Below are 120,281 nucleotides of genomic sequence, written 5' to 3' on the forward strand. Positions count from 1 at the left end.
AAAACTGCTCCTCTTACTGGCAGGAAACGCTGACTCCTGTGAAGCTACTTCTGTCCATCCCTCTAGAACAAAACAGAGCCCCAGTTTCCCAGCCCTCAAAGACAGCAAAGTAAATATGGAAAACGATCAAAGGAGGCTGATGGGAAGAGGGAAAAAAATGAATGAAAAAAAGGAAGAGTTAAAAATATGAGAAGCTGCTGGGTGTGGTGGGGAAAAAGCAGAAGATAGGAGGCAGGAAGGAAAGTGAGAAAAGGGAAGAAGAAATGAAACAGGAAGGGCCAGAAGTGTGGCACTCACAAACTACCCATCAGAAGACACGGCAGGCTTTAATGAAAGATCAAGGGAAGGAGAGCAGAGGGTAACAGCTTCGTCTCTGAAACCCACTCACAGAAGCCATGTGGGACCCCTTCTCCCTGCCAAGCCATCACATTCTTGAATTTTAGCTTCAAAAGCCTCACCCGGGAGTGAGACAGACAAGATTAGCACTCATTCCAGGCACTCCCTCCCCCACCACCCACCTCATACAGAATTTGAGAAGCTCCCTCAGCTGCAGGTAGGCAGAGGGTCAGAGGACAGAGAACAGTGTAGGCACAAGGTTAGAACCTCTCTATAAGTTCACAAATCCAACAGCAGCAGTGGAAAGGGCCCATCTGGTATTCTGGGGGACACAATCTCATAGAAGTGTCCAAGTCACAACAGTGGGGCCGTGGATATCAGGGTAGGGAGCTCAACACAGCCAGGAACCAGTGTGTACCTTCTGTTTGGTCCCTTTCTACTCCCAAGACAAAGGGGCCATTCCCCAGTGCCCTGCCCCAGGCCTCCCTCTTTCCTTGATTTATCAGTAGTCACTGTTCTATATATAAACTAAGAGTGAAGAATTCATTGGGGGGGGGTGCTGATGAGAGAGAGCAGCCCCACCTGTTTGTGCCCATGGTCAGGATGCAGCCATCACCAAATTGGGCTGTAGTTACTTCAAAATATCAGGGGCCTAGGCTCCTGAAATTTTAGTTATAGGAAAGTAAAGCAATGTTTTTGCACAGCAGAGCTCGTGGCCTGTGAAGTTCATGCCTGTTACACAAGTACTGACTTCTCAACCTCTCCTAGAAAAAGATACCATCAGCCTTTCTGGCGTGGCACCTTGGTCATCCATCACTCATTGCCTGGCCTCTCCCCATCTCATCAGTTTCTCAGCAACCTCCCCCAATGGCCAGATGAGTCACAGCCACACATTAGGAAGGCATCTGACATCACTGTGGTCAGGGTGCAAGCCCAGTGCCAGTCCTAAGTTCCTGGGTCTCAGGCAGCTGAATCCTGCCGTCAGCACTTAGGTTAACGGCTCCACTGATTATCATAAGCTCTGTGCTCAGCTCAGGCAAAGGCAGGGGAGCCCTGGTGTTGGAGCAGCATAGCCACTAATCATTGCATGTTCCCAGGTGCTGCTCAGGTGCTTCCCGGCAAGGCCTTTGAAGAGTGTGTTCATTCAGCATTCCTGGGCTCTGAGTCATCACAAGGTACAAGTACGGAAACCACTGCTGTGTTGGTGCCTTTCTCCTCCAACTTTGGGTGCAAGATAGAGGGGCACAAAGGGCCTCCCTCCAGGAACTATTTGCGGGGCTGGGCAGCGGTCTGGAGAAGGGGGCTGACCTGCTGGCCCAGTTTACAGTCCATTCCCTAGCGCCCTCCCTCAGTCCTGCATTTACCAGCAGCCAGTGTGCTGTGGACTAGGAGCCAGAGCCCTGGGTGGGGGTGCTGCTGCGACACTTGAGATTTAATGAGGGTAATGAGGAACCGCAGGCCACTCCACTTCCTGCCCTATGTTCAGGGAGAAACATAATCTCACGAGTAAGATTTCAGGGCTAACTCAGAGGGGGAGTCTGGGAACTCAGAGAAGATCAAGGTGAAGGGAGAGAGGCTCTCCCCTCCCATCAGACTGCCCAAGTGCCACCTAAACAACTGTCCTCTGGCAACGGGGTAAGTCTCTGATGGAACTCTGAGGAGTAGCCCCAGCAAAGGCTGTGACCGTGACCCAATTCATTGGGAAGGCCAGATACATCCACTGCAGGGGTCCACTGTCCCTCCAAGTTAATCAGTCAGAGGCCTCAGTGAGAGTTTGTAATCTGAATAAAAGAAAATAAACTGCTTTTCCTGTGCAAAGCGCTCAGGTTTATCACCATCCCTTCTTCTTCTCAGGCAAGTTACATGTCTGTGCTAACCACGCTCAACTAGCCATTTGGGAGCATGCGTGACTTTCTCTAACACAAGTGGGAGGGGGAGAAGACCAAGGAAGCTCTTCTGTCCCAGTTGTGATATCACGGTCTCTGCAAGAGTCACCCACACTGAGACAGAGGGATTCCAGCCATGGTGGCATCTAGACTTCTCTCTTGGTTTGGTCTGGAAGTTTTTCGGACATGAGAAATTCTCTGGATACCACCGAATTTTTCAAATATGGAGTTGGTGCGCCTTCCTCACAGACATCATCTGGCCCTAAGCTTTGAGCAGAATAGACAAGCTCTTCAGCTTCTGAGAAGGTCTCCTCTAGCATTCCAGAATACGGGTGTTGGAATTTTCTGTATGGAATCTCGGTTGAAATGGGGGGCTCCACGAAACTCTCCCCGGGGGGACAATAAGGCCTGTAGGGGGAGGTCACGTATTCATTCTTTTCCCCTGCCAAAATGTTTTCCTGAGACTTTCCAGATTCCTCTGTGGAAACGTCTTCTAGAAAATTCTCAAAGTTCACCACCAACTTGTCAATAAAGTCTTTAGGGGCAGAACGTAGTTTTAGAATCCTGTCTTCTTCCATGTTCAGAGAGTCATCAAACTCATTCAGATTTAGCTTATCCTGGAAAGAGAAAGGGATATCCCCAATGGTCACTTGGGGGCTACACATGATGTAACCAAAAGCTCATGGGGTTTGGGACACCCAATGCCCCACCTGTTGACCATCTCCCCATATTCCTCCCAGAAGTGGTGGCCAATCTCCTCTACATGCCCTTCAACAGGAGCTTGGCAAGATTGGCCCATTTCTTGCCCTTCAACAGGAGCTTGGCAAGAGTGGCCCATTTCCTGAGAAAGAACACATTGTACTCAAATAATTTCTTCTTTTAGAGAGCTCAAGGCTATTTTCCACATGATTGTACGCTCACAAAAACCCAGCTGAGATGGGAGCATCAAAATTAGAACTCTTCCAAATGGCAAAAACATAATCATAAAGACAAATGACTTGCCCATATCACCAAAAATCGAAGGTGGCCCTGTGGCAGGGGCAGTTTCGTCTTTGTAATCTTTGTATCACCAGAGCCTACCTAGCCCAGTGCCTGACATACAGTAAGCAACTAGTAAGTGTTTGCTGTAGAGGCCAGACCTACAGATTACTCCAAAAGCATTTTAAACATCAGTCAATAGTGCCTATGAATTCATTTACTCTCTTAATAACTTTTAATAAGTAGGAAAGTAGATCATGTAATATAGGACTGATAAAGGAGAGAAGAAAATAGAAATCAAAATAACAAAAACAAAAATAAATAATAAAAATGTCCATGTTAAAAAGAGACTTCTGAGTTGAAAGAGGGCCAATATTAAAAATTCCTGCATCAAGAAACACTGGAAACAATATTTCAATAGTAAGGATTTAAAGGTAATATTTGATTGGGCTTATTTCTACGTAAGCAAGAAGCTAAACTTTAAAAATTTTCAGAACAGTTTTAATTTAAAAACTTATGAAAAAGGAGGTTGCTACATATGATTAATTCACTAAAAAAACCCATTTCCAGTTAAAGTGTGACTATAACTTCCCCAATCTGAGAAAAACAAAGTGAGGCAGCCTTCTCCGGCCTTTGGACATCTATGCACGTCCCCTCAGAGGCTCCAGGTGGTCTCTAGATTAACTTGCTCTTGGCTGTATTTTAAATGGCCTCAAATCTTATAGTCAGGCTCTGTTGCTCTCTAACTACACAGTCAGGTCCTGAAGGGTAGGGCCAGCGTCTTTCTTCCAGGGTATCCTTTGTAGGACCGGTTCCATGCCCAGCACACACTGGGTCCTTGTAAACCTGTTGAAGCCTTTTCTCTTGTCCAAAGGATGAGGTCAGTGTCATTCCAAAAAGGCTGATTCCATCTGCCAGCCATTCCTGGGGGGTTTTACTGCCGAGTTTTGTCTGTGGGAACCCTGTACAAAGCTCAGCCCGGCACGGCTCCACACCTCCAGCGCCCACGACCACCTCCCACAACCAGCCTGTTCAACGATTTTCTCAACAAAAACAGGAGTGTTTACCTTGAAATCATCTTCCTGCCATGTGGCTATACTGCTTTTAGCAGGGTTGGGGACATCAGGCCAACAGAGGTGCTTCAAATTGCTGATAAAAGATAAGATTTTAAAATAGAAATGAGTCCCAGAAGCATTTGACTTGGACAATATGGCTGAGCCAAAAGCATGGGGCTTTGCTAAAGAAAATTGTGTGGTTCCCTATGAAATAAGGGCAAGCACCTGGTCTCCTGCCTGAAACTGGGAACGCAAACTAGTGTGTTGGGAGGGTGCTGAAATTATTATACAAGTCATCAATGGGATGTGATAGGAAGAGATCTCTCCACACGCAAAGCTGCTAGGCCTTCCCTCCCCATTCTCCACACCTGGTCCTGATGCTAGAAACCCAGACCATCACAGAGCCATTTCTTTGAAATTTATTCTTTGTGAACTCTAGTACTCTAAACCTTGTATGCTACACACACGTTACTACAGTGATTCTCAAAGCGTTGTCCTACCCAGCGACATCGGCATCACCTGGGAACTTGTTAGACATGCAAAGTATACAAGGATTTGTGCTGGTGACTTGCTCACAACCTGCATTTGGGAACCGAGGTTGACGTGAGCTTGACCATAACTAAACACAGCTGCTTGGCAGAGACGGCCCACAACTGTGCAACTCTGGGGAGAAAAGTCTACTGGGAAAGGGGCCCTTGACGTAGCATGAGGCTCTCTGGAGAGAGAAAGCACAAGACCCTGAAGACAAGCTTCCTTCCCCAGAGTGGCCACGGCAGACAGGACAAATGTCCCTGCCACCAGCCCTCCAAAACCATTCCACAAGCAAGGCACAAGTCTGTGCTGGGCGTACGACTGGCCAGCACTCTAAATTCATGGGTACTCAGCTCCCTGCTCTGCCTAGGAGAGAAGCTCGTGTCCTCGAGACCTTCTGCTACTGCCAGGGAGCCTCTCTAGACATTGAGAGAAAAGACTTTCTCTCCAACTCTAGTCTCAGATACCAAACACAGCAGACAAAGTCTATGGGGCAGCTGGCACTCCCCTGGCCTCAATAGGGCCGAGGCCAGTGCAGGGGGCAATGGGGAGTGAAAGTCCTCTTGTTTGGTCAGAATTCTGATGAGCCATAGTATATGGCACATAATAAACTCAATAAATATGTACCAAATAATAAATGAACGAACACCTCCTTAATGGTAGAGCACCCTCTTCCACCCATGAGGCCTTCCACCCTTCTCCATCCCTGCTTTTGAGGGCACGTACTGTGGGCTGTAAACTCACTTGGGTTTTTTCAGACCATATGCCACCGTCAGGATGATGAGAATAAGTAGGCCTCCTCCAACCAGAGAAGTTATAAGGCAAATCTCAAAGACACCTTTGAGAAAAGGAGAACAAAACTTAGTATCAGGCTTAGCCACTCACTTTCCTGATAAAAATCAAAGATTAACTTTTCTTCCAGTAGCTTCAGCAACACATTTCTTGTTAGTTTTCTTCCAATTCATTCAATTAAAAAAAACAACAACAACAAAAGCAAACAAACAAAAATCTTGGTGTTTGTGGCTCCCCATCTAGTTCTCATCTCCCTGAACAATACTGACATACACTGTGTTCACCAGGTCCATCCTCCAAGTTCATTCATTTCGTGAATATTTATTGAGCACTTATGATTTGATAAAACAAACAGCAATAAACAAGAACTACAAGATCCCTGCTCTCATTGAGCTTGCATTCTAGTAGAAGGATTCAGACAATAAATAACATAAGATTGTTTCTGATAAAACAGCAATAGAGTAACCAGGGTAAGATGGGAAGAAGATTAGCAACATTAGTTACTAGGGTGGTGAAGGAAGATTTCTTTGAGAAGTGAAATTTGAGCTAATATTAATAATGAGAAGGAACCATCATGCGAAAATATGGGGAAAGCATTCCTGGTAGAAGAAGCAGCACATGCAAAAGCCTTGAAGCCGGAACAAGTGAAGGAACATAAATAAAAGCACAAAGTGGTAAGAGAAGAGGTGAGTAAGGGAGAGATGATGAAAGCTATAGGAAGGAGGTTAGATTTTATGTAAAATACAGCAGAAGCCACTGGTGGGTTGTAAGCAGAGGGTCTAGAGTTTTAAACTCTGGCTGTTATGTGGAGAACAGATTGTAGAGGATCAAAGATAAAAGCAGTGAGATCTATAATCTGTAGACCAAGGGTAAGAAATTTCCAGGCTCTAAGGTAGGCGCTTGCCTTATTTGACCCCTTGAGAAAATTCCATCACAGAATGCAATTTGTGCCTAGTGTTGTGAAAATACAACATGAGTTTGACAGATTTTAAAGAGCAATATCAACAAGAACTCCAAAAAGGCAATGTTAGTCCATAAAAACAGAACATGCATTCTACGTAAAAACATATGCTATACTCACATGTTCCAGAATCATAAAGCTATATCTATTCTTTCGAAAATGTGAAGAGCAAGAGGCTTTCAAGAGTACTGGAAGCAGACTATTTTTAGCTGTTTGCACTGCAAAATTTGGAGATGTTCCTTCACTTTTGATATAAAAGATTGTTCATTCCTTAAACAGTTTTAATACATCCTTAAAATCAAATCTCTTTTACGCAAGGACTAGGAAAAAATTAACATATTTCTCTGTTTCTCCCATTCTCCTTCCTTCTTCTTCCTCTTCCTCCTCTTTCCCTCTTGAGTATTCCCCATAACTGTCATATTAAACTACATTGTATTTTACATTTTTGTTATATTAAATCTTTTTTGCTCCCTATTATTTATTTTATTTTATTTTATTTTATTTTTTAAGGAGGACGCAGCTCACTGGCCCATGTGGGTATCAAACCGGCAACCTTGGTGTTATTAGCACCAGACTCTAACCAACTGAGCTAACCGGCCACCCGCTGCTCCCTACTTTTTAATGTAAAAGCTGATAGGTAGAAGATATTATGTACTTTTTTTGTTCAAAAACTCCACAAATGAGTCAACCAATATTTTGTTCAACCAATGTTTTCCCTCCAAGGCCCTGCTGTGCAGTAACCTCTGGCATCAGACGCTAGTGACTGTGAACTTGGGGACAGCCTTGTGGCAGGAGCTGGTTTGGGGCTGAGAGTGAAGTCGGTATTAACTCGATCCCTCCTCCTCAGGATAACATAGGGCCACCCAGGAGGAAGGAGCAAAATGACCAGGCTTTCAAAGTCAGTGTTGCCTTCCCTACCTACTCTCTCCTCACCTACATGCCTTTCAGGAAGGTCAATGTACCAGAAAGCAGACGGCTCTTCTCACTTAGGTCGGCCCTTCCGTTGGGCTTCCCCCTGCCTTCAGCAAACAGTATGTCTGACTGGTCTAAGGGAAACGGCGAGGAGACGCACCCAGGGCTTGGAGGGAATACTCACTAATTGACAGTGTCTTGAAGTTTATCCTGGTGCCATTGGTCCCCCCGGCTTGGGTACTGGCCATGACCTGCACAGTGTAGGAGGTCTGTCGTGTCAGGGACTCCAGGCCGTACTGCAGGACGCTGGAGTTCACTGTCTCGGCTAAAGGAACAACAGAAGTCAAACACTACAGTCAAGCCCAGCTGAAGTTGTGCTTTAGTTGCATTGAAATAAGAGCACTAGAACCTGTACATCTAAGCTTGGCCATCTCATACCCCAATCTCTCGATGCTTACAATTAGCCTAACAAGATGAATCAAACACTTAAATATAAGAGCTAAGACTATAAAACTCTTAAAAGACAATGCAGGGTAAATCTGCATGGCCTCTTGGCAATGGTTTCTTAGACATGACACAAAACATGCAAAAAACAACGACAAAATAGATTAAACTGGACTTAATGAAAAGTAAAAGCTTTTGTGCAACAAAAGACACTATCAAGAAAGTGAAAAGGCAACTCACAGAATAAGAAAAAAATATATGCAAATTATGTATTTGATAAGGAACTTATATGCAGAATATATTTTTAAAACTCTTAGAACTCAACAACCAAAAGACAACCCAATTTAAAAATGGACAAAGAGATTGAAAAGATTTTCTCCAAAAATATATACAAAGGGCCAACAAACATATGCAAAGATGTCTAACATCATTAGTTATTAAGGAAATGCAAATCAAAATCACATTGACATAGCACTTTGTACCCACTAGGATAGCCACAGTAATTTTTAAAAAATAGAAAATAACAAGTGTTGGTAAGGATGTGGAGAAATTGGAATTTTCATACACTGCTGGTGGGAATGTAAAACGGTGTAGCCACTGTAGAAACAGTTCCTCAATAAGTTAAACTAGAATTACCATATGACCCAGCAATTCCACTCCTAGGTATATACCCCAAAGAATTAAAAGCAGAGACTCAGACAGGTATTTGTGCACCAATATTAGCAGCATCATTAATCATAGTAGCCAAAGGGTAGAAAGAACCCAAATATCCATCCACTGATGAATGGATAAAGAACATTTGGTATATCTATACAATAGAATATTATTCAGCCATAAAAAGGAATGAAGTACTGATTCATGCTACAACATGAATAAACTTTGAAAACATTATGCTAAGTGAAAGAAGTCAGACCCAAAGGCCGTATTTTGTATGATTCCATTTATGAAATATCCAGAATTGGTAAATCCATAGAGACCGAAAGCAGTTTTGTGGTTGCCAGGGACTGTGGGAAATGGGCAACGGGAAGTGACTGATTGATGGGTACAGGGTTTCTATTTGGGGTGGAAATAGGTAGTGGTGATGGTTACACAACATCATGATGTAGTTAATGCCACTAAATCATATACTTTCAAAAGCTTAAAGGGGTAAATTTTATGTTATATGTATTCTACAATAACAACAACAACAAAAATAGCTTAAACAGGAATCCAAGCCTAACACAGAAATTAGGGTGTCAGAAGATACTGTAGATTCAAGAAAAAAGTATGACTTAGCGGTGGGCAGTAGGAATCATGGTCAAGGTTCCTGTCCTGCACGAGGTGAGTGCCACCAAATGCGGTCTGTCCCCACTCCACTCTTTAATCCAAGCATGCCCCACGCTGGCTTAATAGTCAAGAAGCTCCCCAGAGGCGAACCTGTTCACAGCCTGACAAATTATATCAACTCCTCCAGTTCCTACAGGACTCTCAGGTACTGCCACTTCATTCTCATTTGACTCCAAAAATCTCAAGAGGCAGGTGCTCTTGGTCCCATTTTCAGAAAGGCTCAAAGACGCTAAGAGACTCATGCAAGGTTGCAGCACACCAACCATGGGAGACACCCCTATAACAGGTCTATGCATAGCATCTATTTGGGGTTCTGGGTTTTTTTAAATTTGGCTATAAGCACACTTACAGAATTCCTTTCCATCCTCGGCTTGGTAAAATATGGTATAGTTGCTGATGAAACCGTTTCTCTGTCTTTTGGGAATCTCTTTCCACATGATTGTGACTGTTTTCACGCCAATGTTCTCTGCCTTGGTCACAGGACCTATTGATGGAACTTTACCAGGAAGGGAAATATATAACATAATAAACACTGAGTCACACCCCAGCAGATCCTGCCCCCAACAAAGGCTCTGGTCAGTACTCAAACTGAAATCAGTGTTAGAGGTGGGTGATGGGGGCAGAGTAGGGAATTGATGAATCAACTCATTTAGGGAAATTGTTTTCTGGAGTCATCCGTCTTGAACAGGAAGAGAAGCAGTGTCCACGATCAGAGAAAAAGGACTTTCGTATAGACCTCTCACTCTAATTTAGCATCCAATTCTTTCATTCACATCTGCAATAGCTATTGTCATATAGTTGAAGAGTATGCTTCCATGGGCTTCCTTTGAGTGACAAGATATATTTTTTTCTGTTGAATTTGGAAGATATTAACTTCTAAAAGGACAAAAATGAAATCTGAGAAGCTCACCAGTAAAACCCTTACTTATAGCTATGCAATTAAAAATAATTTTTTAGCATGTCAAACTTATGATTTACTCTGTAGGGTCCCTATGGGGTCCTAACTAAATGTTATTTCTGCTTACAGCGCTGTTTGCACTAAGTTTCTTTGTGACATTGGCAAGTTGTTTCACCTCTCTAAGCCTCAATTTTCCATTTGTGAAATGAGGGGCTTGGACTTGACAATCTCTAATGTCTACCCCCACTTTGAAATTCAGTGAATCTATAACCTAACCACCAGTGTGTCACACATAGCCTACTGCATGATAAAGGTGCAGCATGGGTGAGCACTAAGACTATGGGCATTCACAGACTTGTCTGACTGTTAGAGCCCAGTGTTTCATTCCCCCATAGGACCCTGTCCATACATACTGCCTTCTTTGACATAAGCCTGGATGGAATATGGCTGGCCCACTCGGTCCTGCAGCATTGGATACACAGAGATGTTATAGCACCAGAAAGGTTTTAATTTATCTGTTAAAAAAAAAAAAAAAAAGGAAAGTGAGGGAGAGAGGAGAGAGAGAGATAAAAGCAAGCAGTAAGTACAAAGTATGGTATGCAGAAGGAATACAAGGCTAAGAGTTATGGCCTTAGATTTATGGAATATATTCTATTTCTCTACATTTCCATATCTGGAAAATAAGTTTAGTTGGGAGGGTCTGTAATGTCTATTCCAGTTCTAACATTTTAAAATAATTCTTAGAACTAAATCTGCACCAATCTGATGAAATGACAGAGCCACCCAGGAAGGGAGAAGTAAGAGATCCAGTCCCTTCTCCACCACTGATTTTGTTATATGACTTGGGGGTACTGCACAATAAACTTAATCCTTCTGTCAATAGTATATCACTGTAGAGAACTCAGATACCATGAATTTTAGCTCTTGTGTCTGCCTGCATCCCTGCATGAGTGTAATTCTTCATATGGATGCTGTTAAGTATTAAGAAAAGGTTGGACTGATAGGAATGTGAGGATAAAACCTCACTCATGTGTCTTACAAGGATCAGAGACTTTTTTGAAAAGAAGGTTATTCCCTGTATCCATCACCTGGGAAAGGGGCCTACCTCTGAAACAGGAAACCAGAACTAAAGGGGGGTCTCCTGGGTAGGACAGATGGAATACAAAACCCATATGCTTGCCTCATAATCAAGATATCTGGGAAGTTTTCTCTAATGGTGGGTGTCAAAACAGTGTTTTTCACCTGGAAACACGCCCGATACCTGGTCTGATATCCATGACTTCATGTCCCGGCATTATTGCTGGGAAATGCTAAGAAATGTGTCGCTTCATTAAGCTTGCCATAGCTTGTCAAATGCTATTAACCACATTCACAGCTGTGAAGCCAAAGTTAAAGATTTAAAAACTGATGAAAATGAAATAGAATCCTCCTCAGAAGGAGCTTGGGGGGTCCACATTGGCTACCTTGCTGGATTGTCCAGTTCCTGGCCCAAGACACAGATTCCCAGGAAAAGGTGGAGGGCTCTGCATCCAAATCTGGAAACCACTCAACCATCCATGAGTCCACCTCCGGAACGGAGCTTTGCCACTCCACCACTAGCTGGTCCTGAGTGAGGCAGGCATGCACGGCCTCGATGCACTGAAATGCTGAAAGGCAAGAAAAAGACGGCTTCACAACTACCCAACTCATCCTCCAAATGCACCAACCACATGGGCATCCATTCATTGCCCAAATCACAAAGAAGGTCAAAGTTCAGGATCTCCACAGCAGTTTCCTTTGTGGTACTGTTTTTACCCGTTTTATTGTATCCCTTCTCTTTACTCCCCATCTTTGATAATTAAGTGCCTTCTTAATCATTCCTTACCTCCCCCAAATTTACCTGTTTCCAGAAAAGGGTCTCACTAGAGAGGTGATGACTAAAAGACTAACCGTCTACAGGTGTCTCTGCAAGTCAAAAGGAAAGCAAGCTTGAGACCAAGAATAAATCTCTAAAGGCAGAATCTCAGGCACCAGTAATTCTGCGGCTGGAAACCTGGAAGATAGTGACCCATAAAGCATACCACGGAAAGAGCTTCAAATTTCAACTACCTGGGCTGGCCCTACACAACCTGGTTATGGATTCCTTTCCTCAAGACAGTAAGAATTGTGTCTGTACCACAAAGCACCTAGGTATGGACCAATACGCAAATGACAACATTTTCTGCCCACCCAGCAGAAAACTCACATCTGGAAACAGGTCTCAAAGATTCCTTTAATAGAAAGGTGAACATGTGGCTTCCAATCCAGTCTGGGCATTAATCAGAATTAGAGATCTATCTCATTGAAAATGTTCTGAATATGTCTAAGAGAAGAGAACTATTTGGAGGTGCAGTTAGGCAGAGTAAGAGGGCACAAAGCAGTGGTGCTCAGAAGACCAGAGGTGTGGCTCTCCCCTCTCATCCACTCCTCACACCCACAACACACCTGAGCCTTCAACATTGGAATCCACAAAAAGTATGTTAAAATGAACATCAGAGACAGTCCGGGATGAGGGCAGAAGAGGAGACAGTGTCCCTCAAAAAACCCCAAAAGCCTTTTGAAGCTGGGCGCCTAGGCCAAGTGTAGGGATTTGGTGTGGAGGCTGGGGGTACAAAATCCTGCTGTTTCTAGGCAACAGGAGGGCTGTGTGCATACATGGGAGTCTCTGTTCTTGAAGGACACAGTTTATGGATCCTTTTCCTAAAGTGGGCCTTTATGAGACACTCCAGCTGCTAGTCCTAGAAGCAAGGCTAGGTGACTTGTCAACCTAACAAGGTAGCTCTGAGGAAGAGCAACTGAGGCATAAAGGAAATGTGGCAGGGGCCAGGGCCAGGAAATCAACCCGCCTAATCCCTGGGGCTCCTACTTCCTCCTCCCTGCCCGCCACTACTAACAGCCTCTAAGCACCGTAAGTTTCCATTACAGACAAGCTGAGAGTCATTACTGGAGCCTCGGGAGCCCTGCCTAGCTTCTTGTGGCAGATAAGGTGAGTGCTCACAGATCCTCTCAGATTTCTTCTTACTGTTTTTGTGTATTTTGTTTGATTAGGATAACTTTGAGATGTGACTTATACTCCAGAGCCCTATGCAGTGTCCGGCTGGAACGACCATCCACCACCAAAAGACCTCCTCAATACCACAGAAGGTGACCTTATTTGGAAATCAGGTCATTGCCGATGTAAGTAGTGAAGACGGTGGTCCTTCAACCCATAAGACTGGTATCCTTATAAGAAAAGTGGAATTTGGACACAGGCACACAGGAAGCTGTCCATGTGAAGACCTTGGCAAGGGATTGGAGTCATGCTGCCACAAAGAATATGTGGGGCTTCCAGAAACTGGAAGAAGTAAGGAAGGATCCTCTCCCTAAAGGCTTTTGAGGAATCATGTCCCTGCCAACACCTTAGAATAATGAGACAATACATTTCTGGCTTTTGAAGCCACCCAGTCTGTGGCACTTTTTTGGGCAGCCCTGGGAAAACCAAAAAACACTTCGGCTTGGCTTCTTCCCCTTCCCTGGCCTTGCTTCCTCTGCTTCCTTTTCTGGTCTCCCTAGAGGCACTTTCTTAATAAATTACATGCACACAAATCCTGGCCCAAAGACCAGAGTGAGTGTTGGTTTCTAAGCTCACACTCCATCCCTTTATCAACACTGGTGCTCTGAGGAGCAGGAGTCAGGTGCAAAAAGCCAGATGTGCTGCAGGGACTGAGGGAACAAGCCCAGGCTGAACACCGGGATGGCAGAAATGGTTCAATTAAGCCATGAGTCAACCTTAAAAGACCAAAGGGTCTAAACAGCATTAAAGGGTGCTGAAAGAGAAGTTTCCAAATCAACACTGTGCTTAACATAAACTAATTGCTGGATCCATCCATCATTCAACAAGAACTTTTTGAGCAGTTTCTCAAAATACAACACACACCCAGGGGTGGTAGGAAATATAGATCCTTCCTGAGGAAAGATGCTTTGACAATGAACGTGTTTAATGTCTTGTGACTTGCATGAAGGCAGTCACTCTGGGCCGATCAAACAGAGCTCTCAGGTGGTGCCTCACCTTTGCCAGCTCTCCTAGGCTGATCTCAACTCCATCCCATTTCAGTCCCAACCTCTCACTGCACAAGTGGCCTTGCATTTCCAGGCCCCACCTCAGACCACTTCACAGCTGCCTGTTGCCTAAGGTCTCCTAGAACTCAGAGGATGTTCAGGCCAGAAGGAATCTGAAGGGATATCTATTCCTTTCCCTAATTTTAAAGATGGGAAAATAGAGGCCAACAGAGCTGAATAACAGCTCAGCGTCACACACCATCTGTGACCAGAATTGTAAGTCACTTCATTAATACCAAGTCCAAGCTTTAGGATAAATTATATTGTATAAATTTGGAATCATACAGGCCTGGGCTTGAATTCCACCTGAGAGACCTTGGGCAAATTACTAAGCTTTCCTGAATTTCGGCTTCATCATCTATGAATTGGATCTAATAGCATCTACTTCATGGATTATTTCCAGGCTAACATTAGGTTAACCTGTCATCTTAGCACAATGTGTGACATATACTAATGGATAATATATGATTATTATACTGACTTAATGATTGTTATACTTGCAACAATTATTATAACTATTCTCTAGTTGACTCCACTTTATTAAACAAAATTCTATAAAACATTACTTTCTTATATGTCTAGGATAGGGGTCTATAAACTTTCTCCATAAAGAGCCAAATAGTAAATATTTTAGGTTTTGCAGGCCAAATGGTCTCTGTCACAACTACTCAACTCTGCCATTGCTGCACAGAAGGAGACACAGACCATATGTAAACAAATAGGTGTGGTTGTGTACAAATAACAATTTATTTATAAAAACAGGTGTCGGGCCAGGTTTGGCCCACAAGCTGTACTTGCCTGCACCTGGTCTGGGACCACTATAACTGATGATTGCACTGATGCTTCTGACACAAAGCAAGTACCTTCAGAATTGGGAAAAATGAACAAAAAAGTCTATGTAAATTTGGCATAATTTTAGTTAAAGTATATTTTATAGTATTTTTAAAGTTGATAATCCATGTCTAAAAAATTTAATCAATCAGAAATTTTATTATGAATGACAATAATAATAATTAGCTCTAAACAAAGCATTTTACATACGCAGTCTCATTTCATCTTCACACACAACAGCTCTATGAGGAAGGTACTATATGATAGCCCCATTTTACAAGTAGCTAAGGTTTAGAGAGGTTAGATAACTTGCCCAAGGTTTATGTATCTAGTGAAAGAGCAAAGATTTGAATCCGGACCTGTTGGAGTCCAAAGGCCATGTTTTTATCCCCTACTTTTTACTGCCTCCCACTCCAGGGCTACGCCAGGAAACTGAGATGACTGATCAGCAGCAACTCTATTAACGAACGTGTATTAAATGACACATGCATTTGTCAGAAACTTCAGAACCAGGGGTGCTGAATAGGCCAGAACAAAGGACTGTGGGGAATACTATTACATATCAACTAAAATAATACCAAGTATAGCTCAAAACACAAAATGTGTACATCTAAGAGTCTTTAAATGAGGCAAGGGAAGAAATGGGCTAAGTTTAAGGAAAAGAGAAAAAAGGGAGCATAGGCAGACAAGTCTAGAGCCAGTAGTGTAAATACTTAAACCAGTCTAGGTCTCAGCAAATAGAAAAAGGTGGCAAATTGGAGAGTGCATTCCTATGGTGTATTTCAACAAACGTTTCTGAATGATTTTTCTAGGCAACTGCTCTATGCCTGTTCTAGGTATTGGAAATGGAGGAGGAGGAACAAAAGGAGGAAGAGGAAAAGGAGGAAAAGGAGAAGAGAAAAACAGGTGAAAATCTCCGCCCTCATGGAACTTGCATCCTACTGAGGGAGAGATCGGTAATAAACACAATAAATGAGAAAACCTATAGAATGAGGAATGGTAAGATTTGTAGAGAAAAGCAGGGACGAGGAAATCTATCCCTTGCAGTTCCTTGAATAAAAGTCAAAGAAGGTATTTTATTCCAAAACAAGATATAGGGTATGAGTTTGCCGGGGAGCAGTAAAATGTTAAAAACTACTTACTCAAAAGTATAGTGACCAATTTATTGTCAAGTATAGATATTAGAACTTTTCCTAACTTGGTAATCAAATGGAAGGGGGAAATGGAAGAAAACGGGAGAGTGAGCAAAGAAGAAGGGAGAGTGAGCAAACCCAGGCTGAGGCGTGGTCAATACTATGAGAGGGAGATTTCAAAAGAGAGGTTTCAGTCACAGAGAACAAATGCGGCAGATCTGACGGCTGTATAGGGCTCAACCCAGCTTACATTCACTTAGACCAAAACAAATAGAAGCTGCACATAGAACGTCTGGGCTTATGACTTGGTATAATATGATTTATGAAGTCTGATTTTCCACACAGGCACTTTACTTCAAGGGGCTCATGAATTACCAGAAGCTTTTGCTCTTCCCACCAGAACCTAAGAAGTGTCTATTACATTTTCATTTTGACTCAAGTGAAACAGTAACCCTTGAGAGGATATGGACTACTCCTTGGCCAAGTGGATGGGCGCAGGCATCTAAGTAAGAAGTCTACACTGTACTCACACTTTTCATCAACCGCCGGAATCCTCAGGGTAGCCACTGGAGACTCTCCAAGAGAATTGTAAGAAATCGCAGACACCCAATAGGTCTTGTCTTCCAGATACAGTTCAAGCTGCTGGTTAGTGGTGTTCACTGTCACTGTGAGGTTAGTGTTGTTTTCTGGAAAGTACCATATGTTGTAGCCAAGTGTTTTTTCTAGGACTGGGGCTCCTTGTGCCTTCTAAACACAAAGGAAACAAAATTTATTGCCAAAAACAAAAAAGGAAAGGCACTGAGATGGTGTTAAGTGGTGTGGAGGGGTGTGTGGGTAATGTTAACTATTAGCTGCTAACCTACAAGCAGGCAATTACCCTCCTGGGATGAATTACAGACCCGCTGCTGTGACATTAAACCTTCAAGTGCCAGAAGAGGGGATTTGCTAAATGGTCCCTTGGTATCAACCCTTCTAAGTCTAAGTCCATGAGGCTAAACTAGGAGAATGCCTGAGCCAATGTAAGCAAGCTGCCTCCATTTCCTTTTGGCTGTGTCTTTCTCTTTATCCCACGTGGACAGAAGAATATAAAGTAAAATGTTGAGGCATTCCTTCCGAGCCAATCCCAAGTCTGTTCTAGCCCTGGATCACCCCTAGGCTGGAAGCCTCCAAGGGTTGGAGAGTAACTGTGCTCCCCTTCTGAGAGGGGAGCTGGCTTCTCTGGACCAGGTGCCCTAGGCATCCCAGCTAGGAGAACTAAAACATTCAGGGCTGCTCTATCAGTTCTAAATCTTTGGTGAGAAGCCGAAGATGACTCTAGAGGCTCCAAGCCAAACTCTTCTTTTCAGCCTTGAACTTGAGACCACAAAACAGATGTTTTACATAGGGATCAGAATGCTGAGCATTTTCCAGGAACTATAAGACTTTCCAGTTGTTCACATTCTGTTACTGATAACACACATAGATGGAGCAGAACTACTGAATATAAGGCCAGACAGGACTTTAGAAGTCACTTTGTCCCATTACCCTCCTAGTGTGGGAATTTCCTTTACGGCTCCCATGACATAGAAGGTCAGTCAGAGGAGCCTTTTGTCTCTTAAGACACTCATTCTCTTTTTAAAATAACAGCTTTATCGAGATACAAGTCGCATACTATAAAATTCATTGTTTTAAAGTATATGGTTCAGTGGCTTTTAGAATACTCACAGTGTTGTGCAATCATCACCACTATCTAATATTAGTTCATTCTTTTTTAACCAACTCTAATTCTTAGAGAACTCTCCTATTGAGACCAAAGGAAGATCGGTTCCCAGGCGAGGGGAGAAAGGAGGAGGGCACTGCAGTTCATATCCTCTACTTCACAGGTGGTCTACCTGCCCCACTGCAATGTAGCTGGTCACACGTGGATATGCGCCACTGTTTACTTTCTTTCCCCTCAAATATACTGACACCCAAATTGTGCTTTTCCCTGTCTGTTGCCTCTCCAACTGGAGGGTGTCCCATAGTCCTTGGTGGCGGCGGGGGTGGGGGTTGGGAGGGTCGGGGGTGGGATGGGTGGGGCGCGGGTGAAGGGAGAGGAAAAAGTTTGAAGGATACTCCAACACTGAAGTAATTGGGGTTGGAATGTCATTTGGAAAAGCCAAATGGAGAAGGGTGACTTCTCCATTTTCAAAAGGATTTTAAACTTGCCTGGACTTTAGCAAGTAGGAGATGACATGATAAGTATTTTCTGAGAATTTTGGAAACATAGTAAAGAGTTTTGGCATCTCACTGCTTTCCTCCCTTTCTTCCCCTCAACACTCCCATCTTTTCTCTCCTATTTCCTGACTGTTTTTTCCTTCTTTATTTGTCCTTTTCCTTTCCTATCTATTCTCTCTGCCTCCTCCTTTTCTGCCCCTTTCCCTACCTTCTTCTATCATCTCCTCCTTCCTCCTCTTCTTCTCTGCATTACCTACCTGACTTCTCCTTTGTTCCTCACTTCCAGGACTCCACCCTGGAAAGGACCTGGTCTGTCCTTGCACCCCACTATACCAGTACTTAAAAGCATACATGTGCAATGTATGTTTGCAGTGACCTGAGGACACATGGGTGAGCTGCCCCCAAGTCAGTACTCTTCTCCACTGTAGGATGTGGGCTACAGAATTTTACATTGCCTTCTAGTGGCGTCCAGCCAGTGATGATTTTCACCAGAAGGTCAAGGTGCCTCCTACACTTGCACTTTGTACCTGTTCTAAATGTTAATGTTTCAGACCAAAGAATGGGGGAGCGGGAGCCATGGTCTCTAATGCACATTCAGGCCATCTATAAGATGACGTGTAAGGGCTTTGTGAGCAGGGAAACCATTGTGAGATTGGGGCATCATAAAGTCTCTTGGGAAGGAAATTCAGGAGGTTAAAGTTCAATAATCACAGTTCTTTAAAGTGTAAGAGACCAAGGGTTTTCAACAAAAAACAAACGAACAAATAACCCAGAGTGAGGTCACCTTCCACAACAGCTTTACTGTCCTTCTTCCATCCACTTTGGCTGGTCTCAGGACTCTCCACAGATCTGGGCTAAGGGGAGCTGTAAGGAACAAGAGTGAGGTACTCAACCCAGACAGAAGGGAGCTGCAACGGGTGATGGTGAAAATTAACTGCGCTACCTTTTTAGAAAACACAGTCAGGAAGAATTTGCGTAAGGGAGCCAGCAGGAGTAAGGTAGGGAACAGCGGGTTGGCAGCTGCACAATGACCAATGGTGTCTTCATTTTTTGGCTGAAGGATTTTGAATCAACCAAAGGTAAAAAATAAAACTCCTCTTGGATCTGATGGCTTAATGTCAGGTTAAAAAAAAAAAAAAAAAAGATACACTAGACCCCATCCCCATTGTAATATAATTTATCACTCAATCTGGATTGAAATGTGACATCTCATGTCCTCTAAGATATCCTATCTACATACATTAAAGCTGGAAATGACACAGATAACTGATAAGAAAATATACAATATTTATATATCTACTCCGCAAAAGGATGAAACTGCATACTTACAATGTTATAAAATATAAGAAAAAAATTAAAGAAGAAAGAAGCAAAGAGATAATCTTTACTACATTCCTCTCTGAGTTCTAAATTTAATGCTGATCTTCTGGGCAGGAAAAGTGAAAATGAATCATATTGAGTTGCATATGTCTCATGGCCTGATAAAAAAGAAACACAGAATTCATGTGAAGAGGCAAATATTTTCTGGCTATGGGCATTGAATTCATAAATGGAATTTATAAGGGGATCCTCTCAAAGAAAAGACACAGGGTAACATAAAGACCAATGTGTGCAATCACAATTGAGCAAAAGTACAGAAATATGGTATGTGTATATTTAAAATGCAAGGGAATTATTTTGAACTCAATTCACGCATTTCTCCAGTGAACAACATAATCTAAGACAACATAGTTCAAGTGTTAGCTTCTGATGATCTAACCATACAGGATAAAACTTACAAAAATAAGAGGAATTTGCATTTCACTTGATATGTGGACTATATCTCCTGTATCTCTTGTCTCAAGCAAGTTTTGGCAAGGAGTGGATTACTCACAAGTTATGGTTCAATGATCTGACATACACCTAAAATTTCAAAATGCTAAGCTTTTGATTAAAGAATAACCCACACACTTTAGCCATGAGAGGAAAGCAGAGAAAGTTCTAAAGAACTGTCCAGAAGTCTAGTGACCTGCAATTTGGAGAAGTGAGGAAATGTGTCTAACTGAAGCTGCATTGATGCACTCTGAATCTTTTCTTGAGGAAATCACATGGCTGAAGATAATGTAATTAGATCTGCAAAGAATGGGGTCTGCCACTCAGGCCAAGATCTAAAGTATTTTAGTATTGACAGATTGTTTTCAGAATCTTTTTAACTTGTGGTGATAGAGTGTCTTAAAGTGAAATTACTGAACTCCAACTAAAGACAACTTCATAATCTAGAAAAATGTGCCAAGAGGCAATTAAGTAAAACCTGTTTTATCATCAATGGAGAGTCACATTTCTAGAATGACTCTTGCAGAAAATAAAGTGTGGGTAACACAGTCTAACTGTTAGGCCCTGGGTCTCCCAATTAGAGCTATTGTAATTCCGTATAAGTAAATTGGAATTGTTTAGACTTTACATATGACTTCATCTGTGTTCCATTGAGATGTTGTCTTACAAGCTCTTCCAGGAGTTTTCTGATTTCCCAAAGGTCTTTTTTTTTTAATCGGAAGAAAGGACAGCCAGTACTCAACTTTGTCAGACAGAGAGTACAGGCTGGTTTCAGCTTGTCTACAAACCAATGAGAAGTAAGCAGAGACAGAGTTCTTCCCAGACGACAGCTTTTATACAAGGTTACAAAGTCACTAGACCCTCAAAGGTAACCCACAGAATTGGAAGGGCTCTCACTCCATCTCTTACTTGCAGAGTCTCTCTGTTCCAGTTATGTGGAAGTGAGACTCTGGGATAATAATGTTGAGAGCAAGGGAAAAAAATCCAAAGGCAAAATGTTCATTACAATCCAGTCCCAAAGGTTCATCTGAAGCATATATAGAGGCAAAAATAAACTGATTATTAAATAATCAATCCTTCCAGTCACTTCATCAGAAATATGAGTGAAATTCTCCTTAGATTTATCCCATAGGCAGCCATTTAGCTTTGGTAGATGGAGATGACGAATGAATTTAACCAGTTATTTTCTTTTTTCGCTGAGCCACTATTACCTGCAGATACAGTTCAAAGACAGTCTTCCCAATATAGCCTTCCCGCAATGCAGCTCTTAGTAAAACCACTGCCTCACTAGCATGTAAGTCTTCTACAACTATCACAGCCAATTTTCCAGTACCCATGAGTTAATAATGGATCGACAATTTAATCACAGGGGAAAAAGTAATAATTCTGTATTTGTGAAAGAACAAAATTAACATTTTCCAAATCTGCCAAAAAAACCTACGTATTCAAAGGCATCGATTGTTTGGACCAATATAGGAACAATTTGATGCCATGTTATTTCTATTATAGTCTGGAAATCCCCACCATGCCACCAGTCCGACAGCTCAGACACATACTGGTGCCCTTGCTGAAGACCAACAATAAGAATAGCTAGCTTTTAGCAAGTGTCACTGTACTAATCATTGTACCTGAATGATCTCATTTAATCGCTCCAGCCCTACAATTAGGAATACCAATATTATTATCTCCATTTCTGAAGCACAGAGAAGTGAAGCAACTGCACCATAAGTTTTTAAGTAATAAAGCCAGGATTTGAATATGACTATATCTGTGTCATACTTAAATGTGGGTAAATAACCCTAATAATGAACATGTTGAAATCCAAAATAAAATAGACAGTGCTCCATATTAAACTTAGAATAGAAATTTTCAAACAATTAGGAAAGGTTTGAGGTGGTATGTGTTAAATAACTGGAATTTCATTGTAAAATAGGGAAACAAATAGTTTATGAATTAGAAAAGGATAAATTAAGATTTCTTAAGGGTAGAGGGGTGTATTCTCATCAATTTCCTCTGGGATTATGAAAAAATGAAAAACAAAAGTGAAAGTTCTCTAGTGGTGACTTTGATAAATGAGTGTTGATTTGATTTAATTAGAAAAGGGTACAGAGAACACCAGCATCTAGTGTTTTGCTAATTCATCTTAGCCAAGCTAGCTGAAATAATAAGTGAGCTGAAATGGTAAGTCTTGTTTCTGGCAGCAAAATGAGTGGATGAAATTGACATTAGAGGGTGGCCCGACAGTGATGAGCTAACTTAAGACACTGACCCATCATGGCACCAGTAGGTCACTGAGGAGAAGAGTGACAGCTGCAGGGAGAAGAGCTGTGCAAAACAAGATCACAGATAAAATTTAATCTCCCAGATTGCCTTCTGAAAGGTGTAGCAAAGGAAGAGGACAATTTGCTCAACAATACTCGTGTGTTTCATTCTAATATTTTAAAAGGATGGGCTCAGCAAAGACACAGACAACAATAATTAACTACTCTAATAGTTTATGACCATTGAACCCTTTCTTTTCTGTGCAATTTATGTGTTGTTTGATATTTGTAAGCTATTATATTTGTATTCACTAGACACTTTGAGATAATGTCTGTGGAATGTAAATGTGTTCCCAAATATTGTATATAATTTTAATCAAATGTCTACATTAAATCTACAACTTGACTAATTTTGTTTCAACCAAAATTAATTTAAAAATTAATAATTAATAAAAATTTAAAAATAAATAAAAAGTTATTTTTATTTATTTAAAATTTATATAGTGCTTACCACTTGTAGGACTTTGTTCTAAACACTTAAACACATAATGACTTGTAAATTTCTATGACTTTTTCCTGTACGGCCACAGCCTGCCATAGAAGACTGGATGCCTGAATGACATACAGGAATGTTATCTTGGGGTGAGAAGAGCCTTCACTGGCCATCTAGTGCAACTCCCCATGTGCTGCATGAATTTTTATTGTGTAACCACATCCACCAAGGGGTAGTCCAGACTAAGCATGAACATCTCCAGTGGGGGATTCAAAATTCAGAAGGCACCAGATTATTTCCAGACATCTAACCTTATGGGCAAATGGGCCAAACATCTGTTAATACTAACCTGGTTTCATGGGAAACTCAACCAGGATCCAGAGGAATAAACTGTTATATGGATGAGGGAGCTCAGAAATTGACCTCGGATATTACCTGAGACCAATGTCAAGCTTAGCTATAAGGATGAATAATAAAGCCCTGAAATGGTAGCCAGAGGTGGGGTCAAGAGAAATTCATTGTCTAAAAACCACATGTCTTACAAACAAATAAGGTTAAAACCTTAGAAAGTTAGAAGGGTCAGCGTTTTTACATTTCTTTTCCATAATTCAGAAAAAAATGTGTAGACATCAGCAAGTATTCATCTAATTAGTCACCTATTCATTCATTGTGTTAGGCTGAAAAATGAACCCCAAAGATCTAAGTCCAAATCCCTGGAACCCTAAATGTTACCTTATCTGGCCAAAGGGAATTTACAGATATGATTAAGTGAGGATCTTGAGATAAGGAGATTATTTTGGATTATCCAGGTGGTCCTTAAATGTTATCACAAAGGTCTTTCTAATAAGGAGGCAGAAAGATTTGACAGAAAATGAGAAGAGATAATGTGATGATGGAAGCAGAGATTAGAGTGATATGTTTTGTAGATGGAAGAAGGGGCCACAAACCAAGAAATATAGGCAGTACTAGAATCTGGAAAAGGCAAAATAACACAAAACAAAAAACAAACCATATTCTCCCCTCAGAGTTTCCAAAGGGAAACAACCCTGTTGACGCCTTGACTTTAGTCCAGTGAAACTCATTTTGGATTTCTGACTTCCAGAACTATCAGAGAAAACAATCTGTGTTGCTTTAAGCCACTAAATTTGTGGTAATTTGTTACAGCAGCCATAGAAAACTCATACATTCCAGTATCTACTGATCAGCTAATGGAGATCAGGCACTGGGCAAGGCTCTTGATTTATAGAGAATGGCAACACATGATGAGTGACCCTGAGCAATTTATTAACATCTCTAAAACTCAGCTCCCTCAAATCCAAATGGGGGTGAATCTACATATTTTATAGGGCTCTTAGGAGAATTTTAAATAGTAATAGGAAATCTGCCATTTACTGAATGTTTACTATTGGGTTAAACACATTATTTCATTTAATCTTTAAAATAACACTGAAAAGTACTACTATTAACTCAATTTTACAAATTATATTCCATTACGGGAAAGGGAAATAAATAGTTTGGAAACTGACGCTTAAAGATGAAGTATCTTTCCTTAATCTTTAGTCACCCACAGCCAGGCTGGGATGTAAGCCAAGCACACAGATTCGAAGTACTGTTCCTAATTACCATACTTCAATCAAAGTGTGGTCCGTTTCTCTTTCCTTTCCTTGCTGTCATTAAAGGTGAGACCTTTTGGTTTCTCATTAGTTATACCTTTATTTATGTTTTAGTAATAGCTCCAGGGTTTACAATATATACCTTTAATTTATCATAGGCTATCTTTAAATATTATACAGCTTCATATATAGTATAAGACCTTATTCAGAATATTAAAGATGTGATCTTTTGCCTTTGGGGCAAAAAGCTGCTACCATAATTAACACCATCAGAGGATGGCTGGCTTATCCTGTGGGCTCAGGTAGGCGCAGTGAGGGCCCTGAGGAGGGGGAGTGGACAGACACTCCAAGCTCTAGGATTGTGGGATTACACAGATTCCCAGGTACAGAACTTGACAAAACCCACAAAGGCCATGCCCAGGCCCTAAACTGGAGCAGGTAGAAAAGGAATTACAAAGGACCAGCTTGCCTTCTTCCTCAGTTGTTCCCATTTTTTCTTGGCTCCAGCCACTCCAGAACTGTGACTCCTTAGCTGCACATTGCAGAGCTACGACATACTCTGTAGAAGCCTGCAGCCCTGTGAGGTTGTATGTTTGCTCACTATTGGTATCTTCTTTGGTGAAATTGACTTCCATCTAAAAGACAGAGATAACATTGAGCTGGACGGGAGACCATATGTTATGTTCCTATTGCTCTTCCCCAACCCTCTCTTACCTTTTCAGAACTAGTAGCGTTATATCTCAAATTTTAAAATACATAATAATCATAAATAAACCTCCGTGCATGCCAGGGGACCATTTGCACCTAAATAGATGTGAGTGACCCCACATAACCACACCCTTCCCCACTTCCTGTTTCTAAGCTTGCGAGGCAGAGATTCCTGCCTCTGGGCTGAATGTGAATGAGCAGAGTCTTGATGTTCTGGAAGATGCAAGGTAGAGTCCTGGGACTCAGGACAACCTGGGCCTCAGTGTAAAATTTGGCAGTGATTCCGACACCTAGAACTAAGGCCTCATGGAACAGTCGGTAACTGACACTTTAGCGACATTCAAGTCAACCTCGTGTCATGGACAAGACCCAGAAAAGTTAAGTGATCATGGGCTGCCTCAGCATTTGTTCCCAGCAGAACTAGGATCAGAACTAAGATCAGAACACAGATTTCCTCACTCCTAGACTCCTTCTCTTTACCCAAACCTTCCGTTTCACGTTATTGGTCTTTGGAGGACCAGTCAAGCTGCTAAAGAGCTCAGCAGCCTGGATGCATAAATTTATTTTGACACCATCTTGGGGTGGGAAAGGGGAAGAGGTAAATAAAGCACTTCTCCTTCCTAGACAGCAGTTTCCTCATTAGTAAAATGTGCGTGTTGCTTTATAGAATCTCTAAAGCCCCTCTGGACCCAACCCTCCAAGAGAAATTTAAAAACTCAGCTATTTCTCTCTGAGCGTGGTCATTGTTCTCACAATATGAACTTTTAGCTGTTGGTTTATATTCAGTTGATTAGTAAAAATAAACTGCACTGATAGTTCATTTTGTGACCGTGCACAATAGTCCCATAGAACCCTGGGAGAGAAGGAAGTCCAGACAGTTCTTATGTGTATATAACAGCTGTGAAGTTAAGTACATAATTATAGGTCCTGGGCCTATAACTGAACAAAGTGAGGATACGTATATGTGGCAACAAGCTGAGCACCCCAGCTCTAGATGGATACTTCTGAACTCCCATCCTAGTGAGATGGAGTTGGAGCAAGGAAGTAGGATCCAAACATGAAAGCAGTTTTGCTGCTGAATCCCAGGGTCCCTGAGCCAACAGCCCCTGGAGATGTTGCAATGGTAGAAAAGGGTTTTTGGAAACATAACTTGGGATAATCCATCATCTCTGGGAAGTTGCCTCCCCAATTTACTTTATCTATGGGGCCCAATGTGCACAAAATTAAGACTTTTAGGAGAAGGCCGATCACATGTAAATCAAAATTAAAATCACATTAATCCATAAAATATGTTCAAGAAAGTCTAATAAAGTTCTATTTTACTTGTGACGCTTTAAAAAATATATAATATTCTTTCTAAAAAATCATTTTAAGTTTTCCTCCTGCTTTGCTAGTGCCCTCACTCAGCACAAGTGTGGCTAGATTGCTAGGTCTCCTCACATTCATGCTCAGAAAGCTCTGCCTCAGGCAGCTCTGCAAGCCTGTTCTCCTCAGCCCTAGCCTCTAATGAAACAAAAGCTGCTCAGTCTTTGACTCAGCGTGCCTCTAAGCCTTCTTTTACTTTGGCTCTTTGTACAGACGAGGTGCCTTGGCTCACACAGAGTCCAGGATCAATTGATCTTCCATTTACAGGCTAAAACTTTCCCAACTCAACACAGACAATGGACTCCAACCAAAACATTAATTAACTTCATCAGGTTTGTTTCTAACAATCTATATTTTGTGCCAAACGCTGGCTCACTCAAAGTGTTTGTATCTTAAGAGATGAGTCAGAAGTTTTGGTGCAAAGCCTAAACTAAACTCTTAAAAGAGTCTTGAGATCCTTTTGTAGAGTGTGCCTATGGTTCCATTTTATCAAGGTGAAATCCATTTAGACTAGGGTCATAGGAAAGTTGTTTGGAGGTTGCTGAAGTGTGGTCAAATGAATGCCTGAACTGGAATCAGAAAACCTGGACTCAGGTCTGCAACTTATAGACCCTGTGATCTTGGAGAAGTGATTTAAGCTCTCTACATTGCGATTTCCTAATCTACAAAAATAAAAATAGTGGTGCCTCACTTATAGGATATTTGCAAGGATTAAATAGTTCGGAGTATAAGAAAGCACGTTGTAACCCACAGAGCATCATACAAATATGAGTCTTGCTATATGGACATATTGGGATTTTAGAATTCGTTTTTATATGGTTCAGTTTAGTTAAACATTTATTGAGTACGTGTGCCAAACAATGGGAAAACAAAGATGAAAACCAAGGTCTCTGTATGTGAGGAACCTATAGCCTAATGCAGGGAGAGACAGCTTTAAATGACTACACTGAGTGTCAAATGTAATGACAGAGGAGGAGTACCTAGCTCAGACTCTCAGAGGGGAATCTGTTAGAACTGAGTTCTGAGAGATGAATATGTTAGCACGGTTTGGGGCAGGAGTACAGTACTACGGCAGATGGTGTTCTAGGCAGAGGCACAGAATAGTGAGGCCACGTGATGCAAGGGAAACTAGCAATTCAGAATTAGTAGAGGAGCCAGGGCAAGATGAAAGATGAGGTTGGAAGGATCAACAGGGGCCAGGTCTTGGAGGTTTAAGGATGTGGATTTTCTTCTATAGATAATGGGAATCATCCATAGAAGGTTGGGTTGATTAAGTTGGGTTTAGAACTGTATAGACTTCGTTGTGTTTGAAAGTTGGATGTAGAGAGATACTGGCTGCACATTCCACTTTCCTTCCCACTTCTTCCAGAGAAGCAGGAAGAAGGATCTCTTATCTCAGGGACTAGAAGGAAGGAAATAAAGATGAGTGCAAATGTAGGTGAGTTTGTCAAAGAGGTGGGTACAGGATGCTGGGATTTGGGGTAGTTTATACTTGCTGTCCTCACTTAGTGTTGTACATGGTTTAGTAATTTTCCAGAATGACATAGATTCTCGTTTATTTTTCTTGTTGAATCTTATTGCAACAACCACAGGACTCAGGGCCCAGACAAATAGAAGAAATCATGGGTTACTAGACAGAAGAAATGCCTCTGGTGAGACTACAACATGTATGAAAGAAGATAAGCCAGGAACTCCCTGCTTAGGCGTTCCCTTCTAACGGAGGGAGTTTCCAGAAACTATAAATCAGTGAGTCTTATGTTACATGTAGTCAGGTTTTAGGAGAATGGTTCCAGAGCTGGCATAGAAAGGAAGCTGAGGGGAGAAGTGGGCATCATTATTTCCCTTGTCTTGAACACAAGACAAGAGAAAGTAAACCAATTTTCTGAAAGAGTTCTAGACTAGGAAGGGACTCAGTAAACACAGTGCCTATGGGTTTTAGCAAAGAAAAAAGTCCAGTGGTAGCCACATGGGCAAGATGAAAACAGTAGGCTGTCCAATTGTGGTGGTATTTAGATATATTGCAAGAAGTTCGCGTAAATGACAATACTCAAAGAAGGAGAGACTGATGTGACTGGATGGTCTCTGCTGGTTTACCATAGGGTTCTGATGTCGTCACTATTTTTATTAATGATTAAATTAAGGTACAAAGTAAGTGTATTAAATTTGAAGATATTGAAAGTGAGAAAGTAGAAAGTTAACTGTAAGTTTTGGATGTTAGAATAAAGATTCTAAATAGACTGAAATGATAGATAAGACCAACATGAAGAAATTCAACAGAATTAAATAAAATACCTGCACTTAGGTTAAAAACCAACAAGTTCTAAGATAATGAAGATATGTTTTACTAGCAAATCGTGTGGGGGGGTTGAGTTTTAAAGATTTAACTGATTTAATTGTCTAGGAGCTAAGAGTTAATAAAGTAAGGGTGGTTAAAAATTGGTATAATTTTAGACTGCACTGATAAAAATACAAGATTTTCTTCTGAACTTTGAGGTAAGAAAAGATTTCTTAAGATACAAAAGGCATTAAGTATACAGGAAAAGGTAGATAAAATTTGACAGTATTAAAATTAAGTTCTGTTCGCCCAAAATCACCATAGAGAGTGAAAAGTCAGGCTATATAGTGAGAAATATTTGCAACACACATAACAAATGAAAGACTTATACTATTCTGCCATAAGAAAAGATGAAGTATTGCCATTTTAAATATGGATGGATCTTGAGATTATAATGCTAAGCGAAATAAATTAGACAGAAAAAGTAGAGAACCATATGATTTCACTGACATGTGGTATATAAAACTGAAAACAACAAAAGAACAATACAAACAAATGAAGAAATAAAAACTCATAGACACAGACAAAAGTTTAGTGGTTACCAGAGGGTAAGGGGGGCGGGGTGGTAGATGAGGGTAAACAGGATCAAATATATTGTGATGGAAGGAGAACTGAATCTGGGTGGTGAACACACAATGTGATGTATAGATGATATATTACAGATTTGTACACCTGAAACCTATGTAACTTTACTAACAATTGTCACCCCAATAAATTTTAATTAAAAGTATGACTTATAAGTAGAATACATAAGGAACTCCTACAAGTCAATTTAAAAAAAATCAGATAGACTGTCCAATAGAAAAAAAGAATGTGCAAAAGGCTTAAATCAACTCTTCACAGAAGACTCCAAATAGCCAATAAATACATGAAAAGGTATGCAACCTCATTAAAAGTCAGGTATATGCAAACTAAAGCCATGATTCCACTGTGTTCCTACGATAGAGTACTGCACAGCAATAAAAAGTATAAGCTCCAGCATCATATAACATGAATGAACTCTAAAAGCACAATATTTAAAAAGCCAAACAAAAAAGTCAAAAAGGATGGATTCCATTTATATAATAATATCTCAAACTATATTGTTCAGGGATGCAGGCTTAAATGTTAAAACCATAATAAAAAGCAAAGAAGGAATTACCAAGAAAATCAGGATAACAGTTAGCTCTAAGGGGAGGAAGGGATTGTCATCAGAGTAGGCAGGGCGTTCTAGCATGCTATCTTTGACCTTGGTGGTTTTTACATGAGCACTGACTTAATAATAATTTATTAAATGCAACATTTATATTTTGTTCACTTTTCTAAATGTGTATTATATATAACAATTTCACAAAAGGTTGGAAAACTAAAAAAAGAAACGGTCAAGCCATAGAATCTCTGGCAGCCAACATAGCTAGACACAAATCAGGATGGAATGTAAAAGTAAATTTTTCGCTCTTTAATATGTTCATGTGCTCACAATGCAAGATGACTACAGTAAAACGCTTTTCCAATCTCAAAGACCCAAATGGAAAACTGGGAAAACAAGTACTCACTATTTTTCTATCTTCTATTTTCAATATAAAAAAGAAAAAACCATTCCAGGTCAACAAAAGTTGTCAGTAATTCTCTTCTTTGGGCCCTCTAATAGAAACATTGTAATGGTATAACTTACCCAGCGGGCACTGTTTACTATTCTAAATCGAAGCGTGTAGTTTAAAGTGGATGATACAGGTGCCAACGAAGGCCTTTCCCATTTTATTTGAACCATTCGTTTGATGCCCAAAACTGGTTTCACACTGCGAATATTAGGCGGTTCGATTTTGACTGAAAATAAAAATCATATAGTTCTCATATTTGCAAAAAGATCAGAAAGTACAAATAACATCCACCCCAAATTGAAAAAAAAACACAAAAAAAACTAGAAAGGAAATGATAGTGCATATTTTGTGATCTAATATATGTAGGTGGTATTAGAAAACCAGTGAAAAGGAAATGTTGCTACCACCACCATCCCACTCCCCAAAATGAAACGTCCAATGAGAAGATACATTCCTGTGATAAACAAAAGCTGAGGGAGTTCATAACCACTATAGCTTCTCTACAAGAAATTCTAAGGGAGTCAGTCATTCAGGATGAAATGAAAGCATGCTAGACAATAACTTGAAGCCAGATGGAGATATAAAGATCTCCATTAAAGGTAAATATATAGGCAAATATAAAAATCAATATTATAGAATTTTGGTTTGTAACTCCTCTTTTTATTTCCTACAGAATTTAAAAGACTAATATTAAAAAGAATTATAAATCTCTGCTGGTGGGAATACAATTATGAAGATGTAATCTACGACATCAATAACAAAGTGGAGGCAGGGCTGCCTGTGTCAGGGCTGTATAGGAATAGAGTTTCTGTATGCAATTAAAGTTAAGTTGGTAGAAATTCAAATTAGCTTGTTATAACTTTAGGGTCTTATATGTAAGACTGCAAATTTGCCTTCAGATTTGTTCTTGTTCAAAATTGCTTTAGCTTTTCTGACCGGGTCTTTTGTGGTTCCATATGAATTTGGAATTTCTGTGGAAAATGTCATTGGCATTTTTATAGGTATTGCATTTAATCTGTAGATTGCTTTGCATTGTATGGACATTTTAACAATATTAATCCTTCTGTAAGGATCACAGGGTATATTTCTGTCTATCTATGTCTTCTTCAATTTCCTTCATTGATGTTTTGTAGTTTTCAGTGTACAGGTTTTTCACCACCTTGGTTAAATTTACTCCTAAGTATTTTATTCTTTTGATATTATTGTAATTTGGATTGTTTTCTTAATTTGTTTTTTGAATATATCTTAGTACTTAGCAACACTTTACCAGGCCTTAGATTAGAAAAACAAAATTTCTTCAGAGATTAATTTTATAAATCTGTGTTTTACTAATTTAGACCAAAATTTCTCCTCACTCTCAGTGACAGAATACAGAATATTTATATATCTACTACTTCTGGTTGAAACAAGGATAGGAAGTTTTGGAGCTTTTTGTTTTTTTCTTGCTTTTTTGGTTTTGTTTTGTTATCTTGTGACAATTTATTTTTTAACATTTTAATTGTTAAAGTATACACGTTCATTTTAAGAAAGCAAAGACAATAAAGGTTTACAAAGAAAAAGTGAATAATCTTGTTCCTTTCAGGTCCATCATCATGAAATAAAGTCAGTGTTCATAGTGTGACACAAGCTTTCCACAGGCAGTTCTAAAAAAAGAGTTTTAAGAAACCCAAATAAACACACTTCACAAAAAGAAAATCTCAAGCCCAGTTATTTACACTGATGATGTCTACCAAAGGTTTAAAGAAGTAAGAGTAATCTTTCAAATATTGTTCCAAAAAATAGAAGACCAGGAAACAGTTCCCAACTCATTCTATAAAGCCAATATTACCCTGGTACCAAAAACAGACAAAGATATCACAAGAAAACAGCAGACAAATATCCTTTATGAATACAAAAGTAAAAGCCCTCAACAAAAAACTAGCAATCCAAATTTATCAACATATAAAAAGGATTATACACCACAACCAGGTGAAATTTATCCCAAGAAACAGGATTTGTTTGCCATAAAAATCAGTCAATGTAGTCCACATCATTTTAATAGAATAAAGGACAAAAACTCATTGTTATCTCAATAAAAACAGAATAGATATTTGACAAAATCCAACACCTATTCATGATAAAAACATCCAATAAACTATGATTAGAAGAGAATTTCCTCAACCTTATAAGATGCATCTATAAAAACCCTCACCTAACATCATACTTAATGGTGAAAGTCTACATTCTTTCCCCCTAAGATCAAGAACAAGAAAAAGATGCCTGCTCTCACCACTTCTGTTTAGCATTATATAGCAGGTTCTTAATAGGGCAACCAGACAAGAAAGATAAATAAAAAGTGCCCAGATTGGATGAAAGGAAAGAAGTAAAACTATATTTTCAGATGACATGATCTTGGATAAATTTTTTTTTTTAATTTAAAAAAATCTTAGGAATCCACACACAAAAAAAAAACCTATTAGATCCAACATACAAGTTCAACAAGGTTGCAGGTTCCAAGATCAATACACAAAAATCAATTGTATTTGTATATTCTGATAATGAACAATCTGAATATGAAATTAAGAAAGCAATTCCATTTATAAGAGTATAAAAAGTAATAAAATACTTGAGAATAAATTTAACCAAAGAAGTACAAGATCTGTACACTGAAAACTACAAAGTATTATTGAAAGAAATTTAAAAAGGCCTAAACAAGTGGAGAGATATCCCATGTTCATGGATTGCAAGATTTTATATTATTGATAGCACTATCCCTATCAGCATCCCAGTGGGCTTTTCTGCAGTAATTGACAAGCTGACCCTAAAATTCATATGGAAATGCAAGGGACCCAACAGTCAAAATAATCTTGAAAAAGAACAAAATTGGATGACTTACTTTCTCAATTTCAAAACTTATTATAAAGCTACAGTAATCAAGATAGTGTGATAATGGCGTAAAGATAGAAATATATATCAATAGAACAGAACTGAGAGCCCACAGGAATAAAAATCTTATATTTATGGGGAACTGATTTTGACAAGAGTGCCAAGACAATTCAACTGGGAAAAGAATCATCTTTTCAATAAATGGTACTGCGACAACTGGATAGTCCCATACAAAAAATTGAAGTTTGACTTCTACCTTACACCATACACAAAACTTAACTCAGAAAGGATCAAAGAACCAAATGTAAGAGCTTAATCAATAAAACTCTTAGAAGAAAACATAGCAGTAAATCTTTATGACCTTTCTGAGATCTGACACAAAACACATATAATAAAGGAAAAAAGAGATAAATTGAACTTCACTAAAAATTAAATTTAAAAAAATTGTTTTGTTTCTGTTTCAAAGGAGCCCATCAAGAAATTAAAAAGACAACCCACAGAAAGGGAGAAAATATTTGTAAGTCATATATCTGATAAGGAACTTTTACCCAGAATACATAAAGAACTCTTACTATTCAACAATAAAAAAAACAACACAATTTAAAAATGGGCAAAGGATTTGGATAAACATGTCTTCACAGAAGATACACAAATGGCCAATTAGCACGTGAAAAGATGCTCAACATTATTAGTAACTGGGTAAATGCAAATCAGAATCACAATGAGCTACCTCTTCACACCAACTAGGAATGCTATAGTCATAAAAGTAGACAATAACTAGTGTTGGCAAGGATATGGAGAAGTTGGAAGGTTTCTAAATTGTCTTGGTAAAGTTTGACAGTTCTTCAAAAAGCTAGAATTATCATATGACCAAGCAATTTCACTAGGTATGTATCTAAGAAAATTGAAACATATGTCCACACAGAAACCTGTACACAGATATTCAGAACAGCAGTATTTATAATAACCAAAAAGTAGAAACAACCCAAATTTTCATCAACTGATGTATGGATAAACAAAATGTGTTATATCCCTACAGTGAAATATTATTCAGCTATACAAAGGAATAAAGTACTGACAAGTACTACAATATGGATGAATCTTGAAAATATTATGCTAAGTGAAAGAAACCAAATACAAAGGTCACACATTGTATTGTCACATTTATATAAAGTGTCAAAAACAGGTAAATCCATAAAGACAGAAAATAGATTTGTGGCTGCCAGAGGATGGGGAAAAGAGAAAATAAAGGATTGGGGACTGACTGTAAATGGGTATAAATTTCCTTTTGTTGGTGATGGAAATGTTCTGGAATTAGATACTGGTGATGTTTGCACAACTTTGTAAATATGATAGAAGACTGAATTGTCATTTGTAAAAGGTGAAATTTATGGCATGCGAATTATATCTCACTGAAGCTGGTATTAAAAAATTATATGTGAAAATGAGTTTTTGAAAAATATTAAAAAGATAAGAATTAGTGAGACATTTTTTTAAATAATAGTTTTACTCTTTTCTCCTACATGAGCAATGATGTTCTGAGGAGGAAAAGCTCTGCTTCTTTGAGTACAATTTATGGCACAAACCGCAAGAGGAAATCAGGGACCAGCAAAATGTCTCTTCCCATTCTATTTTTATATTTGGTCAACTCCTTCCTTCCTTCTTCCCTCCCTCCTTTCCCTCCCTCCCTCCCTTCTTCTCTCTCTCCCTCCTTTTCTTCTTCAATAAGAGGACAAATTTTATTTTTATCCATAACATTCACATACTATACACATACTTGAGTTTTGAGTCTACTTTTGAGTTTACAGGTATCACTTTAAAAATACCTATATTTTAAAAGAAGTATTTTTTAAAAGGGTGGGATTATCTTTTAATGAAAGAGTACATAAGAATATAAAATAACACTTACTTATATCATCTAAGCGCCAATGTGTTATATCAGATTCAATTATACCATCTGCATTTTGAGCTTCCACTTGAATGGTATAATTATCTATATTTGTTATATGAAGAAGAAAAGAGCACGAAGCATGATTTTCACTTGTAGAATTACAAGTATCGTTTCTTTTTCCATAAATGCTTTGAAAGAAAAAATGATTCAACATCAGTTTAGCACAGCAGTTTGAAAACATAGCTATACTCAATGTATTAAGCATGTATTTGTTTGTTTCAAGCTGGGTTTCTCTTAGAACCGTATAGTCCAGAATTTGGTACTCTTCTCTCTAAAATCCTCCCTCACCTCCACGAACAGATAAAAGTTGACTGTGTCCTGCCTGCTTGAGATGCTATGAACCATGGAAACCGCCTTGGAACCCTATAAGTCCATCAAAAGCTACACTTGTAATACATTTCCTATTGGTAACAAATAATGAACATGCCCCTGAAAATCCCAGATTCTAGCCTTGACAACTTATCTTTAAAAGAAAAAATATCAAAGAGGATTTATTAAATAAATTACGGTAGATACATAAATAGAATTTAAAATGACAGTTTTTTAATACATCTATATTTATTGATATGGAAAGATGCCTATACTCTACTATGGGTGAAAAAGAGCAGGATGCATATTATATACAGAATAATCACATTTATATAAACATATATTTATGTAACTATTCTTAGAGGTGTCTGGAAAGATCTTTATCAAAATGCTGAAGTTGTTACCATTAGTGGTGGGATTTGGGGTGATTTTTTATAGTCTTTATATTTTTCAGATTGAATTTTTTACCATTGGTGTATATTGTTTTCAGAAAACTCATTAAACATCTTTTTTTCCCCTATCGAGCTGTAACTTAATGAAAACAAGTACACATATTGGTAGGAATCAGAAGGGTGGGTAAACTATAGTCCCCATGGCTCTGGGGATTACGCGGCAGATGGAGTAGGCTGAGAATAGAAAAGGAGGCCCATGTTACAAGTTGTCAAAGTTTGCTGGGGTGGGGACAAGGAAACAGAGCTTGGACATATAGAATCATGGCATTTTGAAAGTAAAAAGGACCTCCAGGGTCTTCTGTGGTTACTAGAAAATACAAAAATGGCTTCCAGCGCAATGTTGTGTCATGGTTACAAGCACAAACTCTGGATGCAAACTAGGATTAAATCCTGAATTTGCCCCTATTAACCCTGTGCCTTGGACAAAAATCCTAACCTACCTGTGCCTCAGCTTTTTCATCTCTAAAATGAGAATAGTAATATAACATTAGCATAGGGTTGTTGTGAGGATGAAATGAGCTAACACACATAAAGTACTTTTAAAATGTCAGGGACATAGTCTAAATGTGAGGTGTTATTTATACTACAACTATAGTTGAATTTTTTCGCATTTATTCATACTGTAATCTTTGAGAATACTCTCTCTTCCCTTTTCTACATCTTTACAGTCTCAGCTCAAAAACCACTACCTCCATGAAGGTATCCCAAGTCCTCTTTTTCTTTCCCAAGGAAACATCAATCTCTATTGTTTCTGGGCATCAGGAGGTATTTTGTTCATACAACTGATTTACTGTCATCTGCTCTCAGAATTGAATGTCCACAAGGAAATTCTTCCATTCTGCTTGAAAGAGATATTCTTGGTGATAATCTCACAAAAAAACAAGCCAGTGGGGGAATCCAGCAGAGCCTAGAGCAGAAGAAAGGGGAAAAGCACACAATATTCTTTGCAGCACTGATGTATCAATGAGTATGAAAGAAAGGTGATTTAAAACAGGGGTGAACACATTTTTTCTGAAAGGCTCAGATAGTGAAAATTTTAGGCTTAGAGGGAGCTGGGTTATCTCAAAGAGAGCCAGGAAGAGTGCAGGGATGATTCTTTAAAACAGAAAAATAGGAGTAAACCTATTGAGGTTTCCAGATTTTCATTTTACTGACACTTCCTGTTTAGTACATTGGGCCTAAAACTAACAAGCATGGGAGAAGATAAGTCATATGGACCATGGATTATTGGGCCTTTGCCATTCTTATTTTCAAAAGCAGAAGTCAGTAAACTATAGCCTGCAGGTCAAATACAGCCCACCCTTTGTTCTTGTATGGCCCATAGGCTAAAAACAGGTTTTACCCTAAGCGGAGGTCGCTGGTTCGATTCCCACATGGGTCAGTGAGCTGTGCCCTTTACAGCTAAGATTTTAAACAATGGCTCTCCCTGGAGCTGGGCTGCCATGAGCAGCCGGGGGTGGGCGTGGGCCGCTGTGGGCTGCTGTGAGCGGGCTGACTGGAGACGGACTGCATCAGTCAGGAGGAGCGCGCGGCTCATAATACCAGCATGAGCCAGGGAGCTGTGTCCTACACAATGGCTTGAACTGGAGTGGGGTGGGGCGGGGAGGAGCGGAAGAAGGGAAAAAAATATATATAAAAGGAATACTTTATGGCATGTGAAAATTATATGAAATTCAAATTTCAGTGTCTATAAATAAGGTATTATTGGAAAACAGTTCCACTGGTTTACATATTGTCTATGGCAGCTTTCCTGCTACAGCAGTAGTCTGACAGAAACCCAGCTCCATCTAAGCCTAAAATTTTCACTATCTGAGCCTTTCAGAAAAATGTGCTCACCCCTGTTTTAAATCACCTCTCTGTCATACTCATTGATATATCAGTGCTGCAAAGAATATTGTGTGCTTTTTCCCTTTCTTCTGCTCTAAAACATGACGTGGACTTCTATTACAACACCAGTTATCAATTTCAAGGAGTAAAAAGAAAAAAAAAAAAGAGCATACAATGAGATCTTGTATTCAAAAACAAAAACAACTTACATCGACAGACTCTCTTTTTGAAATGGAAAAGACTTAAAGATACCTTTCAATAGTTCCCAGCATGGGCCTCCTTATTCCTAGGGGTTTCATGAACTATTTTCAAAATTTCAAAAAAATCCCTGTACATACTCACTAAAACATCTAGACTTTGGCAGAATTATAACAAAAATGCTACAATTTCATTCTAATAGAAATAGAATAAGAAGGGATGCTTCAGGTAGTGAAAAACTTGGCACTCATTGCCCTGGTGGAATACTGTTTGACAGGGGTCACACAAGAAGTTCAGGGCAAACTAAGGTAAATCTGCCTGCTAGCTCTGGGTTTATACCCTACTTACTATATCTGGATCCATGAAGAATGAACAGTTTTATAACACATTCCAGAGAGAGGAAGAATGTCATTAAATATAGTAAATAAACAGATGTTTCCACTGTGCTTATAACCAGTGGCTACTATCAGTCAATCCAGCAACTCGAGGAGGAAGCTATCATGCAGCTAGACCTCCCCTCCCTCGGCAGTGGGAGATCCTGTCAGCATGGCTGCAAGTACCCAAGATGTCACCCTAGCCACTGGATACACATAGTGGTCACCCAGAAGCTGTAACAGAAAATATTTTACTTCATTAGCAACTTGAATCACGAGTGAACCAGGAGCCTCTGCCTCCTCCCCTTACTCTCTCACTGACAGCACACAAGCTCCCGTACTTACAAAGTTCTCTTGACTTTGTACCGTGTATAACTGGCTTCTTTCTCTGGACTCCAGGTACAAGTAAAATTTTTCATATAATACAAGATGCAAGAAATGTTCTCAGGCTTAGCTGGCGGAACTAAAAAAAACAAACAAACATAATAACTTCAGTACCTGATAAATATTGCCAGCATCGAACATTTTGATGAAAACAGGTTATCAAATACTGGGTTTACTGGTTAGTTGCTAAGTATAACAGGTTCTAATCAGGTCTGTGGAAAGAAGCTAACTCCATGTCTTCAATTATTCCCTTTGAAGAGCTAGAGATCTAGTTTTTAAAAAATACTTTTTACATTCTTACTCAAAAGCAATGTTTGAGAAGCAAAAATTATATTAAAACACCAGGTAAAGTAAAGCATCAAATAATTGAACCACTCTGGCTCTGGCTAACTGGGCAATGGATGATGTGGGGAGAAGAGAAAAATACAAACTGTTGAACTATACCACACTTCAACCTTATGCAGAGCTAATTTTTTCCCCAGTAGAGTGTATAATAGAGAACATTTATGAAATATCTTCAGCTGTATTTTTATATCTTATAAATCTTGTTTCTTGTAGTTCTCCACCCAATAACATCTATCCCTTCACAGGGAGAGCAGGTACGAACATCTGAAACAGGGATCTAGACCCCAAAGGGTCCAGAAATAGAATTTAGGAATGCATGAACTTAAATGGGAAAATATTTTCATCTTTATGTTTCACTAGCCTACTATTAAAACCTATAATTTCCTTCTGTAATGAATGTGGTCCACAACCTACAATAGTATCATTGCTTATAACTTTGTCAGCATTGTTTGTCAGTCATTTTCATATTATATTTCAGTTGTTGCAAATACCTTGAAATATCAAATACTATTGTCACTATTACTAAATTAATATAATTATTAGGCCTTCTTATTTATTATATTAATAAGGCACATATATTACTATGTCACAAATTTGTTTCTGTAGTATTTTGATAACATCATTTCAATATATTTGAGTTCCTTTGTAATCCTGTGTATCTTACTTATGTATTTACAAATATTATTTTCAGAAGCAGTCCATAGGCTTCACCAGAAGAGCAAGAGGCTTAGCGTGCATGTGCACACGTGCGTGTACACCCACACACCCACACATACACTCACACACACACTCACACACCCCCACACACTCACACCTACACACACACACACACTCACACCTACACACACACACCCCCCACACACACACACAGTTAAGAACTAAGGGCAATTTGAAACTAAGGGCAATGTTCAACTCTGAGGCTCAAATTAGCTTGCTTTTGAGCTTTTGGTAAGACCAGTCTTAAGAAGCAAGCATTTTTGAGAGAGGAAGGCAACTTAAGCTATCTTTACATATCCAAATAAAGCTCTAGTGTTTCTAGGAAGGATGTCCTTACCAGACAAGAAATAGGAAAAAGCCCATCGCTTCTAGCAAGTGAAATATTGGGAGGGAGGAACGGGTATGAAAGTAAGGTAGAGCAAAGAGCTCAGATGGCAGTGTTCTTGGTGGAGCAGTAGAGACACACAGATGGGTCTGATGAAGCAAGTTCACCTGGACTAGTGGCCTATTTCACCGGGCACAGCCTGGGAAAGATTATAAGCCTATAGTCTGGAATAAGCCTCATGTTTCACTCAGCACTAACTCCAGCATGGCAGGAAAGTCCTAACTCTGTACTGGCAGAGGGTGGGGTGGGGCAGCTTTTCAGGTGGTAAGCTCCATACAGGTGAGTGCAGCATGCAGGGACCAAGAATTCTCCTGTGTCTCAGGTGGGGGGTGGGACAGGGAGGTGGTTGTAGATACACAAGGCTGGTCCAGGCCTGGGATTCAGATGAAGAGGCTTCTGTGCACAGGCAGACTTTAGGCCCACAGGCAAACACTGGGGCATGAACTTCAGGAGTAGGTTCCACTATGATATGTCAAAGCGCAGGCAAAGCCAGCTGTCCCGCAGTAGATAGCAGAGGAGGGATCAGACCACAGCAGACAGTCCAGGGCAGAGCAGAGGGCAACACAGGACTTGCTCACATGGATTTACGAGCCCTTAGCTAAGACTCTGAAGGCACATAAACCCTGCTTTATACCTAGACACCATCTCAAAGAAGAGCAGGGGGAAAGGCAGGAACTCTGGAACAGTGGGCATTCACCCCACAGAGGCTGAATTCGCTGAAAGACACTGTAAACCAGGAGAACTGAGATGCTGCTAACAAATGTAAGCGCTACTTACCCCCTCCCTTTCCTCAACCCTACCTGGCTTTCTAGGGGAGAGGGGACTTTTGAAATTTATTAGCTTGATCCCAGAAAATAAGGATGTTATATTTTCTGTGCACATCTGACTAATACTGCATATATTTGAACTCTGTCAGAGGTATTACCTTCTAACAGGAAGAAAGTAGCAGTAAAGGGTTCCAGAATGAGCGGCATTCATTGTTTTGTTTGGGTTTAAGATTTTTGGATTTGTAAATACATTCATATATTCGGTCTATGAAATGAGCCTTGTCCACATGGGGTAAAGGAACCCCTGGGAACAACAAACGAAAGTCAAGGAGAGCTTGATGCCTCCATGTTGTGCCGACATTTCCAGCTCTGTCCTGAGAAGCTACTTTCTCTGAGTCCTACATGTGAACCTGATTCCCGCAGCACAAATTAGTCAGCAGTTGAGTCAAAGATTTCCTGTCTTTTCTACTTGCATGCTGAAAACCACGACAAAGCTGGTGATCTCCAAGCCCAAAGACTTAAAAAAACAAAATTAAGTGGAACTGAAGTAAATAACAGCAAATTACATGAAAATTAGAAACTGGACCGATAACACATTCCTCAAAGAGCCACACAGCTTGAAACTCTCCCTGGGGATTCCCTGGATCAGCAAACAGAATATTAACAGATTCCACACTTCACAACTGCCAGTGGGAATGTGCACAACCCTGCAAGGCTGTGAAACAAGAGTCAGCCAACAACGTTCCCGGAGGAATGACTTTCACATTGACCAACTCATCCCTGTTTCCATGGCTCAGAGATGATGGCAATGCATGTGCGTGTGTGTGGGCGTGCACATGTGGATCTGTTTTTAGTCCTTCCACCACATTTTTAAATAAATACGCATCAAATGTTAGCTTGCCCCCCAATCTCCTCTTCACTAATACCCATTACACTAACTCTTAGCAGGATTTCAAATTGATACTTGCTGGAGAACCAAAAACACAAGAGGCCTTTCCCGGTCGCCCCAGAATATTCTTTGGTCTTGCACTATTCTCATTATGGTCTCCTACTGTCATATTTTATTTTATTTCCTTTTCATTCTTACTCTGCCTTGCACTGGCTGAATCCAAAGCCAGCTACCAAAAACCAATGTAGGTATAGATCCTCTTGAACTCAAATATACCCCTATCAAACCTCAGTGCCTTTACTTTCCTGTTCTTGAATACCTCTCCTTCGCTCCTTTAGAAGCTTTGATTAATATACAAAAAGCTATCAGTCAGAAAGGGAGTCAAACATCTGGTTCCCCGAACCATAAGGGTCACCAGGCATCAGGAGAAGAAAAAGTGACTCTAAAGATGATTTTCCACTCCACCAGAGCTTTCTTATGGAGCTGCATGTGTCTTTCCCTTACTGCTTGACATATGACAAGACAGCAATATTCTTACAGAGGCCACTTGATATTGGCATAGGAGACGAAAAAAGTCCCATTCCTTCTACCTTCCTAGATTCTCCTGCAGGGGCCTTATATAATTAGATAAAAGACAGATTACCAGGAGAAAAACAGTGTGTTAATACCTGCAGTGTACATCACACAGGGCAAATCTCAGTGAGAAGTAACTCTAACAGATGGTTAGATCATGGGCTTATATAGCATCTTTCAATACATACAATAAATTTGTAGAGAAGTGACAAGACAGGAAAAGTAGCTTAGGCTGTTGAAGGTGGCAAACTATGGGAAGGTAAATATATGTGGACAACTAATGGAGTAAGGTTTGTGTGTGCAGTTCCATCTTGGCACCAATTTTCCATTAAACTTTCTCGGGAGAGATTTACGGCAGTCCTCACCTTTCAGAAGTTTCTGCTTTTAGTAAAATAAAGGAAGCTCCAGGAAGACTTGATTTCTGCATCTATTGATTCTCATTTGCCTCCAGATCAAAATAATCTTTTTGTCAACGTGGCAAACTCTGATCCCCTACCTTGGTATTGCAGAAGAGCTTTGTGACAGATAAAATGAACGCTCAGCAATATTTCTGGTGTTCATCAATATCTCCCCTTCCTGGACATCTGGGAAGATGTTTACTTCCTTGCCCCCTTGACATTAGGCATGACCATGTGTCTTGCTCTGGCCATTGATGTGAGAGGAGAATTTAAGTGCTGGTTCATGATCGTCCTTTCTCTCCTCCCTCTGCCACTGCATACCCTAAAAATCCATGTTGAGACGGTGGTGTCTTAGGATGGCAGAGCCTCTATCAGCCTGGGTTCCTGCTTCCCTGCGATGGACATGCAGAGTTTATTGTTTTAAATACTAAGATGTGGGGCATGTTTATTTTTGCAAGATACACAACTTTCCTAACTAATATAAGAAATAGATAGCCTGCTCTGAAAATCCTGCATAGTAAGACTTGGGGGAAGAATTCATTTCAACAATAGTTTCCCCTCTTCTTCTCATGTGTCCTCATGATATTCTAATTCTGCATATGTATCTCAGATCATTTTATATTTGTTTTTATCGCAAATTAGGGAGTTGGGGGAAGTGAAATAAAAAGGAAGCAAATCAACAAATTAGGCTTCTCTTTTACTTTCTTGCCTTATAATTACCATTTCCAGCCTGTTATCTGGTATTCTCCCACACCTCTGAACTGCCTTTACTTTATGCAACAGAACTGCCATGGCTGGCAGAGCTTATACATCTATTGCCCTGCTTTCTACTTGTGGGCAACCGATGTGCCTATTGTAAGTCTCATTAGATTTCTCTGTAATTAGAATGTGAACTCTATATCAAAAGACTATCACAAACATGTGTAAAACTGTGATAGAGCAAAAAAGGGCACTTTACCTGTGTTATTTTTTTTACAGAAACCCAGGAGTACTAGCAAGTACTCCTCAAGACTGTCAAGATCATGAGAAACAAAGAAAAACTAAGAAACTATCACAGACCATTAGAGACTAGAGAAATGTGACAATTCAATGCAATATAGTACTCTGAACAGAAAGAGAACATTAATGGAAAAACGAGTGAAATCCAAATAAAATATGGAATTTAGTCAATCAATATCAGTTTCCTAGTTTTGGCAAATGTACCATCATATTATAAGAAATTAACAATGCGGGAAAGTGGACGAGGAGTATACAAGAACTCTGTACTATCTTGACAATTTTTCTGTAAATCTAAAATTATTCCAAAACAGAATTTTTATTTTTTTAAAATGAATAACTGAAGGCAAGATTTACCACTTGCACACATGTATCCTTCCCCCCATCTTCAAATAAATAAAGAAAAAGACCCATAACTATATTCCCACGTTTCTAGAAATAATGATTTTCCCTATTTCTAGAAATAAGGGAAAATATTCATTCACTTTTCTCTAATAAAGATTGAGAGACTATTCTTGCTTATTAGAGAATTTCCCACATGGAAGAAGAATATTTTTCAAAATTAAAATGATATTTTCAATTTCCCTTTTTCCATCTATGCTCATATCACTTTGGTGCTGTTACAAAGTTAGTGTCTTGAAAAATGTCTTGAAATAGAAGAAGGACAAAACTGAGAAGAGGCCAAAGTAAGGATATTCTAGAAGGGAAGTTGGGTGAAAATAGAGCCAGTTACATAGAAGATGGTATAAGTAAAATGTGATACGAAAAAAATTCAGAGATAGAAGATAGAATAAGACAAGTTGAGGGAAAGAGTGTGTTGGTAGAAGCCACAATGCACATAATTAGAACTTTAAAATGGGATAACTGGGGATAATTGTTGATTTCTGAGCTGGCGAGGAGAGGCTAAGTGAGACAGGGAGACACAGGCCTACTTGCCTGTATTATCTATAAAGTTCCTGAGTGCCATAAATATAACCCTAGAGGGCTACTAGGCAGATCATGCCAGAACAGAGGTCTAGAAAGCATTCTCATTATCTGTGGGTCACAACCTCTCTCTTGGTGATCCCCCACCCCAATTACTACATGTTATGAACTGAATTGTATCAAATTCATATGTTGAAGCCATAACCCCCAGTACCTCAGAAGGTGACTGTATTGGAGATAGGGGCTTTAGGAGGTATGAGTTAAAATGAAGCTGTTAGGGTGGGCCCTAATCCCATCTGATTGGTGTTCTTATAAGAAAAGGAGATTAGGACACACAGAGGGATGACCACATGAAGAGGCAGCAAGAGGGAAGCCATCCATCAGAGGAAATCAACCCTGCAGGCAGGCACCTTGATCTTGGACTTCCAGCCTCCAGAACTATGAGAAAATAAATTTCTGTTGTTTAAGCCACCCAGACTGTGGCATTTTGTTAAGGCAGCCCTAGCAAACTAGCACACTGTGATGCCTTTCTACCTTCTCAGTGCCAAGCCCCACTTTCCCCCTCTGGTCTTAATTTTTTTTAAAAAACATAAAATGTGATGTACCTAATGGATCTTAGAGCTTCAAGGTACTGTATGGATATTAGGCCCATAGTTTTGAGTTGGACCACAGCAGAAATATGTTGTTTCATCATTTCCCTGCATAGCCTTGGAATTTATTGCAAATAGTGTGAGAATTCTATACTTTTGTTTTTATATGAGTGTTCTATATGAAACAATTGAACTAAACACAAAAGCTACTGAAATAAGCACTTACTGTTACTTGAAAACAGTGGATGCTGACCTATTGAGGGGGGGTGTCATATCGCCCTTTGGTACTATGATCGGCCATCTTGCCAAATTTGCACATGCATAAGAATTCATCAACATGTACACACCTTCCCACACAAATTCAGGGAGCTCACACATTCTCTGTTGTCCATGCACATGTGCCCATGGTCCAGGTGCCCCTTTGCTTTCAAGTTAACAATTCTTGTACAAAAAAGTAAATAAGAATCACATAACCATGAAATGGCACAGGCCAACCTACCTGCCAGGGAGAATTTGCAAAGTAGAGGAAGCATCCACAGTGCGCAGGCCCACATTGTCCCCAAGTTAATGCAGGCAGGCTGGGGAGAGAGCTGAGAGTGTCGTCAGTCAAGAGTTAGTTTTCTGTCTCTTTGCAACAACTCAATTTCCAGTGACAGATTATGGGGATTTTGAATAAGAATCCTTTATTTTTTTTAAATATTTTTTACACCCTCCCTGAACTCCCAGCAGAGCCCTCCCTGTGCCCCACCCCACTCCTTGCCATCTATAGGATAGCATGCGTCACACAAAATGCCTTTACCAGTGTACCTGTTGGATTCTCTTCACAGAGTGAGCGTTTTAAGACTAAAGTTTCTCTTATTCTTCTGTGAAGCCTTAGTATTTAAGGCAGTGCCTGGTATATGGTAGACATTCGATGTTCTTTGTGGAATCAATTAGAACAAAAAGACTGCTGGCTTCTCATCTCATCCCAGATGAGATAGTGGGATAATCTAAAGATAAAGCAAATGTAAAAGCGATACCTCATTTCAGGAAGAAATAAATAATGGTACATTTTCATCTGAAAGATCATGATAGGAATAAAAAGAGTTCTCAACAAAATAAATCACTTGAGAAATATTCACATGTAGTATTTCTGGAGAAAACCACAAGGATAAAATTTTCTCATATACAAACCAATTGAAATAGCTAATTAACTGAAAATGCCTAGGGCAATAAAACAGAATGAGAACTTGTATATATAATAACAAAAATACCATCATGAAACAATAAGAGACTGGTTACAAAACAGAAATAGTGAATACCTATTACTCAATGGCAATAGCTATTCTCTCAAGAAAGAGCCATTTTGATGTAAATGAGTACAAAACTTAAAGGGAAAGTGTTTAATTTTTCAATGAAGAATAAATGTGTTCTTTAAAAATTAATTGTAACACTGAAAGTATTTTTTAAAGTCTAATGATTCAAAATGCTGTCTTAATTTTCTCAGTCTCTTAGCCAGAAGACAGGCCTTTACAAGTCCTGAAAGCATCCTGGAAAGGGTGGGAGACCCAGCCATGAAAACTCTATAAAAGCTGGGATGCTGACAGTCTCAATAATTGAATAAATGAATAATAATAGATGCTAAAGCTAAAATTGTTATTTTGATATAGGGCTTTGCATTTTTAAAATCTTATAATATTAAATGTTGAATAAAATATTAGTATATAAAACATTTTAACTTAATGGTAATTATTGCTTGACTCCTTTACAATGAGAATACTCGCCTATTAATAACATTTGTAAAATTAAAATAAAATTTTTTAAAAAATCAACAATACTAAATTACACCCAGAGACAAAGCTAGAAAAGTTGAAGAGGGTGGCCCTCTAGAAGTTGGCACCGCCTGAGTTCTAGCCCTGGCACTCTCATGAATCAGTGGGTGACCTCAGGCATTCTCTTATTCATTCAGCACTGTCCCAGCCACACATTAGGTGCTTGGACTAAAGGACGAGCCTGCCCTGACTTCGTTCTAGTTCAGTGGTTTTTAACAAGGAGGAGGCGGTCAGAGGAAGGAGAGGATGGCAAATCCCAGAGTGAGCTACTGTTACTGACGGCTCTGTGTCATACCCCTCAAGTGGGTTTGAGAAGAAAAAGGGTTGAGAACCACTGATCTACTTGCAGATACAGAAGCATGGAAAGTACCCGCAAATATCACATGGTAAGTGCTGTTATTACAATGGAGCAAGGAGAGCACAGAGCATCTAAGGAGAAGAATGAGTTACTGACTGAGGAAAGCCAACAAGCATTGCTATGATACTGATGCCCCTCATTCTAACACTCACTTGACCTCTAGTACCTCTTCCCCTTCCCCTTACACACACCAGAAGATCACCACAAAGTTGTTGGGATGGTTTTTCCTGCAGGCCCCCGCTAATAGCTCTATCCCCCCTTATTGGAGCTGCCTCCCTCCATCCCCTTATCGGAGATGTCTCCCGCAGGCACTATGGTTAGAGGCCTCCCTGTCAAAACAATGTTGAGCTATCACAGCTGCTAGGGATGGACCTCCCCAGCACCCCAGCCAGATTCCCCCCAACCCAGAGGCCTAAACATATAAAACAAAGTGCCAAACCCCAGTTATTGCTCAGTTCTTTGGGAACAATCCCACTGAGCCCGCTGGCGTAATAAAGCTGTGTTCTCCCTGATCTCTGCATGCCGCTTGAGTCTCTCAGTCCTCGTCATTCTTCTGCAGCAAAGTGACTGCTTGTTGGTAGTATATGCAAATAAGTGTGAGGTGCCTCCTGGGAACTTAAAATAAGTTCAATTGAGAGTTTATCTAGCAAAATCTGTGCACAACAGCAATCCTAACTATCTGTGAGAGTGAATCAAGAACGTTTGGGTAAATATGCAATTGAAGAGCTTGAGTGCACCCCAAACTCCAGACAAGGAAACATGGGTATAATCTCAGACAGCTGGATCTGGAAAACTGTCATTTCATTTAGTTGCAGAAACTTACTTGGCTAATTGTATCCTAAATGGAAGGAGACTTTGAGAACAGGGGTTCTCTCAGAATGTAAAACATTGATGGTTAAAAAAAAAAAAGCAGAAGTTGGCAGTGTTTATCCAGTGCTATCTATGGGAGGAAATGGTGAAATTTTCTGTTACTGGAGTGATATACTCTAAAATAAGGTAACCAACGTTCAGATCTTACCACATCCTTAATGAAAGATACCTCAAAACCCAAAATCTCCTTTTTCCTCTGATTCTGTGAAGCTTTCTCTGATTATTAATTTAGCAGAAGGGGCCCTGAACAAGCAACATGAGCCCGCTTGTCATGAGAAAGGCTATCCTCCCTTTGTTTAAATACATCAGTCTCTTAAAGTCTTCAATGAGGTGAAGCAGTCTCCCCAAACCTGAGTAGTTCTGGGTGCAGCAAGACTATGAACCACAAGAAATTCACAAAGATTATGCTGTGCTCTTGAGGAAAACCACCAAACCATTGCCTGCATTCCCTGAATAATCAGCCCTACCTTTTAGAATGCAGCAGCTTTGAGAATAACTGGTCTTCAATAAGAGGTCACTTCCTAGAAATACACAGCTTCTCATTAGAAGGACTGCATTTGAATACAGCATTTAATGAAGACCTAGAATTCTCAAACAACACTATCAACAAACAATCCATGTTGGACTAACTCTTAGAATATACAGTGATGCCACTTAAGTAACTTGTGGTGTATTTATTTGTTAAAGTGTAAACCTAATAGTAGCCACTGTTAAGAGTAGAACGTCTGGAAACAAATCCAAGCAGTTATTGCTGGCTATAAGCACTGGCTGGGGACAAGGTAAGAGGGGAAAAAAAAAAAAGGAGATACTGCCTCTGCTAGTTGATGCTAAAAATTTTAGCATGTTAAATTATCCCTGCTTCCCCACATCCTGTCTCATATGAGCAAAGCGAAAGAAATAGGGTGTGGCTGTTCTACTCTCTAGCAATCCCCCATTACACACACACACACACACATACACACACACACACACACACACCCTCTGCAAGCTGTCCTTTGGTAATTCAAAAATTCCCATTCAGGGCTGAGTCCTGGATGCTAAGTTTCAGCTAATTTCACTTGTATAAAAATGTACCACTGTGTGATTTTCCTAGGGCTGGCCCTACTTTCATCCATTCATTCATATATTCACTCAACTGGTGCATATTGCTATCCATTCTGTGCCAGGAACTGTGCATAGTATGGCACTAAAAGGATGGGTGATGAAAGAGTAAATTCCAGGGATACCACGCTGGCCAAACGTACCTATAAACTCTAATGCTGGGAGGGAGGAAGCAAGCAGCAAGCTGCCCAGCCTCATTCGGTCCCTTCAAATTCCTACAGACCAGTAGGATTTGGTTTATAGTTTCATTCCTATTGATCAAGTTGAAGGGTCCCCTATTCTCATTCTCTTTTAAATGTCGATTTGGAGCCTGCAGTAATAATAATAACAGTAATAATGACCTTATATTTACAAAGCACTTTCACATATATTTACTCATTATCACCTTCGAGATAAGCGAGGCAGATATTTTTGGTTGACTCTCATGAAATTGCTATTTTCCTAAGTCAAAAACACTCAAATATTGGCAATTTCAGCCTAATAAGTTAATAGTATCTTTCTGTTTGGAGGAGGAAATTGATTACATACCTTGCCCAAGATGAAAGTAAGAGTATCAGCATGGTGCCTATAGTTAATAATACTGTATTGTATATTTGAAAGTTGCTAAGACAATAGATCTTAAAAACTCTCATCACAAGAAAAAAAATTTTGTAACTATGTATAGTGATGAATGTTAACTAGACTTACTGTGGTGATCATTTTGAAATATATACAAATATTGAATTATTGTTTTACACCTGAAACTAATATAATGTTATATGTCAATTATATCTCAATTAAAGAAAAAGTTGTCAGATATGTACATTCAGTTTCAAAGTTTATAAACTCATTTGAGGTGCAGGCTGCCTTCATACAGAAAACATTTTCAGATGGTCAGCAGCAAGATTAGCAAAAACTCAATCATGATGTGATAGTGAGAATCTACAAAGTGCTAATTGCATTACAAAAATTATATCTTGTCTTTCTAAAAATTCCTGTAGAGTTGGTATTATTATCTCCACTTTACACATGTGAAAGTTGAGGCTCAGCGATATTATGTAACTAGTTCAAAAATCATATAGTTTGTAAGTGGCATAGCTGAGATTCAAACCCGAGAGTGTCTTATTCCAAAGCCTAGACTCTTTCCACCAAAATCAATCAGTAGTTATTAGTGATTTACTCTCCCTCAGCCCTCCTGCCACAAAACACCAATACACACAAGAATTTTCCTCTGAATCTCCTAGGTCTAATTTTCTCTAGTCTAGAGTTTCCAGAAAAATAAATCCATTATGTTCATATATTTTCCCCAGCCCCTGACCTCTGACACCCATGACTCTCCCACCCCCACCCTAGAATTTTAAAATATTAGCTACCAAAAGATTGGATGCCCTGTAACTATCGACAACCAGTCTAACAAAAAAAATACTTCATGCGGAAGGTTCTGACCCATAATCTCCTTAAGTAAAGTGGAAAAAGATCGGTACATAATAGAAAAGGAAGCCTAATTTGCAAGGGTTTGAGTTATCAGATTCTCCTAAATAAGTGTGGCACTCACCTCCCTTTATCTGGTGGTGTCCTGTAGATGTCCTGCTGATTCAAAGAATCCACAGGAAAGATGCTGTCTCCCACAGCACAAGTCAGGACATGGAGGGCGATTTGGAATTTATGTACATAGAGATGTGTGAGTATTTCCTTTCTGATTGCCTGGGGATTTTCCTTTCCTTTTAAGCCCAGCCCAAGGCAGGGTGGTACTTAATGCACTTATGCTGGGAAGTGAAGTACATTATTGTAACTACCAAAAAAATAAATAAATCTGCTTCTGTGAGACTACTCAACTTTGAAAGTGCCATAAACAAAAGGAATGACTAAATTTCAAATTTTCTATTCAGGTAGTCTTTACAAATGTGGTAAGGGGTGAAATGCTGAGAATACATATCTTTAGCTTGAAAAAAGAAATATGTAATCATGTAATTATCTTTAAAGGACATGAAGGAAAGAAAATAATAGTGGCTAACTGGGAAAAGAGGAAGGCAGAGGCCGCATCCGGGAAAAGACGAACCCCCAAGAAAGGAAAGTATAATGAACTGAGAGGCCACTAATTCAACAGCTCATTATAATTAATATGTGGAACTCTTACAATGTGCTAGGCATTGTACTGAGAACTTTAATTATCTAATTTAAGCTTCAAACACAATCTATGACATCAATAGCATTTTTATTCCCATTTCACAGATGAAGGAACTAAGGCCAAAACAATTGAGAAATATGTCCAAAGTAAGTGGTGAAGTTACTGGAGAGCAAAAGGGTCCTTTTATCATCGCAGGAAAGCATTTCAAGATGTACAAATAGGCCACATGAACAAAGCCAAACAAGCAGAGGATTTATTAGAATAAAGGAAAAGAATGCACTCCCAAAATAATGGGAGTAGGCAGGACAGGAAAAAGGGCAACCACACCGAAAAACAAAGAAACTTAGGATTATATTTGAAAGAGGGTGCAAAATATTCAGGGGAGGCATCGCAGGCATTCCCAGGGTGGGTCTTTGTTGACCACTCCTTCCCATAGGGAGGTGGGATTCCCTTGTTTTTCCCTTTGTCCAAACTATCATGACAACACAGGTGGAGACTTTTCCCTGCCCACGATGCTAATAGTATTATTAGCTATAGCTACACCTTTTCTTAAGAATGCTCTTCTCTCCTTCGTTTCTCCGCACTTCCTCCTTCCCTTCCTCCCCACTCTCCCGGCAGCCCTGTTCTTTCTGCCTTCAGTAACAGTGAAGCCAGGAATAGAACCCTTAGTTTCCTATAAATCAAAAGGTTAAATTAGATGATTTCTGGAATTTCTTTGAGCACTGTAATTTTACACCCTTTTGTTACGGACAACGTCATAAAGAAATAAACAGACTAAGGAAGAGAGTATGATGTCTAAGAAAAGAAACCCAACCTAAGCTTTAAAACAAGAAATACTTTCCAGTTTCATATGTTTTATGAACAAAGTGACAGAAGCTGTTAAAGGATCTCCTTTATTAAAGGCAATGAGACTAACAAAAATTTGAGAAGGGCCCATATCAGACAGGGAGAGGCTTCTAAGGACCTGGATTAAAGACCAGACCAGAAATAAATTCCTCTCAGTGTCACGACAATCATGGCCAAAGCAAAAAGTCTGTATGTGATGCTGAAGGAAAAGGGTGGACCTAACAATGGCATTGAATTTACTGCTAGGTCTGGGGGTTTAAATGATTCAAGAATCATTATCCATTGCATAACGTGAAAGTGAGTGGTGAGTCTGCAAGTGCTGAGTGAGGGCAGCTGAAGAACTTTGGGGAACTCTAGATAAGCTGATTGTGGAGGAAAATTACTTACCTGAGCAAATATTCTATATGGATGAAACCTCCCTATTCTGGAAATAAATGCCTGAAAGAACTTTCATCCATAAAGAGGCCAAGTCAATGCCAGGTTTCAAGACTTTTAAGAACAGGATACCAGTCTTGCTCAGGGGCAATGTTGCAAGTTACAAATGGAAACCCTCTGTGATCGGGCACAATGAGAGCCCCAGGCTTTTATGCAGATCAATACACACACAGGGCCAGTGTGCCACAGGAGCAATGACAAGTCATGGGTGACCCAGCTCCTCTTCCAAGACGCCCTCCTGAATTGCCATGCCAGTGAAATGGAGAAGTGCTGTTTGCAGAATAACACGCCTTTCAAGGTTTTGCTTCTTGTTAGTAACATTCCCGGACATCCTCCTTCTGTTGGTGTTCTGCATCCCAACGTCACAGCTGTGCTTCTCCCTCCAAACACCACCTCTTTGATCCACCCGGTGGATAGAGGACTTACAGCAGCTTTCAAGGCGTCCTACCTGAGGAGGACCTTTGGCCAGCCTGTTGCTGCAATTGAGGAAGACTCTGAGAAGACACTGGTGCGATTCTGGAAGGAATGCAACATCTGTGACTGAATCGAGAACCTTCATTAGGTTTAGAGCGATGTCACCAAGGAGTGTATGAATGGCAACTGGAAGGACACACTCAGAAGTTTGTCCACGAGTTCAAAGCATTTGCCAAGGATGAGGAGGCTGCAAAAACCAACGAGGCTGTGGCTGAGATGACAAACAATTCTAACCCAGTGTGGGTGAGGACGAGGAGCCCCTGAGGAAATGAGTGATGGCGAGATGTCGGAACTGGAGCAGGAACACATCGCTGGAGAAGAGGTAAGAGAACAAGAAACTTCAGGAGAAGAAGAACCCCTAAGAAAATTCACAGTGAAGGCTTTGGCAGAAGCTTTTGCAGACCTCAACAAGCTCCTTAAAAAGTCTGAGAACACAGATCCCACCACCGAACAGTTTTCATTAATAGAGAGGAATGTTCATGGTGAATTATCTGCTTACAAGCAAATCTATGACGAAAGAAACAAACCAAGCAAACCTCCATATATCTGAAAAGAGTGACATTTCTTCAAGAAGAGACTCGGGCAGGTCCTTCAGCAGGAATTCCAGAAGAAGGCATTGTTACATAGGACATGACAGCTCCACACGTGTTACTGCCCCTGAAGATCTTCCAGTGGGACAGGATATGGAGGAAGACAGTGATATTGATGGTTCTGACCCTGGGTAGGCCTCGATTAATGTGTGTGTCTTAGATTTTAACAACAAAAAAAGTTGAAAAAGTAAAAACTAATAACATGTTTTTTAAAATAGAAAAAAAGCTTATAGAATAATAATATAAAGAAAAAATATTTTTGTATATTTGTTCAATATGTTTAAGCTGTTATTACAAAAAAGCCAAAAAGCTTAATTTCAGTTTATAAAGTGAAAAGGTTACAGAAAGCTAAGGTTAATTATTATTGAAAAAAGAAAACTATTTTTACAACTTCAGTGTAGCCTAAGAGGACAGTGTATACAAAGCCTACAGCAGGGTCCAGTAATAGCCTCGCCTTCACATTCACTTACTCACTGACCTACTCAGAGCAACTTCCAGTCCTAAAAGCTCTGTTGATGGTAAGTGCCCTATACAGGAGCACCACTTTTAATCTTTAATACTGTGTTTACTGTATCTTTCCTATGTTTAGATATATTTAGATACACAAATACTTATTGCGTTACAGTTGTCTACAGTATTCAGTACAGTACCATGCTGTACAGGCTGTGTCCTAGGAGCAGCAGGCTGTACCATCAGCCTAGGTGTGTAACAGGCTCTACCATCTAGGTGTGTGTAAGTGCCCTCTGTGATGTTCCCACCATGACGAAATTGCCTAACAACACATTTCTCCGAATGTATCCCCATCATTAAGTGACACATGACTGTACACTTGAATAAAGTAACACTGAGGTTGGAGGGGAAAAGACTCAATCTGTACAGTCCAGACTTTCAACTCAATTCCACAAACATAACTCAGTATCAGGTCCTGTAATTGGCACTGTAGCAATAGCTGAAGAAGGCAGAGCTCACAGCCAGGAAAAGTTCACAACTTAAGTGGGAAAATAGACATGTCAACAAGATGCTATAAACCCACTGGCAAAGAGGTGTGTACAGTGCTACAGGAACTGGGATAGGGGAGCCAGTAATGCCACCCTAAGGGAAGCAGTGGCTCTCAGAAAGTAACTAAGAGAAAGGGACATTTTAGCAGAATGTGTTACTTAGAAATAAATGCCCCAAATTACAGTACAAAACGACAAGTATTCCTGGCAGAGATGTGTAAGAGCCAGACATTTACTGGCACTTGGGATGGGGCCAGAAGCCATGCTGGTAGCACCCAACTACACCTCCTGTAATGGGTCGAATAGTGGACCCCAGAAGATATCTCCACCCAGAACCTCAGAATATGATCTTATCTGGAAAAAGCGTCTTCACAGATGTAACTAAGGAAAGGATCTCTAGATGTGATCATCCTGGAGGAGGCTGGGCCCTAAAGCTGATGACCTGTGTCCTTGTAAGAGATAGAACAGGAGCAACAAACACAGAGACACACGGGGAAAACTATGTGACCACAGAAGCAGAAATTAAGAGCGATGCATCTACAAGTCAAGGAACATCAAAGATTGCCAGAGTCACCAAAAACAGGGAGAGGGGCATGGTACAAATTCTTCCTTAGAACCTCCAGAAAAAAAACAACCCTACAGACAGCGTGATTTTGGACTTTTGGCCTCGAGAACCATGAGAGAATAAATGTCTATTGTTAGCCACCAAGTTTGTGGTATCTTGTTACAGTAGCCCAGGGAAACTAATACACCCTCCCCATCCCAGGTTACGTGTGATTCACAGGCCAGGCTGACCCACCGATTCTCTCACCTAGGAACGTAGTCAGCTAGATGGTGGTGGACGATGGGGCCATCAGGTCATGGGCACTGGCAGCCATGCTTTAGATGTGCAAGAAAAGAAGGTTTACAAGACAGTGAAGAAAAGCAAAGCAAGAAGCAAAGGTGAACGTCCATGTGATGACAGACCGTTCAGCACTCGACTTCCCAGTTGCTTGTGCAAAACACACGAGACCCTGATGCACTCCCAGCCTGCAGAGACGCCCATAACAGTCCCTATTACATCACTGCAATAATCCACTGCTGATTCAACTTAGATTGAGCCAGTTTTTGTTACTGGAAACTGAATGATCCCGATTTAACAATGATGCTCGGGAGGAACTTGGTTTGAAGAAAATATAAGGAGGTGGAAATAAATGGTAATTACTAAACATATGAATAATGTCAAAGTGTAAACTGATCAGAAAATAAAGGTAACCGCTAGGAAATTCTAGCAGTAAAAAGGCTCTCTGAATAAAAAGCAAACAAGTTTTCTTTTACGATATGGCATGTTGATTGTTCCAGGCCCCAGTCTAGATATCCAAATCTGGGGAGAGGATTAAAAAGGAGAGAGTGTCAAGTCGTCAAGAAACTGAACAAGCACAGTTTAATTGACCACCATTTATTAGGTTGGTGCAAAAGTAACTGCAGTTTTTGCAATTATTTTTAACCTTTTAAACCGCAGTTACTTTTACGCTAACCTAACACATCGCTCCACTGGGAAGTTCTTGTGGTCCCTCTGCCTTAAACCAGGTCTCGATATCTTATATGCTGGCTCAATTACTTGATTCCTTCAGTCTCTAAACATCTGTTATTATCCACAAAGACTGTGGTTGGCCCTGCGATACAGAGACGAAGATCTCAGCCATTAACAGTCTGTCAGCTCATCATATGGTAGATGGAGAAATGCGCAATCATCACACAAGAAAAATCCAGGAGTTAGGAAAACATAGGCGTGTTCAGGGCAAGCATTTCATTTTGCCTGGGAAGTTCAAAGAAGGCTGCACAAAGGACCCAACATTTGAGCTAAATCCTGAAGAATGAGTAGACAGACAAACACCAGTAGAAGAAGGCAGCAAAGGGCATTCCAAATACAGAGACTGAGCAGCCAGGAAGGTGGAGAGAATGACACTCCCGAGAGCAGCGAGTCCTTGGACATGCCAACCGTCTTCTTCTCTGCTGCCCGGGGGTCCAGAAATCTGCAGCAGCCTTTTGTTTGAGCCTCCCTCCACAGTGAGACAACCCCCCACATCTGTGCTAATCCACCAGACCCTTAATCATCCCAGGGGGCCATTCCACGGGAGGAAGTGGAACAGGGGGAGTCCTTCTCTGGTTCAGACTCTATACAATCACAGTAAGTGATAAAAGGCTAGACTGTCACTTTCACTTTGGCTTGTTTCATTCAGTATTTCAACAGCTGGCAGCTCAGCCTTCTCTCCAGCTCAGCTGAGCTTCTGTCACAGCTCAAGTCAAACAGAATGCAGGAAAGCAATTTGAACACAAAGCATGAGAACAGCCAGAGGTTCTTAAATCTATCAGCCAGCCAGGATTTTTCCTTATTCTTGTTCTCTGTGTACTCAAGCAAATGTTGAGCAACTGCTACTCATTAAACATGGAGTTGGGTGTGCTAGACATGACAAACCTCATTAATCAAATGGGAACAATTCACAACACTGTAGATACATATTTGGATGACAAACTATGTGGTTCTTATGAAAAAGGAATTCAGGGAAGGGAGGAGACCTAACCGGAAAATAAGCCCTAGCATGATTTTTCAGGATGATATCCCCTGAACTGAAGCCCTAATGCATCTTTTGAAGCAAAAATTAATATAAGACATGGTCTTATTTTGGGGGAAACACAGTACGAACTACAGTAATTAAGGAAGGCTTCGTGAAAGAAGTATGACTTAAGTAGAACATTGAACTAGTAAAATTCGGGTAATTAGTGGAATGTAAGATTCGCATTCTCAAAGAATATAAAGAGCCTTTTCTTCACACTGAGAACATTTTGCTGGTTAGACTTTTTTGTAAATTAGATGTGTCTACCCCTGTAACTGCAAAATGGTTTCCTCTGCAGAGTGACATGTAATGGGATGTATGACTTTTTTTTTCAGGATTTCAACTTTAATTATTTTACCTACATTCATTTCCCTTTAGTTTATATTCCCCAAATCCAAACCAATGGATTACAGAAAGGACAGCTTAAATATTTTCCCCCATAGTGGTTTACCAATTCCACTGTGTGACAATTAATATGTAATATTCAGAGTTGCCAGCCATTGGGCTGGAAAGAGGTATAGCCAGTCTGGTCTAAATAGCTTCACAGTGAATTCTTATTAGATACAATTAAGTTTGGGAAGCAAAGATGTGGCTTTGGAAGACTGGCTTCCCTCCAGCTGTTCCATTAAATTAGCTTATTTATTAACGTCACTTTCAACTCTGAATACTTTAAAATAGGTTTGATATTTTCCTTTTAATTTTTTTAATTGGGGAATATTGGGGAACAGTTTTTCTAGGGCCTGTCAGTTCCAAATTGTTGTCCTTCAATCTAGTCATGGAGGGCACAGCTCAGCTCCAAGTCTAGTTGCCATTTTCAATTTTAGTTGCAGGGGGCACAGCCCACCATCCCATGAGGGAATTGAACCAGCAACCTTGTTGTTAAGAGCTTGAGCTCTAACCAACTGAGCCATCCGGCCACCCAGGTTGGATATTTTCAAGTCACAAATATTTCTTGTGTACTTTCTTATTGCCTTCCTAGAGCTTACAATCTAAACTCAGTACAAATTGTATACATCTAAACTCACTGTCAATATAGAAGCCACTAGCACCACGTGGTTACTGAGCACGTGAAACGTGGCTAGTGCAACTCAGAAACTAAATTTTCAATTTTATTTAATTTTATTAATGTAAATTTAGATTTAAAAATAGACTTGATTCAGCAGCTATTGGAAAACTTTTAAGTATGTTTGGAACAACTTGGGTACTTGAATTTATATGGGGTGTGTGAATCATAATTTATTATGTATTTTATTAAACTGAAATACTGATCAAGTCTTTACAATGAAAAACAGTACCCAAATTGATATGTGAAGTAATTGTAAAATGTGCATTGGATTTGGTAAAACAAAATGTAAACTATCTCAATAATTCTTATATTGATTACATGCTGAAATGATATTGGGGGTATACTGATAACATTTGTGGCTCACATTTTATTTCTATCGGACAGCACTGCTCTAGAGCAATAATTTGCCCAAGGAAAGCTTTAACACAAGGCTACTCAAGAAGCTCAGCTACACCTCAACTCATGCTCATTTTCTCCCAGTGCCCTCTCTTCTTTCTTCCCTTGTTTTCTTCTCCTTCTCCCCCCTCTAATAGTGATGTGCACTGGCCTCTTAAGAGCTAGGAAGATTAATGACCTAGCGTTTAAATGATTCAAGGCAATCTGTCTCTTATTGTTGGAGGATTTTAATTACAAAAGAATAGTGGAATGATTTAGCAACTCCAATATATTAGGAGTATATTAGTAGCTCAAGGGAAAGGTGTCAAAGAAACAGCTTTGCATTTCCCTGTGGACATCTTAGAAGTAGCTTTCAAATAAGTCACTAAAAACTACTTAGACACATTTTTAAAGTTTTAAAATTGCAAGGTCCTGAAATATTAATGAAAGATAAAGTAATCTTATTACCTTATTCTAAATTAGATTTAATTTATAAATGATCAGAGATTAGATAAATAAAATTATAATGGAGAAGTGCTTTCACCAAAGCATTTTAAGCCATCACAGGATGGATTTATTGTTATTATCATCTGTACTTCTGTGATCAGTCTCCAACTCCTATAGCGCAGTCAAGCCGTAGAAAGCAGAGAATGGAAAGGTGTCTATAAACCCTCTTAGCAATTTACACAAATTCCTTGCTATTGGAAGCAGATCAAGAAGTTAGTCTTCGTCCTGACTCAGCTTAATATAGAAATCCATTGACTGTTCCTGAGAACACCCATTTCATAAGTATTGGCAGAGAGTGCTCGCTGATTCATGGGCAGAAGGCGACATTTTTCAGTCTCCCACAGTTAGATGTGACTAAGTTCTCAGAAGTGGGATGTCAGGAGAGATGTGTACATCATGTCCTTGCCTGACCCATGAAAATCTTTCATATGTCCACCTCCTCTCTCCCCTGCCCCCACTCTTTTCTTTTCTCAGGTTTGATGAAGAGAAGCACAAAGACCTTGCAAGTCATGTATCAGAGATTGTAGGGCCACTTAAGTTTTGGGGACTGTAAAAGCAGCTAGCGTCACTGTAATTGAGCCTAAGAAGAAACCCTTATCACAACGCTTGGTGTCACCACTAAGCAGCAAGATAGCACCCCATCCCTTGATTCCATCTTTTCTTCTTCCCTTTTACCATTCCCAGGTGTATTGCTTGCAAGACTGTGAGTGGGGAGACATGTAAACAGGCTAAGAAAGAGAAAAATGGCCAACAGGCATGTGAAAAGGTGCTCAACATCACTAATCACCAGGCAAATACAAATTCAAACCACAGTAAAGGCCGGAATAAAAACACCAACAATACCAACTAATGGAGAGGGTAGAACAAATGAAACACTCTTACAATGTTGGTGGCTGTGTTAAAGGGTACAACCATTTTTGGAAAACTGGGTGTTTCTAACCAAGTTAAACATATACCTACACTATGATCCACTCCTAGGTACACAGCTAAGAGAACTGAGTGCTTATGTTCACCAAAAGACTTGTAGAAGAACATTCATAGGAGCTTAATTCATAATAGTAAAAAACTGGAAACTCGAATGCCCCACAACAAGAAAGTGGAAAAACAATTTGTAGTATATTCACATGACAGAATACTGCAGAATAAAATGTAATGAACTACTTATACACGTCATATCAATGAATCTCACAGATATTATGTTGATCAAAAGCCAAACCCAAAAGAGAGCACACTCTATGATCCCATCTATATGAAGTACAAGAACAGGAAAACCTAATTTACACTGATAAAAATCAGAATAGTAGTTACCGTACAAGGGAGTTGACTGGAAAGGGGCAGGAGGGTGATGAAATATGACATATCTTGATTTGGTGATGGTTATAAGGAGTATACATAGGTAAAACTAGAGCACACAGTTACTAAGAGGTTGAGCTAAGGTTCAAACTTAGGTCAATTTGAGTCTTTTCACTACAGTAGTGTTCATTTTCCTACTGAATTATACACACAGATGAGAAAACTCTGTTACTACTTAGCTTACGTACATGATTAGCACCACTCTGTACATATTTTATATATAATATCCACACTGTGATAAACTATAATTATTTTGGCACTGACACAGTCTATATTCTGCTTCAAATGCTGGTATTAACTTTGTGGCATTATCTCGACAGTAATTCTGTTTATAGAATTGAAATAAATTATTGTAACCATATTTTGCACCATGCCAAATGACTGGTAACCCAACGATTCAGCTGAAGAATAAACATGTTAAGATGAAACTGTCAGAACTTGCATTGCATTTAACTGGGAAGAACACATCGCTGATTAGCATGTGTGTCATGAACACATCTCCAGCAGTGAACATCCTAAGAATGATGAAACAATTGATAGATGAGGAATATAGTAAGATGCCAAGATGGTCAGTTAACAAGCATCACTTATGCCTGTGTGATATTTATAATAAGCGTTTCAACCACTACCGTCGCAAATGTGATCTCTTGAGTTCTCAGCTACCTAACATTGATAAAGCAGCTTATACCATACTAGAATAATACGTGAACATTAAAATACACGTGCACCAGCATTCAGCTATGATACCCTGCATTCCTACACAAGGCTTCCTCTCTTTAAAAATATTTTATTGCAACTGCATGCACTGTGTGACTTCATCGAAAGACCCAATTACTGTCTACCTTTTTATATATAAGCAAACCAGGCCTAACACAGATCCCTCATAAGAGTATGCACCACACAAATCAACAAATGAAGCCAATGTTAAGGTTACTCCAATGATTTATTATGAAGAGTTATACCCACCTTGTTATACAGGAGCTTCTCTTCCTGCACATAAAAGTTTTAACTGAGTATTTTAAATGTTTTGATTTCTGTTACATTTTTTAATCCCCCACACAGTAACCACCCTTCCAAAACTAAGACGAAAATCAAATTAAAATAGATCTATCCAACACTGTGGGATAATAAGTTCATATGTTCAGAAGGGGAGGAAAAGTTGGTTTTTGGTCCTGAATGGTGAAAAACAATCCCACAAACACGACTCCAAATCCAGAAAACACTAGCTGATGGAGACAAATCTTTCAAGGAATTCATACACAAAATCCCCCACAGAAAAGTAAATTCCAATACCCTACTTTGACAATCATCCCATGAATTACAGCAACACAGTTAGTGAATCACTTAGGTTAAGGATTAAGGAATCGTAAATCGCCAGCCCCCAAACTTGAGATGTCATTTGCTCGCTTCAATGTCCAGTGTCTGCAGGGTCATGGCACATTAACTGCTGTTCCCGCTGCTGACATGGAATTTCTCATGGCACCACCACGGGTCTCTAGAGCCAGAGTCTCAATCTGCGGTTCCCCAGCCCCTTAGGATGGGCCTATGAACGGATTTGAGAGATACGGGCAAATTCCGGAGGTTGTATGCAAAACTTAAGTCTATAAACTTATGTGATCCCAAATGATTAGGAACTGAAATTCTAAAGGGAGAGCCCAAGGAAAGCCCGCACGGTGCCAGCCCACCACAGGTGCGCCCCCTGCCACTCACCTGGATGCGATCAGCAGGAGCTCCGCTGGGCAGGGACCCCTTCACAGCTGCTCAGCCCGGTCCCAGAGCCCCAGAGGACCACCTTCTCGCTCCAACACGCCCGGAGGAAAGGCTCCCGCAGCTCCACGCCCTCGCTGTCATTACAGCCCAGGAGCAAACGCTGCCAGGTTGGGAGGAGCGCGAGGACCACCAGGTCGGGGACGCCCCTGGAATCTGCCTCCTGGAGCCCAGACGCAGGCGGAAACTGCTTCCCGGTACTGGCAGCTTCACGGTGGCCGCAGTCGCACGCAGCTACCCAACTGCCGAGGCTCGGCTCTCTCCTGGCCGGATCGTAAAAGGCAGCGCCTCTCCTTACCGCCAGGGCCTCAGGACACACGGCGAGTGCTTTCTGGACTCACTTTTACCATGGAGGCGCCGAGCACCCAAATTGCCTGCCAACAGTGAGCACAGTTGCTTTTCCGATCACAGCATCACTCATGCTGGCAAGTGGCTCAACTTTTAATAGGGCCTTAGGACAGTGCTTTAAAAACTAGATAGGTGGGTCAATTTTCAACACGTTTAATAATCTCTAAGAGCACACAAACCAAACAAAATGAAAAGCTGTCTTCTCTCAAATTTGTTGGGGGACCAATAAAGAGATAACTATGCAAACAGTGTAAGTGTAAAGCTATAGGAAAGGTAAACATCTATTCAATGCTGCTGCCCTATGTAAAATGTTATCAATGCTGAACAACAAATCAGAAAAACCTTTACTCCTCTACCCCAAGACCCTGGGGACATGGACTAGGTAGGTCACTTACCCTGTGTGAAATCAGGACCACTCCTCACCTTCATTCACTACTACCTCACCATTATTCCCAAACCCTCACACGTACAGCTGATACTCCATATTCCATATTTTGAGCTTATTTTAGCTTAGGCCAGAGCCTTTGACTCATAAAAATGAAAAGGATTCAGGGAGAGTGAAGCTTTATTATTCACACCTCAATATATGACTTCTTTTGAGTTCAGGCCTTGATGAACCCAGAGAGGAAGGAAAGGGCCCTAGAATCTAGACTCTAAGAGCTGGAGAAAAAGGTACAAAGCTGGGACAGACTGCTGAACGCTAAGCTAGCATTTAACATACATACACCTTATAAATAGAAGGCTTAAGATTTCTGATGCTGAACAGCAGGAAAACAAATGTAAAAATGATTTCTTAGGTTAAGTTCTTCCAGGGGTTAAAATGTATTAATGAAGCAGAAAATGCACTATTGAGCAACATTTGGAAGGACAAAAAGAAAGTAAGGTAGCTCCTAGAAATAAATAATTGCTAAAAAACTAAATAGATAACAGGACTGAATAAAAATTCTACCATAACAAGCAAAAAGACGAAAAAACGTAAAATGTAAGATATAGAAATTAATTCTACTTCTAGCATTTGACTAATAGAAGTTCCATAAAGAACACAGAAAATTTAGAAAAAATTGGCATAGATGTAAAACACTCCCCAGAAAGGGATGATCTGCAAAGCACACCAAGTACTAGCTGAAATTACATGGCCCACTCGTTATAAAACTTAAGAATACCAATTTTTTGGGACCAAGCTTTCAGAGAACACTAACTAAACCTTGAAACATAATAATATGGTGAAAAGGACATGTTTCTTTGCCCAGCAAGGAAGAAAGGCAAACTACAGTCTGAACAAATTGTTCAAAGAGTATGGCCAAGCTTATAGCAAACTAGTATGTGGAATGGTTTTGATCAATTTTATTTGATCCTGACATAATTCTCCATGGAAACATAAACAGAGGTCATAAAATTGGAAGAATAGTAAAGGTAATCAGACTGTGTTAATTGGGCCATTCAGAGAATATTTACATAATGTAAACCCTGCCTATAAATTTCCAATTTTAAAATCAAACTATAGATTGAAAAAGGGAGTTTTATGGTTATAGAATAGAATGCAAATATTAACTTTGGAAATGTAAATGTACAGTTTACAGATATTACAGTGTAAAAAGAAAGAAGGAAAAGGGTAGCTTTACCAAGTTTTTTTTTTCTTTCTTTTTACTGTATCCGTATGAGATGATGGATGCTAACTAAATTTATTGTGGTTATCAATATGTGTGAGTCAAATCATTATGCTGTACACCTTAAACTTATTCAGTGATGTATGTTAATTTTATCACAATAAAACTGGAAAAAATATAAAGTTACCAAGGAAGAGGTGAGGTGAGTTAAATCATTTCTTATACATAAAGTCATTTGAAGTCTAACCTTGGTAAGACAAAAAGAAAATATATGATGGGAACCACCAAAAATGTTTAAAGGCTGGAGGATGTGGAACAGCAATTTGAAAAGGGAGAGGAAAGAGAATATTGCTTACTATTTTAAACCCTTCTAGATTTTATTTTCTAATCATATGTGTATCTGTTACTTTGATTTTTTTTTTTTTTTTTAAGATTTTATTGGGGCAGGGGAACAGGACTTTATTGGGGAACAGTGTGTACTTCCAGGCCTTTTTTCCAAGTCAAGTTGTCCTTTCAGTCTTAGTTGTGGAGGGTGCAGCTCAGCTCCAGGTCCAGTTCCTGTTTCTAGTTGCAGGGGGCACAGCCCACCATCCCTTGCGGGACTCGAGGAATTGAACTGGCAACCTTGTGGTTGAGAGCCCGTGCTCCAACCAACTGAGCCATCTGGGAGGCAGCTCAGCTCAAGGTGCCGTGTTCAATCTTAGTTGCAGGGGGCGGAGCCCACCATCCCTTGAAGGACTCGAGGAGTTGAACTGGCAAACTTGTGGTTGAGATCCCACTGGCCCACGTAGGAATTGAATTGGCAGCCTTCGGAGTTAGGAGCATGGAGCTCTAACCGCCTGAGCCACCGGGCCAGCCCCTACTTTGATATTTTTTAAATAAATCATTCAAATCTATACCTAGAAATGAGGAAAGTAATTGAATATAGGGACATTTACACTTGGTTTGTAATGATGGTAAAATTATGTATAATTTTCTTTCCCTTTTTACTTTGATTTAGTAATGTGACTATAGTAATTGACACACCAAGGATCTTCAAAAAATCTTTTAAAGCAATCAGGCTATGACCAAGAAGCTCTCTAATGAAAAAAAAAAAAGAAGACAAATGACTTATAAACAATCTCTGTGAACAAAATAAACAAAGAGAAAATGAAGACACAGATATTACAATAACAATGCAAACCTCTTCATTCAGCCTTTTCCAAAAGTGAAATTATGGAGTATAAGTTAAATATTTCCCTTATTTTTATTAGTCGAACTTCCCTTTTTGAGTCATCTGTCTTTTGCGCATCTGTCTATTGGCATTCCTACATATCCACATATAAGGACCTAGATGTTAATAATCCACTGTAGTCACAGTAATATTTTTCCTTGCCTGCTTTTACTTTTTATGTAAGTAAATAATCCTTTTGTGATCAAATTTGTTGCTTCCTTTATGATTCCTATCCTTTGAGCTTAGTCAACTCTCATCCCTGATTCAAAGAATTAATATTTAACTCTATTTTTTGTAGTTCAAAGTTTTTATAATTCACATGGAACTGATTTTGAATATGGTATGTGGTAGGCATCTATTTATTCTAACAACATCTGTTGAATACTCCTCTTTTCATAAGCCATGCCTCATTTATTAACCAAATTCCTATTACAAGGTATATATTGAGGACATGTTACTTTGGATTTTTTTTAAGTGAATAATATCATCACTCAAAACTGATCATTTTTGTCTCTGTAATATTTATACTTCACTTGTTTTGTGTCTTAATGTTTTGGTTCCTTCATTTAATGATTTATTAAGAATTTCCTACATTATAGACCTAGTAAGTTTAAAATACATATTGGTAGATTAAAAAAGGGTTCTTTCTCTCATTAATCTTAAGATATCAAAAAATTGATTATGTCAAGAGTGAACACCATTGTTTTTTGTTGATATAGTTTGAGTTCAAAGGATGATTTTCATCATTACATCTGTGTATTAATGTTTCATACATTAATATTTAATTCATGTAAGACTTGTTCACTTCACTGGTTTCATAAGACTCAATAAAACTAAACTTCAAAATATAGGAGCTGAGAAGTATGATAAGTAACAAAGAAAAATTAAAAGTGCTGTTGGAAAATTTAGGGGGGAAAGTGTTTCATCCTTTATTTTCAAGGAAAGTCTGTATATTATAAAAACAAACATTTGTTATGTCACTGAGTACAGAGCTCACATTGCAAACATTTAATCGTATTTATCACATATCTAACAATCTAAAGTCAAAATCACCTTAAGAGGTTTATGTCTTTCACTGTTTGCTTCATGAAAATTATGTTCTAACATTTCAATGACACACTATTTTTTAAAGCCTCCTTTTAAGTAAAAACGAGAACCAATAATTGTTAACCAAAAGTGTATCATATATCTTATTGCTTGTTTAGGATCAATAAATGCTAAACTAAGATTTAGCATTTAGACATGAAACATATCTAAAGACCATGAAGAATACACTAGAAATAAACAAGACATTTACAATGCTTTAATCTTTCTGGTTAACACCATTTCTATCAGTAACTGCAACGCTGTAACTTTAGCATTTCACATAACTAGTCAGTAAGGATTTTTTTTTTTTTTTTTAATGGTGGGAGTAAGAACAAGGACAGGAGATGAACAAGTGTTGTGTTTCACACTTCTGTTAAAAAACCAAAATTCAAAACTGTTTTCTTCTCTGCATCAAAACTGTACCACAAACTTGCAGGTTGTTTTAGCTTTAATCCCATGATTCATCATCTACTGGATTGGGAGTTTGTGAAGAAGAAAACCCTGCTGTGTTCAATGTGCTCTTGCCCGGGTAATTCTTTAAAAAAGAAAAAAAGAAATACTTAATTTTATGACAACTTTAAAGTTACACTGCCCAGATTGAGAGCAGGGACTCAAGCTTTCCACCATGTTTTCCCCAAATATATAAAGAACTTCATTCTTACTAAACCTAATCCATTTGAAAAAAGGCTCATATCAACCTGGGAAGTCTAAATTGCACAAAACATTTTTTTAAAAAACACTTCTTTTTTTAAGCCAATAGTTTTGGCAAGTGGAAAAACTTAAAGCTCTACCCTTCAATGAATAAACATAAATATTTAATGATTAGTATGCTCACTGTTTCTGTATCAAGGCGATGTTGCCTACAAACTGACAAATCAGAAAAGACATAAACTTGTATCTCTAATATTTTATCTTAGTTAATAATGTGGTCAGAATTCTAAAAGTAAGGAATTCGTACAGAAAGTTCAAAAGATCCAAGTTAGAATTTAAAATGCCAGCAAATTTGGGAAAGCAGGTTGTTTGAGCATAAACCTCAAAGTTAATTCCTCACCTTTAAGACCAAAAATACATATGTACATAAAATTTTAGAGAAATATTAATCTCCCAGGTATAAAAATAATGCTTTAGATAAATATTGACTGTTAGTTACTACACGATACTGGCACAACATTTACAAAGAGTAACTAGAAGCCAAGTTCTGAATTTTCCCCTTAACTAACCTTTCTAGTATCAACTGAGGCAAACACACTTCCTCTTGTACTACCACCGAAGCCAGGAACCAATGTGCTAAAGGCAATTTCTTCCAACCATGCAGGAACATCCTGTTGAGCCTTTAAAAAAAAAAATTAACTTCATATATGATATGCATAAATAAAGTCTCAAAGATTGGAACAATTTACTTTTCCTGAATATACATGTATAAAATGTCTTCTTTCGGTGATAAGGTAAGAACACTCTCTACTCAGTTTTAAAAATGTAATACTTACATCCGACAGTACTTTCACTAGAGACTGTGCTAAATGGCTATCTGATTCAGGATCAAAAAAGGAAATAGCTCTGCCAGTATTCCCACAACGACCAGTACGCCCAATTCGATGAACATATTCATCAATGGTGGAAGGAAGGTCAAAATTGATAACATGTTGAACATTTTCAATATCCAGTCCTCTGGCGGCTACTGAAGTAGCCACAAGAACTGGGCACTTTCCACAGCGAAAATCTCCAAGAGCTTGTTCTCTCTCTCTCTGTTCCCGATCACTTGAAAGAAAACAAAACATGTATTTTAGGACAGCTCTTAAGAAAATTATAAGGAGAACCATTAAAGTTCACCATATAAATTTCTTTTTAATAATAGTACAAATACCAACATTTAACATCAATGTCTACTTCTTACATACCATATATTATACTAATTCCCTTTAAGCCATCATTTTATTTAATTCTCACAATACTTTGAGGTTGGAACAATTATCCCCATTCGTAGATGAGATGTAACAGCTAATACAAACAGCCAAATATAAATTCAAGTATGACAAATCTCATCTATTAATAATCTCTATTAATAATCTTTCTAGTTTTGAAAAAAATACACAACTACTTGATTAGAGTGCTTTCTCCAAAAACACAGATTTTTAAAAAAGTGTAATCTCAAATTCTCCATATTCACTGATTGATATTTTAGATCCACTGGTAAAGTACCAACAAAGTTGTATTAATATGACATTTTTAAGCACTCCAATAAAATAATGTCAGGCATCAGAAACACTGGATTCAGCAGAGGAAAAACTCAGATGTAAGGACCAGAGAACTTTAAGTGACATCTTTTGAGAAGTTCCCACTCCTCATGCGGAAGTCGAAAGACAGACCTTTAACTCGCCCGTTCCTGCCACTCAGTTCTTATAAAAATTTAAAATGAAGATGAAGAATAACAGTTTAGATTTTGAGAATTCTGAATCCTACTCCTAAGATTATATCATATTAGTTATATGTACTGATGTTTCTTAACAAATGACAAATAAAAGTCACCTCCCTACCAGGAAATCATATTAATCTACTCACCCATGAATACTTGTTGTTGATATTTTTTCTTGACAAAGAAAAGTGGCAATAAAGTCTGCTTTTTTCTTAGTTTCAACAAAGACCATAGTTCTTTCATCACCTACAAGACAATGAAACAAGGATGAACATTCAAACTCAAAAATCCGGAAAAGAAAAAAAAGGGGTGAGGAGTAGAAAACTCTCACCTACTACTTTATTCTCAGCAAATAGACACAGGCCGGCTGGGCGTTAGGGACTCAAATATTTCCTGAATGGATGAATGTCAAAGATAAAGAGACAAGGGCTATTTTCTTACTTTAGGGACTAAAAAAAACAAAAACAAAAACAAAAAACAGCTTGCCCTTTGCTCTTCCCATGCCAACAGCAGGAAGTAGAGACTTGTGTTATCTACCTGCCAACTCTTAGCAGTTCCAAATTTGTCTCAGGCCCTTCTTTACCCACTCTGTAAAAAAAAAAAAAAAAAAAAAAAAAGCCTTTGCTCTTTACCTCCCAAGATAATCCAGTATTTCATTATGCCTTGATTGCCCAAGGTATTTATAATAATGGCATCCAACCCAGGGCTAATAAACTCTAGAATATTTCATGTTCCAACTTTATCTCTTAATTCAAACCTCTTTATCCCCAAAGTATCTTATATCTGAAGAAAATTAAGTGGTAACTTTCTCCCAGAGTCTTAACACGTCAAAGATCATTTCTTTGCTAGCTTAAAGTATTTAATTGGTAGAAATTCAAGCATAAGCCAGAGGTTTTTCCACGTAAGGAATTTCTCTATGTTAGAAAGACGACAGTTATAGCCTTAATGAAAGGAAGACTGTATTACTGTCCATAATCCTTCTCCCTATCACCTGGTTTCATTCATTCAAAAAATATTTAGTGTGTAGTAAATGCCAGCCACTATTCTAGGTGTTGGAAATGCAGCGATGAAACAAAGCCCCTGCTCTCATTGTAGGGATGCAAACAATCAACAAATATCATTCACAGAGTCCTATAAAGGAAAAAATCAGCAGGATAAAGAGTTCCAAGAGGGGGTTACTTTAGATGTACCCTCTCTGATTAGATGATATCTGAGTAAAAACAGGGATAAAATAAAGCTGAACTATTCAGATTTCTGGGGAAAGAGCATTACAAGGCAGAGGGAAGAAATCACTTAATTTTCTTCATGTATACGATACTTTGGGGATAAAGAGGTTTGAATTAAGAGATAAAGCTGGAACATGAAATATTCTAGAGTTTGTCAGCTCTGGGTTGGATGCCATTATAAATACCTTGGGCAATTAAGGCATAATGAAATACTGGATTATCTTGGGAGGTAAAGAGCAAAGGCATTTTTTTTTATAGAGTGGGAAAGGCTCTGAGGCATGGGTGCTCTTAAGCTCAATAAAACAGAAAATAGGCCTCTACTTTTTGGAAGAGGGAACAAACAGCAAGTACCAAGACTGGGAGGCAGAAGTGTGCCTGGAACGTGTGAGGAATAGTAATGAACAAAGTGTAACTGAAGTTGGGTGAGCAAGGGAGAACAGTAGGAGATGAAGACAGAGAGGGAATAAAGGCCATTCCACGTAGGGTCTTGAAGAACAATGCAGGAGCTTTCTTACTTTGAGGAAGCCACTGAGCTCTCAGCAAAGAAGTGATTAAGATCTGATCTTTATTTTTAATTGAGCAGCTAATGGATTCTGTATATATTTTGATGGTAGAACCAAGAAGATTTTGCTAACAGATCAGCTATGTAGCTAGAGAAAGAAATCAAGAATGACTCCAAGATGCTGTGTCTGAGCAACTGGAAGAATGGAAGTAACATTAAGATAGAAGGTGTGTGAGAAAGGTTTAAAGATGATATTTAATTATGTCTCAGCTTTAGACAACAAAGAAGAAAAAATCAAAAGGGCAAGTGATTCCTGCAATAATAAATGAGCTAAATCTTTGAGACACAATCATTTTATTTATGAGAGTAATGATTTTATGTTTTATCAGAAATTATCGTTCAACAGTTTTGAAGTTCATCCCACAAGATGCCCAATGCCAAAATTGATTCATGTGATAGGCAGGTACAGAACACTACTGAGCAACTTAAACCTGATCTCATTTTTTCTTGGTTCCCTCTGTGAGTCCCTAGTGGCCATAAAAATTTAACTCTGCTGACTATTTTTTTTTCCTCTCTTCTGATTTTGTATTTGTTCTAGTTTAGACAATAAGCTATACCCCATTGGTGGCAGCAGTAATTGCAAATTTAATTTTATGATTGGACCATTTGGTGATCTCTGTAAATGGATTAATGAATTACAGTTACCTATTCTGTTGGGTGAGAAATTATAGAGCATCCATTTTGTTAGTCTTTTGTCTGTTAGTCCATTGTGAGCTAAAATCAATTAAGAATCTAAAAAGAATTCCAGCTTTGGTACCTAGATTGTAAATCTTTTATATTTTTGTATTCATTCTTTGAACTGTGGTTGAAGTGGTAAAACTGAAACTATAAACTCCTTATGTATAAATCAGAAAGGGTTTCACCCATCATTATGTATAATCAGTATGTTTATACCCTGCAGAGAGTATTAACAAATTAAATTTTAAAATAAAGGAGTTCAATTCTGATTGATTTATAGAGATAAACAAAATAGAGAAATAATTTGAGATAAATATTCCTAAAATTCCCATAAAATAAACTGAACTAATACTTTAACTGTATTAAATATTTTTTAAAAATTCTTCTTACGGGAACTAAACTAGAAACATTTAGGATTTCAAGTTCACATAATTAGTCTTTGGTAGACAAGACTAATTTAATAACTTTGGTGTTTTTAAGAAAAACATGTCTTTTCTCTAATTTATCACTGTGTAAGAATAATACAAACATATACCTTATTTTACTTGAGTTTTTCTTAGCATATAGAGGTTTGCCAGTCAAATAAATATTCTCCATAATTTTTAAGAGTATGAAAATATAAATCTATTCAATTAAATTGACTCATTATTCAATAGTATTTATGTTTTGCAGAATGTCATCTTGAGAATAATTTCCAAGATCTTTAGCTTTAGGTAACTTATAGACTGTATTGAGTTAATTAATGGATAACCACTGAATATAGGATAGAATTCTCAAACATTAATTACTAAACATAAGTTTATGTCCTTCTGTTTCTTATTTTTCATTTGCTATATAGAAAGGCAGTCTCTTTGAATCATGTTAATGTGCATATTCATTTTTGCCACTTTAACAAAGTATAAAACAGGTAAGTGTGGTGTAGAAAGTAGTTTAGAAAGTTCATGAGCTCTGGTAACCAGCTACAATGCTTGCATATGACATGTCAGTTGTCCTTCCTCTGAGACACCTCCAGTTTCCTCAATAAAATAGAAGTTACTATGATTAAGTTATAATTAACAAAAGTAGTTGGGATTATACTAGGAGCAAAAGTGATAGAGGAAATAAACTATACATGCTTTTGTTTTTCAAGGTAAAAAAGAATAATTTTTCCTTAAACTGGTGGCTCTCAAACTTTTGGTCTGGGCCTCTTTATACTCTTAAAAAAATATTGATAATTCCAAAGAGTTTCAGTTATGTGGTTTATAAGTATTGATATCATAATAAAAACTAAAACCAAGAAAAATTTAAATATTTTTGAATGTGTATTTTAAAATAAATAATCCTTATTTATTATGAAAATTGTTTTTACATCACAGGTCCCTTGAGAGGATCTTAGGGACCCTGAGAACTCATTTTATCCTAAAGTGTTGGTTTGCTCTAAAATATGAAAAAGCACAAAACTTGGAAACAATTTTATTTGCAATGATTTATAATACATGTGTTTTAAAAGAAGTTATGAAATGTGTTAAAAGTTTAGCAAAATTCAATTTGGACGAAATTACTTCATGATTTACTGTTTAATGCCTTTATTTACAATATGAAAGGTTATTCTCTCTTTTCTTTGTAATTAGCCTATCTAGCAGAGATTCTGTTGACTTTATTACTATGTCTTTGACTAAAGAAAAAAAAAACAGAGCAAAGGTCCCTTATTTATGAAAGAGCCATCGTCTTTTACAATCATGTTACCTTTTTCGTTTATTTTTAAATGCTTTGTCACTTCAATTAAATTGGTAACCAAGTATTGTTTCTCAGACAGCCCTACTTCTTTCTTAATTTGAATCTAGCATCTTCTAGGCCAATGGTTTTCAACTAGGGACATACATTAGACTTACACATGGCGTTTTGTGAAAATACAGATGACTCCTATTCTACTCTTGGTGAATCTATCTACTTGATATTCTTGGTATGAAAAACTGTCTACCCATCTTCACAAATCAGATGTACAGTCACGTCTTGAAAATAGGCTTGAAAATAGGCTTAATCATCATCATTTGAGACATTTTGGCTATAACTTTTTGGGAATGGCTTTATTACCTTTACTTTGCATGCCATAGAAGCAACCAAATTTCCTTATTAGTAGCATCATTCTTATTAAACCCTCATCAGGTCTTCCCTATTTAACAATTATCAGTAATAAATGAACCACAATCATTAAGTCTCTTGTCTACTAAAGTATTTGTTTTCTTTTGATGCTTGCCTCAAGGCTGTGCTAGAAGCTAGCATTTGGATCTTCAAACAAGGACAGACTCCAAGCCTGTGGAAAAGGATTATACCAGGCTCTTCAAACTATTGATACTTCAAATGAGGTCTTGGGTAGAAAGTTCTAAGGTGGCATTGCTTTGACAACTTTTAGATCATATCATTGGACTGAGCAGGGTTTCTACAACAAGTCCAGAAGTAGACGGAATCATGAAAAGTAGACTGCTAACAGATGCAACGAAACAAGAATTAATTACATTAAAAATCTGGGGAACCTTTAGAAGAGAGTAATTCATTCAAATTTCTAGGAATTGCGGATGAAATATGGTAGAGAGAGTTTCTTAGACTTAGTTTCTATTCTTCAGATAGCAAATAATGAAGCCTTTAAAAATTCAATCTCACATTTCTAATGAAAACTTCCAGACAGAAGTTAATTTTAAGACTTTAGTAACCGTTCAATACTAGATTTGCAAAACAAATTCAAGGTAGCCTATATTGTTAATGAACAGTCTTGCTGCGCAAATAAGCCAAACATAATGAGACCAGCCTGTCTTGTGATCATGAGGGGATATAGGCTGTCAGGAAAAATTGTGAAATACTTTGAAAAGAGCAAAAAAGATTACTGTTTAGAACAGGGGTGTCCAAACTTTTTTCAACGTTTTTTACCAAGGGCCATATGCGGTAAAATACACAAACAGCCGGGCCACTCACTCGAGGTGAAGTATGTATTGCCTCACCTGGTTTATTTAAGAAAACTAAATATATTTTTGGAATTTGCTGCGGGCCAATAAGAAATGGATTGTGTGCCACAGTTGGCCCGCAGACCACAGTTTGGACACCCCTGGTTTAGAACATCCTTCAGGGTTATCTGTGCTTTTAACTGTCTTTTTTTCTTTTATACCTCTATTGCAACTAAAAGTAATGCACACAAATACACACACACACACACACACACACACACACACACACATACACACACACACACAGAAGGTGCCAAAAAAAATGTATACACATTTTTAAAAAGGAAAACTGTATTAAAATTGTAATACTCACTATATACCGATAACAAAAGATGAATACAAGTCACGTTTGACTTCTGCAATTACAAGAGGTGCTCACAGTGGTTACCATCAGCGTCCAGACACTTCTGATTACGGCGAACTACTGCTTGAGCAACGTTGACCAGTGTCCACTTGTATAGAGTTTTTTGGCACCCCAGTATATATAGATATAGATATATAGATATATCTGCTAGAATAGTTTTTAGTCAAATACTTACTGCTAAATAAAGTCTCAAATCCTTCCTATTTTTAACCTTTATGGGTGAGAACAGATTATACTGCTATGTAACTTACACTGAAAAGTGAGTCATAAAACCCTTTATAAAAAGAGCTTCAGAAAAAGAGGAAATAATGAACACAAACTTACTAAAACTCATGTCAAACAATTCTTAAGAGTAATTTTTTAAAATTAGCCTTTTAAAAAAATCAAAATTATAACAAAAAATCATATCAATGTCAGATACCTGTGTTTCGTAGAATTTCGACAAGCTTTTCTCGTTTTGAGTACTGGCCAACTTGGAGAGTGGTCTGCTGAACGTCTCTACATGCTCCACCCACTTGTCCAACAGCGACAAACAAGTAATTTGACTTTAAAAACTCCCCAGCCAACCTTGAAAGACAAAAGATTATTCCTTAGCTTCTATTCTCTTTCATTAACACTCATAATATTCACTGAATTCCTGCAAATGTTACTTCAATATTAATTAGACAGATTATAACAGCTATAATATAATAAGGTAGATACTTATCATCGAAGTACTATTTTCAAAGATCAGTATCCACCAGAGAAAACAGCAGGAGTCTCACTGGACGATAAGCTAAAACTGCTCTCTGTTTATTGAAGAGGCTGTCTTTGCTCCATTGTATGTTTTTAGCTTCTTTGTCAAAAATTATCTGTCCATATTTATGTGGTTTTATTTCTGGGTTCTCAATTCTATTCCATTGGTCTATGTGTCTGTTTTTCTGCCAGTGCCATGCTGTTTTGATTATTGTAGCCCTGTAGTACAAGCCAAAGTCAGGAAGTGTGATACCTCCATTATTGTTCTTTTTCCTTAAGATTGCTTTGGCTATTCGGGGTTTTTTGTGGTTCCAAACAAATCTGATGATTTTTTGTTCTATATCTTTAAAATATGCCATTGGGATTTTGATGGGGATTGCATTGAATCTGTATATTGCTTTGGGTAATATGGCCATTTTAACTATGTTGATTCTTCCAATCCATGAGCACGGAATGTCTTTCCATTTTTTTGTGTCTTCTTCAATTTCTTTCAAAAATGTCTTATAGTTTTCAGCATATAGGTCTTTCACATCCTTGGTTAAGTTTATTCCTAGGTATTTTATTCTTTTTGCTGCAATTGCAAAAGAAACTGTTTTTTGTATTTCTTTTTCTGAGATTTCATTGTTAGTATATAGGAAGGCAATGGACTTTTGTGCGTTGATTCTTCAATAAATGGTGCTGGGAGAATTGGATAGCCACGTGCAAAAGAATGAAACTGGACTGCTATTTGTCACCATGTACCAAAGTTAATTCAAAATGGATCAAAGATTTAAGCATAAGACCTGACACAATAAACTGCATAGAAGAAAACATAGGTACTAAACTTATGGACCTTGGGTTCAAAGAGCATTTTATGAATTTGACTCCAAAGGCAATGGAAGTAAAAGCTAAAATAAATGAATGGGACTATATGAAACTTAAAAGCTTCTGCACAGCAAAAGAAACCATTGACAAAATAAAGAGGCCACCAACTGAATGGGAGAAGATTTTTGCAAACAGTGCCTCCGATAAGGGGCTAGTATCCAGAATATACAAGGAACTCATGCAACTCAACAACAAAAAAACAAACAACCCAATTGAAAAATGGGCAGAGGACTTGAAGAGACATTTCTCCAAAGAGGACATACAAATGGCAAATAGACATATGAAAAAATGCTCAACATCACTAATCATCAGAGAAATGCAAATCAAAACCACAATGAGATATCACCTCACCCCAGTCAGAATGGCTATCATCAACAAGACAAATAATAACAAATGTTGGAGAGGCTGTGGAGAAAAAGGAACCCTCATACACTGTTGGTGGGAATGCAGACTGGTGCAGCCGTTATGGAAGGCAGTGTGGAGGTTCCTCAAAGAATTACGAATAGAATTGCCATATGACCCAGCAATCCCTCTCCTGGGTATCTACCCAAAAAATCTGAAAACATTTAGAGATAAAGACACGTGTGCTCCAATGTTCATTGCAGCCTTGTTTACGGTGGCCAAGACATGGAAACAACCAAAATGTCCTTCGATAGATGAATGGATAAAGAAGTTGTGGTATATATACACAATGGAATACTATTCGGCAGTAAGAAAAGATGATATAGGAACATTTGTGACAACATGGATGGATCTTGAGAGAGTAATGCTGAGCGAAACAAGTCAGACAGGAAAAGCAGAGAACCATGTGATTTCACTGATATGTGGTATATAAACCAAAAACAACAAAAGAACAAGACAAACAAATGAGAAACAGAAATTTATAGACACAGATAATAGTTTAGTGGTTGCCAGAGGGTAAGGGGAGGTGTGTGGGTGGGAGATGAGGGTAAGGGGGATCAAATATATGGTGATGGAAGGAGAACTGACTCTGGGTGATGAACACACAATGGGATTTATAGATGATGTAATACAGAATTGTACACCTGAAATCTATGTAATTTTACTAACAATTGTCACCCCAATAAATTTAATAAAATTAAATTTAAAAAAAAAAACTGCTCTCTGTGCACTCAGGCTCCCTCGTGTCCAAGAGACCAGCAGGCAGGAAGAAGAGTCACCATTTTAGCAGGGGTGTGTCATCCTAATCTCAGAATTCACCTGACCACATGGTATGTAGTATGATACCCAAATATTTGCCAACAATTGGTATGCCAATTTTCTACCAAAGGCCCAATTCTCCCAAGCTCTACAATGTTGGTTTGAAGAGAAGGCACAATTATAAAAATAACTACACTTAGTAAGCACTTACTAAATCCTACCTAGGTTCTGTGCTATAACACACACATACACATTTTAATAAAATGTGGTGCTAATGCACAACCAGAAATAAAGCTAAGAAACAATTAAAAATATGGTAAACGTCTTAGGAATACATTGACGTTTTAAACTACTTATGTTAAAATCTTAAATTAAAAAAAATCAACTCTCCCAAAAATAGGATATTCATATTGTTTCTGCTTCCATAAAAGTATGTACAATTATTTTCAAAAAGAAAAAATTACCTTTGAATTTCTTCTGGAAAAGTTGCACTAAACATAAGGGTTTGGCGCTGTTCCTTTGATGGCATTCCTGGGCAGGAAATTAGCTTCTTCATTTCTGGTCCAAAACCCATATCCATCATGCGATCAGCTTCATCCAAAATTAAATATTTGACTTGTCTGAGACCAATCTTCAAGGATATTTTCAAAGGTTAGAGCAGAGAATGCATACTAGTTAATATATTAAACTAAAGATATTCTCCACAATTCCAACTATTAATATATTCTTAAAAATGAAGATTAGAAATCAATTCATAAAATGATGAGAATTGTTATGCTTAGATAATACTATCACTGTTTATTTCAGCTCTCAATTTTCTCTACTGTTGTAAAATATTTTATAAATTAAGACTAAAAGAAACCAAAAATCTAGATCAATATTGCACAACAGACCTTACTTAAACATTCTATACCTCCATTGTCCAATATGTTAGCCACAGGTACATGCAGACATTAAGCACTTGAAATGTGGCTAGTTGCCTGAAGAACTGAATTTTTAATTTTAGATCATTTTTAGAGTTAAAATAGCCACATATGGCTAGTGAATACTGGACAGCACAAATCTAGATTGTGTTATCTGATAAAGTGAGACTCTTCAATGGAAGAAATAAAATTTCCTAACAGGACGACATATACAAACATCTTATAAATAGCAAATTTATTTCTAACTCCTTTAAACCCTTAATAAATTCTCTAACCACTCAGAAGCAACTGGGAAACTTCTCTTACCTTTGCGTGAACACTTCTTGCTATACACACACACACACACACACACACACACACACACACACTTACAAAAAGGAAACAACTGACTTTGGTATCACCGTGGAAAATATTTAGTGAGAAATCAAGGTGGATTTCTCTGGATACTCTTAAGTATTCTAAGAAGAATGCCTTGACACAGAAGGATCATGTTTTGAGTAACTCCTTTAGAGAAGAGCTATCAAAAGCAAATCAGGTTCATGAAAATGAACTTAGCATATTGATTTAAAGGTGCAGTAATGTGTTAGGTGAATACCTAAAATAGTTACATAGCTTTAAAACCTCTTTTTAAAGACTTAGAAAATTAACAATCCTGGTTAATAACACTCCCACCCTAAAACAGGAAACAAAATTACTGATGCCACAAAGGCTTTCACCCAGGAAAAAAAAAATTCATCAAGACATATATGAAGCTAGATAAAAGCATTCATTGCATTTTTCTCCCAGTGTACGGTAGTTGGGTATAGGATATGGATTCTGGAATCAGATCCAGATTCTAACCCTAACCCTATCACTTAGTAGAGCTAACTGGGGAATTTTAAATAAATTACAAAATTACAGTGTTTGTTTTCCCAAGTATGAAATGGAAAATACTATTTATTTTCTGTTGAAATTATTTTAAGAATTACATAAGAACACATTCAAAACAAGATGAGGGCCTAATATATAAATGGTGCTCTAATACATTTATCTATTTTTACACCATTCTCTCCTTTTTCCATACAAAAAAAAATATTAATCAATTCCAAAAATCTGTCATCCCTCTAGAGCCTACCTTTTCTTTACCTATGATATCCATCAGTCTCCCAGGAGTAGCACACAATACATTACAGCCTTGTACTATTTGTCGAATGGAATGTCCCAATTGGGTTCCCCCATATATAACAACAGCTCTTACACAAGTCCTATTGACAAGAAAAATAAATGTCATTTTCTACTTACTTGAAAGTTAGACATTTGTTTCTAACAAGATGTAAAACAAACTCCATAAAGAAAAAAACTAATACATTCAGCAATCTTAAAAAAGTTAAGTTCTTCCCAGGAAGAAGTTGAAAAACCATGGAAAAAAAATATTTTTTAACCGATCTGATAAAGGGCTCTTCAAAAACCATGATAAATACTACCACCCCCTACACAGAAATAGACCAAAAACATGAACAAATGGCTCATTAAAAGTACAAATGACTTTGAAACATTTTTTAAGTTCAACATTACTCTTAAAAGGAAAACAAATGAAGACTAACATTTTTTCTTACTTATGATAATACCATGTTAGCCATAAATGGACACTCAAGCGGTAAACTGATACAACCCCTTTCACAATTTTAGTCTTTATTAAAATTTAAAAATTAAATTTTTCCCCCAATAAACTCACACATAGGAATTCACCCTTCAGATATGTTCCTATAATGGGAAAAGATGACTGTACAATGACATTCATTGCCAACATTATTTTTACTATCAAAAGACTGAAAACTATCTAAGCGTCTTAACAATAGAAGACTTAAAATTATAATCCATCCACACAAAGGGATACTCTGCATTCAAAAAGAGAAAGGGACGGTTTCAGATTAAGCATTACCTCCAACATACACCATTTTAAAAAAATAGGATGACAGCAGCTTAGTATGCTACCATTTGCCAAGAAGAGGATTAAAATGCATACATGTGCACCAGCTATTTCTATAATAATTCATATGAAACTGTTAATAGTGTAACTGTGAAGAAGAGAATTAAAGAACTGGGGAGCAAGAGTATAGGAAAATATCATGTTTTATTAAATAAACTCACAGCTTTAAATGGATTCTTTGTTTTCCACTATTGTGAGGACTGAATGAATTATATATAAACACCTAAACCTAGCATATGCTATTTAATAACTTAGTTATTAGCATTACTATTCCAAATGTACCTTAATTTAACCAGCCTTCAACTGCTAAACATTTACTTTCAGTCTTTTGCCACAACAATGTTGCAACAAATATCCATGTACAAATATTCATTTTGTGTATACATGTTATCTGAATTTACTATACACATTTCTGTTTTTTAAAAATACTGTTATATTTTAAAGTGTTGGTGAGGATATGGAGAAAAGAGAACCCTCATACACTGTTAGTGGGATTGCAAACTGGTGCAGCCACTATCGAAAAACAGTTTGGAGGTTCCTCAAAAAAATTAAAAACAGAACTAACTTATGGCCCAGCAATTCCACTAATGTGTATGTATCCAAAGAAATCCAAAACACTAATTCGAAAAGATATATGCACCCTTGTGTTCTTGCAGCACTATTTACAATAGCCAAGATATGGAAGCAACCAAAGCGCCCATCAATAGACAACTGGATGAAGAAGATGTGGTACATATATACAATGGAATATTACTCGGCTATAAAAAAGAATCAAATCTTATCATTTGCAACAACATGGATGGACCTAGAGGGTTTTACGCTAAGTGAAATAACTCAGAGAAAGACAAATACCACATGATCTCACTTATATGTGGAATATAAAGAACAGAATAAACGAACAAACAAAATAAAAACAGACTCATAGAGAACAAAGATGGTTGTCAGAGGGGAAGAGGGTTGGGGAGCTGGGTGAAAAAGGTGAAGGGGTTAAGAAATACAAATTGGTAGTTATAAAATAGTCATGGGGATATAGAGTACGACACAGAGAATATAGTCAATAATGTTGCAACAGCTATGTATACCACCCGGGTGTACTTGACTAGTCAGGGGAATCACTGCATAAATCATATAAATGTCTAACCACTATGCTGTATGGCTGAAGCTGATATAATATTGAAAGTCAATTGTAACTAAAAAAAATAATAAATTTTAAAAAGAGAAAAAATATTGCTATATTTTAGCTTGATGTAAAATCAGAAAAAGCAATGTAGTACATGGGTCTTAACAATAAAGATACACTGATATAAGCAATATACATCTACTTTTCTCAAAAGACCTATCAAACTTGATATTACAAGGATTTTAATAATTTAATGTTCTGCTCTCATTTCAAACAAAATGATTTATACAAAATAAAAGATTAACAGCTTTTACACAGTTCTAAAAACAATGTAAAGAAAAACACTAAGATCCCAATATATAAGTTGGTAGATAACAAGTAGATAATTCATGAAAGAAAATTTATTAAGCATTCAAAAAGTAGTTCAACTTCTTAATAATTAATTTTTAAAATGAAAATGACTGTGGTGGTTTAAAATGTACATAAATTCTTCAATATGCCTTCCTTCCTTCCTTCAAAAATGGATCCTAACTCCCTTTCTCCTTAAGTGTGTGCAAGGCTGGCGTCATAGGTGTGCAATCTGTTCCAAGCTTAAAAGAGCCCTGAGCTTGGTTTAATGTTCTATTTACTGTCTTAAAATTCTTGTTTTGAACAAAGAACATGTATTTCCATTTTGCACTAGTTCCAGCAAATTACATAGCCAGTCCTGAGTATGGACTAGATTTAGTGACTTGCTTAGTAATGAATAGAATGTGGTAAATTGACTGAGACTATTTCAGAAAAGCCATTGTAGTCGCCTCCTTGCTCTTTCTCATTGGTCACTCTATCTAAGGGAAGCCCTTTGTTATTTCCAGAGGACATCAAGCATCCTTCTGGAGAGGTCCAGTCAAGCCTTAGGTGACTGCAATCCTGGTTGACATCTTGTCTGCAACTTCATAACAGATCCCAAGTCAGAAGCGCCCAGCTATGTTCTCCAAATCCTAACCTCCAGAAACTGAGATAATATTTGTTGTTTTGAGCAACTAGGCTTTAGGGTAATTTGTTAAGCAGTAATAGATAACTAATACAATACCAAATATTGGCAAAGTGTATAGTGAAATAGATACTGCTGGTATCCAAAGTATATACTGCTGGTAGAAATGTACATTGATGCAAGCTTTAAAATAAGTTCATACTCTTTAGCATTAAATTTATAAAAATCTAAGAAAAGACTAAAAACATAAAGATAGAAAAAGTTTATAGAAGCTGTTCATTTTAGTTTTATTTAGAGTAGCCCCAAATAGAAACAACCTAATTGCCTCAAAATAGGGAAGTAAAATATATATACATGAACAATCTTAAAGTCATTAAAGATTAGGTATGATTACAAAATAAGCAATTTTCCATATTACGAAGTTATGTGTAAAAGAACAGAAAATTATTAGGAACACCCTAGTTCATTTTTTAAAAATTCATTAAAAGCTACCAGAAAATATACCAATGTTAAATATTTTCTTATCATTTTACTTCTATTATCATCTAATTTTTAATGTTTCTTTTTTAAATAAAAATAAGCAGGGATTCTATAAACAAGATAATGAAAAAATACATTTCAATTTAGTGACGCTAATCATCTTCCTGAAATAAGTGAGAAAAATCTCTAAAGAAAAATTTGTTTGTGAGTGGCACTCCAGATTTTGGGTAAGATGTACTTACCCAAAAGAAAATTTTCTGGCTTCCAAATAGATCTGATTGATCAGTTCTCGAGTTGGTGCTACAATAATACACTCTGGTTCCTGCAGTTCTTTAAAACGACTAGCAGTTATTCCATCACGCATCATATGAGCCAAAATTGGCAAGAGAAAAGCTGCCTAGAAGTTAAATTGCATAATTTACAAATTTATAATACACCATCCTTCTCCCTGTGGAAACTTATTCCTCATGCCCTTATAGCCTTTAGAGTCTCCTTCCATCTTGGTGGTAAATTTAAAATGAGAAAGGAAAACAATTTTTTTACTTCAGTAAATTTTTAACATTTAGCTCTTATGTTTATATTATACAAATTGTTTAATAAAGTTAATCTACCCTATCAAAATATTTTTAGTCAAGAAAAAAACATACCCATGGATACTAAACAAATTAAGGAACATTAACTTATTTGTAGAGGGAAATGTAGCTCTAACTTCATGGAAATCACTGCATTTAGCAGCTATTCTGAGTGAGTCCTTTTGGGGTAATAATAAAATTATCACTCAGAATGCATGACAAAGGTGGTCCACAAGCAGGGTAAGTAATGTCCAATATTTAATCATTTGGATTACTAACCACATCGCCGTTATTGAAATTACATCTGGCAAGACAAATAGTTTTCTCATTAAACAAATAAGACACTAAAATCTACCTCCAAAACTATGTTTAAGTTGTACTTCAGCTGCTGTATTACACAGTTCACCTATTTCCCCTTTGACTCTACCATGTAGGTTGACTACGACTAAACCCAAGATTCTATGATTTTGGAAACTATGGTCTTTAAGACTCAACTCATAGAACCCTATTCAATAGAAAAATCCCACAGATTCGTCCTAAAACTAATCTGGTCTCATCAGAGTTCTTTTGGAGTTAGCATAACCCGAGGTCACTTCATACAGCTATGCAATGCATACAGCTATTTCTCATTTTGACTCCAAAACTGTATCATAAATTATTACATAAATTATTTTCTCCCTTTCTGTTTTATAACCTCTGGTGCTTTAACGTTCAATCATTTTATTATAGATACTACCATGTTCCAGAAGAAGTTGAACACACTTAGAAACGGATTAAACATTTACTAGCTGCAAAACTACTCTAGAAATAGTCCAAAATTCTTTTTTCAGAAGTACACAAACCTCGATAAAACCAGAAATCAGAAGTAAAAACATGAATATTTATTACAGTTCACTGAAATTATCTACAAACCTATAATCCAACAAAAGAGATTCAAGTGACTTGGTAAGAATCAAAGTTCAAAAAACATTAACAATTTGAAAATAGGGCAGAATACATGTGAGAAAATGACTTACAGTTTTTCCAGATCCTGTTTGAGCACAAGCCATCAAATCGCGTCCTGCTAGTATAATAGGAATACTATACTTTTGCACAGGAGTAAGCTTAGTATAACCAGCTTTTGCAATGTTTTTATTCAGTGTCTGACAGAGATTAGCTTCTTCAAAAGTCTAAAAGTGGGGGAGGGGGTAATTAAATTCCATGTATCATATGAAGATCATTCATAAACATATTCCATTTGAGTTAGTTTCAAGTTTTTGTTAATTCCATTTTATATACTAAAGTTACTTTACTAATATGCCCCCACTCAAAGTAACATCCAGAACCTGTATGTTATTACTTGATAGAATTAAGGAGTAGACAGTGATTCTAAAAACACTTTTTCTGCCCCCTTAAAACTTGTGAGATACAAATAAATCTGACCAGTAACAGTGGCTCATAATCAATGGGATTGTGAGCTCCCCGACTCCTTAGTAAAGCACTCCCCTAAGACACACTGTCTCACATACTTAGGAAGCAGAAATCTTAAATCTCTATGAAAAGTATCATTTTTCATAAATTTAAATAAAATTTTCATCCTGGTTTGGAGAGGTGGAGATGAAACACAGTACCCTCTCTTTCAACATGGCAATTCATTCTACTGTAGATGGTAGACATGGTTCTAATTTTCCAACCTAAGACATTAGATACTGAAGATGAAATTTTCGTTTCTTTAATATCAACTTAAAGAAATATACCATATATTTTAAAACCAAAGTTTGCTGCATAATCAATACAGAAATAATTATTACACTGACCAAAATTGCTGGTGGTGCATCATGTCCAGATACTTCTACAAGAATAGTATCATATTTGTCAAAATTTATGCCTGTCTGATAATGTGCAAAGATGGAGTCTTCATCCTCAGGTGGAGGAGGTGGTATGTAAGTCACTTTTGGTCCTTGGAATTTAAATAAAAAACAGAATCTACATTACAAGGACTAGAAGGAAAATAAGAGGGAAAATCGACAAAAAGTGACAAAATCAAATTTGAAATATTGTAGAACTTTCGAATATTTACTGTTCAAGTTATCACTTCAAATGTTAAAGTTAACCCTTTTAAATATTTTGCATTTTTATTAAAATGCAATATACATTCTGTGGACCACACAAAAATTAATATACCTTGAGTGTCACCACTTTCTCCTCCTTCAGCTTCTGACTTCCAAGAATCTTAAAGGGAATCAAACCCAAAAAGAGGTAAGTGTTTTTAAAAATTGAGGGGTAAAAGAACTCTCACTATAAAACTCAAATACCTTATCTAAAGTAAAACTTACTCTTTCCAGAGCTTGTTATTACTTCTTCATTTAAACCTTTGTAACCACCTAGTAAAGAAATCCATAGTGACAATCAGTCAAGATACAAGGCTGTGCACCTCTTCATTTTAATTACGTGTCTTCCAAGAGAACAAGTTCTAAAACTGGACAGACATTTTTAAAGTCCCTTTGCACAAATAACACTTGAGACAATTAAGATAAATAGAATCTTGAACATTTTAAGTTTGCTTAGCATTCAAAATGCTGATTTTATGCAGATAACACTGTTACATATTACTGTTTTTGTTATAGCTGTTATGTCACCTAATTCCTATATTACTCAGCAAAGGAATACATTTTCTAAAAGGAACTAAAAATCCACATGTGTTGAGACGTCCCCACTACTATCTCCAGGTTCTGTGATTTTCTAGGACTCAGAATATAGTTATACTCATGGCTATGACTTATTACAGTGAAAGGATAGGGAGCAAAATCGGCAAAGGTAAAAGGTACCTGAGACAAAGTCCAGAGAAAACTAGGCACAAGCTTTCAAGAGTCCTCTCCCACTGGTGTCACACAGGACCTGCTTAATTCCCCCAGCAAGGAGTTGTGATAACACGTTGGAAATGTCTACTCATCAGAGACTCAGTATCCAAGGTTTTTATGAGGGGCTGACAATGTAGCCACCTTCATGCCTGGCACATACCAAAATTCCAGACTCCCAGAAACAAAGCAGGTATTCAGCATAAACCACATTGTTGAACAAACAGTTCAGGCATAATGAGCCATTCTTACCAGTCACGGTGGTGAGAGCCCTCCCCAAATCCAACTACCCAGATGCCAGGCAAGGACCAACCTTGTAACAGGCAGGACTTAACAAACAGCAGTCAGGCCTGTTAACTCTTTTCTATACACTACCTTTCTGATCTTTAAACTACTCATGCCACTTTCAGGTACTATCACAAAACAGAGTAAATTCTGCATTAGACTTGAAAAGCTAACTAGATATAACATTTATACATGTGAGTCCGCCAATTTTCTTGTCCACAAAAAGATCTTGAAATCCTTTTTCAAACATGTGAGCCTCTGTAGAAGATATGGTTTAACTAGCCACTAATAAACTCTTTCTAAAATGAAGAATCCAAGAATCAGGGGAGAATAAATAGTTCATGGGAGCTGTAGCTTGGAATGCTTGCAGACTAATAATGTTCACCAATAATTTTTCAGAGACATCAAAAAGCTTCACTGTTTTACTAGTCAGGAAAGCATTTTAACTTTGCTATGACAGTTAAGTATCTATAACCCTGAAAAAAACTTTCATAGTACCAAATCATGTATACTGAACTTTCTTCATCCCCTATACCAAATCACATAACTATCTCATGATACAAAACATCGTTTTAATATAATAAGGGTTTGTACACATAGATATAGCTCAATCTTAAACATCTGCACAGTATCCTATTTTATGGTTATATTATTTATTAAAGTTATTTATTGATGAACTTTAGGTGATTTTCAGTTTTTACTTAAATGAAGCTTCAGTGAACAACCTTGTACATGTATTGAGCAAATATAGCTATAGTATATAATTCCTATAATGGAATTGCTGGCTTGAAGAGTATTAAATAACTCTCCAAAACAGGCTGTGCAAATATATACTCCTCAAAGTGTATAAAAGCAGTTAACAGTTAGTTACTTTTAACTTCAAAAATTAAACAGATTACAGTAATTTTAACCAAATAAAAACTCACCTCGTCTACTTCCACTGCCACCTCTGGTCTGATAAATGTCTCCATTACCTGTAAGGCATTGTTTTGTAGAATATTTAGAGAAAATACAGCTTCTCCACAAGGACATCAACCATATAGCTACTTCTACTCAAATATTGAGTAATTGCTCATGATTCCTAGTCCCTTAATCCATCTATCTCTTAAGTCTACATTATATTTAAACTTCTTTCTCATCTGAACATTTGTTTAAAGACTTCATTTTTTAGAGCGGTTTTAAGTTCACATCAAAATTGGTCAGAAGGCACAGAGATTTCTCATGTACACCACTGATCCCATACCAGCATACGCTACCCCACTATCCGCAACCCCCACCAGTTGGTACATTTGTTACAACTGATGAAACTACAGCGACATCATAATCACATAATCAAAGTCCATAGTTTACATTAGGTTCATTCATGGTGTTGTACATTCTAAGGGTTTAGACAAATACATAGTGACATGTATCCATCATCATAAAGTATTTTCACTGCCCTAAAATCCTCCATGCTGTGCCTATTTATCCCTCCCCACTAACTCCTGGAAACCACTTATCTTTTTACCCTTCTCCATAATTTTTCCTTTTCCAGAATGTCACATAGTTGGAATAATGTAGTATCTAGCCTTTTCAGATTGACATATTTCCTTTAGTAATATATGCATTAAAGATTCCTCCATATTTTTCATAGCTTGGTAGCTCATTTCATCTTAGTGCTGAATAATATCCCATGTACCACAGTTTATTTACCCCTATTTGAGCATTCATCAACAATTGTTCTTATTTTTTTCACTTTCTCCTCAAATCTCCTAACTCGCAATCCTTCCTTCGAAACCAATGCAAATTGCATTTTACTTCCTCTAATTAAAAGTATAATTTACACCTCAAATTAACTGGTGTTAAGAGAGAAGAAATAATCCACAGTGTACAAATTTTATAAGGGACGCAAACTTGTCCATCTATTTTTGCCTACAGATCTAAAAAGCAGAGAAAATCATAAACCAATCTAGTATATGTGTACTTAAATATATATATTAGGTTTACTAATCCTAGAGCTGAAAGCATATATAAATGATTAGTATTCAGTAATAAATTCTATTTCTCACCTGAGCCACTTAAAGCTGGTCTTCTGGATCCAAAAGGGCCACCAATGCGCTGTGTCCCCTCATCTTGTTCACATTCACTATCTAGATTTGTAGATTATAAAATTAGACTATGTCACTTTTAAGAAGTTTTTAAATCATGCAGTAAAAAGAAATAACCAAGTTATAGTGCCAGAAGTTAAAAGATGTGGGATAAATTAAGTTTAACAGGAATCACAATGAGTATTTTTCTAAGTATTGCACAAAGGATTCTCCACCAATTATTTCCTTCAATTACAAATTACTTCTTCTAAATTGTTATTCAAATTCATTTATAAAAGGACCAATGCTATGCCAAAATATGATATAAGCAAAAGTTAAATCACCCCCAAAAAAGTAGCATGGTTACCAGAAACCTCGCATGGCTTCATCTCACTGCTTATTCTCCAGAATAGCAAGCACCCTTTGCACCCACCATTGTCAAATCAAACCTTACCAGTCATGTACAGCAATTTTCCAGGTCCCTATTCTTTTTTAAAGTAACCATTCTGCTACCACTAATCTGCTACACATCTAGTAAATCACTATTACAAATTTATGTTTTTAGCTTCAAAACCACTATCTGTCCTCTTCTGCTAAGAGATACATGCAACCCAACAGTGACTTCTGAAGACAGTATCTTAGCTCCAAGGAAAGATGGCTGGAGGAATTCAAGGTAGGAAGCTACACTGGTGAAAGAAGGTATATTGGTAAATAGAGCCATAGAGAAGGCCACATACTTAAAAGGTCAGCTACATTATCAAGGCTTTAAAACAACAGTATTTAACATTAAAAACTAAGTCACACAGTCTTCTAAAAAGATTCACATATCCCAACTTAACCAGTATGCAATTACATATGTGTCTAAAAAATAATATGAACACTATCGGTGATTATGTACAGCCACTGTACTAAGCTATTCTGATATAATCCTCATAATGACCTTACGTGATAGGTGTTATTTTTAATCGTTTCCTTCTTAATGAAGCACACAATTTGCAATGCGCTACTAACTTGGACTTCCTAGACCCAGTCCTCCACGGCCTCTTCCACCTCTTCTGGATGAGCCTGCAGCTTCTGAATCATTTCCATCTTGATAACCTAAAATATTAAAACACACACACAAAAACAACACACAAAAAAACAACAAAGAAATCTTGGGGATCCAGTGGCCAGATTTAACTTAATCCTTGCATAATTCAATGATGTTAAATATTTTGAGGCATTAATTATTTTAGATAGTTACCAAAATGAAATGCCATATTGACCTGTTAATGTTCAACTTTACTAATGTAAGTAGATATGGCTACAATTAAAAAAGAAACTTCCACTGCTTGCTTTGGGAATCAAAACTAAAAATGACTAAAAGGAAAAAGTGTCACTTGTAAAATACTGAAAGTTGCCACAATTGCACCATTAAAAGGATTTGCACAATCCACAAAAGGATCAAACAAGTCTATGCTTATATTTGCTCCCCATAAAAAATAGTAAACATCATACTTTCAAAACACAGACATACAAGCACTTACAAAGTCAGATTTCCTGTTATAAACAATACATTTTTAACTCAACTGAATACCAAAACTTCAGTAGAAACAGTTCAAGTAAAATGTGATCCCACCTACGACAGAATGAGATCAATTCAAAACCAAAACGCTAAGTGGGTAGGAAATTTTAAAAATTGAGATTGTTTTTGAACTTGCAACTATTTACACTTAAAGAAACTGATCAATAAAGGTAAAAATTCTACATATGATTATTTCTTGATACTCGATTATACGTATTTTTAAAGCCTATTTATAAAACGGGGCAGAACTAATTCAAAGTAGATTCACAGTTATGCATCTATTATCTACCCACACCTTACAAAGCACTCCTCAATTTAGCAACAATTTGTTTATCAACACTTACACCCACTTCTTTATTCTAAATTATTTATTTGTGCCTCTTTATCTTTCAAGAAACCTTGTCAGAACTTCTCTCTTCAAGAAAGTATATCTTTTTCATCCGCTTTTCTTATTTTTAGGTATGTTATTTTCGTGTGTGTATGAATAAAAGAATGTATAAAACATATGTAAGTTTAAAATAAAATGAAAACCTATAGACCCACCACCCAGTTTAAGACTAAAATGTTCCCAATACCTTTGTCATCCATGCTTGTCTTTTGCCCTATGTTTCCCTCCTTTCCCCTGGGAACCACCCCGGACCCAACCAATATCCTGAATTGTTTTTCATTGCCTTGGTTTTATTTTAATTTTACCAACTATGTACTTACCTTTTCTCAACATATTGTTTAGCTTTGTTTTTAAGCTTTAATGTATAATGGAATCATACAGAATATATTCTTCGCCGTTTCTTTTATAACCTTTGTTTTTGTTGCTATGTGAAACTGTACTTCATTCACTTTTACTGCTGAGTAACACTCCATTGTATCTGTTAGTATTTCTTTTGTCTATCATCTTTTTCACTTCCTCTAATGAGTTTTCTTCTTTCTTTTTTAAAGTGAACACTAAGGCACTAATTTCTTTCCTAAATGGATGCATTTTAGACTATAAAATTGCCTTTAAAAGCTAACTGCTTTAACTACATCCCATAAATTTTGATGTTCTGTTTTTACTGTCAGTTTTAAATATTTCATTATTTCCATATAAATTATTATTTATAAACTGAGAAACTCAGCTTCCATACCACAAGGGTTAGGCTTTTTGCTATTGATTTCTACTTTTATTGTATTTTAACAAGAGGATCTGGTCTTGATATAAATTCTATGGTGTATTTTGTGACTTCCTTTTGGCCGTAATAAATGATCAAATTGAATGTATTTTCCATTTGCTGAAAAAGAATATGTAATTTGTCATTTGTGGGGTGTATTATTCCAAACTGGAATATTAAATTAAGCTCAGCAACTGGTATTGAAATCTATAGTCTTACTTCTGTTCTGCTCGGGCTATCAGTTTTTGAAGGGAAAATGGTGTAAATCTAGGATTAATAAGGGTTTAAGTAGGATTTGCAAAGTTTTCTTGTATGTTTTTGCTTTATATGTGTTAAGAATATGTTGTTAGATTCAAACCATGCTCAGAACTGTAATGTCTTCCCAGTGAACATGTCTTTCATTATTAATTATCACTAATATGTGTGCCTCAGAGTATATTTTATCTCCTGTTTCTAAACCAGCTTCTTTTGGTTATTAGACTGACATTTTTTTCTCTTTATTTTCAGTTCTTCACTGACATATATTTACATATATTATGATTACTCATATAAGGATTTTTATTTCTACCATTTTATGTTGTATTTTATCTTTACTGTTTTTTAATGCTTTTTGTTGTCCTTTCTGTCCTATTAGATGTCCCCAAACGCTGTACTTTATTTTATGCTTTTACTGATATCCTTTAATTTCACCATGAATATTTTAATTATTTTCAACCTAAACTCCTTCCTACAAAGCCCTGTCCTTCTATTGGATTTCCTCCATTAGTAAGTTATACTTTTTATTTTACCCTTTTTTTGATTACCTTTCAATTTTACCATAATTAAGAAATCTTTAAATGAGTTTCTATTCTCCTTCCTACTAAGCTAGCAAAACAACTTAAGTCTTTTCTTTGATAGTATTTCAGTTCTTTCATGTTTCTAAAACCCCTTAATTAGTCATCATTATTGCTAGCTTATACAGTCAATACTTATTTAGGGTTATCAATACGTTTACCAACTTAAAAATTTTTATTTACTTATTTTGGCTCATCATTGCTTTTCACTCCTTTTTCCTATTCAGTTTCCTTCTTACTTATAGAAATGATTTAATACTTCTTTCCTCCATGGTCTGAAAGTACTACATACCATTTTTATCTAAATGGTATTATTTCTCTCTGACACCTAAATTATATGAATACAAGTACACCAATAGGATTTAGAGCTATTCCCCTCAGAATTCTGAATTCTACTATAATTTGATCTCTACCTTTATGGAATAAAAAAGTTCTGCTCTCAATCTAGTTTTTACAAGTGGATCTGGCTTTTATTTTCTCTGCTAGTTTTAAAGATCTTTTTATCTTCATAATGTTGTAATTTCAATACATGCACAAGGGTGTGAATTTGCTCTGATTTAATTTGCTCAGAATTCTTATACCTCTTTATCTCTGGAAAAGTCTAATCTATCTCTGAATAGTCTCGTTTTCTCTCCTTCCCTTCCCTCAATTTTCTCTGTTCTTTCCTCAGAAGATATTTAAACACATGTTGGAATAACAGGACTTCTTAGTCTATCTTCCATATCTGTTAATGGTGTTCTTGTGTTCCATTTCCAAATTTAGAGAATTTTCTCTGATCTATCTTTGGATTTATTTATTCTATTCATCTGTATTAAATGTTTAATCCATCCATCATGTTTTTAATCACTCTGTTCTTTTCTGTTCCTTTTCAAACCTACCTTCTCTGCTGAGCCGATGACTACATGATGCCTCAGTAGCTCTGGTATCTACAGCTTAATAACTCCACACACAGCAGCAACTCAAATATCTAAATGAACTTGTTCTTTGTAAAAGTAATTGTAATAGAATATTCTATGCTTTCCTGAGTTATAGAAATATTTCAATATTTACCCTTTAACTGTCACTTTTCGAAAGATAATATTAACGTATTTTTTAAAGTGACATGAGTCCTCTTATGAGGTATATTCCGCATTTCATAAGGGAGAGCTGACAATCTCTTACAGTCTTAAAGACGGGTAACAATCTCAGGAAAACAAATGAGTCAAAAAAAGATCTTTATGTTTCTATAAAGATCTTTTTTTCATTTAAAGAAGCTACTCACCATAAATTTAGCAAGGTCACCAAACCTTTAATATACAAAAGTCAATTTATTTCTATATATTAGCAAACAATTGTAAATTTTTAAATGATATGGATTACTGACATCAGCAAAAATGGCAAAGTAAGGAAATCCAAAATGTGCTTCTCCAAAAAAAAAGAAAAAATGGGCACAAATATGTCAGCATTAACGTTTTCCAAACTCTGAAAATTAATCAAAGACTTGCAGCAGCTTCAGAGAACCACTTTTTTAAAGACTGATATCTGTAAGAATAGCTAACTTTGTGGCATATTTTAACTTATTCCAGTCCCACGCCCTGGCAATTGCACTTCTAGGTATATACCCAAAACATGCAAAAGCTGGGACTCAAATAGATAATGGTATATGTGTGTTTATGTGTTCTTCACAACAGCCAAAAGAAGTAAAAACCCTAGTGTAAATCACCAGATGAATGGATAAATAATATACGGTATATACATACAACGAAATCAAAGGTAGTTCTAATACATGCTTCAACCTGGATGAACACGGAAAACATTATGCTAAATATATTAGACCAGATACAAAAGGGTAAATATTGTATGATTCCACTTGTATGAAATATTTAGAACAGACAAATTCATAGAGAGCACAGAATAAAGGTTAGCAGAGACTGAGAGGAAGAAGGTGTGGGAAGTTATTGCTTAATAGATACAGATTTCTGCTTGGGTGTTAAAAAAACTTGCGGAACTAGATAGTGGTGACAATTGCACAACACTGTAAAGATATTTAAAGCCACTGAATTTTATATATTTATAGATAAAACGGCAAATTTCACATTATCATTTACCACAATAAAAAAGAGCTGAAAATTTCCCAAATTTGATGGAAAATATTAATCTACACATCCAAGAAGCATAATACATTCCAAGTAGGATAAATCTAAAGAGATTTACACCTACACATGTCAATATAAAACACAAACAAATGGTGCTGGGACAACTAGGTATCTACAAGCAAAAGAATTAAGTTGGATCTCTACCTCATACCATATTCAAAAATGAACTGAGAATTGATCAAAGACTTAAAGAGCAAAAACTGTAACATTCTTAGAAGGAAACAGGTGAAAATCTGCATGACCTTGGACTATGCAAAGGTTTTCTAGGTATGACACCAAAAGCACAAGGAACAAAAGAAAAAATAGATAAATTGGACTGCATTAAAATTTAAAACTTTTGTGCTTCACAGAATATCAAGAAAGTGAGAAAACAACCCACAGAAAGGGAAAAAATATTTTCAGATCACACATCTGATGACACTTGTATCACGAATACATAAGCTTAATTATTAAAATAATAAAAAAGACAACCCAATTTTTTTAAATGGGAAAAGGATTTGAATAGACATTTCTCCAAAGAAGATATACAAATAGCCAATACACACAGGAAAAGCTGTTCAACATCAAAGTAATCACCAAATGCAAATCAAAAGTACAATGATATGCCACTTTATACCCACTACAGTGGCTACAATTAAAAAGACAGACATTAATAAGCATTGGTTAGGATGTGGAGAAACTGAAATTCTCATACATTATAGGTGGGAATGTAAAATGGTGTAGCTGCTATGGGAAACTATTTTGACAGTTCCTCAAAAAAATTGAACATAAGAATCACCATAAGACTCTCCTAGGTATATAAATCCATAAAAATAAAAATATATGTTCACACAAAACATATACATAAATGTTTACAGTAGTATTAGTCATAACAGTTCCACAGTGGAAACAACCCAATGTCCATCAGCTGATGAATAAACAGAATGTGGTATATCTATACAGTGGAATATTATTCAGCCATAACAAGGAATGAAGGAAGTACTATCACAAGCTACAAAATGAATGAACCTTGAAAATATCATGCTAAGTGAAAGAAGCCAGACACACAAGACCACCTATTATATCATTTAATTTATATGTAATGTCCAGAATTTGCTAATCCATAACTACAGAAAATAGATTAACTATAGAAAATAGATTAATGGTTGCCAGAAGATGTGGGAAGAGGGGAAACAGGACTAATTGCTGAAAGGCACAGGGTTTCTTTTTGGGGAAAGGGAAATGTTCTGGAATATCATAGTGGTGATAGTCACACAACATAGTAAATATACTTAAAACCACTGAAGTATATACTTTAAAATGATTAAATTTATATATGTGGTTTAAACAAACAAAATATGAATCACAAAATATCAAATACTCAGGTACAGAAAGATGTATAAGGTCTCTATAGTGAAAACCACAAAACATCGCAAGGAAAAAAATGAAAGACCTAAATAAATGGGGATATTCATAGATTTGAAGACCAATATTGTAAAAATGTTCAGTCTCCCCAAATTACTCTACAGGTTCAATACAATCCCATTAGGTTTTTCTCTAGGAATAGATAATTCTAAACATCATATGAAAATGCAAAGGATTAAGACTAAATCAGGTTACTTTTGAAGAACCAACTTGAAAGACTTACACAACCAGAAAGCAGGACCCTCTTATAAAACTACAGTAAACGGTCTATATGACAATGGTGTAAAAATAGAGAAACTGACCAATGGAATGGAAATAAATCCAGAAACAGTCCACATATATACTGCCACCTAATTTAAGACAAAGGCAGCTATGTAATGTAGAGTGGCAGGAACAGTCTTTTCAATAAGGGATACTGAATCAACTGGACATCAATATGGGGGGAAATGTACCTTGATCCCAACCTTATACCATATACAAAAAAAAAATTCCAGACTAATTACAATCTGAATGTGGAACCTAAAAAGATAAAGTTTTAAAAGGAAAATAGAAAAGAATATTTTTATGACTTTAGAGGGAGCACAGAGTTCTTGAAAAGGAGGGAAAAAAAGCGCTAACAATAAAAGACAAGACGGATAAACTGGACTTGATTAAAATGAGGGCTTCCAATATGAGGGGCATACAGAAATTACCTGTACTATTCTTGTAAATTTTCTGTAAGTTTTAAATTATTTACAAATAGAAAGGTAAAAATAAAGACGCCCAACATTAAAGCGGGCAAAAGACTTGAATAGGTACTACACAAAAGATGATGTCCAAATGGCCTATCAACATATGAAGCACTGCACATTTCAGCAGTCCATCAAGGAAATGAAAATTAAAACCACAATAGGATACACCACCACACACTTAGCAGAATGGTTAAAATAAAAGAAAATACCAAATATTGGTGAGGATATGGGAATCATAGTATATCTACTTGGAAAACATTTGACAAGAGCTATTAAAGCCAAAAATATACACAACTTAAGACCCAGCAATTCTACTTCTGAATATATACAATGTCACCAACAGAAATGCACTAGCAGGTTCACAGGAGTAGTTTCAAGATTGCCCAAAACTGAAAGAAATCCAAATGTCCATCATCAGCAGAAGAGTAGAATAACAAAATCACTATTTGTATAGCAGTGATAATGATCTACAAAGCAATCAACAATATGAATAAATCTGACAAATAAATTAAGCAGAAGCTGGACACAAAAGAGTACCTATTGTATGATTCCATTTATATTAAGTACAAAAACAGACAAAATTAATCTACGCTGCTAGAAGTCAGAATAGAGTTTAACTTTGGGGGGATGTCTAGTGATTGAAAATGAGCTTAAAGGGGGGCTTTTATTATGCTAGTTACTTGTACTTTTTGATCTGGATTCTTGTGAACACATTTCACTATGGTGTGTTCAGTTAGTGAAAAAGCACTGGGCTATACATTTATGATATGTGCCCATGTCTGGTGCTATATCATGTCATACTTCAATATAAACCTAGATACACTTATATTAACAAATATACCTCGATTTACTGAGTGACCACCCTCAAATGTATACATCAATAGAGAACAGAAATCAAGGAAACCCTGAAAAATGACTGTCCCTGCTAGACACCTTATTAGTCAATAAGCCAGATTCAAGCACAAAGAGCTGCAACTGGCTTTTGATATCACCACTTAAATATGAATTAAATTGATTTAAAGAAAATATAATAGTGAGGAACATGTTCACTATTCTGCAGAAAACAACCACAACTGTAAATAAAAGCAATGTTTTACAAACATTAAGTGTCAAAAAACTGCTTGTTAAAGGGGGAGGGAAGGAATACTGAAGAGTCATCCGGCTTTTTTTCCTTATCTAAACCTTTTCCCCATCATTACACAGCTCCCTGCAATTAAAATGATTCAATTAATGAGACATATAACCATCCCTCATTCACCTCCAAACTCCTACCACCTCACATCCCTAACAAGGCTATAGTGAAATCCACAGCAAGTCCCAGCTTCACAAGGGAGGGCCTGCTATTTGACAAGCTAACTATCTAATGAGCAAGGAAAAAGGATGTCCTCAAATTGCAGCAAAAAACACTGCTGTATCTGATTACTATGTAATAAACTTTTTATCACATGTAGATTTGCACATCTGTAGCAATTTTATAAATTCAGTATAGTTTTTTTTGCTATTTTAACATGTCTGCCTATAGATAAGAATTAAGCATGACACTTTTTATATCACCTCAAGTCAACTTCATTAGATGCAGGATTAGCAGAGTATGGTGGAGTACTGCTAGACTTGAAAAAAAAGTAATCTGCAATTTCTTCCCTCTCCCACATCTCCAATTATGTCCTATTCAGAGACATCCCAGATCATCTATATTGTGACTGACCAAGATTCACAGTTACAGTCCCACCTCTGTACTTCATGGCACATTCTGGAGATCTTAGAGGAAAAAAAAAAAAATCCAGTGACAGCAGAAAGTAGGAGGAACACCTACTGAATATTCACCCAAGCATTAAAAGCATAAAAGATATGCCAAAGTATTTTTCTTCAAAGGTTTGCACCACCAGAATTTCTCTTTCTTTCATCTCTGCCAAAATCAGTTTTGTCAGTTTAGTATCTCTATCATAAGTACAAATTGTTCAAAAATGTGGTCCTTACCTCCTCTCTTAGAAAACCCTCTGTTCCGTGTTTGATTATCTTCACAGTCATTGTAAGCCTCTTGAATAAAAATTTAACATGTGAGTAACATCGAAATAATTAACTAAATAATTAAATAATTAAGATGTAATATCAAAAAATAGTACTGTATCACCATGTTGTACATCTGAAACTAATATATACGTCAACTGTAATTGAAAAATAAAAAATTATAATTTTAAAAATTATTTTTAAAATACATTTTAAAAGAGTCAAAAGATATATTAGTAAGAAAACTATTTTCATAAGTTAAAAATATAAACAATTACTGAAATAATTTTAAGAGAAATGTAAAGACATTATTCAGTTTATTCCCTATACAAATCACCTAATATAGCTAAATATTAAGTGGTGAGTATATAATTGAGAACCCATTATTTGCCAACTGCTAGACACAAGCCAAAAAAATAAGAATTTCATAAATGTCAATTTGACTAAAAATAGTTTCAGAAATATCTAAACTATTAAGTAGTCAAGTGGTTTTCAAATGTGGGCCATAGATCACTAGAAACACATGACTATTCTTTTTATGTCATCATTATTTCTGCAATTTGCCTTTTTAATAAACCTGAAGCATTAGTGTTTGTAAAAATATAAGCAAACTTTTCCCCATTCAGACTAATGAAAAAATTGGGGATATCCTGGCTTTTCTGTTTTTAACGATGTTATCAAGTAACATTACCAGGGTTTCTAAAGAGGCATGAGGATCACTACCTGGAAAGTTGATTAAAAATAAAGTCCTGGGACCCAAGCCCAGAGATATTTATTTTGAAAGTGTAAAATGACAGAAAGGAATAAGTGATTTTTCAAAATTGAAAATTATATGTTATTAATATAGGTTTTAGTAATAACTGTAAGCTTTCTAGAGTATTTCAACAAAGCCATGTTTGGAAAATACAGAGATGGCTTCAAGGGATCTTTATATATGTCATTAATGTTTAATATATGAGACCTTTATTCAGTGATGACATCAAGTAGCTAAACTGGTGAGAAGCTATCAGTTAAGTTCCTGTGCAAAAGTACTAATCTATTTAACAATTAATATTGTTTAACAATAAACAACCAAAGCTCTTATTGCGGGTGCCTATTTGAGCAAAAGTCAACTGACAAATATTCCTCAAGAGCCATCTAATATCAAGACAACTTTCTTAGAAGCAGGATTTAACAATACTACAAGGGGCTGAATAGGAAAGAATTTTGGAAAGAAGGTTATCCCGGAAATAATGACGATAGCTAACATTTGATACTTTATAGCAGAAAAATCTATGAATAATTTGAGACCTGTCAAGGAGAAGTAAGTCTCACATTATCTTCAGCCAATTATTCCCCTAAAACAAACCTATAGTTATTTTGGCTACACTGGGAATTAAAATAGGTTAATGAGATTAGGAGAAATTGGATGAAAAGTAAGATACATTAGGAGAAGAAGGGTGAAGGAAACCCTCTGTACTGTTTTTGCAACTTCACTTGAGTCTTAACCTATTTCAAAATAAAAAGTTACATATATTATCTCTGTAAAGTTAGAAAGTAAAGCCAAGCACAAATAAAAATGAGATAACGATCCCAAGATTAGTGACAACCTATTATGTAAAAAAATAACAACGCATACAGAACTTACTATGTGTCTGGCACCATTCTAAATGAATTACATGTATTAGCTTTTCAGATCCTCATAAAAACCTTGTGAGGTGGGTATTATCTTCATTTTGTAAATGGAGAAAATGAAATACAGAGAAGTTCAATATATTTTTCAGAAAAACACAACTGACAGGAGGAGGAGGATCTGGGTCCCAAACTTAGGGTGTCCACGTCCAAAATCTGAACTCCTTATCACTACATGATACCAGCTAGGGGAAAGTAGATTGCAGGGAAAATAGCAATCACAAAACTCTATGCATTTGTGTGCAGAGTAGAAACTATGCATTTGTGGGCAGAGTCTATCATTATATCAAAATTTGCTCCTAAGCTTGCCAACAATGTGAGAATGAAAGAATTCAATCCATGTTGTTTTTTTTCAATTTTAGGGGAACTAAGAATAAGAACAGAAAAAGTAGACTAGACCAAAGGAAAGCAAACAGAGCATTTTGGAAGAAGTTCTCTCACGTGCTGTAAGGAATTTGTGCTCAAAAGCCCTCCACCATTAAAAGAAGTCAACTGAAGGGAAAGTCTTTGATAAGTGGAAATGATCTTGAATATTAATTGATTAAAAACTAGGAAACTACGTCAAGTAGAAATAGAAATAGATAAAAATCGTGATGGTTTTTCTTCACTCAAATATCAGTTCAATGTTTTCATTCAAATGGGATACGAGAAAAAGCAGAGAGAAGCAGGGAAACTAAGACAGACATTAGTTTGGGAGGGAACAGTCTTATTTGATATATTAAAACCCCACCTTATTCCGAAAGGGTTTTAAGGTAATCAGGTCTGGTTTAGTTTTGATTTTGAGAATCACTATTAAGAGTATAAGATCAAATCTCAAATAGTTAATGACAATAGATGGAATTTATTGTTTACCATGAATGTGTCCGATACTAAGCTTTCAACTTTTATATGCATTCTCATTTAGTCTGCCTAAGAACCCATGGAAATGGATGGTCTCCATTCTACAGAATAGGAAACCTGTAGATCCGAGAAAGTAAGCAACTTGCGCCAAATCATTCAACTAGCAGGTAGCAGAGCAGGGACATGAAACAAAGTCTGAAACTCCAAAGGGCATTATGTTATAAAGATTCTATATATCAGTGGTTACCAAACAAACAGCATCAGATTCACTAGGGAAGTTTTTTTAATACAAGTTCCAAGGCCTCACCCAAATCTACTCAATCAGGTTCTCCTGAGAAATCACTGTTAATTATTGTAGTCTATATTTTAGTAACATTATTCTCATCATTCTCTGTATTCCTCCAAACCAGAGTCTGTACTTTTTGCAGAAATGTCTTTGATTTCAGCGATGACCTACATCCTCATTAATCTTTTTCCACTGTCAAAGATTTGAATCTGAATAGGGACCTAAATGTCCCAAACTGTATTTATACTTGGAAGTATAATTTTCATTGTTGACTTGCTCTTTCTACTATCATATTGTCCTTAAGGCAGCCAGCATTCAAAAGTTGCACCGTACAGACTATCAAAGCATGTGGCAATAGGCCAAATCAGGATACCTGAATTCTTGGTTAAGGCTTTGACTATAGCTGCTTTATAAATCTGGTTTTAGATAAATTAGAATTAGGACGGACTAAGCTACTTAATCTTAGTATCTCTTTAGCATGGACTATAGACATTAAATTATAAAAGTCACTACAAAAAAAATTGACTTACCTCTCCAGAAACCAAAGCGATCACCTTCTTCAAATTTGTTATTTGAAAAACCTATATAAAATTAAACTTGCAAATTTCTAAAAACAACAATCATCTATACCTCTGTGGTGTAAAACAAAAACAAACAAACAAAAAAACCCTAACAGGGACTACTAGTTATGAAGCTTCTTTAAAACAAGATAAACCACATACAACTTTATATATAAATACTGAATAAGAACTCATATAGGCTGTATTACAATTTATGCTTTGTATCAATTTACTAAGGTTAAAATGTCAAACAACGTTATATTACCTCAAATGTCATATATTCCTCCACACATTATTGGGCAAAATAGTCAGTATAACTACTGTATACTTTCTTTTCAAACTATGAAAACTTTTAAAATTTTATAAATTAACTCATAATTTCTTCTGCCAGAGGACGGATAACTAAATTATAATCCAATATTCAGTAATTTTTCCCTTCTCAGTAACAAGAAAATTCTGCCAATTTTTTGTTTATAAAAATTTTTTTAGGGCTAGCCCAGTGGCTCAGGTGGTTAGAGCGCCATGCTAATGCCAGCCAAGGTCACCAGTTTGATTCCCACATGGGCCAGTGAGCTGCGCCCTCTACAGCTAAGATTGTGAATAACGGCTCTCCCTGGAAGTGGGCTGCCTGTGAACAGCCAGCTGGAGGTCGGCATGGGCTGCTGGGAGTGGCTGACCGATGACCAGTGACCCACGACCCGACAGGCAACCGACTGCCTCAGCCAGTGGGGAGCACTAGATTCATAATACCAGCATGGGCCAGGGAGCTTACACAACTAGACTGAGAAACAATGGCTTGAACCGGAGTTGGGGGGGAGGAGAAAAAAGGGGGAAAAAAATTAATAAATTTTTAAATCGTTCGTCAAGCTCTGCTTTCAAAATCTCATTTAATGAAAACCTGCGTCTAGATTTATGTATCTGCGGTATGTAGACTTGCCTCTAAAATTAATTTGAAAAGCATCCATCAGTAATACTTTATAAAATTTTAAAATGTTGAGTCTTATTAAAATGATCTTTAGTGCAAAGATATTCAAGGAATAATACACCTTAAAATTAATTGTCAATATAAGATGTCTGTCAATCAGTATTTAATCCAAATTACAAAATATTAAATTAGTTTCTGTAATACAGAGACTAATCAATTACTGTTTGACAGATATTAAATTTATATACAAAATGTATATACATAAGTCACTTAACACCTCAGATTCAACCAAAATCTAATATTCTTCCAGCATAAAACTCAATGGAAATTTAATACACAATTACCATATAAAATTAAGTACCCTGTACCTTCAATATATGACTGGATGACAAAAAAGTTGTTCCTTAAGCATATATTTAATTTCAATAGATAATCTCTGCAGAAAGAATATATTATCACAAAACCTAAGGTTTGAGTTACTTTATTCATTTAAATATTGGCAATCTTTGAAGTTGGTCCAGAAGAGGATTATATTCTACTACCCTCTACAATTGCCCCCTTCCCTCCATACTCCCCAACCCAAAAAGATCAAGTGTGGGTTTTCCAAAATGTTAGGGAAAGTCTTTCACATACACACTGTTGGTCTTGAGCATAAACTTTACTTTTGATCTAGAGTTTTTTAAGTTTTTAAGGGAAAAACTTTGATGCACAGTTTTTAAAGTTTTTAAGGAAAAACATTTAATTTCAAAGCTTCTACTGATTCTTTGCTCAAGTAAAGATGGAGACTTAAATTCACCTTTGGAAATATAAGGTGGATCTCTTGTTTGGGGGGCAGGAAAGGGAATCTTGAATACAGAAAAGAACTGGGGTCCACCTGTGGGATAAATCAATTTAAAGAGATGCTGCAGCTAGCATAGCTATTAAAAAAAAAAAAAAAAAAAAAAAGCTAAAGCTAAATCAGAACAGCAGACACAACCAAAGCAGCATAAACTGCTGCTCTAAACTATCGCTAAGAAAGTGCAAGCATTCCTTTGTGATCCTCATAAATTTATGGGAAAGGCACATACTTTCTAAGTATTATAAAGGGAAATATGAACTCAAAGAGTGGCAAACTTATGGTCACTCAAGTTTTGATTGTAAGATATCATAAGCAGGTTACCTCTGTTTCCAAAATCCTTTCCAACTCCAAAACCACCCATTGTGGATGCATTCTCTCTTTTATTAGACTCGCCAGCATCTGAAAAAGTTCAGATAGAGTTAAAATTCTTTAACATATAAATTAAGCATGTCATCAAAACTACGTATTAAAGGAATCTTTGGGGGTAAGAGGACTTTCAAGGATAGGAGAGAGTAGTACAGCAACTTATAAAGATATAATATACCAACTTCTTTTTAAAAAGTTGTTAAATTATGAAATCAAGATGAACACGACTCTATTACTAGTGAAATACAGCTTTCTACTAGTTATTTTACCAGTGACCTTTAATCAGAAAATTCAACTCTCTGATTTTCTGTATATTAAACCTTACTCTGATAGAGCCAGCTACTTACACATACACTATGCCCGTGTGAAAATCACTAAGGAAAATTTTACACTCTTATCCTGTTTTTAATAAATTCAATTTATTATTTACTCATTTTTACTGTACTTAAATCACTCTTAATTTTTATACTTTTAAAATTAAAATTAGGAAGCAACTACATAATAAAGAAAAAAGCTATGAATACTACTCCTCTTCACCTTCCCTGTCCTCCCCTCCACATAGCTCCCCATATTAGCCTTCTTAGCTTTATCACTCACTACACAATTCTGAACACCAAACATTTTAATTCACACCAATTTTCCATACTCTACACAGCCTTCTAATATTTTGTCCCTCCCAATATGTTGTTCCTTCAGGGTGGCATTCCCTGCTTCCCTATTTTTCCCAGCAAAATACTTTTCATTCTTCAAAAGCCCAGTTCAAAGGCCGCCTCTTCGGTGAAGTCTTCCTTTAGTCCTCCAGTAATAATCAATTTTTCCTCCACATTCCCACAGTCAACTATCTGTATCTCCTTTTAGTAAAACTTCTTTCCACGTGTTTCTCTACCACTACATTAAGAATATTGAAGGCTGAGTTGCTATAGCAAGTAGCATGGTTATTTAAAACAAAATATTGGAGGGGGGGACAAGGGGGAAGGTGAGGGGATTCGAAAGCACAGTCAGTAACCACAAGATGGCCATGGGGATATGAAAGTCAATTGGGGAACGTAATTAATAATGTTGTAAAGATTCTGTAGGGTATCCAATGGACACTTGTCCCACTTGGGAGACCACCTCAGGGATGATGTAGATGCCTTATTACTGCCTTGTACACCTGAAGCTGAAGCTGAACAATAATGAATGCCAACTATAAATATATATATATTTATATATATATATGTGTGTGTATATATATATACACACACATATATAATTACAAGAAGTGGAGTACAACATTAGGAATAGAGACAGTGGAAATGTAATGGCTGTTACGTGATGTCAGAGGGGTAGTACATGGGGTGGGGAATTATCACTGTGTGATGGATATAAATGATAAATGTCTAACTATTACATTGTTTTGTACACCTGAAACTAATAAAAATAAATACAAAAACAAAAACTTGTAACAACAGATATCCAAAACAGTATAAACTGCCAATTTAAACTATCGCTGGGAAAAATTAAAGCATTGTCTTGTGATCCTCATAAACTGTCTTATCTAGCTCTGTAATATCCTAAAAAAGGTAGTTGAGGGACCTATGAAACTCCTAAAGCCACATGCAAAATTTTGTATGAGCGAAAAAAATTTTAATAACAAATATTGTGTATGAGTAACTATCATTATTTTCATCAGAGTCTAAAGATGTGTGTAATTCAAGAAGTTAATGCTATTTAGGCCATACTTCACAGAACATGAAAAGTTAATCAATATTATAGTCTAAGCAATTCAGAGTCAATTTCAAAAACACATTACTAGCTATGCAAGTTCTGAGAAAAAATACCATAGAGATTGAAACTAAAATGTCAGATGAATCATAAGGGGAAGAAGTTATACTCGTGAATTTCCAGGATTATATGTAGTATAAAGATAATTTTTTTAAGTATTAACATTTTACAAAGAATTCTGATCGGAAGTTTAATGTAGATTTCAACCTAAAACATATGGAATTAACAATTTGTTGTAGAATTTCAATTACGGTTTTCTCATCAAAAAAAGCTTTATTCAACAATGTTTAGAAGTCTGCATCAAAAAATATCACATAACCTATTCTAAAATAGGATTTTAAAATATATCAAAATATTAAATATTCCCTTGAGTGTAATATTAAGATATTATTTTATCTAGACATATCAATAAAGTTTTTCAAAGAATAATAGCTAATAAATTCAATGCTTGTTATGTATATTTAAAACTACCAATTAGCCCTTGCTTATGATATCACATAAAAGAAATGGTCATATGGATTTTTAAAAAAATGTAATTTGAAATTCTAATATTATCTTATTGCACTATAATAAAACACAGTGCAGAATATTTTCAGCATTTTATTATCAAATCTAAAGATGGACTGTAGGACGTTATTTTGCTGTGTCATTATCAGTCAGATCAAGAGCTGGTTGTTCTACGAGTGACAATAAAAAATTCCAAGCTTGGAAAAATAACCTCTTCATATTAATGCGATAGCAGAAATGCAAACATGAAACTTAAGAAAGGGGTCCTTCTCACCCTAAACTCTGAAGCTTTTACATTCATCCCATGACAACTACTGGAAATCAATAATCATAAACACACTAAGAAGTGGCTTTGTGAAGCAACTATCTTTAACCAACCTTCTAACCAATCTATGTAATCAAACTATTTCCTACTATCCCCAAAAAGTAAAACAGAAAAAAGAATAATGGCATTTGAAAAAATGATCAACTCATTATGTCAACAAAGTCTACTGTACACTGAGTTATAGCAGATTTAGCTTTGCATTAAACAGCCATAAAATCCTCTATTCAGTCCACTATTCAACAGTTGAAAAAATTAAGGAGACAAAGCTACTTACCTCTGTTTCCCAAACTCCTCCCAGAGGCAAATCCACTTCTCATGAAATGATCTCTTCGAGGTCCATCATCCATTTCTAAAATAAATAATATTATGAAGCAAGTCAAAATAACAAGTATTTTGGTTGTAGGCAAACTTTACGCCTTTTCAATGTGCAACTCACATAGCAAATGAGGAATTTTATATAGCAATAAGCAAGATGAATACCCTACTAGAAATATGAGTTATGAATAAGAATAGGTAGTTCTCCAAAAAAAAAATAAATGGTGACTATATGTCACTCATAAAAGAACTTGGAAGTCAAAAGGAGATACCTTTTTTCAACTACGTGATTGACTGGAAAACAGTTTTAAGTTTGCTAATACCAAAAAATCATCAAGGACACAGAGAAACAAGCACGATAGTACACTATATTGAAGCTATACACTGAATCACTCTTGATCCTAATTTTAAAATATATATATTTTTTGAAAGTGTACTAGTATGAAGTTCTCCTCTGGATATAATCACATGGTAACACAGTTACATAAAGATGTTTTTATCAGTATTGTTTGTAATAGCAAGAAAAACTGATCAAAGGAGAATAGGTAAACCATAGTCACCCACAGAATACTGTACACTTTCACAAAACTTACAGCATGCAACATTAAAGAAATTACATTTTTCAACAATAGATAGAATGTTTATAAAAACTAACCATGAAGGAGGCCACAATGCAAATTCAATACCAAATTCCAAAAATCAATATTATATACACAAAATTCTCAAATCACAATGCAGTCAAATGAGAGGTTATTAAACATAAAAAAACTTATTTAAAATCCTGTTACATTTGGAAATATATATTAAAAACACTTCTATACAGCCCACAGCTCAAAGAAAACAAATGACAATGGAACTTTAAAACTGCTTAAAATTGTGAGATAAAAATATTACTTATCAGTATCTAAATTTTTATACTAGAAAATAAGAACTATTAATTAGTTACTGTTCAATGAGTACAGTCAGTTATGCAAGATGAAAAGTTCTAAAGTTCTGCAGTACAACACTGTACTTGTAGTTAACCATAATACTGCACTGAACACTTAAAAGTTTAAGAGGATATATCTTACATTACGTGCTTTGTACCACAATAAGGAACAAAAATTGCCACAGGCAACTGTATAACACTAAATTTAAAACTTAAAGAAAATGAAGAGGTTCCGAGAAAATTAACTCACCAGAACTGACTCAAAAAGCAATAGAAACCAAACTGCCCTACAGAAATTGAATCCTTACTTATATCCATGCATCATGCCTAGATATAGTTTTACAGGTGAGTTCTACCAAAACTCTCAAAGAACAACTCATTCCAATGTCATACAATACAACTTTTCCAGGAACTAGGAAGAATTATTCCCTGACTCATTTTAGAAGGCCAACCTAACTTTGATGTGATAAGAACAGAAGAAAATTATAAACCTCTCTTACTCATAAGTAGATACAAAATCTCAAAAACAAATATTAGCAAACCAAACCCAATAGTAAATTGAATAGATAAAACATTACAACCAAGCTGGGTTTATTCCAGTATGAAAGGGTACTTTAACATCGAAACATCTAAAAAAGGTAATTAACAGATTGAAAAGAGAAAACTATCTCCATAGATAAAAACGTGTATGATATAATTCAACACCACTCATGACTTAAAAACACATATTTAGCAAATTAGGAAAAGAAGGGATATTAATGGCAGCTTTGTTCATAACCACAAAAAAAAGAAACTCAAATGTGCTTCAAGAATAAAAATATGTGGTACAGTTGGACAACAAAGCATTATATATAATATATATACACATATATATTGTGTTCTATACTATATTATACAGTATTATATATAATATATGTGGTATATTCACACACAGAATGATTATAAATGAATTTAGTGACTGGCAACATGAATAAACCTTAGAAACAATACTGAGTAAAAAATTCAAATTGCAGAACAAAGATAATAGAGTAGTCGCCTTTACCCATGGTTTCACCTTCTATGGTTCAATTACCTATGGTTATCATTATTAAATTGAAAATTCCAGAAATAAATAATTCTTAAGTTTTAAATTCTGTGCCATTCTGATTAGCATGAACTCTCACGCCATCCAGCTCTGTCCCACCCAGGACGTGAATCATCCCTTTGTCCAGAGTATCCACACTGTATATGCTCCCTGCCCACTGGTCACTTAGAGCTGTCTTGGTGATTAGATGGACTGTCACGGTATCACAGTGCTTGTGTTCAAATAACCCTTATTTTACTAAATAATGGCCCCAAAGAGTAGTGATGCTGGCAATTCAGATATGCCAAAGAGAAGCAGTAAAGTGCTTCCTTTAAATGAAAGGTTGAAGGAGGAGGATAAAAAAATCCCTGACACTTCCCTCTCACAAATAGCTGGTCTAAAAGAAGGGGGGGGGGGGAGAGTTAAGGGGGAAGGTGAGGGGATTAGAAAATAGTCAGTAACCACAAGATGCCCAAGGGGTTTTGAAAATTAGTTTGGGGAATGTAATCAATACTGTTGTAAAGATTTTGTAGGGTATCCGATGGACACTTGTCCCACTTGGGAGACCACCTCAGGGATTATGTAGATGCCTGATCACTGCACTGTATACCTGAAGCTGAACAATAATGAATGCCAACTATAATTTTATATATATATATATATATATATATATATATATATATATATATATGTACATACTTACAAGAAGCGGAGTACAGCATTAGGAATAGAGACAGTGGAAATGTAATGGCTGTGTGTGATGTCAAAGGGATAGTGGATGGGGGGAGGGGATTCACACAGTGTGAGGGATATAAATGACAAACGTCTAAGTATTACTTTGTCTTGTGCACCTGAAACTAATAAAAATAAATAAATAAAAACTATGCATTAAAAAAAAAAAAGAATTTAAATCATTCAAAAATGGGTAATTAAGAAATCAGCCAGGGCATCACAGGATCTGTACAATAGAGGAAAGAGAGGGAGGGAAGGAAGGACAAAACAGGAAAGTGAAATAGAAAATATAATTTAAAAAACTTAAGTCCTCTAGACAAAAGACTAGATGATTTCTCTCTAGGGAAACTGCTCTCCCCAACAAAACAGCCTGGCCCTAGCCCAATCACTTGATAGTAGAGCCCGTCAGTCAACAAGCTGTGTCCATGTACATATAGTTGAGTTTCCAATCAGCATTTTAATGTTCCACTGTTAAACACAAAAAGGCAGGAGAGGATCTCCAGACTTTTGAAGACAGCACACACAGACTAAAACAAACATAGAACAAACAATGCAAAGAAACAATAAAGGGATTATTAAATTATAATAATCCTCAGAGGAAAAAATAACCCAAGAAAATTTTTCAGAAGTGAAGGATCTGAATTTCAGATTTAACAGACCCACCAAGTGTCTTGTATAATAAATAAAAAGACCCACAATCAAGATACATAAATAATAATAAAATTTTCAGAATACAGAAGACTAAGTAAGATCCTAAAAGTTTTAGATTAGAAAAATAGTCACATACAAAGGACCACGACTCAGATTAATTATCAAACTTCTCAACAGCAAGACCAGAATTTCACACACAATGAAGCAATATGAAGTTTTGGGGGGAAATTATTTCCAAACTAAAATTTTACCATTAATCAAGCATGAAGATAAAGAAATTTGTAATATCTCAAATTTATTTCCCATGCTTCCTTTCTCAAGAATCTTCAGGAAAATGGGCTCCACCAAAGTAGCTTCTAAAGATTTCACCACAAAACAATGTCATACTTTAATATACGATAGACCTAAACTTTCATCTCTTTACAAAAACTGGTTTCTGACACCTCAAAGAATGAGGTTTCTCCCGATTACACAACGATCTATGCAAATAGATGAGTTAAAAAGCACAGATTATCTTTCCTATTGGTCTTTTCTGAATATTTCAAGTATACATGTGTACACACAGTTCATAAGGTAGAAGCAACAATTAGCCTTTTGCTGGGGGTTCAACAGGCAGAATTTCATCAACTTTTGCAAATCGGAATACTGCTCTATATTAAACCACTGCACTTAGATGTTTATGAAAGATAACTGTATTTTGACAACAACAAAGCATTTATTTCTTCTAAATTTAACTTCTTTCTAGCAAGTGAATTACTCTGAACATAGGAATTAAATTTGCTTTAACCTGATGAACTCAGACTTTCAAATTCCCCATCACATTTTAGAAATTACTTCTCCACAGGTTTTTTCACTTTAGTACAGGCTTCAAGTAAGCCAGCAGCTCCCAGAACTATAAAGTGTATCACCTCGTCCACTAATTTTTGATGACAGAAATGATGAAACTACCTGGTGCCACTAGCTCCCCTCGCCCTTGTACTACAGTAAGACTTAAGAGTAGCAGTTACTCAAATTCATAAAGACTCATAAGTAAAATCATAGTAACTCAAGTTCACAGAAAGTAGTATCAGTTTCGGAAGACAAAAAAGTTCCAGAGGTGGATGGTGGTGATGGTTGCAACAGCAAAGTGAATGTATATATTTTCAATCCACAGTTGGCAATGTGAGGATGTGGAAGGCGGAGTACATGCATTGTTTGTTCTATGCCATTATATATAAGGGACTTGAACATCCACAGATTTTTGACCATGCAGGGGGTCAGTGCCCCTAACTCCCACCTTATTCAAGGGCCAACTAAACTATACACTTAAAAATGGTTAAAGTGGTGAATTTCATGTTACGTGTATTTTACCACAATTGAAAAAAAAAAATTGAAGACAGTGAAAACAGCATTTCAGCCTGCTTTGGACTTCAACAATATGAGACTACTGCCATGAATTTAATTTCTAGCCCAGTCCTATCACTTCCACCCAATCTTTCCACCCACATCAAGTCTATAAAATATTTAGGCAACCCAACTGGAAACAAATGGTAGAGGGAAAACAGCAGCTCTTGTATCTTGACAGTTTCTTTTATTCTCCTAGGACCTTTTCTACATTCGGTTTTGGATATCAAAGAAACTCATGGCGTCTTGATGGTATGGCAGGTTTAAACAGCTGTCACCACTATTGCTATCTGCTTCAACTTTACAGTCCAATCTCCTACTCCCTTTTGTCAGGGACCCTGACAATTCCCTAGCAGCCTGAAAGCCAAACATGCAACATCCAGATTGGACAAAGGTTTTAAGCAAACCCACAAAATCAAATAATACAGTCTATAACATTCTCCTCTCTCCCTTCCTCTAACTAGAAGTGGCCCCCATCCTAAAATATCCTAATAAGAATGAAGTCTCACTAGGAAATTTTACAAATACCTCTACAAGATGTCTACCAGTCTGCCCCTCATTCACTAGATCTTTTGCCTTAACACGTACCTGATGATGAAGTTGGAGTCCTGTTAAACGTGTCTCCATTTGCTCCAGAAAAATACCTGTCCTGTAAGAAGGAAGAAAAGATTAGTTTTCTGCTTTGAATAAGAATGTGTAATCTATTTCACAAATACTAGAAACATTTAACAACTGGGTTTTGTTCAAAACAAAACAATGGTAGACTGTGAGATTTTCTGGGTCACTGGATGTTTCTTTATAAATTATTCCAAAATTTTCACGTCAGCAATATGTGTATAGTATATCAATATATCACTTATAACAGTGATCAGCAAACTACAGCCATCAGACAAATATGGTGAGCCACCACTTTTTGTAAATAAAGTTTTATTGGAACACAACCACCCTCATTCATCTAGGTATATCTATCTATGGCTGCTTTCACACTACAATGGCAAAGCTACAATAGAGACTGTAAAGCCTAAAATATTTACTATCCAGCTTTTTACAGAAAGAGTTTTGCTGACATCTGACTTGAAAGTTTAGCCACCCAAATATCTGAACAGTATAATGAAATACTATTACATAAATAAAATCTGACCAAAGTAATACATGAATAAATCAATGCCTGCCAATACACAATACATTTATAGAGTTCAGTGTTTTACAGTATACTCGCCAATACTGTATAGAACAAAGTAGAGCATAGACAGAGCATAGTGGATAACAGTTTCTACAGTAAATATTAATGAAATTTATTTTTCAAACTTCAGTTCTGTTTATGTAAAATGAAACAAATTCATGTGTTCACATCTTTTAAAAAGGAATTCACTCTAATGTAAAGAACACCTCACTTATGCACTAAAAACATGTATCTATATATCTATTACATCTTGCAAGTGCACTACATATCCAATTAAGTGGCACACGTCAGCTATAAGGTCAGAATATTCATGGTTAATTTCAATCAAACTTGTCACTGCAATATCTGAAGACTGTCTTTGATGCTACTTTAGTCTCAAAAAAATTATTGAATATTAATGCTATGCATTACACCTGCAGTGTATATGACTGTTGCACTCAGAAAATTCAACTTTTGATTAAACTCGTATAATCAGTAGCTTAATGTCAAGTTAATTTTGGAACCTTCTAACATTTCACAGAGTATCTCAGAGTTAAGGACAACCTGAGTAACTTTTTTCTCACTTCTAACTCCTAGGGTATGCTTATCTTCAATCCACTCCTTTATTTCCTCTCACCTAAGTTTCTTCTACTTACAGCAAAACTTTCATATAGAGCTCTGAAATTCTTGTACATGAAAATTATAACTCAGTAATTTAAGGATGAAAGGTGACCTAAAACTTACAGGTGATACCTTAATTAACTGACTGCATTAGAACAGTCACAACATTTCTTCAGATAAGTTCCTTTAAACAAACCCAAAGCTGGAGGGAATGTACCCAGGTGAGTAGTATCTTCAGGTAATAACTTATTTTCTAAAACTTCTTTCACAAAAGACACTAAATGACTTTAAAAACTACTTTTACAAAGCTTGAGAGTCTTCCAATTATTTTTCTGAATTATTAAGAACAGAAAGACAATGCATCCTTGAAATGCCTTGGGCTTGTGGTACAGTAAAATGTCCCAATTTATGATTACCATAGACATTAAAACAAACAAGAAGAGAGATCCAGTTTTCCCTAAAGTGAAATCCTAAAGACTCTTTTCTCTTTTCTAGTGGCCACAATATGTTGGGTGAGTAGAGCACAAAACAGGGCTGGTTTTATAAGTGTTGTAAAGCTGATGAAAGGTAATGAAATACTAGAGAACTGAAAACTACTATTATTAAATGATCTTCAGGCTGTGGAATTTAATATCCCACATACATGGAACTCACAAACTGCAAGGCAAATTTTGAAACAAGACATCAAATTTCTTTTCAATATAATTCATTTCATAAACATTATTTACCTTTTTCACTACCTTAAAAATAAATTAACTTCATATTCCCTTCCAGTTACTGCACCTCTTCTCTGATCCTCTTAAAACAAAATGTGTTGTCTACAATTACTGCCTGAACTTTCTCATATCCTACTTTTTCCTTCAAGCCACTCCAGTCTAGCCTCCACCCTTACCTCTATACTGAAAATGCTTTTAATAAGGAAATTATATAATAAAATTACTACTTTTGTTTCATCTGACCAGAGGCCTCAGCAGCATTTGAAATGACAGACTATTTCCTTCCTATTTACAACTTTCCTCTCTTAAGAATACACGCCCCAGGTTTACCTACTGGTCACACCCTCCTCAATCCCTTTGCCAGCTCCTCCTTCACTGGACCTCTAACGTTGGATTGCCCCAGACCTCATAGCAGAGCCCTCTAAGTTTTACATCATCGAACTTTACTCAATCTCATACCTTTAAATTCCATTGATGTACAGATAATTCCCAAATTTATATCTATAGTCCTGATCCCTCTCATAGGGAACAAATTCATATAATCTGTCATCCTAATACATTTTCATAGTCATCTCAAATTGAACACAACAAATACAGAATTCTTGATTTTTTTCCCTCCCAAACTTGTTCATCTTCCATAGATTCCCCATCTCAGTAAATGGCACCACCATCCATCTAGCTGCTTAAGTTAAAAAACCTAGCCACTGCTCTTAATTCCTCTCTTTCTCACTCCAAATCCAGTCCATCCAGTCTAATTAATTCTATGTCCATGACTATCTCCAGTTTCCTCTCCCTCCCCTTTTTTCCCTTTCCTTCTCTAACTTCATTTTCAATGTCCTGTTACAACCACCATACTCATCCATTCCAGCAAAACTTGAATGCAATGTATTCAAGTTTTGCTGGAATGGATGAGTATATGCCTAAGCACTGAGATTTCTGGATGACAAAATTGTTAGATTATCAAATTTTCCTTCACCTCACGTCTTTCACTGTTCTATCCCCAGGTGGTACACTCACTTTAAAATCTAGAATTGGGAAATTCTAAGAACTACCAGAACAGTAGACAGTATTCAAAATTATGTAAGCACGTGTCAACATTAAATCTCCAAGTAAGATCCTGAGAAGCATTCAGCAAAAGCTGATCACAGATATTGTCTAAGATGATACCAATCCAAGATGGTCTCAGAGACACTATAAACTTAACAAAAGGGAAGCCCAACTGTCTCTAGAAATAGAAATTCAGTTAGAAAAAACAATCAAAATAGTGCCTTTAATAGAAACTAGGCTGAATAAAAGACCTCAGATTTCTCCTACATAAAAATGTCATGAAAAAAGGTCACATATTCATCCTTAGTTTCTGCACTTTTTATTTAACCAAGGCAGGCAACAAATTGCATCATGTTCCTTTAAGTAAAATAGATCAAATAATTATTGCGAAACCCGCACCAGGTGTTAAATTTGCAGACAAATGCAAAAATTTTACTACAAATTGACTCCATAAAAATATGTATCAAGAGTCATAAATTAGAATTGTTAACAAAAATTATATTCAAGTTAGTATTCCCAGTATCAAGAAACAAGGTACTTTACTGAATAGCACAAAAATTCTAAAAAAGTACATTTGAAAGATATGATAGTCAGCAATACTCAATTCAGACACCCTACGCAATATATATGCACAATATGCTACAGTTCAATATAGTGTTTAAAGAAACTTAATGAAGACAAAATCTCAGACTGAAAAATAAAAATTACACAGGTGACTATTAAAGACCACTGGAAGAAAGTCTGTATCTATGAATTAAACTTTATATTATAACAAATCTATTGAGAACCAGGGAAGAAAAGAACCATAAAATATCCTTTGACCAAGTAATTCCATTTTTGAAAAAAATACTCCCAAATTAAAACAAAGAAAAAGTTGTACATAGTCATGACAATATTACAGTGAAAAGCTAACACTATCTTAAATTCACACCAACAGAAACTCAGTTATATTATGGTAGATCCTTTCCATGAAATATTACGTAACCACAAGAAATTATTTTTAGGAAATTAGTAACATAGAATAGTGAAAAAAAATAGTGAAAAAGCTGGAATCAAAAATTATAATTGTAAGTGTACTGTCATTACAATCTATGTGAAAACATATTTGGAAAAAACAGAAAAACATTTACTAAACATTTAATGGGAGTGCTTAAGTTCCAAAACAAGAAATATGATAAATTCAGATTAATATCTAGGGTTATTTTAATATAAAATTTATATACAGACCAAATCCAGTGAAAACAAAGGATTCTATATTTTACATTTTTGTGTGAAATAAGAACTTCCACTATATCACTTGAAATCAAAATGCGTTAGAATTAACTAACAAACTCAAACTGGAAATTCGAAAAATCAACTTTTGGAGACATTTTCAAGTAGATAACAATTTTGCAAAAATAATCCTTTAAAATATGTCATCTTCTAAAGTACCATCTGCTAATCTTTTTTTTTTTTTTAGTTTCATGTGCACAAAACAAAGCAATACTTAGAAGTTTATCATTTATATCCCTCACACTGTGTCAAACCCACTCCCCCCATCCAGTATATCTCTGACATCACACAGAGCCATTACATTTCCACTGTCTCTATTCCTAATGCTGTACTCCGCTTCTTGTAAGTGTGTGTGTGTATGTGTGTGTGTATGTGTGTGTGTATATATATAAACTTGTTTATATATATATAAACTTGTAGTTGACATTCATTATTGTTCAGCTTCAGCTTCAGGTGTACAGTGCAGTGATCAAGCATCTACATCTTCCCTGAGGTGGTCTCCCTAATGCTAATCTTTTTAAGACGTTTTTTCAAGTCAGAACTGAAACCCAAAAAAAAACGTCTCCAGGACCCTTCTTCTGAATTACAATGTAACCCCCCCAAATGCCATTATGGAAAAAGATCTGATGATTTGTATATTTAAAGATCAGACTGATGATACCATCTAAATCAACCTAACATATTTATCTTGAGAGTCCTCCTTGTATAAAACCAATTTCCAGAATTCAAAATATCACCTAAAACCAAAGTATATTTTTCAATTTTTTATATGTGTGTCTCAGAGACATTTGGACAAACTTGTTTTCACCCACCATATGTCCTAAATCATTGAGATTTACATTAAGTTGTTAATAATACTATTATATGTATGTTAGATTTTAATACATATTTCAGATTTTAATTATCAAATTGCCTCAGACGAATTTATTCTATTTGCGGCTTAGCGTGCTTCCTCCTTATTCCCTATCAGAAAGTTAACAACAGTCACATGGAGATAAGCACAGCATACTGAAACAGACTGTAATTTAAAACTTTCCCATCCACCACTAGATTGAAAACAAGGACTTGACTTGGAGCTGATGGGTCCTGGAAAAACACACTGTTCCCCAATAAAAATTGGGAAAAAAACAAAACAACTTTCCCACCACAGCGCTTCTCAACTTTGATAAAATCTGTAGCATTTAATAACCGCAAACTTAAACTTTTACTACCTTCTCAAATACAGGAACGTAGGAAGACACATGAGGTTTGATTATTTCTGCTTCCCAATCTTCATCTCCCATGCTGGGTTCCAGTTCTATTTTTATAAAAATACAAACATACATATTTGGCCTCAATTAGATCAGAACTGTATCTTTAAAAAGCATAAACCATCGTTTCACATACACTTCCTGAAACTACTCAACTAGGTGCTGATCTTCCTGCAAAAGTTTTTGTAAAACGGGGAATTAAGTTTCATTTTTTATGTAGAGATGGCATTCATATGCATCTTTTTTATCTTTAAAAATTAGTGGAACCACTTACCTAATTACTCTTAACAATCACCATGTTTGCCCTAAAATCTGTTCACAGAATTTACCTTCTCCTTGGAAGGGTCCCCAAATGGCTCATTAGATATCAAGGGGATGGGAAATTTCCTGATACTATTCAAGGTTTCTGCCTTCAAAAGTATTTAAGATGTTTGGTTTGGGGTTTCTTAAATAATTTCTTGCAGGGAGAGGGTGCCGGGAACTGAGGCCTTGAAGTTTGACGGGAAGGGGAGAAGGGTTAGGCAGACCAAATCCCTCCAGCAAAGGTCAACTAATTTCACCGAGTGTTTGTACACAAACAGTACTCCAGTTTTCCTTGCAGGAAAAGAGCTGCGCAGGGCGTGGGCTAAAAAAGGTCCTGAGCCTCCTCTGCAGGCCTTGAGCCCAGCCCAGACTTCAAGCATCCACAGGGCTTTATGACTTTCCGGCAGGAAACGGAAAGGCCCCAAGGGACGACTTCAAACCACCACCCCGCTCGACCCTTCATTTCTTCATCTGGCCCAAAGTCCCGCTACTGGGAAGCCCAAAAGGTCAGGTTGAGACCCATGCCGCGAGAAAAGCCACCTGCCCACTCACCTCTCCGCCGCCTGCTCTCTCAGGTCTTCGCAGGCCCGGACGCCGCTTAAACGGCTGCACGTGCAGGACGCTGCTCCACCAACAAATGGCACCTGGAAACGAGCCAATCAGTACTCAAGAAACGAGCCAATCAGTGCTCAGGAAACAAGCCAATCAGTGCCCAGGAAACGAGCCAATCAGTGCTCAGAAAGCCAGCGTCGTCCCACCCCCATTTCCAGCCGTGCATTCCCTACTTGCTCGCATTCAAGGCCGCGGTGGCCCCACCCACAGTTCTATTCACAGAGTGGCCCGTTGGACCTGTGGGTACAAGAGGGGTGTGTGCCACTTGTCTCTAGATTCTTGAGTGGGGTCCTCAATCCGGAGAGGCTCTAGATTTTCCCTATGCAAGCACTGCAAGCCAGAGATGGCCACCTCCCTTTTTCTAGCACCAGAAATAAAAGGGAAAAGGGGTAATGCTCTCAATCTTACTCCTTTAGCTTTCTCTACCCCTTTTCATACTGAGGCCCCTGGCAGTTGGTCCTTCTGGTTATTTCTGAGGCGCTTCCTTCCCATCCGGGGATTTCTGGTGCCTGACGGTGAGGCAAAGACCGATGGAAGTGGTATATTTCCTTTTCTTCCCAATGAGGGCATGAATGAGACCCTTGGTACCCCAGGAAGTTGTAAAGAAAGTTAGCCTATTGTATAGAGTTGGGGTCCAACTCTTTGGAAAGGAGAAGCCCTCTGATACAGAAGGAAGAAGGAAATTGTGCTGGCGTAGGTTGTACATCAAGGCTTGGATCTGTGATCCACCTGACACTATGGAGTACTGGTCGTTTCGGTACTTCATGACCTCATCAATCAGATACTCTTGTTCTGCTCCACAAAAAGTAGATGAAATCCCGTAGTATTTTCCCATCCCTGTAAAAAGTGTAACAATGGACTGCTTGCAAAGTGTAACTTTTATTTTTGGTTTTATTTCAATCATTTTCCATTCTCTGAATCTTTGAAGAAATTCCTGAATATTTCATTGAGAAATATAAATCCCAACATAGTCTCACACTCAGAGGATGAGAAATTTTACAGGTCCTTCTGACTTCATATTTTTCATCTCTAGAACCACCATTATTGGTTCTGTCTCTTCCTCCAAGAATATGTCAGGATATATCTAATTAGCACTAAACTTGG

General features: G+C 37.1%; 2 protein-coding genes across 2 annotated transcripts; both read right to left on the bottom strand.

The window, feature by feature from the left end:
• Nucleotides 1-2,235: 2,235 nt before the first annotated feature.
• IL31RA (interleukin 31 receptor A) lies at nt 2,236-62,828 on the bottom strand. Its single transcript, XM_074328940.1, has 16 exons — nt 62,705-62,828; nt 46,314-46,495; nt 46,006-46,084; nt 38,884-39,001; nt 35,337-35,506; nt 30,637-30,788; nt 25,044-25,209; nt 19,180-19,259; nt 16,730-16,946; nt 11,583-11,765; nt 10,533-10,634; nt 9,571-9,717; nt 7,636-7,776; nt 5,531-5,624; nt 4,268-4,349; nt 2,236-2,839 (listed from the first exon to the last, which is right to left on the bottom strand). The coding sequence occupies exons 3-16, from the start codon at nt 46,058-46,060 to the stop codon at nt 2,369-2,371; spliced, it is 2,178 nt and encodes a 725-aa protein (XP_074185041.1). The 5' UTR covers nt 46,061-46,084; nt 46,314-46,495; nt 62,705-62,828; the 3' UTR covers nt 2,236-2,368.
• A 4,112-nt stretch (nt 62,829-66,940) lies between these two features.
• Nucleotides 66,941-120,012, bottom strand: DDX4 (DEAD-box helicase 4). The gene is made up of 22 exons (XM_074329208.1): nt 119,907-120,012; nt 119,118-119,209; nt 112,783-112,843; nt 107,397-107,471; nt 104,482-104,559; nt 102,368-102,418; nt 99,011-99,070; nt 90,233-90,319; nt 89,204-89,284; nt 88,082-88,129; nt 86,349-86,396; nt 86,197-86,244; nt 85,830-85,972; nt 85,050-85,202; nt 83,704-83,858; nt 80,034-80,163; nt 78,461-78,627; nt 75,658-75,803; nt 69,575-69,674; nt 68,503-68,773; nt 68,236-68,346; nt 66,941-67,550 (listed from the first exon to the last, which is right to left on the bottom strand). The coding sequence occupies exons 1-22, from the start codon at nt 120,010-120,012 to the stop codon at nt 67,464-67,466; spliced, it is 2,298 nt and encodes a 765-aa protein (XP_074185309.1). The 3' UTR covers nt 66,941-67,463.
• Nucleotides 120,013-120,281: the final 269 nt, after the last annotated feature.

The sequence above is a fragment of the Rhinolophus sinicus genome, linkage group LG03 (assembly GCF_036562045.2).
Source record: "Rhinolophus sinicus isolate RSC01 linkage group LG03, ASM3656204v1, whole genome shotgun sequence".
Classification (NCBI taxonomy): domain Eukaryota; kingdom Metazoa; phylum Chordata; class Mammalia; order Chiroptera; family Rhinolophidae; genus Rhinolophus; species Rhinolophus sinicus.

Excerpts from the sequence above, each read along its gene's own strand:
- IL31RA (XM_074328940.1), bottom strand. The coding sequence starts at position 46,060 with ATGTGGGCCTGCGCACTGTGGATGCTTCCTCTACTTTGCAAATTCTCC. Across the intron at positions 30,789-35,336 it reads TTGGCGCTTAGATGATATAA|TCAAAATCGAACCGCCTAAT; the intron begins GTAAGTGTTATT and ends TTTTATTTTCAG. Across the intron at positions 10,635-11,582 it reads GAACTGGACAATCCAGCAAG|ATAAATTAAAACCTTTCTGG; the intron begins GTAGCCAATGTG and ends TTTTTTTAACAG.
- DDX4 (XM_074329208.1), bottom strand. The coding sequence starts at position 120,012 with ATGGGAAAATACTACGGGATTTCATCTACTTTTTGTGGAGCAGAACAA. Across the intron at positions 119,210-119,906 it reads CCAGTACTCCATAGTGTCAG|GTGCCATTTGTTGGTGGAGC; the intron begins GTGGATCACAGA and ends GCTCGTTTCCAG. Across the intron at positions 88,130-89,203 it reads ACCAGCTTTAAGTGGCTCAG|GTAATGGAGACATTTATCAG; the intron begins GTGAGAAATAGA and ends AATGCCTTACAG.